Source organism: Macrobrachium nipponense, chromosome 1 (genome assembly GCF_015104395.2).
Source record: "Macrobrachium nipponense isolate FS-2020 chromosome 1, ASM1510439v2, whole genome shotgun sequence".
NCBI classification, from domain to species: domain Eukaryota; kingdom Metazoa; phylum Arthropoda; class Malacostraca; order Decapoda; family Palaemonidae; genus Macrobrachium; species Macrobrachium nipponense.
In genome coordinates, this window is record NC_087200.1 from 168,498,875 (window position 1) to 168,643,053 (window position 144,179).

The following is a 144,179-nucleotide window of genomic DNA, read 5'->3' on the forward strand; positions in this document are numbered from 1 at the left end:
TATATACGGATTCGGGAGATGGACTCTGCAATCGGACCCCTTCCCTCTCTCACATAAGATTTTCTTGGAGGAAAGAATCACCAACACGAAAAACGACATCTTCGTACTACGCAGAGTGATATATGGAACTCAGTCTGATCTTCGCCTCCTCACTACGAACCACATATACAGGTATCTGATTACATTCTGTTCCTAAATTGCTGCCTATAATAGCGTGACTCATTCCAACAGACTTTTACGCAAGTTGAATAACTTAATAAACAACAGCGCATGGAATAATCTTGAGCAACAAGACAAAGTTTTAAACTTATCCAACACCCCCCTTACTGTAAATCAACATTTAGTTTTAAATCTAGGCTTATCCTTTGCCCTTATGCCAGACCGCAAAAACAACCTAGACTTCATAGTGGCTTTTGATAAATTCATATCTGACAAAAACTACAGCCGTGAAGAGATATGTTTAAAAGGAGTGTTACTAAATGCTTTAACTGACATAAATAAGAAATATCCTGTTCCCCGTAGATTTATGGCAGCCATCCGCTCACTAAAAAAGTTAGATGTTATAATAAGTAGATCCGACAAAGACGGCAAAATCGTAATAATGGACAAAGACTTCTACATCGACAAAATCAACCAACTCCTTAGCGACACAAACACGACAACTGACGAAAAATCCCCTCCAAAACGTCCCCACAGAATTTTTTCCGGAAATTAAGATTAATTGGCCAAGACAAAAAGAGTATTGAACTATTAGAGAAATTTAAAGTAATTAATCCTAAACTAACCTACTTTCATGGCCTTCCCAAAACTCACAAAGACAATCTTCCATTCAGACCCATCGTATCATGTGCCGGAGCTTTCAATTACAAATTTCTAAATGGTTATCTGGCCTCCTTTCCCCTATTTTAGGCACTTTTTCTCCTAATCACATTAAACATTCGGAAGATTTTTGTCACAAATTAAGAGAAGCACATATAACACTTCACAACATAAAACTTTTAAGTCTTGACGTAGATTCCCTATTCACAAAAGCACTAGTACAGGACGTTCTTCAGTTTTTGAGGGAAAAATTATCCCCCTATTCAGAACATTTCCCATTGGCGCTTGACAAATTAATAAAGTTAATTGAATTATGTGCATCTAATAACGTATTTTCATTCGGGGAATCATTCTATAAGCAAAAATTCGGATGTAGTATGGGTGGTCCTTTAAGTCCTGTTTTAGCCAATCTGTACATGGAATACTTTGAAACTACAGTAATAAATGTAATAAAACCCAAAAAACATGCTGTGGATGAGATATGTAGATGATATTCTAACATTTTGGGATAATAGAATGGGCAATTTTAACGAATTCCTGTCAAAATTAAACACATTAGTGCCCAGCATCAAATTTAAAGTTGAATGGGAAACAGACAACAAAATTCCTTTTCTTGATGTTTTAATAATCAGAGACACGCCAGAATACAAATTTACCATATACAGAAAACCAACGTTCGCACTTTCATATATTCACTACTTTAGCCATCACGACATTGCTATCAAGATAGGTGTGGCCATCAACCTGTTCTTAAGAGCCTTACGAATTTGTTCCCCAGATTTCCTGGAAAAAGAATTTGAACTAATTTGCAAGCAACTTTGGTCTTTAAGGTATCCTGACCATATAATTGAGAAAGCAATTCACAAAGCAAACGTAATTTTCTACTGACCCCCTAAAGACAAGACCAGAGATACACCCAACAATAAAATAAAAATTCCACACCTGAACAGGATTAAGACAGTGACTCAGACCCTCGGAAAATCTAACCCTCTTGCATTTACTTACCCAAACACCTTAGCCAAATCCCTGATTAACATCCAGGAAAAGACATCCCCAAGGACACAGGTGTTTACGAAATCCCATGCCAGGACTGTGACCAATCTTACATCGGATTTACAGGAAACTCACTTCCCCAGAGATTGATACAACACGAATGGTCAGTTAGGTATGGACAACAGAACTCAGCTATTTTCAACCATATAAATGAACATAACTCTAGAATAAACTGAAATTTGTCTCATATAATTTATAGCAGCAACTGCCGGTACAAGAGTCAAATGATGGAATCGGCCTTAATCAAAGGGAGGCAGGTAATGAACACCTCAAAAGGAACATGGGATTCAGGTATGATCGACAAGATTTTCATTCAATCAACGCTTAAGAAGATTAAAGGAAGATTATCAGCGGGAGTGACCTAAATTGGCTTACCTGTGGATGGATCTCTTGGTATAAATACCACCTTTTCTGTAAACTTTTCTCATTCATCTACCTGAAGAGGGAGGCAGCAGTCTCTGAAATATAGTATTTTTCTCTCTATATTTTGATGTTTTTATGGGCTCCTTTTATTAGATGGAATTATGATGTAAAAGAAAATTTTTACCTGTCATTTTCGACCCATTATGGAATTCAACTGCCTTTCCACGATTCTTCACTTACTTCCAGAAGTCAAGCTAGTTTTTTGCAAGTTTGAGAAAGAACTGATCAGACTACACCAGTTGAAGAATCAAAAACACTTTTTAGTAGAATGCCTGAAGGAAGAAGTACTACCAAATATATACGGATTCGGGAGATGGACTCTGCAATCGGACCCCTTCCCTCTCTCACATAAGATTTTCTTGGAGGAAAGAATCACCAACACGAAAAACGACATCTTCGTACTACGCAGAGTGATATATGGAACTCAGTCTGATCTTCGCCTCCTCACTACGAACCACATATACAGGTATCTGATTACATTCTGTTCCTAAATTGCTGCCTATAATAGCGTGACTCATTCCAACAGACTTTTACGCAAGTTGAATAACTTAATAAACAACAGCGCATGGAATAATCTTGAGCAACAAGACAAAGTTTTAAACTTATCCAACACCCCCCTTACTGTAAATCAACATTTAGTTTTAAATCTAGGCTTATCCTTTGCCCTTATGCCAGACCGCAAAAACAACCTAGACTTCATAGTGGCTTTTGATAAATTCATATCTGACAAAAACTACAGCCGTGAAGAGATATGTTTAAAAGGAGTGTTACTAAATGCTTTAACTGACATAAATAAGAAATATCCTGTTCCCCGTAGATTTATGGCAGCCATCCGCTCACTAAAAAAGTTAGATGTTATAATAAGTAGATCCGACAAAGACGGCAAAATCGTAATAATGGACAAAGACTTCTACATCGACAAAATCAACCAACTCCTTAGCGACACAAACACGACAACTGACGAAAAATCCCCTCCAAAACGTCCCCACAGAATTTTTTCCGGAAATTAAGATTAATTGGCCAAGACAAAAAGAGTATTGAACTATTAGAGAAATTTAAAGTAATTAATCCTAAACTAACCTACTTTCATGGCCTTCCCAAAACTCACAAAGACAATCTTCCATTCAGACCCATCGTATCATGTGCCGGAGCTTTCAATTACAAATTTCTAAATGGTTATCTGGCCTCCTTTCCCCTATTTTAGGCACTTTTTCTCCTAATCACATTAAACATTCGGAAGATTTTTGTCACAAATTAAGAGAAGCACATATAACACTTCACAACATAAAACTTTTAAGTCTTGACGTAGATTCCCTATTCACAAAAGCACTAGTACAGGACGTTCTTCAGTTTTTGAGGGAAAAATTATCCCCCTATTCAGAACATTTCCCATTGGCGCTTGACAAATTAATAAAGTTAATTGAATTATGTGCATCTAATAACGTATTTTCATTCGGGGAATCATTCTATAAGCAAAAATTCGGATGTAGTATGGGTGGTCCTTTAAGTCCTGTTTTAGCCAATCTGTACATGGAATACTTTGAAACTACAGTAATAAATGTAATAAAACCCAAAAACATGCTGTGGATGAGATATGTAGATGATATTCTAACATTTTGGGATAATAGAATGGGCAATTTTAACGAATTCCTGTCAAAATTAAACACATTAGTGCCCAGCATCAAATTTAAAGTTGAATGGGAAACAGACAACAAAATTCCTTTTCTTGATGTTTTAATAATCAGAGACACGCCAGAATACAAATTTACCATATACAGAAAACCAACGTTCGCACTTTCATATATTCACTACTTTAGCCATCACGACATTGCTATCAAGATAGGTGTGGCCATCAACCTGTTCTTAAGAGCCTTACGAATTTGTTCCCCAGATTTCCTGGAAAAAGAATTTGAACTAATTTGCAAGCAACTTTGGTCTTTAAGGTATCCTGACCATATAATTGAGAAAGCAATTCACAAAGCAAACGTAATTTTCTACTGACCCCCTAAAGACAAGACCAGAGATACACCCAACAATAAAATAAAAATTCCACACCTGAACAGGATTAAGACAGTGACTCAGACCCTCGGAAAATCTAACCCTCTTGCATTTACTTACCCAAACACCTTAGCCAAATCCCTGATTAACATCCAGGAAAAGACATCCCCAAGGACACAGGTGTTTACGAAATCCCATGCCAGGACTGTGACCAATCTTACATCGGATTTACAGGAAACTCACTTCCCCAGAGATTGATACAACACGAATGGTCAGTTAGGTATGGACAACAGAACTCAGCTATTTTCAACCATATAAATGAACATAACTCTAGAATAAACTGAAATTTGTCTCATATAATTTATAGCAGCAACTGCCGGTACAAGAGTCAAATGATGGAATCGGCCTTAATCAAAGGGAGGCAGGTAATGAACACCTCAAAAGGAACATGGGATTCAGGTATGATCGACAAGATTTTCATTCAATCAACGCTTAAGAAGATTAAAGGAAGATTATCAGCGGGAGTGACCTAAATTGGCTTACCTGTGGATGGATCTCTTGGTATAAATACCACCTTTTCTGTAAACTTTTCTCATTCATCTACCTGAAGAGGGAAACAGCAGTTTCTGAAATATAGTATTTTTCTCTCTATATTTTGATGTTTTTTGGGCTCCTTTTATCAGATGGAATTCTGTTGTAACAGGATATTTTTACCAGTTATAGATATATATAATAATATATATATCATATATATATATATATAATATCTATATAAATATATATATATCTATATATGATATATATATAGATATATATATATATATATATATATATGTCCGTTGTAATAGCCGCATTATGACTGAATTATGATCGAATTACACTCAAGTCTCCATGTGCGCTCACACAGTAGCCAAATTTCACAACATCCACCCAATGATGGCATAGCTATGCACTGCGCATAGTTGTTGCGGCTGAGCCACAACAACTGTTAAAAGTCGTCATGTCATACTGATATACGAGAGAGTGTCGTAATGTTCTCATGACATAAGTAATGTAATTACTGCAGACGTAAGCAGCAATTTTGACGTACAGTGTCCATTTTGATGTACACAATGTACTTTGCAACCCCTCAACCTGTGCGGAGGTGTTGCGCAGTAGCCACATTGTGACGCGTGCATTTCCAGCTATAAAAAAAAAGTTCAAGAGCATGATTTAGTAGACAAAGCGGCCTTTATTTTTATGTTTTGATTAACATATATTTGGGATTCAAGATTTTCAGTACTTGTATGTACTCTATGAACTTCTCACTTACTGAGATACCAAAATACAACCTTAAGCTAAATATATATATTTCTGGTTTTTATTCAGCACCTTCACTGAATTCTTTATTTGAATAAGCACATGTCAGTGACTTAATTGTAACCAATACAATTTATTAGAATGTTCTGAAGTATTATAAATGACCAGGCATTTTTTTCAAGTAAAAATAGCATTTTAGATTTGCAGTTTTCATTTACTTTGAGAATGTCATATACAGATAAATATTACATTGAATACAACTCACAAGAATGTGTGATGGGTAATATAAATATTTTAGAATTTCCTTCAGGGAAGTTAAAATAATCATGAGGGTGATCTCGTTGAGCCTTACAAGCCATGGTTCCTCTCTGACAGCTTGAGACAGTTAAAGTTTTGTCAGACCTTCAGTGACCAGATATGGCCTCTTGTGTCACCGAGTCTTCTAGATCTGCCTCCTTCATGGGAAAAAATCTTGTTAAAATTAAGTTGTGCAACATAGAAGCGGCCAACACCACGGACTCGATATGGTCATGCTGAAGATTTATGCCAGTGTGAAACCCACTGAATCTATGAAATGGAAATGGAAAATAGTGATTTAATTATTAGATGGTATACAGAAGGTATTTCAAGTTAGATACGTATTTCTGTCGAAAAGAGATGGAATAATAAAAGGTGTTTCATATTGATAACCTTTTAAACAAGGGAATCAAATAAAGACAACATAATATTTGTTAACAATATCTACTGCTTGCTAGTATGCCAAAGGTATTCTCCACTGTACATCTTGCCCTGCTCAGTCGGTGATTAAAGATACGCTCATGTGCTGTCAGATTTTGTGCACCACATCCAGTATCTGCTTCGTTTCTTTTGCCTCTTGCGCTCTCGTTCCTGCAGTATTTTCATTACTCTTAACATCAATAGGGAATAGTAATGATCCAATAGGGCCAGTGCTAATTCAGGATCATCTAAACTGTCTAGTATCAGATTCAGATATTGCTTAGTCTTCACGACTTCCTCCTCGTCCATCTTGTGCCTCTGTCAGCAGCGCCTGGAATGGAAATGAGTGCCAAATTCTCATCAACCTCTTTTATGTATATTGCAACACATTCACGACAGTTTACGTACATCGTCTATGTCTGATTCCGTATTATGTATGTCATAACCGAGTAACGTCTGAAACAATTGCATTTACATCAGTTGCCCAAACCCGCCACAAAAAAAAAAAAAAAAAAAACAGTTAAAAGTGCGTGTGGCCTAGAGCGTCAGCAACATATGTTTATGTCTATGTACATCGCAAATCTCATCTCCACATATGTAATGCTGTCGTAATTGTACATTACCTATGTTGTACTGTTGTCACAATCAGCTGATTTTTCTTTTAGTTTGTAGCCCAAGTCCCGTGACTGGCGTCAAACCAAGCCATTAAGACGGTAGCGGGCTCAAGTCGCTGAAGTGTGATCCCACTACTAAGTGCAGCAACTAGTTATTACAATCACTTGGCGGACGTCGCAAAACTCGGCGACAGTGTAAGGAAACATGAAGACTTGATCATAATTTGGTCGTAATTTGGCTTTTACAACAGTCGCGGGCTCGATTTGCCGATGTCTGATGCAGCTTTAGGTTGATATGTCGACCTTCTGAAGACTGGATCTCACATCGGCTGTTTCCAAATATATCAATAAATTTCCCCTTTTCTTTCCCTACAGTCTGCTGCTTGCTACCCTTCTGATGGCTCTGAAGGAGTTGAAGTTGTTGCTGGTGAGGATGATGGGGACGGGACCATCATCATCCCTGCGACCAGAGAAAGTAGGCCAATGCAGAATGACGCCGAAGGTCAACAGAGCCAAGACGGTGCCCTTGACAAGGTTAATATTTCATTATTTTCCATAAGAATTTAAAAAAATACAATATTTACATTATTTCAACAAGTTAAACTTTGAACACAAGAATTTGTTTATAACAATTCTCTTCCATTTTTCCCATTATAAAATTAATACAAACCATCTCACATAATTTTTTATAAATTTTTTCCTTGGTTTTTATTTTGCCAACAAATATATATATATGTCATGGGGGGATTCCCCCCCATTATTCATCAGGTAAGCGTGAGACACGAGCGGAAGGCAAACCAACACACAGTATTACACACACAGCCTCTCTCTCTCTCTCTCCCGGCAATCCCTCTCTCTCTCTCTCTCCCTCCAAGGAATCTCTCTCTCTCTCCACCTCTTTCTCTCCATTCTAACAGGTAATGAAAATGAGAGAGTTGCGTCATAACATTAACGTTTATTAACAACGAATAAATAATGGATAATCAAGTCTTACAGACTAACTCAAAAACCCCGAATAGTACAATGTCTGATAGTAATCATTAGTCACCAAAAAAAGTCTACACCCATCTGGGAACTCTTTGTCCCCCTGCATTCCAGAAGTACCAGAATCGTCTGTTTCAAAGATACAGAACACATCCCGGTAAGTACACACACAAGTTTAACAGACAGAGGTTAAATATTGGATATCATCACAAAAATGTCAAACAGATAATAAGCCACTCTTAGGCTAAAGTAACTCAACACTCACCCAAGCAGCCGGACCACTATAAACACAGTTAATAAAAAACTCCCGACGAACGCCACGGCATCTTGCCTGTGACTTGAAGACCCTTTGTCAAAATCCACCCATAGGCTTGGGTATGACACTCTTTTAACAGAAAGAGGCGCACACGCACATACGAACGCACACTTCGTTAGTGCCTCGCAATTCTAGTTGCATCCAGTTTCACAAAGGCACTTTGAGAAGAGTTCATAAAACTGTCGTGCATTGACTTGTCGAACTAATCATTTTTATCTCACGCCATCCCCAGAATACTCATTCATCAGCTACTCTCGGGTCGTCGCTCTGCACTGTTCTCCACATTCCATAGGTCATAGGGAACACATGGACAATATATTATTAATCAAATACCCTAGGCCTCACATATATATATATATCACCATGATTCATATAGGAATCATGGTGATGTGATAAAAATTCATAAATATGGCTATGTGCGGCAAACGTTTGAATTTGTTATAATGGCAGAGGGGGTTGAATATCGATTGTAATTATAAATACCCGAGTTCGACAGCCACTAGATGCTGGTTCGAACCCAAGAGAGAACGAAACTATTATCAACTAAAATGTTCCCCTTTGGATAACATAAATGAAAATATATTAATTCCGAGGTAGAGTGAATTGGATATTTTTTGTGGGTGATCGTACATGCCGAAGCGGCCATGGAGGCACGTTGTCATTGACCAGGTGAATCCAAATCCCAGAGAGGCCCACTGGAACCTCCACCTGAAGAAGGTTGTGAAGGACTGTGCTGGGATTGGACCCTGAGACAGAAATTGTGTTCTTGTTCAGAGACTACAGAAGGCATCGAAGGAGAGAAAGTTGAAAGCATCATTTAACCTGTTCCCATGTACGAGATGTGTTTTTGGAAATGGACCAAAAAAAACGTCGTCACCCAGGGCTTTCATGACTCATCCTGCTGTTCCTTTGACATCCTTTGCGCCTCAGCCTATGCCTTCGACATCCTTTGCCAGTCAATAAGCTTCCCAACTGGAACAACTCTACCGCCTGTCGCCGCAGCAAATAGCTTTGTTTCATGGGGAATGTCTGTCTCTTCTGGCAAGCAGTTTTCCTGGTGGTGGGTCGTCAACACACATGCAAGTCAAGACACCGCCACTGCACACGACGAGTTCGGCTTCGAGTTGGTATGCCTCCTAGTAATAAATAGTGTATTTTGCTTTCCAGTTGTTTCTCCTTTTTTGTTATTGTTAACACAATAACAAAAAGGAAACTTCTTGTAGCTGTTTTCTCTAGTGATGTTTTAGTGTGAATTCTTGTAGCATCTTTACTATATATAATCATACTATAATGGGCATAATGTCTGTCTGTCTGTCTTTCAATCACAGCCAAACGGCTGGTCAGATGGGCATGAAACTTGTCAGGGTTATGGTGGGGATCCCTAAGATGGTTTGTAATGGTGTTTCATCCAACCTACCCCCCTCCTTTGTAGGGGGTGGGGGTGAGAAGAGATTCCCTAAAACGGAGCTGTTTCTGGCCGTGAAACGAGGCTGGTTATTCCCGTAGACTTAGTTACTTTACGATTTTTCATACATAATTTCTGTACAACTTCCGCGAATATTTCAGCACGGACACAATAGAAGATGAAAATTATCATCAATATCCGCAAGATTTTTTGAATAACTTAAATCCATCGGGGCTGCCAGTGCACAAAATAACGTTGAAGAAGTACTGCCCGGTAATGTTGCTTCGGAATTTCGATCCTGCAAATGGACATAATAAAAGGAAACTGACAAGTTCTTACTTTCTACTCTTTTTTGGAAGACACAGGATCATAAGAGCATTTATCAGTAGCCATAACGCACTGACATACAAGTTGCATCTTTGCAGTAACATAATGAAAAGAAAGATACTTTATTATTCGTATCACCGAGCAGAGTAATTGACAAAGAAACGAACCAATCAAGATCCCTGTTCCATTAAATGAAAGTCACCGATGAGAGAGAGAGAGAGAGAGAGAGAGAGAGAGAGAGAGAGAGAGAGAGAGAGAGCCATTTAACGACATTAATGCACTACAATTTTATCATTTTATCTTGCTATCGAAAAATGAGAGAGAGAAAGAGAGGAGATAATTTGTGATTTGAGAGCTAAGTAATCCGATAATCCCATCACTGTCTTCGTTACTTGACTTTTATTGAGAGAGAGAGAGAGAGAGAGAGAGAGAGAGAGAGAGAGAGAGAGAGAGAGAGAGAGAGAATCATTAAAAGAGGGTAAACAATAATGAATACGAACTTCTTTATGTTCATTGATCGTCCCTTCTCTTATTTTAAGAGAGAGAGAGAGAGAGAGAGAGAGAGAGAGAGAGAGAGAGAATATCATTAAAAGAGGGGAAACAACAATGAATAAGAATTTCTCTGCGTCCAGTGATCGTCTCTTGAATTACATTACGAGAGAGAGAGAGAGAGAGAGAGAGAGAGAGAGAGAGAGAGAGAGAGACTATTCGTGTAATCACCCTTATTTTAATATTGCTGAACAAATAGTACATATAAATTTTTCACTTCTGCACCTATAAGTTTGCTAGTATTGTAAATTATTCTTCAACTATACATTAAAATCTTGTATATTTTTCTAATAAAGTTTATTTTGATTGCAAGTTGGTTCCCCTTTTTGTTATCATTAACACAATAACAAAAAGGAAACTTCTTTTAACAGATGTAATAATGGTAATGTGAATTCCTTTTGTACTTTTATATATATTTTACTGTAACATCTCCTGCTGATGTTACATATAAATATGTTTACTTTGTCATATAATAAATGTTGTGAAATGTTTATATTGTGTATGTACTAAATATTTTCCTAATCTCAATAATAACTTATGTTTATAATGTTGAACACAGTAATCTTTGGGTAACAATTGCCTTTACCATAACCCCTCTCCAATAGTCTAAAGCTTTCTATATCTTGAGACAAATGAAGATTGAGATGTTCATAAAGAATGATAAAAAGAAACATAAAAATTGTAAAAAGTAATGTGCAGATCCAAATGAAGGTTATTTATTTATTAAATAATTTCAGAATTTCATATGAAGGTAAATAACAACAAACAGTTGTTTATACAAAATAAAATCCAACATGTTCACGACACATTTGTATACGTCGGCTACAATGACTGTGTATGAAGTAGTATGTCATAATTGCCTTTCCGTCAATTGCCGACTAAGACGTTGTGAATCTAATCGTAATGCTGTCGTAATTGTACATTACGTAAGTCGTACTGTTGTCGTAATCAGCTGATTCATTTTTTGTTTTTGTAGCTCAAAGACCCGCGACTGACGCAAAAGCAAGCCATTACGACGGTCACGGGATCGAAATCGACGATGTGAGATCCAGCCTTTAGAAATAGAACCTCCATCATTTTAAAAAGCCAACCAATTATTCTCGAACTTGCGTCGTTATATGTTACCATGTAATATTTCTGAAGAAGAATTGGGTCAATATCAGCCCAGCCAGGATTAGGTATATGTACAAATAATGAATTCTACTCACCGTCTGTCTCCACATCATTCTAAGATAGCTATAAGCTTAGGATACAATTAATAAGAATGCTGATACGCGTAGATTTAATCAGTGCGTCGCTAGCCTCAGAAATTTTGAAGTTATGTAATATGACTATCATTAGTTGTATAATTTGTAAATGATATGCATAACCAACTGTAAGTGGCCTGAATTTTGTTTATTGTATATACGAATGCTATTTTATTTAATTTTAAAAGTTATTCAACAGAAACGCTAAATTTCTCGAATTTTAGTTCTGCTTTCACTGATATATGGTGACAGGTTTATTGTAATTTCTGTTGTTATATCCTATGTTTGTATGCCCAGTGTTTAAGATTAGTATTGCTTTATAAAATGGTGCTCATTCTCTTTGATGAGCGTCGTTGTTGTTGTCACTGTTGTGGTTTAATTTTTGTTGAATGAAGCCTGAAATACAACCTCATCGTTATTACGCAAGACCTATCCAAAGCAAGTCTTTGAATGACAATTGTATTTTAAGCAGCTACTGCTTCTTAACGTATTTTACTTAAGAATCTAAAATTTATTCCGCCTTTCTTAATTATGGCCGATTATCCTAAAAATAAAATTAATCTAAATAAAAAATATTGTTCAAGCACAACTCCTTTGTTGAAGAATTCCATTATGTAATGACCACCCAGTTGTGGTTTGATGCGATAAATGTAAAATGAATATACTAATAACTCGTTTTGAGACAAAAATTGTGTAGGAAAGTGAGCAAAGAAATGAAATATAGGGAGAATTTTTGTGCCGTACTCTAATGACACATCAACAAACACCATCGAACTTGGCCCGAGTGAGTCGTCTGCAGCCGAAAGCGTGAGGTGTTCGTAGGAACGGTTTGGCCCGGCCGTGTGAATGAGAGTATTTTGAACTTAAATAATTCCGTTTTAAAGCACTATGGGGAATATTCACGCTGCCAGTCCTGCCGCGCCGCCACCGCTGCCGCAAGCAGTGCCACTGGTTAGTCCTGAAGAGAAGAAAGAGGAGGAATCGAGTAATGGGAATGGAGGGTCGGAGAATCCTGGCACTATGGAAGACATACACAAGAAGTGCAAAGGTGAGATACCTAGCTAGTATTTGAATTACAGTCATTGTATATAGTATACTAGAAGAGGTTGCACCCTAGGAGCTCATTTGTGGTCTTACATTTAGCCCAATACCTAGGTTAAGTCAAGAGATTGCTTGCATTTAAAACTAGCCCAAGATTGCTAATTGCTGTAGTAGGTAGCTAGTAGTAAGGTTACCTAGCCTAGGTAGGTAGTAGTAGTAGTAGCAGCTACCTACCTACCTTCCTAGGTATCTAGTATATTCTAGTACTATAGCTAGTAGTATCTAAACTACCAACCTACCAACTAAGTACCTAGGTTAGTACCTAGTAAGCAATGGTTTCTGTAATGTGATTACTAGTGAGGTCGCTGGATAGGTTGGGCTACATTAGGTCTATAGTTTGAATAACCTAATGCCAGTGTAGTATGCTTTTATGATAAATTAGGTAGGCTAATTCTCACCATACCCTGTTATTAGAGTAAACAACCGAGTGGACAACCTGGGCCAGTCTTGCCCGCTCATTGACCCACCTTCCAGAATAAGTACTTTTAACACATCCTGACACCGGAGATGGACACCAGTCTAGTCATCGGTCGTGGAAGGAACACCTCGAGACTTCTACTTTGCTCTTGAAATACTAAGAGTTTTCTCCCAAAATTCAAAATAGGTAGTATCATAATTTAAGATTAAACAGGTTAATGAAGGAACTCTTTAATGACCAGAAAACCGGAAAATTACAATTTTCAGTACATTTTCCTCTATATTTAAAAGGCACAGGATATAGGTACGGCAGCCGTATCCCGATCGTGGTAGATATCGGTACGGCAGTGAATTGCGCATGCGTCAATTTCAGACTTCCTGCCGTACAAATAATATAGTGCGGTGAGGGTACGGCAGATTCTGTCATTGGTGCCGTATTGCTCTCTTGACTTGCTGTAGATACGGGAGTTAGCTGTATCCGTTTACCAGTTTGCTAATCATACTGTATTATGTAAATCAGAGTTCAGCTTTTAGGCGGGACAGTCACGCTTTTTGAACATCTGTCCCCCTTTTTCTAGTTAGCAAAATGTCCCCCGCACCCCCTCTTTTTTTTTGCTTTTGTGAATTTTGTCCCGCTTTTTTGTCTACAAAAACAACACTATCCGGATTTTAATGGAATAGGGCTGAAATTTTGTTTAATTTGCCATTTCACTACCTGGTAAATTCTATCGTCTTCTCCGACAGCTGCAATACCCAATGAAGTGAATTAAACGAATATTGTAAAGTGTATAAAGGCCCTTGCAACTGCCGATGTCGGGCAGAATAAAGGGCCGAGAAAGTCCCCAAAGGTACGATGGTAGCGTATATATAATCCTCTTTGAATCTCCTCTTCGGAATTCTTTTCAGGGCCGATTCGATCGTTCGTGACCTACGTATATACCATGAATTACCCAATTTTTGAAAGTTTGAGTCTTCATAGATGTCTATGCTTTTTTCAGCTCGTTAAAGCCTGAAAACATGTTTTTTCGGCGAAAACTAATGTATTTTTCCCCGGTTCATGGTGTTCCGTCACCATTTTTCTTGCTGTCACTGATATGTTCAAAGACTGCGTATATACTTCAGTATATAGTCTTTGGATATGCGTGAGGCGGTAAACAATGGTTCGCGCATGCGCAATTCACTGCCGTACCAATATCTACCGCGATCGGGGTACGGCTGCCGTACCAATATCCAGTTCGTATTTAAAATGGCTTCTTGACATGTGACATTGATTTAAGTTGCATCTTTTTTAATGTCATTTTCTTTTAGTCTAAGTATAATTTAGATGACTATGAATTTTATATCCTAAAACATTGACCGGAAAATTTGATCATAAATTGTTTATTAATGTCACTTTTTCTATATGTTATTGTTACCATCATGAAGATTATTCATCTAGAGCTACAAATTAAGCATAAGATTTAATGGGTTTGGTAAGAAATCAACTTTAAAACCTTGACTGGAATATATCCGGTAGTGTCAGTTTATAATATATAGGTATTAATTTTTCCTTTATTAATCTAAAAGTTCTTGGAAGTAGTAAGTACATTCTGGTAACAAAATCTAATTCCATCCTCAGATTTATTCTTTTTGAATATTGTACAGGCTTTCACCTACCATAGCTACAAAACATTACCTTGGTGTTTCCCCCTCACAAACCTACTTGAGGTACCTGTACTTGAGGGTTTTTTTGTTCTTTTTTTAATTTATTAATTAAAATTATTTTTATCATGTGAGAAGAAACTTAAAGTCTTAAATATTTGTACTTTATTTTTTGTATTTTTAATGTGAATTAGCTTTGTATTAAGTGTTTTACTGTAAATGTAAGTTACAGAACCAGTCTTTATCTTTAGTTTTCATATTTGCACATGACTGATGTTTTCAAACATGGCATAATTTCCTACCTGTCCTGCCACTGCACCCGACCACATCCTCAATTGTGTCTGGTAAACCACAGATGCAACTAATTTCTATCGAATGAATTTTCATTTTCAAAACTCCAAACAATTACCTAACCAAACGAGGTCTCAAATATTTAGGCTCGTAGTTTATATGAGTTCCTCCTCAATAAAAATGTTGACAAAATTCTACAGCATTTGCAATTGCACAAAGACCACAGTCCCCATTATTGTCATGTCTTTGAACATCCACAATTTGAATGTCAAGAATGGAATAAGTCGCAGAGGAGGTGGCGACCGGTTACAACTGTCAAACTTGTTTAAATACTAAACAGTACTAGTTTACTTTTTTTTTATTTCATCCACTTGCAAGCGTATTTCATAAAAGACGAGATTTAATATTTTAAACATAACGCTAAAATATATATTTCAAATTAATTGTTACAGAATACTTTATAAAATTGAATACTTTACGAGGAAATGCATTCCATTCTGTAGACCTTTCATGTCAGTATTCAATGTTACAATTTTAGTGTTTTTATTTACTGCTCTTCTTTCAATTTTCAAAATGAATAAATTGGAGGATGGAATGAGATTTTGTTAACCAGAATGTACTTACTTCCAAGAACTTTTAGTTGTTCCTACATGGTATACAAACCGTCAGTTCTTTACAATAGGAATTACTTGAGGTGAAGAAACAGTCTTGGTCTAGCAGAAGGGTTCGAGCCACGGCTCGATCCCTTCTCTTGTTTTGTGCCACCGCCAGTGGATGTGGAAGGCAGCACACTTGGAGTTACTCACGAACGAGACCCCGTCACGGCTCCAGTTCCTCCGGCAGAGCCATCAGAACTCGGAGTTAGAGTGTGAACCGTAGTTCGTTCTCCAGAGGCTGCTGAGGCTCTGGCCTCTGAAGGCGGAGCCTCGGTTTCCTTTCCCGAAGGAGAGGGACAGCCAACAATAGAGCCAACTGCCTTCCTCCCGGAGGAGGAATGCAGACCATTAGAAGTTTTGGCACGAGACTTTTTTTTTGGGGGGGGGGGGGGGGGACACAACCTTCTCCTTAGGTCGAGTGACCTTCAGAGGAGAAGGGGAAGAGGAGGCAGACGAAGAGGAAGAGGATGAAAAAGAATCCGTAGACGAAGACACCTTCCTAGCTCTCTTCCTCCTGGGTAGTTAATCACTGTCCAGTCGTTGGTTATGCCAATACCGGGGTTGAGTGTTCAATTTGCTTTCGGCCGTCATCAAGTGAGCACGTACCAACTTTCAGCTGGAATTCACTTTTTCTTGGTGGGAAATTTCTTGATTTTTTGGTTATCTTTTGCCGTTTGTGACAGTTTGCCTGAGTTTCCATGGATTCTTAGCAGTCCCTCAATCTGCAGCCCTTGTTACCATCTACTTCTGTTAGGAGTTGCCCGGGAGTAGACAGCAAGAAGTGTAACAGGATTCGCTCCTAGGTCGAAGTGGATCCTCATACGGTTGGTGCTTCGTGCCGAGGAGTAGATTGTGATGGAGTTGTAACTTGTTTAGAGTGTTGCTCTTGGTCTGCCACTCAGTGGGAGAAGTTTGCGGGCAGGAGGCGTTATGTCAGGGAACCTAAACCCTTGGTGGGGAGTGTTTCACCCCCTTCCACTCTTGTACTGAACCCTTTGGCCTCGTTCTTGTCCCCCTGTAAAAGACCTATGTTTGCTGCTACCCCTCTGGAGGAAGCTTCTCTCTCCTCTTGCCTTTCTGATGAGTCGGGGGGGATACGGCAGGGGGGAGCTTTAGCGGCAGCCCCATGTAATGCTCTTCGGGATCTCTCCCTGCCCTGAAGGTCCTTCAGATCAGGGATGGACACCCCCCCCCACCATTAACCTGACTGTTCCCCCTGCAGGTGATGTGCCTGGGTTGGATCAAGATTGGGTTTCCGTGGGCCTTGTGGGACCCCCCTCGGTGCCAGCGCTGCTCACTCACCTGAACCGTACCCCGACCAGTGCTACCACCCACTTGGTCTCTACCCCTACCACCTCTACCGTGTCCCAGCCCAGCTACTTGGCTCCTCCGCACCTGGTCTGGTCTCATCACCTGACAAACATCTCTGCTTCCACGGGTGACGGGTATCAGCTGCCTTCCTTCTCCTTTCCAATGCTGCCCCCTGGTTCCTGCCTTCCCTGATGTCACCAGAGGTAGGGCTTTGTCGGGCCTACCGAGAATGGGACCTGTCCCCGCGGAATTTTCTCAAGACAGCTTCCTTGTCCCCTCCATACCTGCCGGGCCTGTTGTAGTTCCTGGACCGGCTGCTGTTCGTGCTCCCGAGCCTGGCCCCACACCTGTCCCCAGCAAGACCATGGCCCCAGTATACGTGCCTGCTGCCGCCGCCGATGTTCCTTGGAGTGCCCTCATATTGTTCCTGGAAAAGGTTTCGAAGAAGTTGAGGAGGAAGAGAGCTAGGAAGGTGTCGTCGTGTTCGTCTTCGGATTCTTCTTCATTGTCTTCCTCTTTGTATGCCTCCTCTTCCCCTTCTCCTCCGAAGGTTGCTCGACATAAGAAGGAGAAGGTTGTGTCTCCCCCCCCCAGAAGTCTCGTGCCAAAATTTCTAAGGGTCTGCATTCCTCCTCCGGGAGGAAGGCAGTTGGCTCTCTTGTTGGCTGTCCCTCTCCTTCGGGAAAGGGAACCGAGGCTCCGCCTTCAGAGGCCAGAGCCTCAGCAGCCTCTGGAGAACGAACTATGGTTTGCACTCCAACTCCGAATTCTGATGGCTCTGCCGGAGGAACCGGAGCCGTGTCGGGGTCTCGTTCATGAGTAACTCTGAGTGTGCTGCCTTCCACATCCACTGGCACGAAACGAGAGAAGGGATCGAGCCGTGGCTCGAACCCTTCTGCGAAGACCAAGACTTTCTTCGTCTGCACATCCTTCTCGTCTTCAGTCTCCGTTGCTGGAGCAGGAGGAGGGAGACACGCAAGAGTTTTTGTCTTCCTTTTCGGAAGTTGTTGATCTCATTCGTGGGTTTAACAATTTGGAAAGTTGGACTCAGGCTCGGTCGTCTTGCACTCCTTCTTGCTTGGAAGCCTTGGTGGGAGCTACTCAGGACCCCAAATCATCTCTTCAGCTTCCTTTGTCGGAGCACGTTCAGTCTGTCTTGCAGAAGGTTAACGCCTCTGTTTCAGACCGGGACGGTTCGATTCACTCTAGGGGCTCTACCAAGCTACTACCCCTGCCTCTCACGAGACATAGGAAGTACTATGCTACGAGCTCTGCTTTTTTGTTGTCATGCCATCTTAACCCAGACGGAATTCGCCTGAAGCCGGGATTGACTTTGGAACAGGTGAGGTCGGTGGCTCCGTCCTTGTCACCGCACGATGCCTCGGCATTGGAATCCATGGCGCCCTCCATGTTGCAGACAGTTTCTTGGCTGGACTTCTGGCCTGTGGTTATTGCCAAGATAACTTCCGACAGGTCCCCGGAAGGGTTGGTGAGTGCATCCTCGCTTGCCAGCCTGTTGCAGTTCGGGGCAAGGCGTTTTCATATATGGCTCACCTCAGTGCTAATTTATGTGCTAATCTTCTGATTAGAAGGGACACGGCTTTGTCTATGATGGAGAGATCACTCGACACCGAGTCCTTGCTGGCATTGAGGAAAGGAGATCTGGTGGAGTCCCAATTTTTGTTTCCTCGGACAGAGCTTGAGAATGCGATAGACCGGCGCCGGGCTGACACCAAAGACAGACTGGTGCACCAGACCGTGTCTTAAGTTGGAGTCTCGTCCTCGGAGACATCCGGCTCCTCCTCCTCCCTTCCTCCTCCTCCTCCTCCTCCCATCCCTCCCCTTCCCCTCCCCTCCTCCTCCCCTCCTCCTCCTCCTCGCTCCTCCTCCTCCTCCTCCTCCGCCTCCTCCTCCTCCCTCTCCTCCTCCTCCTCCTCCTCCTCTCCTCCTCCTCCCCCTGTCCAGCAGCAGTCAAGGAGATCGTCGCCTGGTAGGCCGTCGAGGACATTTCGTTCGACTCAGCCTAAGTCAGAAGATCAACACCCCTTTCGCTCTCGTTTCTTTAAGCCAAGAAGGGGCCCAAGGGCCAGAGGTAAAGGGGGCCGACGGTAGGTTAGGCACCTCTCCCTCTCCTGCGCCACGGGTGGGGGGGTGCCTGGCGGGCCATTGGGCCAAGTGGCAGAGTTATGGGGCAGAGAAGTGGGTGGTAGATGTCCTTCGGGTGGGATACCTACTGCCATTCGACTTCTCTCCTCCTCTGTCGGACAAGCCACAGCTCAGGAAGACATATCCTTCAGAATCTTTTAAGTTCTTGGCTCTTCAGGAGGAAGTGCAGAAAATGCTGGACAAGGATGCGATAGAGGAAGTGGTGCATTCGTCTCCGGGGTTTTACAGTCACATGTTCTTGGTGCCTAAGGCGTCGGGAGGATGGAGGCCTCTGATCGACTTATCCACCTTGAATCACTTCATCAGGAAGACGCGGTTCAAGATGGAGACTCTGCGCTCGGTGTTGGCAGCCATGAGGGAAGGCGACTTCATGCTTTCGATAGACTTAAGGGACGCTTACTTCCAAATCCTAGTTCAACCCACGTCCAGGAAATTTCTTCGCTTCTCTCTTGGGGACTAGGTCTTCGAGTTCAAAGTCTTGTTCTTCGGGCTGATGACAGCCCCTCAAGTGTTCACAAGGGTCTTCTCTCTTGTGTTAAGTTGGGCCCATGCTCGGGATCCGTTTGCTGAGGTACCTCGACGATTGGTTAGTCTTGGCAGTTTCCAGGGAAAAGCTGCTGCAGGACAGGGATTGTCTACTTCGGTTCTGTCTGGAACTGCGCATATTAGTCAACCAGGAAAAGTTGAATCTCGTACCCAGTCAAAGGATTCTCTACCTGGGCATGGTCATCGATATGACAGTGGCAAAAGTTTTCCCATCGGATCAGAGATTGGAGAAGTTGCGGGCGGTGGCATGCAACTTCCTGTCAGAGTCACATCAGTCAGCTCATCAGTGGCAGGTTCTTCTGGGAGTGTTGTCTTCCCTGGAGAAGCTGGTATCTCATGGGTGTCTTCATCTTCGGTCTCTGCAATGGAGACTGGGAGAGTTCTGGTCTCCGGCGAGGGACTCTCCCCTGTTAATGGTTCCTGTGTCTCTGGAAGTGAGAGAAGACCTTCTTTGGTGGTTGGACGACCAGAATCTGTTGAAGGGTGTCCCTCTGCGTTCTGTTCCACTAGACTTCCTTCTATTCTCGGACGCCTCCCTTGCAGGTTGGGGGGCTCATTTAGGCGGCCTCATTGCTTCAGGCGTTTGGAGTTTGGAGGACAAGCAGCAACATATCAACGTCTTGGAGTTGAAGGCGGCTTTCCTAAAGGTTTGTATAATAGGAAAAATACGAATTACTTTAAAATGGGCAATTTTTAAATTTTATACATTCAAATTCCCTGTCAGATATATACTTAGCTATAGACTCCGTCGTCCCCGACAGAAATTAAAATTTTGCGGCACACACTACAGGTAGGTCAGGTGATCTACCGCCCTGCCCCGGGTGGCAGGACTAGGAACCATTCCCGTTTTCTAATCAGATTTTCTCTGTCGCCGGTACTGTCAACATTGTTGTTGGTACCTCCTGACTGGAATTCTTTTTTCATCGCAATTGATCTTCTTGGCCGACTTTTGGTGACGTACTTGGATCGTTGTATTGGCATACGCTATCGTGGACTTTTTTCTGGACTTGCTTTTGGATTTTTCTTAGGAAGTCTGACTCGAGTGTTGTTGTGAGAGTTTGTAGGAATGAGGGCTGCAGGGTGAGGATGCTGAAGGCTTCGGTAGAGCCTCACACTGTATGCAGGCGTTGTAGAGTTTATGAATGTTCTTTGGCTAACACCTGTAAAGAGTGCAAGAGTTTAAGTGCTGAAGAATGGAAGACTCTAACTTCTTACTCGAAGAAGCTAGAGAGAGATAGAGTGAGGAAGGCTTCCTCTAAAAGCCTAAGAAGATCTAGGTCTAACGAGCTAGTATCTAGTTTTGTAGCTTCTTCTCCTTCGTGAAATAATTAATCCTTCTTCCTCTGTATGTGAGTGTCCCCAGTGTAGTGGAGGGGGCGTCTGATCGGCTCTGCAACACTCCCAGGCCTAGACCTCTTCCAAGCTCCCTGGCCCAGAGGAGAAGGAATGTCGAAAGCCGTACGGAGGTTGTGGAGGTTCCCCACCGGTCAGGCGTCCCTTCGGCAGGCTCTGTATCGCCTCGGACTGCCAGGGATTGCTATAGAAAAAGCGTCCTACGTGAGTGCTTCTCATCTTCAGAATCATCTTCACCTAGGCGCCTTCCAGATCTCCCTCTCCTCCTTCTGACAAGGACAGAGATGCAGCTACCAAGAAGATCCTGCTAAATTTGCAAGAACAGATCTCCTCCTTGGTTGGAGTACTCTCCAAGGAACCTTCTCGTAGGAAGGATAACACTCTTCCTATCAAGAGGTCAGCTGGGAGAGAGGCTCTTTCTAGGCGGAGTCTCCTTCCAGGCGCAAGGAGCCTTCCAGGAGTGAGGCGCTAACCAGGCGTGAGGAGCCTACCAGGCGCGAGGCGCCAGCTAGGCACAAGGGCGCGCCAGGCACCAGCCAAGAGTGATTCGCCAGCCAGGCGCGAGGCGCCAACTAGGCGCGAGGCGCCAACCAGGCGCGAGGAGCCAACCAGGCGCGAGGAGCCAACCAGGCGCGAGGAGCCAACCAGGCACGAGGTGCCTTCCAAGCGCGAGGAGCCTGCCAGGATTTCTTCACCTAACAGGCAATCGCCCATTATTGAACATTCTATGGAACCTGAAACAACTCATGCATTAGGACATAGAGCTGCGATGTCACTCAGCCCTTCCCCGAATAGAAGACCTTCTCCTTCAGACCGAGTGAGGTCTACAGAGGGTTTATCCGACAAATGGGATCGGTCTCCTTTAAATCGACTCAAGCTGGAAGACGTATCAGAAGACGAGGCTCCAGCGAGTGAAGGGCTGTCTAATTACAAAACTTTAACCGCCCTATTACTCCAGAAATACGGAGATTCGCTGAGCCCTGCCGCCCCTCCTTCTCCTCGCTCGCTCTTTTCGAGTACCAAGGCCTCGAAGTCTTCTTCATTCTTGAAAATGAGACCAGCTATTTCGATGAAGAAGGCTCTCCAGTCTCTGGGTTCTTGGATGAATTCTAAGAAAGAACTGGGGAAGACTGTCTTCTGCATGCCTCCCACCAGACTGACAGGGAGGAGAGGCATTTGGTCTCTCCCTGCTTCAGCGGAGTCAGACTTCTCGAGTCTTGTCGACTCTTCCAGGAGACACGCATTATCTTCGGCTCGAGCGACGTGGGGTATGTCTGAGTTGGACCACCTCCTCGAGGGACTTTTCCACGTGCTGGAAATGTTTAATTTCCTGGACTGGTCCCTTGGGGTTTTGGCAAAGAGGACCCATGACTCAGAAGGTCTCAGCCCAGAAGTGCTTCTTAGCATTCTGGCATGCATCGACAAAGCGGTATAAGATGGCTCAGGAGAAGTCACTTCCCTCTTTGGAGCGGGTATACTAAAAAAGAGAGCGGTTTTTGGCTCCTTTTTTACTAAGGCTGTTTCTCCTACCCAGAGAACTGCTTTGCTGTTCGCTCCTTTATCGGACCATCTGTTCCCTTCTCAGTTAGTGAAGGATATATCTCACTCACTGACTGAGAAGGCGACTCAAGACCTTCTTGTACAGTCAGCAAAGAAGAACAGACCTGTTGCCTCGGATGATAAGAAAGTTTCTTGTACGTCTCAGCCGCCCTTTCGTGGAGGTCCTACTACGCGACCCCCCCTCCAAAAGGAAGAATGCAGACAAGAGAGGAAGGTCAGCCTTCCGGCCCTTTAAAAAGGGAAAATGATTTTCAGACCCTCCAAACACCGGTAGGCACCAGGCTCCGGGAATACCTGGAAGCCTGGGCACTAAGAGGAGCCGACTCCTGGTCGCTGTCGGTTCTCAGGAAGGGATGTATCATCCCCTTCAAGGACAGACCTCCCCTGACTTCAACTCCTCGGGAACTGTCCGCGAGATACAAAGACCCTGTTCTGAGAGATACTCTTTTACATATGGTGGAACAGATGTGGGACAAGGGGGCCATCGAATTGGTGCTGGATCCCCACTCCCCGGGATTTTACAATCGCCTTCTTCTAGTCCCGAAGGCTTCGGGGGTTTGGAGACCAGTCCTAGATGTAAGTGTGCTGAACCGATTTGTGGAAAAAGAAAAGTTCCGCATGGAAACGTCTGCATCGGTTCTGTCAGCCCTACGTCCAGGAGATTGGATGGTATCCCTCGACTTGCAAAATGCCTATTTCCACGTCCCCATTCATCCTTCATCGAAGAAGTACAGGTAATGACCTACTTACGACCTATGCGACATATGTCTGATCGACTTTACGACTATTATTTTCGGCAGAACATGCATACGAACGTACAATACTTTTTCCTGCAGCGTCTGCGTATCTCTCGAGTCCCGCGCTCACTCAGTGTTGCCTGTAGCTCGGTACTGAATGCATCTCTCTCTCTGCTGTCTTCATTTTTCAATTGTATTTTTGAATGTTTTCTATTTTTTGCACCTGTATTTTGTATTTTTCAACATGAAACAAATTGTACTGTAGCATCCATTGTTTAAATTAAACTTGACAAAAGTAACAACAGGAAACAGTATGGTGCATAGAGAAACAGGTTTGCTATGAACGTAACAATACATAAGACGCAATGTCGTGTACGAGATGTTACAAATGGTATAAAAATTCCAAGAAATCATAACTAGGAAATACAATAAGTACCGTATATTTCGGCGTATAAGTCGACCCTTTAGCCCCTAAAAATCATGCCAAAATTAGGGGGTCGACTTATCTAACGGTAAAAAAAAGTGAATCTTTATTATTTTTGCATATCGGTACAGGAATCCAGGCTTTACAGTTGAGGTAACTATGTATGTAAATACCAGTATTAAAAACATTTCACACTGTAATACGACAATAATAATACATTAGAACATCCTTAGATAAAATGAAAAAAATCAAAGTAACTTGAAGAAACCCCAATTGCACAGCAAGTGTAAACATTGCGTAGCCATTTGTAGTACAGTAATTGAGAAGGATGCGTTCACTGTCAGTTTTGTATTTACCGGGGTATTGTTCAAAAACATTTATGGTATGAAATCTTTATTTATCACTAATTAAAATAAAATAAATTTGTATATAGTAATAGTAAATATGTATTTAAAATCCTTCAAAATTACTTGAGTCATCGTCACTTGAATTAAACAATTCATCAAACAAATTATCATTCACGGTTTCATCAGGATCCCAGTTTGAATTTGGTGAATCATCTGCAGGTTCGTTTTCCCTCAAATGAGCCTGTTTATGCCATAGAAGAACCGGCACGTTGTTTTAACAACCCAATCAAAACATTAACTTGAGTGGCAGTTTGTACATACATATATACGTAGGCTGTTATGCAGCGTTACTTAGCGCTTTGTTTGTTTACATTACACTCGAGTAACGTATCTTTCGTTTCGTCATTTTTAATCATATTTGCCGGTATATTCATCTTTTATATATCACGCAGATTTGTTAATATACCGAGTATATTACCTGTATTTCTTATGATAAGTAGAGCAACATAGGTACCGTAATATCATTCAGGTTATTTTATATGATACATTTTACCCTGCTGCTTATTTTGAGCGTACAGCTGGGCTCACATTTTATAGGTCGACTAATATACCCGATATTAGTTAAAATCATAAAAATTTACTCAGAATTGGGGGGTCGACTTATACGCCGAAATATATGGTAAATTAACTAAAAAAAGGATGAATTTTTATATGAACATGACAAACGAAGCATTATGAAACAGTATGATGCGTGGAGAAACAGTTGGGACCAAACGTTGGGACGATTGAACAGTACGTAGAGAGACGTTACAAATGGTATAAAAATTCCAAGAAATCATAACTAGGAAATACAATAAGTAAATTAACTAAAAAAAAGGATGAATTTTTATATGAACGTGACAAACGAAGCATTATGAAACTGTATGATGCGTGGAGAAACAGTTTGGACAAACGTTTGGCGAATGTAACAGCAAAGAGTAGTAATGTTGTGTAGAGACACGATACAAATGGTATAAAAATATAAAAATAATCATAACTAGGAAATACAATGAAGTCCAAAGAAAACAAAGATAGCAAAATAAATTAACTAAAGAAAAGGTTGAACCTACAAACGTAGCAATATGAAACAGTGTTATGTGTGGAGAATGGGTACGTCTGACAACTTTGACAAACGTTAACAGTAAGGCGTAGTAATGACGTGTACATACGTAGGTGTGAGATGTTACACATGCTACAAAAATGTAAAGAAATCATAACTAGGAAATATAATACACATTCTAAAGAAAAAGACAGCAAAATAAATTAGCTAAAGAAGGGGTTGAATTTTTACATATATGAACTTGTGAAAGGGTATCGTAAAGTACTATCGTAATATATGACAATAACAATATGCACTAAGAATGGTAATACAATGGTTTTAATGATAATGAACGTTAAATAATAATGAATTTTGACTTAAATATGATAATATAAGTAATAATCTAAGAAAATGTTGATAAAATATGACTTTCAGATGATGTCAATATCATTACACAATATGTACATATATGTATGATAAACTCTACGGTAATTTAGCAGATATTGACTTGCGTCCAAATCTTGTTACAACTGGTTTTGCAGAACCAATTGCGGTCGTTAGTAGGTCACTATCTGTACCTTCGATTTTTGATAAAGGGAAAGACCTATCAGTTCAGGGCTTTGTGTTTTGGCCTGTCTACAGCTCCTCAGGTTTTCACGAACCTGATGAAAAATGTAGCAAAATGGCTTCATCTAAAGGGAATAAACATCTCCCTTTACTTAGATGACTGACTCATCAGGGCCAGATCGGAGAGCCAGTGTTTGGAGGACCTGACATCGACATTAGACCTGATACGGTCGCTAGGATTACTCGTAAACCTTGAGAAGTCTCAGATGATCCCCAGCCAGAACCTGGTTTATCTGGGGATTCAGATGGATTCTTGGGGTTTTTGAGTTTTTCCATCGCAGGAGAGACTCATGCGAGGCTGTATAAAAGTCTCGAACTTCCTAGGGAAGGAACGCAGTTCAGTGAGGGAATGGTTGAGCCTTCTGGGGACCCTTTCCTTGCTGGAACAGTTCTTTCCTCTAGGAAGACTTCATCTTCGCCCCCTGCAATTCTTCCTAAAGAAAGTCTGGAGTTGGAAGACAGGGCAACTGTCGGACTCGTTCCCGATCCCACTGGAAGTGAAGGATCACTTAAAGTGGTGGTTGCCTCCTCTCGAGAAAAACGAGGGCGTGTCCCTTGCCATTTGAAACCCAAGCCAAGTGTTGTATTCCGACGTTTCGGAGACGGGATGGGGAGCAACTCTAGGAACAAGAGAAGTGTCGGGCACCTGGACAAAAGAACAGGTGTCATGGCACATCAACTGCAAGGAACTCGTAGCCATACACCTTGCCCTCAATTGCTTCGAGTCAATAGTCTGAGACAGGGTGGTCCAGGTCAACTCAGACAACACCACCACTCTGGCATACATACGAAAGCAAGGCGGGACTCATTCGTTCTCCCTCTTCGAACTGACGAGAGATCTGTTGGTCTGGGCAGAAGAGAGAAATATAACCCTCCTGACGAGATTTGTCCAGGGAGAGAGGAACGTGAGAGCAGACAGGCTGAGCAGGAGGAACCAGGTCCTTCCCACAGAATGGACCCTCCACTCAGAAGTGTGTCAAAGACTTTGGTCTCTGTGGGGGAGGCCTCAAATAGACCTGTTCGCCACGTTCCTCTCCAAAAGGATAGACATCTTCTGCTCATCAGTAGAGGATCCGAGAGCGTTCGCAGTCGACGCCCTTCTCCTAGATTGGTCGGGCCTGGATGCATACGCCTTTCCCCCATTCAAGATCCCGGGGGAAGTGCTCAGAAAGTTCGTGGCCTCAAAGGGGACGAGGTTGACACTCATAGCCCCATTTTGGCCCGCTCAAGATTGGTTCACAGAGGTACTGGAGTGGACGGTGGACTTCCCCAGATCTCTTCCAAACAGAACAGATCTGTTCAGACAACCCCACTTCGAGAGGTATCATCATAACCTCCCCGCTCTTGCTCTGACTGCCTTTCGACTATCGAAAGACTCGTCAGAGCGAGGGGCTTTTCTCGCAAAGCTGCAAGCGCTATCGCTAGAGCCCGCAGATCTTCAACGATGTGAGTCTATCAATCAAAGTGGGAAGTCTTTAGGAGATGGTGCAGGTCGAAGAAGCTGTCCTCCTCCAATACCTCTGTGAGCAACATTGCCGATTTCCTTCTTTTCCTTAGGGAGGAATCGCACCTTTCTGTTTCCACCATCAAGGGATACAGAAGTATGCTGTTAGCCGTATTCAGGAATAGAGGCCTGGAATTAGCTGAAAATAAGGATCTTCACGATCTGATTCGGTTATTCGAGACTTCAAAGTCTAGAACTCCGAGAACTCCGAGCTGGAATCTGGACGTGGTCCTGAGATTCCTGACTTCGGAAAAGTTCGAACCTCCACACCATGCCTCTTTTCGAGACATTACAAGGAAGTGTTATTCCTGTTGTCCCTCGCTACGGCCAAGAGAACGAGCGAGTTACACGCTCTAGAGTCTCGTGTGGGCTTTAAAGGAGATCCTGCTATCTGTTCGTTCCAGACGTTGTTTCTGGCGAAAAACGAGAATCCTTCAAAGCCATGGCCCAGGAGCTTTGAAGTGAAAGGCTTGTCTAACCTAGTAGGTAGAGAGACTGAAAGGTCTCTTTGCCCGGTCAGAGCTCTTAAATTTTACCTTTGTAAAAAGAAACAGATGGGAGGTTGTCAACAGGGTCTCTGGTGTTCTGTAAAAGACCCGAAAAGACCCATGTCAAAAAATGCCTTAGCCTTCTTTGTTAGAAGTGTGATTACGGAGGCGCACAATAATTGCCCAGATGACTCCTTCAAACTTCTTAGAGTTAAAGCTCATGAAGTTAGAGCAGTTGCTACATCACTAGCCTTTCAAAGGAATATGTCACTGAAGGATATCCTCGAAGCGACATATTGGAGATGCAATTCAGTTTTTGTATCTCATTACCTGAAGGATGTAAGGGTAACTTATGAGAAATGCTTCTCTCTCGGTCCGTTTGTGTCAGCGGATACGGTGCTGGGTCTTGGAGCAAATACTGATCCTTAATTTATTTATGTGTACGTAACCCTCTTGTTAGATATGTTCTCGGTTTTCTACTGTCAAAGGTCCTAGATGTCGCACAGGCGGCCGTCACCTTTGATCAATGAGGAACTCGGGTTGTATCTGACTAATAGAGGGGTACAAAATTTTTTTTTTTTGGTACTTTAATGTTTGCGTGATTCTGTGTGATTCGAGTTATTGGTTGTTTGTGAGGAGTTTGGGGGATAACTCCTTTCAATCTTACAACTAACACGGGTGTTAGGATCAGGTGATCGGGATTGGTGTTGTGCTCCTTGGATAAGGTGTTTTGTCATGTTAGTGGATTAGCACCCATTGACAAATGCCATTTAGGCTCTGCCGAGTAAGTGGATAAGACCCCATTGACAGACCCACAAGAACTCTTAGCCATAGATCAATATCTCGCTGAGGCTCTTGAGGCGAAGCAGACTCCTGGGCAGTAGCCACGAAGTCTTCCGCCTAATCAGGTAGGAACCAAGGTTTTATTATTACCTACAACATATGTTGTTTACCTGTCTATTTCAGTAGTTAGCTGTCTCTTACCCACCACCAAGGGTGCCAATCAGCTAAGTATATATCTGACAGGGAAGTTGAATGCATAAAAATGATATTGTTATGATACAATAAAGTTTGATACATACTTACCTGGCAGATATATACGACAAATGGCCCACCCAGCCTCCCCGCAGAAGACAAGTGGAAGAGAGAAAATCTGATTAGAAAACGGGAATGGTTCCTAGTCCTGCCACCCAGGGCAGGGCGGTAGATCACCTGACCTACCTGTAGTGTGTGCCGCGAAATTTGAATTTCTGTCGGGGACAATGGAGTCTATAGCTAAGTATATATCTGCCAGGTAAGTACATGTATGTGTAAAACTTTATTGTACCATAACAATATCATGTTTTTAGCTCTGGAACCGAGTTTGTATTGTATGCATACACACACTTAAGAACACTGTTGCAATGTACTATACATACTTCATACCTCATTGAGGTGAGCAGATTTTTGTGTCATGACCTGGTTTTGTATTATATAGTAAGAACTCATTATTTTTTTTCTTGACAGATGTGTTTCCTGTGATGTTTGAAGGCGGAAAGTTTATGCTTAATAAGGGGCTTAGTAATCATTTTCAAGTATCACACACAGTGAATTTCTCAACTGTTCAACCTCCAGGTTACAGGTGAGTTTACTACAGTAATACAAACTAAAACAAACAAAACATGATACAACCATTAATGCATCTAGGTGATGTTGTTTAGCCTTTGCTCATTACTTTTGCATTATAATGATTGCATTTGGGTTTATCGTTTACCTCGTCTGACCATTCTTTTTTTATACAAGTAACTTTCCAAGTAATTACATAACTGGGCAGCAGAAAGAATTCAAATTTCATGGGAAGCCTTTGAAAGCTCAGTGTTGGTACATGTTGCTACCCACCAATGGCAATACTACTGCTAACGACTTAGCCGACCACCTAATTCTTTTTTCTGCCACACTTATGGAAACATCGAGTGTGTATGGCAGCACCCTTATTTTTATTTTCCATTTATTCTTTGGATTTCAGTTGAGTCTTGTTTATCAGCTACCAGAAAGCATATTTCATAGCCTTCAAGCAGACTTTCAGGATGAGTTTTTTCTTGTTCTGTTATTATTACGATTCATTCATCTATCCAGCTACTTGCAGGCTGACTGCATACTAGTAAATAATTGCCTTTTAAATGTAATAACTCAATCTTACTCCGTTATTTAGGCTAAACATTTGCAATTTATTTTCTCTTCCCTAAGGCTAATACTTTGCATTAATGTTATGTTTACCTTGTACGTATGCACAGCTAGCTGGCTGATGCTAAATAATTGCCCTAAATGTAATTCTTGAATCTTACGCCATTATTTTAGGCCACACATTTGCAATTTATGATTTTGCCTTCCAATAGGCTAAAACCATTTGCAGTCATGTTGCGTTTACTGAGTACAGATAGGCGAACAGCTGGCTGGTGGTAATTAATTGTCTTAAATGTAATTCTTGACTCTTATGTTATTATTTAAGGCCAAATGTTTCCAATATTTGAATTAAAAGGCATTTGCCATCTTTTTGACCACTCCTATTTTCTTTAGATCATTCCTTAAACATTCCACTGTATCTGGGTCTGCTGCATTTACACTTAGTTTGGTGCCATCTGCAAATTTGGCTATCCTGCTAGTTAAGCCTACATCAATGTCATTAATGTAAATAAAAAAACAAGAGCAGGCCAAGGACAGAACGTTGAAGATCTCTGCTTATCACATCTGCCCATTCTGATTCTTCACCATTTATTACGACTATTTTTTTTTATCCTGTGCTATTTCTCCTACAATTCATAAAGCTCTAACTTTGGTCATTAGTTTCTTGCGTGGAACTTTGTCAAAGGACTTTTGTAAATTTAAGTAGAGTATATATATTGCTCTACTATTGTCGTAAATACCAAGCATGTTAAGGAAAAACTCCAAGAGGTTTGGTTTGATAGGCAGGATATATTTTGTATGAAACCATGTTGGCTGTTTAACAAGTTGTTTATATCAATGTGATCCACTATTTGATCTGCAATTATGGCTAAAAAATCTTACAATGGATTAATGTTAGACAGATTGGTCAATAATTTCCTGGCTCTTCTCTTGAACCTTTTTTTGTAAACCTAGTTTCCATTCTTTTGGAGCCTTTCTGTGTTCTGTACTTTTTCTCTTAGATGAATCCCATCCGAGCCAGGAGATTTGGACTTGTTGAGTTATCTATTTTGCTTTTAATGTCCTCCTCTGTAAATATTATTTTGTCCAACATTTCTGCCCCTTTATATTTAATAGCTGGTTCAGGGATTGAGCTAGTGTCTAAATTGTAAAAACACTAGTAAAAAACTTATTCAGTAACTGCTTTTTCCAAGTCCGAGTTCACCAGGTTTCTATGCAATTTTTTGTTTTCTACTATTAACATGCACAAAGAACTAATTTGACCACCATTTTACTGAGTTCTTTATGCCTGCTTGCTTCTTCTGGTGTTGGGTGTGGGTTCATTGATTTGTGCAATCTGTCATCTTCCCTTATTCTATTTTTAATGTCTCTGTAGAACCACTTAGGCTTAGGGTTGCCATTTGTTAGTATTTACTTTAATGGTATACATCTAGAGCATTTTTCTGTGTATTCCTCTAGAAATGCTTCCCAGTACTTTATCTATGCCTGTGTTCTCACTGTAGTTTTTTTAGGTGTTTTTGATGGTAGTCTTAATCTCATTAGTATCTTCTTTTTTTATGGTAACTATTAATATGAACTGTAATTTTTTTATGGTTGCTTTTGCCTAGATTTGCACCTATTGAAAGGTTAGACACTAGGTTATCTTCAGTTGATAGGATGATGTCTATTACATACTATGTTGTTTCGTCTAGTGGGTTTGTCAACCCATTGGTGTAGGAATTAATTTTTTACGAAATCTAAAAGTCTCTTTCCTTCTCAGTTTGATGTGGAGGTCATAGTGTCACACTGTATTGCTGCATTGAAATTTCCCATTATTATGCAGTCTGTTGTTTATTTCTTGTCGTAGTAGTCCATACAGCTCCTCGTCGGACATTTGTGGTTGGTGGGGAGGTCTGTACACTAGTATTAGAGTTATCTTCTTTCCTAGACTGTTTATACTAATGCTAATTACCTCTTGCATGGTTGCAATTTTTCACTAATTGACTGAGGTGGGCCTTGACATACAAATAACATAACGCCTCCACCTTTTTTATTGCATCTATCTTTTTTTGAACATTTATATTCAGTTATTTGGTACTCTCCTACAAAGGCTGATGTTGCCTCCTGTATCCGTGTGTCTTTGATGCCTATTACAGGCATTCTCCTACTTAGGATGGGGTTAGGTTCCAATAAACCCATCATTTGTTGGAAAAATCATATCTTAAATATTGCCTAGCCTACACTGGGGTAGTCAGTACCATCCTTACATATATGATAGCCTAGCCTACACTACACAGTATACTTGATACATATACGGTATAATAATTATTTAAATCAGCTAATTCTTTAGGTTCAGTGCAGATTGACTTGTGATAATTCAGTACAAAGAGAAATTGAATAATATTAACAAGAGTTAGCCTAGCGTTTACTATGGTATATCGTATACATATACAGTAGCCTAGCCTACAGTATACTATATACTACAAGCAGAATAGTAATCATTAATATCAGCTAATTCTGGAGGTTCATTGAATTCTGACATATGATAATTCAGTACAAAAGGGAATTGAACACGAAAAGAGAATCTGATCATATGATAATTCAGTATAAAAAGAAATTGAACATGAAACATGAATCAGATTCGGTCCAACATTGTCATGAGTGAAAGGTGTAAGGCTGCTGATGGTCACATATAATTATAAAATACAAACATAACGAATATGAATCTTTAACATAAATCTTTTAAAAAGTTATATATTACTTCACTGTATCTAATAATATTGTATGTATTCTCATGTTATCGTATTATAAAATACTAACATAGTGGTCATTGTTTTAGTTTGAAAATCAGCTGATGGTGAATATGAATTTATTTCGCTGTACTTAACCAAATTCTGAGTGAATTTTCTTGCTTCTAATTAGCATTAATGAATATCTAGATACTATACTCATATGGGACATGGTCATTTTTCATTATATAGTGGGTTTTTAAGTCGAAATAGGACTCGAACACATCTTGATGTGAACTAAATTATTTTTTCGTTAACAGATTGCGTTGGAGGCCATGTTTAATGCGTAGAAAAATTATGAGATTCCATTTGTATTTTCACTTGATTTCATCATGATATGAGCTTTATGTTATTTATCTTTTATCAGTGTTAAAACAACAGTAAAATGTGTTTTTTCAAGCCCAGTAGTTTTGATTAAAATTATTTTCTCTTTTCTCTATGGTTGTGTTTGATGGCATAAGTTTACAGGAGTTTTCTCCTTGTTGCTGATGCAAGATAATAGTCATTAGCAGCTTGAACAGTTTTCTCAACTGCAGCTACAGCTTGGTTTAAATTTAACAGAATATTTCCTTGCTGATCTTTGATCAATGGCAAATAAAGTTATTACATGAAAATATATCAGGCCTATTCTTCATAACGTCATTCATAACATAATTACAGTAATTGTTTACTATCGTACGATGGTTGAAGTACAAGTCAAACGGATGTTGTTATCCAATTCAGTTGTACTTAGCAAAAATGTTTCTTGTTCCATTGTTCATGGCTACACATTTACGCAACGAGTACTATGTAATAATATTACTTTCATAAATCTTTTTTGCTGTTCTTGGCTGTGAGGAGAGTGCTTTGCCCTGTTAGGGCCTGTAGGTAATTACCTGAATAGAATTGAGCAGACTATCTTCTTAGTGGTCTTGACTTACTACTAAACTTATTAGTGAGATCAAGGGAAGGTTTCCACTAAGAGACATAGTTTACTCTTTTCCCTGGGATTTTTAGTCAAGAACAAAGACCCATCCAAGCACTAAACCCGTTCTCGCTCTATTAAGAACTTAACAGTTTCTTGGTTGTGAGGAATAACAGAGAGTTCTTTGCCTGGTAGGGCCAGTAGGTAATTACCTGAACAGAACCGAGAAGGTCAGGGGGCCATCCATTTAACTTTCGTGTTCTGTTAAGAACCTGTCTTGCCTTATGATTAAGCATTGTCTTTCTTCTGGAGAGACTTAATTTCTGAGGTGAACTCTCAGTCAGGTGGGCATTCTGCCTACTGTTAAGTGAAAGTTCTGGACATCAAGACAGTCTGTACTCCTTTAGCTTTCAGGCACAATATGTTCCATGCTTAAATTTTTGCAATCAGCTGAGTGGAAGTGAAAACTGATTTTTGCATCTCTCTATATTTGTAAAACAGCGTTGGTAATTGCAGTACAGTAAACCCACTCCTGCATCATGGGGATGGGTACCAGACCCCCCCCCCCCCCAACCACCACAAATAGCTAAATTCTGGAAATACTTAAAATCCATCTTAAAAATGCTTAGACTGCCTATTTTGAGAGTGTAAAAGAAAACTAAAAATGCTGAAACCCAAGTATTTTAATAGTTTTACCACAAAAAGTGCATTTAGTTTTGAAAATTATATGAAAATACAGACATTTGTGAACATTTTTCATTGAAAAATACCACAAATAGGTAAATTTTTAGTGAATAATAGGTTTATACAGTGCCTAGAACAATCTGTGAATAGATGAGTCCGCTAATCGTGAGTCTGTGATTATCGGGGCTGAATGCACCTTGGGACCATTATCAGTGACTGGCTTGAGGACGCTTAGGAATTTCTCCTACTTCTCTTTGCCTTCTAGTAAGGTGTAGAGTTTTTGGGGCGCTTGGGGTACAATGTATATATACCTGGAGTACCCACCAGTTTCAAAGGATGTGTAGGTTTCAGTGATGTCTGGTTGTTTTGTATATTGGTACTGTGCACAGGGCAAGGACACTTCTGTATGCTTTGCTAGTCATTGTTCATATCCTTTGCTGCAAAGGTCCCACATAAGTAGTGGCACTCCATGGCTCAACCGCCATGCCTGAACACAAAACAGAATCAGTTTTCACCTGCAGTAGCTCCCTTACTAGATAAGGAAATGACAAGCATTGTTTCAATGCTAACAACTTTTTCTATTTCAAAGTCATTACCATTTTCAATGTATTGGAGTAGAATATGTCCATGTATCCCACCTCCATTCAATGTGGGATTCAGCTATGTAATTACTTGCTAAGTTATATGATACTTACATAATAAAATTAAGTTTCATATATACTTACCAAGTAATTACAAAGTCAAAGCTCTCCCTTCTATCCTCGGATGGACATACTGGCACAAAAACAATGAAGAGATCTGCTAAGACATTTCCAATATTCCTGGCAGTGGGTGAGGCCTGTCACCTACGCTAAACAATCGAAGCGCTACCACGATTTTTCAAATTAAAGCTGCTGTGCAAATTGAAACTTTGTATAGCTATGAAATTAATTGGTAAGTATATTTGAAACTTGATTTTATTATGAAAATATATCATATAGTGGATCCCCCTTATATGTAGGGGATGCATACCAGACACCCGTACGAATAGCTAGAATCCGCAAATACTTAGAACCCATATAAAAATGTTTAAAACCCCATATTTTGTTAGTTCAAACTGAAGAAAACCCCACTACAAATGCTTATGCCTGTTTTTTAATTTGGGGATATTTCATTATAATATGTGAGTCTGTAAATAGTGGGGGTTGACTGTATTTCTACCATTTACTTTCCATCTGTTTTCATTGATCTTTTCCAACCTGTGTTCAAGTACCATGATCCAATTTTCACCTATCTAATGAGACCAAATTGATGGGACCAACCAAATTAGTGTAGAATTATACCAATAGTATTGTTAACTACTGTCTAATATATGTAATTCTGCCCCATGGATAAAGTATTTTGCATATCTTCAGGTTTGGTGCAACTTTCGTGGGAACAAATCAGGTATCCCCTACGGAGGCATATCCTGTGATGCTAGGGGATATTGATCCATCTGGTAACCTCAATGCCAACATTATTCACCAGATATCTCCTAATATTAAAACTAAGTTTGTTGCACAGGTAAGTTTACACAAGTTTAAAAGTTTTATTATCAAAACCAGGGAATTTGCTTTTGCCTTTTATGGTTTTTATTAAATAATCCGAATGTTGAAGGTATTGCAGGAAGTAATTCTTTAACCCAATCAAAAAGTTAGGAAGAAAGAGTTCACATATAAGTATTTTTCATACAATGTACTGTATCACAAACCCATTAATTATAGAAATAGCCTTTGCTTATGGAGGATGCACCCAGATGCCTGAAGCCAATGTTCTAAAAAGAATGGTTCTTCCATGCATGTACAGCCATTACAGCGGCCCTCGGTTAGCGGCAGGGGTTCCGTTCCTGGCCACCGACGCTAAGTGATTTTAAAGCCTGCAGCCGTCACACACCTTCTTTCAAAATTCTAGACCAGTTAACAGTGCCCTAGACCAGCCAAACGTCGCCGTAATCCCGCAATGGCACAATAAGTAACATTATATTTATGCAGTATAGTACTATAGAATTTACTGTACAGTAAGTAGTACTGTACAGTACATTATAGTATTATAAATACTGTAAAGTGAAAAAGCCTAGCTTTAATCCTTTGGGTGTCTAGAGTATGTAAAGATATAATAAGGTTTTATACAGTGTACAGGTAGCTGTAGTGTTCAAGTTACAATAATTCATCCTACGATAATCTGATTTTATGAGAGAGCAAATTACCATAGCCTAACTTTATCCCATCTTCTAGTTACATAAGTTCAAAAACAGCAAAAGAGAATGATGAAAGTATGGTTTTAACATTATACACGTTGCATAAACTTGTACAGCCATGAACAACTGAACGAGAAACAACTTTTTTTTTTCTAAGTACAACCGAATTGGATAACATCCGTTTGGCTTGTATTTCAGTCATCATTGTACTATAGTACAATATTACCGTAGTTATAATTGACGTTATGTAGAATAGAACAGATATCTTAATGTAACAACTTTATTCGCTTTAGATCATAGATCAATATAGATCAAAGATCACTCTTGAAATATACTGTTAAATTTAAACCTAGATATAACTGAAGCTGAGAAAACTGTTCAAGCTGCTAATGTCTATTATCATGCATCGGCAACCAGGATATTACTCCAGTAAAGGTATGCCAACGAACACAAACGTAGATAAAATTGAGATAAAATCATTTTAATCAAAACTACTGTGTTTGAAAGAACACATTTTACTGTTGGTTTCACGCAAATATAAGATAAATAACATAAAGTTCATATCATGATGATATAAAGGAAAATTGCTAACGTAATCTGTTAAAGAAAAAAAATTAGTTCACAGTCACAACGAGACGTGTTCATTTCATATTTCCACCTAAAAACACATTGTATAAGGATAAATAACCTTGTCGCATATAAGTCAAGTTTCTAGATATTCATTTATGCTAACTAGAAGCTAGAAAATTTGCTCAGAATTGCATTAAATATGGCAAAACAAACTTTTATTTGCCATCAGCTGATTTCAAACCAAAACATTGGCCACTCCATGGAATACTGGCTTAGATTTGATGTAGTATTTTATAATACACATTTTAAACATAAATGCATGAAAACGTATAACAAAAACCTGAAGTTTCATTAACAAAATCAGTTATAATTAGCTCCCAAATTAATAAAATAACTCCATGCATTTTTCAGAACAGTGGCGGACAAGAATGAGCTTGAAAAAACATCCTTTGACAGAGTGGAGGGTAGTTACAAAAGCTGCCTTAATTTGTATCGTATTTATGCACAAAAAATAAAAATACCCTATACGTAATATATTTTCATACACATTTTGAATATAAAAGCATGAACATTTATAAAATCGACACATCGATCGCTAAATTTGCACCCTTTTTAACTCGGTATTTTTGGAAGAACGGCAGGTGGTGGCTTACTAGAACGAGCATGAAAAAACATCGTATTTATAATGTGAAGGGCAGTTTCAAAAGCTGTCTTAGTATCATATTTTTGCGCAAAAATAACAATACCCTATACGTAATACATATTCATACACATTTTAAACATAAAAGCATGAACATTTATAAAATCAACACATCGGTCGCTAAATTTGCAATTTTTTTAACTCTCCATAAAACTTGTTAACCTTCTTACGCCGAATGGACGTATTAAACGTCGAGTCAAATTGTCTCCCGTATGCTGAATGGACGTATCATACGTCGACTCAAAAAAGTTTTTTTAAAAATTCGCGGAAAAATACTTAAAGGCCTACCAGCCGAAAACTTTTGAATCACGCGCCTTGGGGGATGCTGGGAGTTCACGGATCAAGGCGTTGTTTTGTTTACAATCGCTACGCAGGCGCGCAAGCACGAATTGCTTTCTTATCGCACTAAAAAGTATCAGTGACACATCTCGGAAATTATTTCGTCACTTTGACATAATTTTTGTACCATTTTAAATTATCCTTTACATGAAGTATTATATATGAAAATGTGTGCAATTTCATGTAAAATACAACAAAAAAATACTCATGATTGTAGTACAAGCGGGCCGCTTGTACTAAAGATACATTATGCTCCTTATTCATCTGTGCCTCTTGAGTGTGGACATACTGCCTTTGTATTTGTGTTTTTCCAAATGTCTTGCCACAAATCCTTTAAGCAGTGCAGTGTGCTGTGGCTTTGATCTTTCCAGATTTTTTTCTTGCAGTAATACCTTGAACACCCACGAGGTTAGGTTGCAGAACCTGTCGTGGAAGAGAAGGATTTGTGTAAGTTTGGTATGAGTGGTGTGAGTCACAAAAAATGCTAATAAATTATTTTTCCACCAAAATGGTGTGCTATTTTTGCCTATTTAACTTTATTTCATGCTTTTTTCAGCTTTTAATTGATATAGCGTTATAGTTGATGCAGGGAAGCATAATTTCCTTAAAATACAGCAATTGTAGCATGAAATACGGCAAAAATTCTTCAAAAATGTGAAGAGAAGTTTTAAAATAGTCATTGATATTTTTATATACTAATTGATGTATGTTTCTTTATTCTGTATTCTTTATTCTCTTTTTGTTTTTCATAAAGTTGTGGATACTCATGTATCATGCGAGTTCCTTTTATGAGAGACCAAATTACAGTAGGCTATCCTCTTTTCCTCCATCTTTTTATCCCATGCTCTAGTTAAATAAGTTAAAAAAGTAAAAGGGAATGATAAGATTATCATAGTAATGTTATGTTTGTTGCATAAACCCACACAGCCATAAACAACCGAACAAGAAACAGTTGTTTTGTCATTTAAACCGTTTTACAATAATTAACAATTACCATAGTTAAGTTACAAATGACGTTAAATAGAATGGGACATATATTTTTACATTACATATTCAGTGGACCTCCCGTATTCTCCTCGAGATTCACAGACTCAAGTATTTGCGGATTTCTCTATGGACCCTATTATTCTTGGGAAATTAGCGTAATCGTGGTAATTGACTATGAGAAAAGCCACAAATTACTGTTTTTCATATCAATTTTGTGATTAAATGCACTTTTTGTGATAAAACTACGTATTAAAAATAACAGGTATAGTAGAACCCCCCATATTTGCATTTCTGACATTCGCGGACTCGCTTATTCACGGATTTCTCTATGGACCATATCTACCCGTTATTCACAGGTAATCTGCTTATTCGGAGTATTTTTGGATGAGAATTATCAACAAATTATTGCATTTTAATATCAATCTCATGATTAACTCTTACTGGTCGGGTAAATATATCAATATGCAGCTCCTCAGGCCAAATAAACTTTGAGGTCAGCTAATTTACGGAAAAAACACATCATTTGAAAGAGGAAGATATGCAAATGTACATGGTGAAAGAAAAAAATTATAGAAACTTTTTACGCAAATTTACCGAGAACGAAGATTCAGGAACTTTTTTCACTTTTTACATGTTTTTCAATATTTCTTTGTACTTTTCTTTGTAGAATTATACATTTACAACTGACATACTATTGTAAAAGACAGGAAAAAACCAACAGCAACCCCTTTTAATGTATAAGAGCAAATTTACAAAAAGACATCATGTGAGACAGAGACGCAATACATTCTTCCTTGAAGTTAGAAGCAGAACTAAAGTCCTGAGACATTGGATTAGTGGTTTTAGCCAGTGTAAAAGTTGCCATTAGTGAATTTATGGGATATAGAAGTAATGGCACCTCTTTCCTGCCCAATTCTATCCAAATCAATTGTGCTTAATATTGTTTGTCTACAGGATTAATCCGTCCACCACCCCAAACCTGTTATTACTACTCCTGAGGATCAATCTGTCCTTTAAGGGTTAAATGCACATTTTGTGATAAAACTATTTAAAAAACCAGATATAAGGATTTTTAGTGGGCTTTTCTTGAGTTTGAGCTAAAAATATATATGCAGTTTTAAGCATTTTTATAGGGGTTCTAGGTAGTAGCAGATTTGAGCTTTTCACATGGGGGTCTGGAACACATCCCTTGTGAATACGGGGGTCCACTGTACTAAAAGCATTTTTGATTGGTTTTCTTGAGTTTGAACTAACAAAATAGGCAGTTCTTAGCATTTTTATAGGGGGTTTCAAGTTTTCATGGAGTCTAGCTATTTGCAGGGGGCCGGGGTCTGGAATGCAACCCCTGTGAATAAGGGGGGTCCACTGTACCTTTATTCACTATGGAGAAAGGATCAGCAAGGTAATATACTGCTCAATTTAAGCTGCAAGTTGTAGCTGAAGCTGAGAAAACAAACAATATTCAAGCTACTGATGACTATAAGTTATCGTGCATCGGCAACATCCCTGAAACTTAGACTTAGATATGCCATCAAACTTGACCATGAATAAAATTGAGAGAAAAGTATTTAAATCAAAACTACTGGTCATGAAAGAACACATTTTACTATTGTTTTCATGCTGATAAAAGATAAAAACATACAGCTCATACTATGATGAATAAAGTGAAAATAGTGAACGGAATCTATTGATTTTTTATATATATTTTACATTAAAATATGCCCTACACACCATCTATTAACAAAAAAAAATTATTAAATTTAGTTCACAATGAAGCTTAAGTCATGTTTCGATTTAAAACACTTTGTGTTACTAAAAATAACCTTGTCTCATATAAATATAGTATTTAGAGATTCATTTATGCTAACAAGAAGCAAGAAAATTCTTGAATTGATTAAATACTTACAGCAAAATATATACCTCGTAATTGCCCTCAGCTGATTTCCAAACTAAAACATTGCCATGGGAACTGAGGTATCTTGTGTAATTTTGAGAAATTTCACTTTAAGATAAAGTATGCTAGTTTACCTTTGCATCATGTTCAGTACCAAAATAAAAATAATAAAGATTTTTCATACCAGTTTTACACTTAATTAAAAGTATCAAAACATATAAATTACTTCAAAAATTAGATGTAAACACTTCTGTAGGGTTTTCCAAGGATTTGGCAGGTTTGTGAAAAAATCATGGATGCAAATTAGTAAGATTTCAATGAAAATTTTGCAGCTCTATGTATTTGCATAACTTGAAATGCGTATGAGCAAGGTATCACTGTATAAGCTTATGTGATGTACTTGGATTCTTGCTTATGATTATCTTCTTGGGTTAATCTTATAGTACAGGCAACTTACACACTGGTAAACTGTATTTGCCTGTTTTATGTAGTTTTCCCTGATTGAAGTTTTAACTTCAGTGCCATACTTTTTGCCTTATTCTTTTAATTAACTGCTAACATTTTGCATTTTTTGCAGATACATTTAAAGAATTATAGACTAGTTATATCCTTATATGGCTTTGTAGGGTAGTAAGTCATTGGTCCTCCACGTGGCAGGACACTAGAGATGACTGGTGAGGTGGCAGAGGCAGCAAACTGTGATCTCTGTGACCTGTCTCTGACACTGCTGCCAGTCATCCCTGCTCCAACTGCAGATTCTTTGATTGGGGAGAGGAGGATTGTAGGTTTTAGCATTTGAAACTAGTCAGATGAGTGATGTTGACATCCCTTTCAGCTCTTGGTATGAGTTTTTCAACTTGTTTTTCTGTGTGCTTGTATTCTTTTTGGTTTGCTACCAACTCAGACTTTCTTAGCCCCCATGAATTATTTACACTAGAATCGCCAACTAAAGACGACAGTTGCACACTGACTTAGAGCTGTGGGTAAACTGCCCACTAGCAGTTAGATTGTACAAGTTGAGAGCCCTTCAATTACATAGGTACCGCTGTTCACCAAAGGATAGCCAGTTCCTTGTAGCATGCAGTTACTAGCTGACTTAAGGCTAGTAACTCCTGCTGTTATAGAGCGAGCAAAGCACCCACCTTGGTGGGAGCCTCGTTGAGGGGTGGGAAGGTAGGTCGGATGGGGTGACGATCACGTGACCCAGCGGCTCCCTGCGGTTACTGGACCGCTAGGAAGGCGGAGGGGTGGCCTACGTAGTAGGCTAGCCGACACGCACGCCCATACAAAAAACATACAAAAAGTAACAATATTCAAAAGTAACACAAAATCATGCGCTAACACGGGGGAAAGGAAAACGAATAAATGGGGAGAGAAATGAACCCTAATTCGCATAACAACCACGAAGGGCCACCCGATAAGGATGGCCCTAACAGTAATACACCAGAACTAGCCTATTGCCGTAACGATATAACGATACCGTTGGGCAGACGGCCAGGGTAGGCTTGATAACAAAATAAAACGAACATTATAGAAAATATATATAAAAAAATAACAGAAAGACATGCACGAAAAATATAACGGTGGGTACCCGATGAGGCACGAAACAAAGACACGTGCTCGGAAGGAAACCCCCGTGCTAACTCACGAAAAATAATTAAAACTAAAAAATGAAAACTGCAAAATATACACGATCGACAATACTGCACTCCAAAACACAAACGAAAAACACTTCGTACTGATAAAGTACTCAGTTCACTAGGTTTGGAAGACCACGTGAAACCGATACGACACAAAGGGGTATGCCGTAATGGCGGCTCGCAGCCGCCACTGCGTAAGGCGATGCCTCGTAAAATCCTAAATAAAAAAGACCACGAAGGTCAAAAGCACTCCCTAAATAGTGTCGAACATAAAACCAGTACTTAACTTTGATGCAGAAAGAGATTGACGATCCATAACGCAAAAACACAAGCAAAAAAGCAGAAAATACGAGAGCACAAAAAAAGCGTGTAGCTCACGAAAGGCTATCTAAAGGAATGACGTCACTGACGCTACCTACGTGGTAGCAGGAAGTGAGCCGTAGCTCGGCTCCCCTTTTTAAAGGGTTTTTGATGTGGAAAAGGCTAATTGGAGAGGCTGCTGTGGTAGTGTATTTCACTCGCCCCAGATCCACACCGACACCTTTTAATAAAGGTGAGCGAGTCAGAATATTCTGACATGTCCAATTTAGCAGTTCTCTGGTATTATAGCAATATTTTACCTTAGAAATAGCGCTAAAGGAACATATTTCACGGAGCGACACGGCTTCCTAGCCCAGAATTAGATTTTTCTACGTCAAAATCCCTTTTTTAACCAAGGTCATCAACCAGGCATCCACAGTTGAAGCTTAGGAGACAAATCACTTACCGTCTTAACCTTATCATCCTGCAGCCAGTGTTTTTGGGGCTTCATCGTGAGCAAAGCCACAACTGTTTTTATTGTAGCTATATCCTTTGCCTTAAGAGTTGTTAACTTAAAAAGCAACAGCTCTCCATATCATGAGGTTGAGACCCAAACCTCAGTAGTAGCAGCTGGATCTAGTGCTCACCAAGTGTCAGGGACACAGCTCCCTGAGAGTGTTTATGCAACATTCACTATAGTTATCCAGTAATTGTGTTTGAAAAATGCAGAACTTTTTTTCATAGTAATATCCATGAGTATCTACTTCAGATTACAGCTATTTGGTTCCATTTTTGAAGACCAAGAACTCCAGGGAAGGTATGTTGAGACTGTTCTTAACTTGGTTCTTCAGGAACCAAGTGTGAAGGAATAAAATTTTGAGGACATATAATAGTGATGTAGGGCAAAGCAGAAGTAAATATGTGCTCATGTCATTGTCTACTTTTAATTTTTTTAATGGAATCTCAATATTATATCAGTTTTAATGACATGCAGTCAGAGGATCCAAACAACCTTGGCAAATATTTATCTGTGGGACAGCTCACAAATGATTGCTCTTATTACACAGTATGGATTTCTTTGACATGTAGACTATCCTAGTTTCTTGCTGCATATAATGTTGAACTGTGTAGGGTGTCTTATTTATGAGACGGTTACAACTGCTTGTCTTCATTGTATTGCCATTAACAGTGTTTTTCTTAGGAATTTGTCTGTCTCACACACATTTTACTAATCTTCTAGTAGCTCCCTTTGTGTCCTTCAAGCCCTGACCAGTAGGTAATCTCTGTTGAATCTGCTTTTTATTTAAAAAAAGATTTGGTCATGAAGAGGAGCATCGATGTCTGAGATGTTGCAGCTTCGCAACAGTGACTGGCCTTGATGGACTCACGATACAGACTTATAGACTCTAAGATTGCCAAGACAGGTGACAACCTTGTTAAGTGTGGAACCAGTCAAAGCGCAGACTGTCCATGTGGAGAAGACCCACAAATCATCACCAATATTCTTCGCAAGTGCCCCTTAAGTGCCCACTGCACAGATGAAGACTTTGAACTAGCTAACATCCATGCTTGTCATTGGATCTATGGATGGCACAATATGAAATTTTTTGCTGCTCAATAACACCAGTTTCTTTGCAGCTCATGGTCCAGACTTTATGAAAAGTGAGGCAGTAACATGCACAAAGCTACCACCACTTAAAAAGCTTTTAGTGAATCTCTTCCCCCTCCCAGTTTGTTTATAAATAATGTAATGTAGTAAGTTCAAAGAAAGGTGGTCTGTGCTCAGTGATTATCATGGAAAAAGATTTTGTACAAAGCAATGGTGAATTTTCTCTTATTATTATTACTGTTATTATTCATAAGGTGAAACCTATTCATATGGAACAAGCCCACAGGGGCCATTTACTTGAAATTCAAGCTACCAAAGAATATAGTGTTCGTTAAGAAGTAAGACAAGGTAAAGGGAAATGTAGAAAGAAGAGATACCACTTATTTTACAAAAGGAAAAATGAATAAATTAAAAAATAGATAAAAATGTATTAAAATGCAAGGAGTGAGAAATAAAGGACCCCTGGAACTGAGAGGTTCGACAACAAGGCACATTTACTGCTTATTGATGCTGCTGTTCTGTGAATCTGGTTGCTCTCAGCAGGTAAAGGAGATCAGGGATTAATTGTGAATGTGAAAAACTTCTGTTGAAATACAACTTAAGAGAAAGTGACAAGCCAGAGACCATCCATTGATGGTTTGAATGTTGGCTACTGCTATTAGGAAACAGAAACCTACCACCACAAACCACTCAATCTAAAAAAAGATAGATTTCTGGCTGAAGCAGACATCCACACCAGAGAACAGTACAATATTCTAGTAAAGGGGGTACAAATGACCTAAAACAGGTTGCATTGATTTTATCACTGTTATAAATTTATGAGGCCTTGCAAACAGTACCTTTTTGTACATGAACTTCCCTGCCAGATATATACTTAGCTTAGGTCTCTGACGTCACGACAGAAAATTCAAAATTCGTGGCACACGCTACAGGTAGGTCAGGTGATCTACCTTACCCGCCGCTGGGTGGCGGGTGTGAGAACCAGTCCCCCTTTCTTGTCAGATTATTTTCTGTCGCCGGCTGGACAACACCTGTTGTTCAGTCCTTACGATAGTTAAATTCTTTCTCGTTGCTGACGAATTGGATTTTGGTGAAGTACCCTTTGTTTGTTGGCTTGGCATACGCTTTTTGGATTGTTATTTGGATTTTTCTTTTGGATTTCTCTTAGAATTAATAATCATGGATGATTCTGAAGTTAAGAAACCTAGTTTATTTAGGGTTTGTTCAGTGAAGGAATGTAAAGTTAGACTTCCTAAAGCTGCATTAGATCCTCACTCTGTATGTACGTCTTGTAGAGGGAATGAATGCTCTTTTATTAACCCTTGCAAAGAGTGTGAGAATTTGGATGAGGATGGTTGGAAGGCTCTTTCTTCTTATGTGAGAAAGTTAGAGAAGGATAGGGCGCGCAAGGCTTCTTCAAGGAGCTCTAGTAGATCGAGGGTGAGTGAGATTGACGCTGAGAACCCTGTAGTAGAAGTAGTTCCTTCTCCAGTTTCAGCCCCTGCGCCCAGCTTTGAACCCGAAGATTCGTTTTCGGAAGTTGCTTCCGGGAGAGCCTCGATCAGGAGCAAGGAGAGCTTCGCTCGCTCTCGACAAGGTAAGAGTGATAGTGCAAGTGATCAGTGCAGTGCCCCTAGTGAAGTGGAGGGTGCGTCTGACCGGCTCACTAACGCTTTCAGGCCTAGACCTCTTCCAGACTCCCAGACCCAGTGGAGGAGGAAAGTCGAAAGCCGCAGGAAGGTTAGGGAGAACCCCCACCGGTCAGGCGTCCCCTCGGCAGATCCTGTTGCTCGTTCCCAGGCTGCCTTGGATCGAACCAAGAAGGAGTTATTGCGCCAGTGCTTCTCGTCATCTTCGTCGCCGTCTCCTAAGCGTAGATGGAAGCGCCTGCGGAGTCGTCGCCGTCTCCTCAGCGTAGATGGAGCGCCTCGGAGTCGTCTCGCCCTCTCAAGAGGCCCTGGAAAGCTCCTTGCGCCCTTCCTTCCAGCCCCGAATCCTTCGCGGAAGAGCCAGAAGTGGAACGCAAGAGAGCCAAGAATTCTTCTGTTTACGCTTCTCCTGTTCGGTCTCGGACTTCGTCTCCTGTAGAGGAATTTAAGAGGTCTCCTGCGTGCATCCTGGCGGGTCTGCAGGCGCAGATTGCGGCTTTAGCTGATTCTATATTGCCGGGACTTCTCATCGTCGGAAGGACGCCTCGCTTCCGGTGAAGAAGTTTAAGAACGTCCCTTCTGCTAGCTCTCCTCCGGCTAGAAAAGTTTTTGAGCCTCGTAGCAGGAAGTCAGAAGGGCAGACTGAAGTTCGGGATCAATCTCCGAGTAGGCTCTCCTCTCTCCCCAGCAAGAGTATTGAGCATGTCAGGCGTAAGGAGCCGGACAGGCTCTCTCCTCAGGATTTCCGCTCCTCTTCAGTTAGGCGTCAAGAGCTTGACAGACGTCAAGAGCCTCGTTATCGTCAGGAGCGAAGGAAGAGTTCTTCGCCTGGTTGCCGCTCTCCTTTTGACGGACGCTCGGAGCCTAGTAGGCGCCAAGAGCCTAGTAGGCGCCAAGAGCCTAGTAGGCGCCACGAGCCTTGTAGGCGCCAGTGGAAGCATTCCTCTCCGTTGGATCATTCCCGATTGGATAGGCGCTCAGAGCCTTGTAAGCGCAGGGCTTCGGACAGGGACTCCTCCGTGGATGTTTTCTCTCCCCGTGGCAGGCGTCAAGAGCCTGGTAGGGGTTTGGAGTCTGATAGGCACCAAGAGCCTGGCAGGCGTTTTGAGGATGGCAGGCGCCAAGAGCCTAGCAGGCGCAGAGAGCCTGATAGGCGCTCTCCCTTGTCCAGGCGCTCTTCTGTGGAATTAGACTTTGTTTCCGACAGGCGAGCTTCCACTAGTAGGCGCTCTCCTAGTAGGCGCTTTCCAAGTAGGCGCTCTCCTAGTAGGCGCTCTCCAAGTAGGCGCTCTCCAAGTAGGCGCTCTCCTAGTAGGCGCTCTCCAGGTAGGCGTTCTCCTGGTAGGCGCTCTCTCTGTAGGCGCTCTCCTTTTAAGCGCTCTCCCAGTGGACATTCTCCCAGTAGGCGCTCTCCAAGGAATAGCTCTCCTCCTGGCAGTAGAACTTCTAAACGTCATTCTTCTGAAGAATACCTTGGGGATTCTGAGGAAGATTTGCCCAAGGATGCTTCAGTTTCTTCATACAAGAGACTGACCGACCTCCTCTTGCAAGATTTTGGGGAGTCTCTTTCGGCCGTTGCTCCTCCGTCACCTCCGTCCTTATTTTCAACGACCAATACGACTAAGAAGTCTTCAGTCGTTAAGATGAAACCGACAGTGTCGATGAAGAAGGCTCTTAAGAACTTTGACGACTGGTTGGTATCGAAGGAAGAGAAAGGCAAGACCGTATTTTCTTTTCCCCCGTCCAAACTTACGGGTAAGATGGGGTTCTGGTACGAGTCAGGAGAGCCCTTGGGTCTGACTCTTCCCTCTTCAGCAGACTCGGACTTCTCTTCGTTGGTTGATTCCGCACGTTGCTCGGCGCTTAATTCTGCGAAGACGACGTGGGGTATGAGCGAGTTGGATCACCTTCTGAAGGGAATGTTCCGAGTCTTAGAGGTTTTTAACTTTCTTGACTGGACCCTTGGAGTCATGGCTAAGAGGACTCAAGATCAAGACACTCTTTCACCTGAAGACCTTCACGCAGTGCTGTCTTGTATGGACAAGGCAGTGAGAGACGGATCCAGGGAGATTGCTTCCCTTTTTGGCGCAGGAGTAGTAAAGAAGAGGGCCGTTTTCTGCTCCTTTCTTACCAAGGCTGTTTCTCATGCACAGAGAGCTTCCTTGTTGTATTCCCAACTTTCTCCGCAACTCTTCCCGAAGAAGATAATTAAAGACATCTCCAGCTCGTTATCAGCTAAAGCGACGCAGGATATGCTGGCTCGCTCAGCTAGAATCCCGAAACCTTCGTTCCAACAGAAAACGAAGAAGGAAACTCAGACTAGGCAAGAGCCCTTTCGAGGAGGCCCTTCGTCCCGCTCTTCTTCCTCCAGAGGTTCGAGACCACCCAGAAGAGGAAGGACCTTCTCTCGGTCTATTAGGGCCAAGAAGTAGCTCGCGTGTCCTCCAGACAACTGTGGGTGCCAGACTTCTGAACTTTGCGGATGTCTGGGCACGAAAGGGGGCGGACAACTGGTCCCTCACTATCATCAAGAGGGGATACCTCATTCCCTTTATCTCGAGACCACCTTTGACTACCACTCCAAGGGAACTGGTGGCCAAATACAAAGACCCTCTAATGAATCAAGCCCTCGCTCTAGCAGTAGAGCTGATGTTGGAGAAAGAGGCAATAGAGATGGTACAGGACCCTCTTTCCGCGGGTTTCTACAACCGTCTGTTCCTAGTTCCCAAGAACTCAGGAAGATGGAGGCTGGTTCTGGATGTAAGCGCCCTGAACGTCTTTGTGAAGAAGAGGAAGTTCGCTATGGAGACGACTTCATCAGTCTTAGCAGCTCTTCGTCCCGGGGACTGGATGGTGTCACTGGACCTTCAGGACGCTTACTTCCACGTGCCGATCCATCCTTCTTCACGCAAATTTCTAAGATTCATGTGGGGAGGGAACGTTTTTCAGTTCAGGGCCCTATGCTTCGGCCTTTCCACAGCCCCCCAAGTCTTCACTGGGCTGATGAAGAACGTTGCTCAGTGGCTTCATCTCGAGGGAGTGAGGATTTCCCTCTACTTGGACGATTGGCTAATCAGGGCCAAGTCGAAGGAGAAATGTCTGGAGGACTTACGATTAACGTTGAATCTAGCAGCTTCTCTGGGTTTGCTAGTGAATTTCGAGAAGTCACAGCTAATCCCCAGTCAAGAGCGTATCTATCTGGGGATTCTGATGGCTTCTCAGATTTTTCGGGCGTATCCTTCCCCAGAGAGGATAACCCGAGGTTCTGAGAAGGTAGCAATCTTTCTAGAGAAAGATGTATGCACAGCGAGGGAGCGGATGAGTCTGTTGGGGACACTCTCCTCGCTGGAGCAATTAGTTTCTCTAGGGAGGTTGCACCTCAGACCCCTACAGTTCTTCCTGACGAGGAACTGGAACCGAAGATCTCAAGGTCTAGACTTTGCGTTCAAGATCTCGCAAGAGATAAAGGAGGATCTACGTTGGTGGCTAGACCCTCTACTGTTCAAGGAAGGCCTTTCCTTGCAGGTTCGGAACCCCAGCCTAGTGTTATATGCAGAAGCATCGGACATAGGTTGGGGAGCTACTCTCGGGTCGAGAGAAGTGTCAGGCACCTGGATGGGGGATCAGGTGTCCTGGCACATCAACAAGAAAGAGCTAACAGCGATTTGGTTCGCTCTCAAAACCTTCAAACCCCTCGTAAAGGGAAAGTCAGTTCAGATCAACTCGGACAACACCACAGCCCTGGCTTACATTCGGAAACAGGGGGGGACTCACTCTTTCTCTCTGTACGAGACAGCGAGATCGCTCCTCCTGTGGTCGGAGGAAAGGAAGATAAGTCTTCTCACCAGGTTCGTACAGGGAGAAAGAAATGTCAGAGCGGATCTGCTAAGCAGAAGGAATCAAGTCCTTCCCTCAGAGTGGACTCTGCACTCGGACGTATGCCAGGAGCTGTGGAGGACGTGGGGCAGGCCCCATCTCGATCTATTTGCGACCTCCAGGAATGCGAGGATAGATCTATACTGCTCCCCTATTGCAGACCCAAGAGCAGTGGCAATAGATGCATTCCTGATGGATTGGAGGAATCTGGATCTTTACGCGTTCCCGCCTTTCAAGATTATAGGGGAAACGTTAAGGAAATTCGCAGCGTCAGAGGGAACAAGGATGACGTTGATAGCTCCGTTCTGGCCCGCCCACGACTGGTTCACAGAGGTACTGGAATGGCTGGTGGATGTTCCAAGATCCCTACCACTAAGAGTCGATCTGCTCAAACAGCCCCACTTCGACAGGTTTCACAAAAACCTCCCCGCTCTCAGTCTGACTGGATTCAGACTATCAAGAGTCTCGTCAGAGCTAAGGGCTTTTCAGCAAAGTCTGCAAGGGCTATTGCCAATGCACGTAGACCTTCCACATCTAGAGTCAACCAGTCGAAGTGGGACGTTTTTCGACGTTGGTGCAGGACTCATAAAGTTTCCTCCTCCAGTACCTCTGTGACTCAGATAGCAGATTTCCTTATCTTCCTGAGGGAAAAATGCGGGTTAGTAGTCTCCACCATCAAGGGCTACAGGAGCATGCTTTCCTCAGTTTTTCGTCATAGAGGATTAAACATATCCGAAGACAAGGACCTCCAGGACTTAATCAAATCAGTTGAGACGGTTAAAAGAACCTCCTACTTAGTTCCTAGCTGGAATCTAGACGTCGTGCTGCTCTTTCTGAGGTCCTCAAGATTCGCTTCAGCGAAGAGAGTCAGCGAGCTGCAGGCTCTAGAAGGTGAGGTAGGTTTTCAAGGAGGCTCCGCGATTTGCTCTTTTCTTCCGGCTTTCCTAGCCAAGAATGAAAACCCTTCTTCACCATGGCCCAGGAGCTTCGAAATTAAAAGCTTGTCCTCCATAGTTGGGACAGAAGAGGAGAGATCTCTTTGCCTGGTGAGAAGCCTGAAATTTTATCTTCAAAGGAAGAGAAGGCTTGCTGCTAATGAGAGCAATCTCTGGTGCTCTGTAAGGGACCCCAGTAGGCCCTTATCTAAAAATGCCCTCTCATTCTTTATCAGGAATGTTATTAGAGAAGCCCACACATCGTGCAGTCAACAACAGTTTAGTCTTCTGAAAGTCAAGGTGCACGAAGTAAGGGCCATCGCGACATCTTTGGCTTTCAAGAAGAATATGTCATTACAAAACCTCATGAAGGCCACTTTTTGGAGGTGTGAATCAGTCTTCTCCAATCACTACCTAAAAGATGTATCGATTACGTATGAAAAGTGTTTTGGGCTAGGCCCTTATGTATCGGCGGATTCAGCTGTGGGGCAGGAGCTGAAACACATCCTTTTTAATCCTTTTTCCCTGTTAGTTTTTAATTTGGATGTTGTGTACGAAGGAGGTTGCAGGAGGCAGCTCCTTCTTTCGTATACTAATATTAGTAATTGGTTAGGTGATCGGTTGTGCTTGAGGCTCCTTGCGGTTGGTAGTGATAGGCTCTGGCATGTAAGCGGGTTGATCCCCATTGACCAGACCCTGTTTGGATTCTGCCAAGTAAGTGGACTCAGTTCCCATTGGTAGACCCAAAGAGTTCTTCAGCCATAGGTCACGCCCTCGCTGAGACTCTTTAGGCAATGCAGACTAATAGACAGTAACTATGAAGTCTTCTGCCTAAATCAGGTAAGAACCAAGGGTTTATTTTTTTATTCCTTTAACATGTGTTGTCCCCACTTTCTAGGTGAGTATGTGCCTCTTTCCCTCCACCAAGGGTGTCAATCAGCTAAGTATATATCTGGCAGGGAAGTTCATGTACAAAAATGATATTGTTAGTATACAATAAAGTTTTGTACATACTTACCTGGCAGATATATACGATTGATGGCCCGCCCAGCCTCCCCTCAGGAGACAGGTGGAAGAAAATAATCTGACAAGAAAGGGGGTCTGGTTCTTACACCCGCCACCCAGCGGCGGGTAAGGTAGATCACCTGACCTACCTGTAGCGTGTGCCGCGAGTTTTGAATTTTCTGTCTTGACGTCAGAGACCTAAGCTAAGTATATATCTGCCAGGTAAGTATGTACAAAACTTTATTGTATACTAACAATATCATATTTTTTGGTACGGCATTCGCTGAAAATTTCATCAGATGTTTCTCAATAGTTAGATGTGAGTGAAAGGTTACACCTAGAGGAGTTAAAGCTTCAGACTTCCAGGGGTCCTTTATTTCTCACTCCTTGCCCACCAACTACACCATTCCCTGATCCAGTCTATGTCCCAATTGAGGCTGAGGGCAGCTTCATTTCTCAAAAGTGAAGCCTTTACTACACCCATAAGTGTTGCATCATCGGCATGCTGAAAAATCTCGTTTTACAGGCCAACAACCATATCACTTGTATACAATAAAAAATAACAGTAGACCAAGAACACTGTCCTGTGGAACTCCAGATGTAATAGGTCTTGGTTCACTAAAGATCCCGTCCACAGCAACTCGCTGCTGCTTACCTGTAAGAAAATCTTGTAGTAATCCTAAAGTGTTTGCACCCAGCCCAAGATTCAAAAGTTTGTAAGTAAGTGCCTTGTGATTTACTAAATAGTAAGCAGCACTAAAATCTATCTGAATTATTCTGCACTCAAAACCCTAATCCAGGTTCCCTTGCAGTGGCAGACTGGGTCTAAAAATTGTGGTTGCCAGGTGACAAAAGGGGCCCACTGCAGTCCTCAGCCACAGTGCTATAATAGAGTTTACATGAAAAATGCATAAAATATATGAAAATGCATAATTGGAAACGCAGAAGACAGTGTTCAGTAATGAAGTTTTCCATGGTCTTATGTATAAAGGGGCCCATGTGTAGAGACCCACTTGCCATTGGGGAAGCTGACAACCTGGCCAGTCTGCCACTGTTCCCTTCCAAATGGCTTGTCAAGTCTTAAAGAGCATTGCAGGTACCTAACTGCTTCCTATATGCATGTTTACTAACATCTAACAATCCTTTAGACTGAACATTTTTATATAGTGGCTTAAGAAAATAGGTTTTTCGGCAACTTTGGAAAGCACAGGGAGCTTAGAGATTGGCCTGTAGTTATTGCAGTCAGTAGATATGCCACTCTTGGATGGGCACTATATTACTAAGCTTGCGCTCATCTGCAAAGATACTAATTTGACATAAAAATGTATAGAATCTACTAGAATTGGGAGACATGCTAGAAACTTTTTAAAAAACAAAGTGAAGAAACTATCAGTGTCTCCATCTCAGCTAACAAGATTATCCAGAATTTTCTAAAGATCCCTGGAGCAAAATGCAAATTTTGTAATAATAGGTTCACGATGACAAATATCAGGGAAAGAGACATTCTCAGCAGATTGCTTAGTTTCAAGACCTTGATGCAGCAGTTCAGCCTTTTCCCCTAGGGCCAGTAACTAATCTACTAATCTACCATCATATGTTAGTAGTGGTGTAATAGAAGACGAGCAGGACCCAACAGTAGATGAACCAATTTGATCCACCACAGATGAGGCTGAGTAATTCCTTCAAGTTTCCTCTTCAAGGAATTACTATTGCAATTTCTCTTGGCTGTATGGGAAGTTCTATTTGCAGCACAGCGAGACCTAACAAAAATGGAGTAATTTCTATTTGAACAATTTTGCCTCCATATGTTAAATTTGGTCTGTTTGTCATAGTAGGCTTGTCTACATGTACCATCAAACCATGGCGGTCATTTGCCATAAATGAAATGCCATCAGCATTTCATTTAAAGTCTTCATGGGATCAGGATCTAATATAGCATCTGAAATATCAAGTGCCTGACAAGTTTCAATAATGTGATCCCAATTGGCTCTGGATTTCAACCATACCATTTTTCCAATATATGTACTATAGTGGAATTAGGAATATACTGATAGACAGATATGTCCATCTCAGTGCTGCAATGATCAGAAGTGCCTATATATTCACAGACCTTGGACTTTGCAACAGGTGGAATATCTGTGAATATAGGGTTTAATCTATTATTCTGTTAGTTGGACAAAATTGGAGGATACACAGAACTCTAGAGCAGACCAGTCATGTTGATCTGTGGAATTTTAATTTAGCCACTCACTGTGTTTTGCATTAATAACTAATAAAGCTTTTGATTCCTGTGACTGAGTCATACTGATCCTCTCCAAAAGACAGTCATATATAGAATTGATATTTGGATTAGGGTAACAGCAAATTTGTTGATTTACAAATTATGCTCGGTTCTTTTTCTACAAGTTTGGTTTATTTTTATTATATTCAGGCAATTAAATTTGTCGTAGAATTTTTAAAAATTGGAAAAATAATGATTGGAATACTTTTGTTTGCATGAGCTTAGAACATGCATAAAGAAAAATGTATTCAAATTTCAAGTTCTATTCCAAATGAAGGTAATCTGTTGAGTACTTGAGATTCATAATTTGATGAAAGGAGATGATTTCTTATAATAGTTTCATCTTGTGATTATTGTGTATTATTATCTAGGAAGGCTATATGGATGCAGATGATGTGTTGTAAAGACAAAAAGAAACTGGGTCTCTAGAACCCATTTTTTTTAAAGGATACTGAGAAATCATAAAAGTAAGCACATGATTTTATTAGCTGAAGCCACAGGGAAAGTTCAAAATGAAAAGACAGAGTGCTAACTACTTTTTTGTATTTAACAAATGAAAGTACTCCACCTGTATGGTGTCTTCCAGCTTTTGCCCTGTGTTTTCTGTAAGATAAAATTTTGTAACAGGTGTTCCATATTTTATAGAGATAATTTGTTCTTAGTAGGTTAAGAGGTTGAATAAAAATGTAAGTATAAGCATTATCAAATAAGAAAATTAACCTCAAATGTATTACCATATTGATTTCAGATTCAGCAGAGTAAGTGGCAAGCCACTCAGTTAACTACAGACTGGCGGGGTTCCAACTTCACTGGTTCACTTACGTTGGGAAATATAGATATAATTAATGGGTCTGGGGTAGCAGTTACACATTATCTTCAGCAAGTCACGAAAAAACTGGCATTGGGCACAGAGTTAGCATACCAGTACGGTTCTCAGGTTCCTGGAGGACACATTGCTGTATACTCCATAGCAGGAAGATATTCTGGTAAGTCATATCCTAGTACATAGTAGTCTAGGGAATCTTTTCATATGCTATTCATCAGAAATTAACATATAGTTAGATATGAAATATGTCCAGTGCATTGTATAAGGGGAGATGGCACAATTTTCCAGTGGTTTTTTCTGTTGGTAAAGTATTCATTTAGTTGAATAATTCAATAGATATGCATACAGGTTTACGATCTGTTATTAATTCTAAAAACCAAAAAGCTCTAAAATCCAATTTTTTTTTTTAAGCAATCTTTTACAGAAGTCAAGCAACAACTATTTTTATAATAATGATGATTTAGATGTAAGTTTTTTGCTTGCTTTATCTAGTTACAGTATATGTATTATTTATATTTTTATCATATTGATAGTAGCACAGTCCGGTCCCAAATTATGCGTGTTTGAATTGTGCGATTCCCCTTTTATGCGGTTGCTAGTTCTCAAAAATAGATTTTGTACATGAACTTCCGTGCCAGATATATACTTAGCTTAGGTCTCTGACGTCACGACAGAAAATTCAAAACTCGCGGCACACGCTACAGGTAGGTCAGGTGATCTACCTTACCCCCCGCCGCTGGGAGGCGGGTGTAAGAACCAGTCCCCCTGTTTCTTTGTCAGATTATTTTCTGTCGCCGGCTGGACAACACCTGTTGTTCAGTCCTTACGATAGTTAAAATTCGTTCTCGTTGCCGACGATTTGGATTTTGGTGAAGTACCCTTTGTTTGTTGGCTTGGCATACGCTTTTTGGACTGTTTTTTGGATTTTTCTTTTGGATTTCTCTTACATATCTATAATCATGGATGATTCTGAAGTTAAGAAACCTAGTTTATTTAGGGTTTGTTCAGAGAAGGAATGTAAAGTTAGGCTTCCTAAAGCTGCATTAGATCCTCACTCGGTATGTGAGTCGTGTAGAGGGAATGAATGCTCTTTTATTAACCCTTGCAAAGAGTGTGAGAATTTGGATGAGGATGGTTGGAAGGCTCTCTCTTCTTATGTGAGAAAGTTAGAGAAGGATAGGGTGCGCAAGGTTTCTTCAAAGAGTTCTAGTAGATCGAGGGTGAGTGAAGTTGACGCTGAGAATCCTGTAGTAGAAGTAGTTCCTTCTCCAGTTTCAGCCCCTGCGCCCAGCTTTGAACCCGAAGATTCGTTTTCGGAAGTTGCTTCTGGGAGAGCCTCGATCAGGAGTAAGGAGAGCCTCGCTCGCTCTCGACAAGGTAAAGAGTGATGATAGTGCAAGTGATCAGTGCAGTGCCCCATAGTGCAGTGGAGGGTGCATCTGACCGGCTCACTAACGCTTCCAGGCCTAGACCTCTTCCAGACTCCCAGACCCAGTGGAGGAGGAAAGTCGAAAGCCGCAGGAAGGTTAGGGAGAACCCCCACCGGTCAGGCGTCCCCTCGGCAGTTCATGTTGCTCGTTCCCAGGCTGCCTTGGATCGAACCAAGAAGGAGTTATTGCGCCAGTGCTTCTCGTCATCTTCGTCGCCTTCTCCTCAGCGTAGATGGAGCGCATCGGAGTCGTCTCGCCCTCTCAAGAGGCCCTGGAAGGATCCTTGCGCCCTTCCTTCCAGCCCCGAATCCTTCGCGGAAGAGTCAGAAGTGGAACGCAAGAGAACCAAGATTTCGTCCGGTTACGCTTCTCCTGTTCGCTCTCGGACTTCGTCCCCTGTAGAGGAGTTTAAGAGATCTCCTGCGCGTATCCTGGCGGGTCTGCAGGCGCAGATTGCGGCTTTAGCGGAGTCTATTGCCGGGACTTCTCATCGTCGGAAGGACGCCTCACTTCCGGTGAAGAAGTCTAAGAACGTTCCTTCGGCTAAATCTCCTTTGGCTAGAAGAGCTTTGAGCCTGTTAGTAGGAGGTCAGAAGTGCAGGCTGGAGCTCGGGATCTTTCTCCTGAGGTAGGCTCTCCTCTTCCCAGCAAGAGTTGTGAGCATGTAAGGCGTAAGGAGCCAGACAGGCTCTCTCCTCAGGATTTCCGCTCCTCTTCAGTTAGGCGTCAAGAGCTTGACAGACGTCAAGAGCCTCGTTTTCGTCAGGAGCGAAGGAAGAGTTCTTCGCCTGGTGGCCACTCCTTTTGACGGACGCTCGGAGCCTAGTAGGCGTCAAGAGCATAGTAGGCGCCAAGAGCCTAGTAGGCGCCAAGAGCCTGGTAGGCGGCAACGGAAGTTTTCTCCTCCGTTAGATCTCTCCCGATTGGATAGGCGCTCAGAGCCTTGTAAGCGCCGCGCTTCTGACAGGGATTCATCTGTGGATGTTTTCTCTCCCCGTGGCAGGCGTCAAGAGCCTGGCAGGAGTATTGAGGATGGCAGGCGCCAAGAGCCTAGCAGGCGCAGAGAGCCTGATAGGCGCTCTCCCTTATCCAGACGCTCTTCTGTGGAGTTAGAATCTGTTTCCGACAGACGGGCCTCCACTTGTAGGCACTCTCCTAGTAGGCGCTCTCCTAGCAGGCGCTCACCAAGTTAGGCTCTCTCTCCGGGGAGGCGCTCTCAAAGTAGAGCGCCTTCCTAGTAGGCGCTCTCCAACTAGGCGCTCTCCTAGTAGGCTCTCTCCTGGGAGGCGCTCTCCTGGTAGGCGCTCCCCGTGTAAGCGCTCTCCCGGTGTTTTTCTTCCAGTAGGCGCTCGCTAGTAGGCGCTCTCCGACAGGCGCTCTCCTAGGATTAGCTCTCCTCCGGGCAGTAGAGCTTCTAGACGTCATTCTTCGGAAGAATTTGTTGCATATTCGGAGGAAGATTTGCCCAAGGATGCTCGGTTTCTTCGTATAAGAGACTTACAGACCTCCTCTTGCAAGATTTTGGGGAGTCTCTTTCGGCCGTTGCTCCTCCGTCTCCTCCGTCCTTATTTTCAACGACCAATACGGCTAAGAAGTCTTCAGTCGTTAAGATGAAGCCTACAGTGTCTATGAAGAAGGCTATGAAGAACTTTGACGACTGGTTGCTTTCAAAAGAAGAGAAGGGCAAGACAGTTTTTTCTTTTCCCCCGTCCAAGCTGACGGGTAAGATGGGGTTCTGGTACGAGTCAGGAAGAGCCCTTGGTCTAACTCTTCCCTCTTCTGCAGACTCTGACTTCTCTTCGTTGGTCGATTCCGCACGTCGCTCGGCGCTGAATTCTGCGAAGACGACGTGAGGTATGAGCGAGTTGGATCACCTTTGAAGGAATGTTCCGAGTCTTAGAAGTTTTTAACTTTCTTGACTGGACCCTGGGAGTGTTGGCTAAGAGGACTCAAGAGCAAGACACTCTTTCGCCTGAAGACCTCCACGCAGTTCTGTCTTGCATGGACAAGGCAGTGAGATACGGTTCCGGGGAAATTGCTTGACTTTTTGGTGCAGGAGTGGTAAAGAAGAGGGCCGTTTTCTGCTCTTTTCTTACCAAGGCGGTTTCTCACGCACAGAGAGCTTCCTTGCTGTATTCACGCTTTCCCCGCAACTCTTCCCCAAGAAGACTATTAACGATATCTCCAGCTCGTTATCAGCAAAAGCGACGCAGGATATGCTAGCTTGCTCGGCTAGAATTCCGAAACCTTCGTTTCAGCAGAAGACGAAGAAAGAGGCTCAAAGTAGGCAAGAACCCTTTCGAGGAGGACCTTCGTCTCGCTCTTCTTCCTCCAGAGGTTCGAGACCACCTAGAAGAGGAAGGACCTTCTCCCGGTCTATTAGGGCCAAGAAGTAGTTCGGGTGTCCTCCAGACAACTGTGGGTGCCAGACTTCTGAACTTTGCAGATGTCTGGGCACGAAAGGGGGCGGACAACTGGTCCCTCGCGATCATCAAGAGGGGATACCTCATTCCCTTTATTTCGAGACCACCCTTGACCACCACTCCAAGGGCACTGGTGGCCAAATACAAAGACCCACTAATGAATCAAGCCCTCGCTCTAGCGGTAGAGCTGATGTTAGAGAAAGAGGCAATAGAGATGGTTCAGGACCCTCTTTCAGCGGGGTTCTACAACCGTCTGTTCCTAGTTCCCAAGAACTCAGGAGGATGGAGACCGGTTCTGGACGTAAGCGCCCTGAATGTCTTTGTGAAGAAGAGGAAGTTCGCTATGGAGACGACGTCATCAGTCTTAGCAGCTCTTCGTCCCGGGGACTGGATGGTGTCGCTGGACCTTCAGGACGCTTACTTCCATGTGCCGATCCATCCTTCTTCTCGCAAATATCTCAGATTCATGTGGGGAGGGAACGTTTTTCAGTTCAGGGCCCTATGCTTCGGCCTTTCCACGGCCCCCCCAAGTATTCACAGGACTGATGAAGAACGTTGCCCAGTGGCTTCATCTCGAGGGAGTGAGGATTTATTTCCCTCTACTTGGACGATTGGCTTATCAGGGCCAAATCCAAGGAGAAATGTCTGGAGGACTTACGAGTGACGTTGGATCTAGCAGCTTCTCTGGGTTTGCTAGTGAATTTCGAGAAGTCACAGTTAATCCCCAGTCAAGAGCGTATCTATCTGGGGATTCTGATGGCTTCTCAGGTTTTTCGGGCGTATCCGTCCCCAGAGAGGATAACCCGAGGTTTGGAGAAGGTAGCAATCTTTCTAGAGAAAGATGTATGCACAGCGAGGGAGTGGATGAGTCTGTTGGGGACACTCTCCTCGCTGGAGCAATTCGTTTCTCTAGGAAGGTTGCACCTCAGACCCCTACAGTTCTTCCTGACGAGGAACTGGGATCGGAAATCTCAAGGTCTGGACTTTGCGTTCAAGATTTCGCAAGAGATAAAGGAGGATCTACGTTGGTGGCTAGACCCTCTATTGTTCAAGGAAGGCCTTTCCTTGCAGGTTCGGAACCCCAACCTAGTGTTGTATGCAGACGCTTCGGACATAGGTTGGGGAGCTACTCTCGGGTCGAGAGAAGTGTCAGGCACCTGGATGGGGGATCAGGTGTCCTGGCACATCAACAAGAAGGAGCTAACAGCGATTTGGTTAGCTCTCAAGACCTTCGAACCCCTCGTAAAAGGGAAATATGTTCAGATCAACTCCGACAACACTACAGCCCTGGCTTACATTCGGAAACAGGGGGGGACTCACTCTTTCTCCCTGTACGAGACAGCGAGATCGCTCCTCTTGTGGTCAGAGGAAAGGAAACATAAGGCTTCTCACCAGGTTCGTACAGGGAGAAAGAAAATGTCAGAGCGGATCTGCTAAGCAGAAGGAATCAAGTCCTTCCCTCAGAGTGGACTCTGCACGCGGACATATGCCAGGAGCTGTGGAGGACGTGGGGCAGGCCCCATCTCGATCTATTTGCGACCTCCAGGAATGCGCGGATAGATCTATACTGCTCCCCTATTGCAGACCCAAGAGCAGTGGCAAATAGATGCATTCCTGATGGATTGGAGGAATCTGGATCTTTACGCGTTCCCGCCTTTCAAGATTATAGGGGAAACGTTAAGGAAATTCGCAGCGTCAGAGGGAACAAGGATGACGTTGATAGCTCCGTTCTGGCCCGCCCACGACTGGTTCACAGAGGTACTGGAATGGCTGGTGGATGTCCCAAGATCCCTACCTCTAAGAGTCGATCTGCTCAAACAGCCCCACTTCGACAGGTTTCACAAAACCTCCCCGCTCTCAGTCTGACTGGATTCAGACTATCAAGAGTCTCGTCAGAGCTAAGGGCTTTTCGGCAAAGTCTGCAAGGGCTATTGCCAATGCACGTAGACCTTCCACATCTAGAGTCTACCAGTCGAAGTGGGATGTTTTTCGATGCTGGTGCAGGACTCATAAAGTTTCCTCCTCCAGTACCTCTGTGACTCAGATTGCAGATTTCCTTATCTTCCTGAGGGAAAAATGCGGGTTGGTTGTCTCCACCATCAAGGGATACAGGAGCATGCTTTCCTCAGTTTTTCGTCATAGAGGATTAAACATATCTGAGGACAAGGACCTCCATGATTTAATCAGATCGTTTGAAACGGTTAAAAGAACCTCCTCCTTAGTGCCTAGCTGGAATCTTGATGTCGTGCTGCTCTTCCTGAGGTCCTCAAGGTTCGAACCTCCCATACTGCTTCGTTCAGAGACCTTTCGATGAAGACACTTTTTCTCTGTGCGTTAGCGTCAGCGAAGAGGGTCAGCGAGCTGCAGGCTCTAGAAGGTGAGGTAGGTTTCCAAGGAGGCTCCGCGGTTTGCTCTTTTCTTCTGTTTCCTAGCCAAGAATGAAAACCCTTCTTCGCCGTGGCCCAGGAGCTTCGAAATCAAAAGCTTATCCTCCTTAGTTGGGACAGAAGAGAGAGATCTCTTTGCCCGGTGAGAAGCCTGAAATATTATCTTCAGAGGAAGAAAAGACTTGCCGCTAATGAGAGCAATCTCTGGTGCTCTGTAAGGGACCCCAGTAGGCCCTTATCTAAAAAATGCACTCTCATTCTTTATCAGGAATATTATTAGAGAAGCACACACTTCTTGCAATCAGCAACAGTTTAACCTTCTGAAAGTCAAGGCGCACGAAGTACGGGCCATCGCGACGTCTTTGGCTTTCAAGAAGAATTTGTCATTACAAAACCTTATGAAGGCCACTTTTTGGAGGTGTGAATCAGTCTTCTCTAATCACTACCTAAGGGACGTATCGATTACGTATGATAAGTGTTTTGGGCTAGGCCCTTACGTATCGGCGGATTCAGTGCTGGGGCAGGGAGCTGAAACACATCCTTTTTAATCCTTTTTCCCTGTTAGTTTTAAGTTTGAGTTTTTTGGTTGTACGAAGGAGGTTGCAGGAGGCAGCTCCTTCTTTCGTATACTAATGTTAGTATTTGGTTAGGTGATCGGTTTTGTGCTTGAGGCTCCTTGCAATTGGTAGTGATAGCTCTGGCATGTAAGCGGGTTGATCCCATTGACCAGATCCTGCTTGGATTCTGCCAAGTAAGTGGACTCAGTTCCCATTGGTAGACCCAAAGAGTTCTTCAGCCATAGGTCACGCCCTCGCTGAGACTCTTTAGGCAACGCAGACTAATAGACAGTAACTATCAAGGCTTCTGCCTAAATCAGGTAAGAACCAGAGGTTTATATTATGTATTCCTTTAACATGTGTTGTCCCCACTTTCTAAGTAAGTATGTGTCTCTTTCCCTCCACCAAGGGTGTCAATCAGCTAAGTATATATCTGGCAGGGAAGTTCATGTACAAAAATGATATTGTTAGTATACAATAAAGTTTTGTACATACTTACCTGGCAGATATATACGATTGATGGCCCGCCCAGCCTCCCCTCAGGAGACAGGTGGAAGAAAATAACCTGACAAGAAAGGGGGACTGGTTCTTACACCCGCCTCCCAGCGGCGGGTAAGGTAGATCACCTGACCTACCTGTAGCGTGTGCCGCGAGTTTTGAATTTTCTGTCGTGACGTCAGAGACCTAAGCTAAGTATATATCTGCCAGGTAAGTATGTACAAAACTTTATTGTATACTAACAATATCATTTTTCTGTATCTGCGAAGCCGTTCAAATTCTGCAAGTCACGCACCGCAAAACGTATCAAGTCTATTGTCTTTTCAAGTATTTTAGATGGGGAGTTTGCTGGTATCTGAGAGAATGGGTGGGGAGAGTTCTTGGAGGAAAAAAAGTATTATTCCTCCAAGGGGGAATGCGTGAGAAAGATTTCCTGCTCAGCCATTAGCTAAGACGGAAGGCTGTGCCTCACGCATTTGTGACATAATAGCGCAGTGTGTATGAATGATCATTGCCATACGTATTATTCAGATCTGCGAAGTGTATTCTGATCATCTGCATCATGCAGATTTGATAATTGATTTTTTTTTGTGTTGAAATAGGTTTTGATGAAAATGACTAGTAAAAGTAATTAACAGAGAAGCAGATGTGTTAGAGAGAGAGAGAGAGAGACGAGAGAGGAGAGAGAGGAGAGAGAGAGAGGAGAGAGAGAGAGAGAGAGAGAGAGAGAGAGAGAGAATATTGTTTGATCTAAACTCTTCAAGAAACTCATTTCATGTTGAATTTTGAATTTTTATTTCTTTTTAAGAAATTGTAATTTTATATCAAATTTTAAATTTTAATCAGTTTTTTTTTTATCATAGAATAAATTTATGTGAAAACAATTACGTAGTGAACGTACTGGACAAATAAACTGACAGGCGCTCATAACCAAGTTTATTAGGCCTAACGGGAGTGAAGACAAGCATGATTCGCTAGTCCCCAAAACCTCAAATGGTTCACAAAGCCTTCCTTCAGCAGAAGAACTCTTCTGCTGAGATAGAGGAGCTGGAAGGATTTTTGGCAGAGGATAGGTGGAGGAAATTCCATCCAAAAGGTTTTTTTAAAGGAAATGACTGTATCGTACAGTAACACTTACACCCAATGGTAGCATTGTTTTCACCATCCTGTGTGTGATTTAAAACTTTTTCAAGTTATCAAAACCTTTTTAATATTTTATTTATCCATTAGAACAATTTCATTTTAGAAAAAAAATTACAGTATAGTAGTCCATAGAAAGTATTGAAAATGGATAATATAAAATAGTTTGACTGGGTAAGTTGCCATTTGCCTTGGCCCTAATGGAATTATTCACATAAGGTATGTGTTTCAAAATCTGTGAATTTCCAATTCTGCAAGGCCGTGGATCAACCAAATTCTCACAGAATTGGGGAGCATACTGTACATTGTTTTTCAGAATCACAACTGATTGAGTGTTATAGACATCTTCATTACTATTACTTGCTAGAAGAAGCATTATTGAGAGATGCATTTTCCTGTAAATTATAAAAGTGTAATTTTGTCCGTTTTGAATATCACTTCGCCTATTCCAAAACTTTTTGTAGCCTCTGCCCTTTATTCATTTTAATCAGCCGTGGCTATAACCTGCAGGGTTAATTTAGTGGTATTCTTTCTTAAAACCATGTTCTCCATTGTGTGAAAGATGAATATAAAATTGTATTTTATCTTTACTTATGGAAGCCACCATTGTAAATCAGTAAGTTTGAACACAACTTTTGTAAATGTTTGATAGTTACAGTAAATGATGTCAGTAATCAGCTTTTTTTTTAATTCGGTGGTTTATGCCAGTACAGATTTACAATCCTTCATCCGTAGTTTCAAAATCCTGAATGTTTTGGTGGAGGATGGAGCATTTATTATGGTCAGTGTTTCATGGATGGTCATTAGTTTGGCTGATGAAAAGCCTTTTGACCTAAAATGCATTTATTTATGTAATTATATAAAGTATTTTACTGCGGATGAAAATTTTTTGACATGGATATAAAAAATCATCTCGTAGGCAAGTTACAACTAACTATGACCAATAACTAGGCTATTTGAATAGTTTCATGGAAATAATTGAATTTGGTTGATAAAAACCTTCATTATCTTCATAAAATGCTTTTTGTTCATATGCGGAACAAACCTTCGGTCTTAAGAATAGGATATTTTCCAAACGCCAGCTAGTAACCTGTTAAAAACAATCAAAGATTGTAAGCAAGGAAGCTGTGAGATCTGGCAACTCCCGCGCATATGAGGTGATAGCTGGTCAGAGACCGCACACTACCTGATGACTTCTTTAGTCTTTTCTTAACCGCCTTGGAGAGTAAGATGCTATTGCTTTGCTCTCCTTCCAAGCCAGTTGATTTGTGCCTGTTTTTCTATTCTTTTAGAGAGTGCTTGTGTGTGTATTTCTGGATATGAAATCTACCAAGTCTCCATGGCCTTGTCAATGCATGTGCCCGGGCATTTGTGGATTTCCCTGCACAGGGTTTTTAGCTCTTGTTGCCAGAGACCCACATACAACGTGCAGTAGGTGCTGTGCTAATTTTTGTACGATAACTAATCCTTGTCAGGAATGTCATGCCTGGTCTAAGTCACAGTGGAGAGTGTTTTGTAAGAGGGAACATTGTAGGGTTTCAACTCTTCCTTCTTGGGAGGGTTTTTCTTCTTGGATGGATGATTCGGCTTCTCCCTCTCTAGTAATTGCTCTCCCTGTGCTAGTGCAAATGTGCCCCTGTCTCCTTCCTTTGCTTCCATTGATTTGTTGATGGAAGTATCGGAAGTTCCACAGGATAATGTTATGTGTAATGTAGCCCCCTCTCCCTCGGGTTCTCACTTTATAACCGAGAGGGAGGAGGCTACACCATCTAATGCCTTGTTTTCAGATTCGGAGTCATCCAAAATGGCGGCTGTGTGAGCATCGCTGGGGCTACGGGGTTCACTTTCCTTGGATGGACTGCTATTGCATTTCTTAGAGGTACATCTCCCCCCAAGCCCTATAGTAGTCCTGCCTCCCCCTGGACTTCTCTACGTTGTATCTCGAGAGATTCCTCCATGGCGACAACTTCTTTCTCAACTTCATGTCGAAAGATTTCACCAGTCTCGTCACGGATGGAGACTATCAAGTATCTCCTCCAAGCAGGAGGCAGCGGGACATATGTCTAGTTACCCCAGAAAATCCTCTTCAGCCATTTACCATGGGAAATAGGCAGTCTACTGTGATTGGTGTTGCGACGGGGTTTCTCTCCACTCAAAGCCTCTGTTCAGTGGATAGCAGATTTTTTGTTTCATCTTAATCAGAGATGAGAAAGGTCTCTCTCTTTCTGCTCTCAGAAGCTACAGAGCAGCACTAAGGTTGGTGTTACACCTGAAAGGAGTAAACATCTCTTGATCTTGGGAGATTTCCTTGTTGTTTAGGGGTTTTGAACAAACCTGTTCTCCTATGGAACTGAAGCCTCCCGCATGGGATGTTTCACTTGTCCTGAGAAGCTTCACTCGAGCTCCATTCGAACCCTTGCGTTGTTCGTCTGACAGAGATCTGATGCTAAAGACAGTTTTCTTGTTGCCATTGGCTTCTTCAAAGAGATTGGGGAGCTTCATAGCCTAAGTTATGATGTGAAACATACCAGGGGTAGGGGGTCTGTGACCTTCGAGTTTGTGCCGGAATTCATGGCCAAGGCCCAAAATCCCTTGGTATGTGATGACATATTTGCCTCCTTTTCCATTCCATCATTGAATGACTTTGTGGACAATGACCCACAGGAGCTCTTACTTTACCCAGTCAGAGCCCTAAGATGCTACCTTAAAAGGACTCGTCATCAAAGACCTAGATGTCGTAGACTTTTTGTCAGCACTGGTCGTTTTAGGAAAGAAGTTTCCAAGAGCACTGTTTTATTCTGGATACATGAGGCGATTAAGCAGGCCTATTCCTCACCTGATGGTTCTCTCGCTGAGTCTGTGCAGGCTAGAGCACATGATGTCAGAGGTTTAAGTTCCGCTCTGGTATTTAAGAAAAATTTTGCTGTTCATAGAATTTTGAGAGCTGGTTCTTGGTTGTGCTATTCCACATTTACTTTTTACCTAAAAGATGTTGCTCACAGATCTTTGGACACATTTTCCATAGATCCTATGGTGGCTGCCCAACAAGTTGTGTAATTCATCCATTACCCCTAATAGGGTATTTTGTATCTTACCTATGATGATTGTGTGGAAGAGAGAATGAGTGAGTTGGCTGGTCTCTTTCTCTTTTCCTTTCTTCCTACGGGGGGGGTTGAGGAATTGACACGTCATGTGCTGGACTGGTCTGATACAGGTGAGTAAGGTAGCCATACTGAAAGTTGGTGTGTTTTATGGTCTTGGAAATATCAAATCTTCTATTCAGTAGCAAATACTCATCTCTTTGCATCAAGGGGGAGTGAGGAGTGGTAACAAACCCTGTGAGTATATGGTTTGTTACTTGAACAGTCAGTATTTTCTTTGGTTCCCTGGTTGCAATAAATCTACTCACATATCATTGTATGTCAACCCAGATGGCTGAGTTTATATGCTCACGGGCATGAGACCACCTTCTCCAGAACTCTTTCTTCAAAGAGGGTTGGTCAGGTGGCTTAACTCCCAACCGGTTTAGGACACTTGTACCTCCCACCAAGTATAAGTCTATCCTATTGTTAAGACCAAAGGTTTGTTCCACATATGAACTAATGGCAAATTTTTTAATCAATTTGTATTTTTCATAGCTAACAAATCTGAGGTCTTAAGTTTACTGCCCACCTCTAGCCGCCCCTCTCTTTGTTCTAGTTCCTGGGTTGGGAAAAGACTAAAGACGTCACAAGGTAGTGCATGGTCTCTGACCAGCTATCATCTTGTACGAGCAGGAGTTGCCAGATCTAACAGATTCCTTGCTTACAATCTGTGATTGTTTTTAACCAGTTACCAGCTGGAATTTGGAAAATATCCTATTGGAAAAATAAATCCACAATAGTATGTTTGATTTTGTTATTTAAAATATAAAGCAGAAAGGTTTCGATGACCTCCATGTTCTCCTTGTCATCAAAAGCTTTCTGCTTTATATTTTAAATAACAAAATCAAACAGACATACTATTGCAGATTTAATTTTCCATTTTATTGACTTGTGATTGTGAGTTTTCTTTGAAATATCCCATTGTTAAGACCTCAGGTTTGTTAGCTATGAAAAATAAAAACTCATTAAAAAATTTGTCATTTTTTGACAGAAATACTGTACTTTACATGAAAATATTTTCATACTGATGTATAACTAACTCCAGCTTTCAGGCTATTTCAGTTATTTAAACTGTTTCGTGGAAATACATTACTGTGGCTTATGAAAAGCTTTAATATCTTATCAAGATGGTCTTATCTAGAAAATAGATAAGGTGTATTAATGTGCAGATGAAAATTAATATCAATGCATGAGGACAGTCATCCCTCCTTCTAGTAGGTTACTGACTACTGTGGTGGCATTCTCTCTCTCTCTCTCTCTCTCTCTCTCTCTCTCTCTCTCTCTCTATCGCTCTCCTCTCTCTCTCTCTCTCTCTCTCTCTCTCTCTCTCTCTCTCTCTTTCTCTCTAACAGCGCACTTTAGCCTGCTTCCATCTTTCTCTCTCTTCACCCGAATGAGATTGCTTGCTTCTCCCCATCCTGACATGATTTACAATAAAAAATTGAACCAGCATTGTAATCTTGTGTATCTATGTGCACAGGGTGTCCCCTGTAATCGCTGGTGTTAAAGACCACAACCACCTGCGTTAATCAAAAATCCACTAAGTTGTCATGCCCCTCTAAAAATGCTTATAACTGCTTATGTTAATTGTTCAAACTCCAACTATCATCCTAAAACACTTAAATATCATTACAAAGTCATCTTACAACATTACTCTTAAAAATACAGGCAGTTCTTGGGTATTGGCAATCCGGTTTTATGGGCTTCAATAGTGTTTCAAATAGCTAACCTTTTCTACTTAGTATATACTTACTTTATTTTTACTTTAATCGTCATCATATGGTGTCTCAAATATCTCCAAGGTTGGGAAGATGGTGATCGTAAAAGGTTTCAAAAAGCGTAAAAGGTTTCAAAAAGCCTTCAAAGGTTTAAGTGAAATTTGAAATTTTTAGTAAGGGGATAAATAAAAATTTAAAGACAGACAACGGGAGGGCAGCAAGGAACCTTCAGTACCATCTACAGTTTGCTAAATAAGTTGCATTTCCCTATAGCTGAGATTGCTAATATATTTTCTAATCTGAGGTTAGAGAAAGTTTCATTAATTTGGTTTTTTTTTAGAGTAAAATATCCATAATTACAGATATTGTTATCCGAGTTATTTCAGGAATACAAAATTGTTCTAATTTTATGGTTTTTTTTCTCTAGATGAAAATTTCACAGCCTCAGGTACCTTAGGTGGTGCTGGTATTCATCTCTGTTATTATCAGAAGGCAACAGAAAATTTACAGTTTGGAGTGGAGCTTGAGACTAGCCTTCGCATGCAAGAATCAGTTGCATCTATGGCATATCAGCTGGAGATTCCTAAAGCTAACACAGTTTTCAGAGGTAAGATAACACTTGAAAAAATTTTTCATGTACGTTGACCATATATATGATTTTTAGGATAAGTTGTACATTTCATGCCTCGTATTCTCAAAGTTAATTTTTTATCATTGAATTTTTCAATATTTTACATGAACAAGGTTTTTTTTTTACTATTGTGTGAAAATGTCAATTTTGAGGGAATAATAACTATAACAATAGTATAGACATAGTAACCATACAAGTCACTGTTTTGAAATTAAAGACTGACCAACAAATATTGAGAATTTTCTCAAAGTTTGTCTGAAAATTGTACAACAAACTATCGCCAGTGATATTTGTAAAATATTGTACAGGACGACCATCACTAATCCAACAATCTTTAAACTGCTTTCATCACTAATCTGGGGCTAATTTCAGCTAGCGCAATTTAAAATATCCAGGTCAGCAAGTTAAAATTTTCCAGATCACAGCACCAACCTGCCGCTACTGTTTATTGGCACTACTTGTGTCCATACATACATTGCCTATGCACGCAATTACAGTAAAAACATAAATGAGAATAGCATAAAATATAAATAAGAAAAGCATAAGCTTTACAATACACAACAAAAGCTGTAAGAAGTTTGCATATGAACCCTACTTACAGGATTGCATTTATCTTTTGGGTTGTAAAAATAGTTAGTGAGAACTTGCCGTAAGAATATAATAAGAATAGCATCAAATATAAATAAGGGATTTTGACGTAGGAAAAATCTATTTCTGGGTGATTGGCTCGTGTCGCCCTATGAAAGGATCCTTAATATCATTCTTTCTAGGTAAAATTAATCTAAAATTACCAGAGAAAAACAAAATTAAGAAAATGTCAGTAAAACTGACTCGCTCACTCTTTAAAAGAAGTGTCGGTATGAGAATAGGGGCGAGTGGGAACACTACCACGAGACATTCACCAATTAGACCTTCCAATCAAAATCCCCACTAGAGAGAGCTGATACCAACGGGCGATGTGGCCGCTACTACTACTACTAGGGGACGCCACGGACAGCAGCGCCCCTAGCGGTCATCCTTAATCTATGAACATCTTGTCCTGCAGGGGGGGGCAATCAATACAGGGTGGGTTTCATAGGGCGACACAAGCCAATCACCCAGAAATAGATTTTTCCTACGTCAAAATCCCTTTTCTGGGCTCAGCTCGTGTCGGCCTATGAAAGAGTACCAGAGAAACAGACAAGATGGGAAAAAAGGACAAATGAAAATCAGTTGTAAAAATGAGGGATATAATATAAGTAAATCAGTTATTACAGCATATAAACTAAGTACTTAAGGCTAACTTATTTTAAACAATGACATAAAAGAAAGTTAGTAATGTAAAGTACTTAAAATTATAGTAAACATAGTAAAATACAATAATGCAGTGTAATTTAACAAAATAGATCCACTTAGATAACTTATTTACAAAATATACAAACACATTGTGTCCTACCCTAGCATAAAAATAAGGGTAGGTACACTGAAGTACATTATCAGTACATAGTGTGGATGTCCCTAGCAAAAAAATAAGGGACAATCCACTAATATGATCTCAGCGGCTAAGGCTAGAATATCCGAGTAGCATGGCGATAGGGTGAGGCATGTTGGATGAGGTAGGTAGAGAGGAGACCTGGATCTATACTACGACTACTATACAGTATCAGGGGAAACAATGTTTCCCGCTGCTACTGCAGAAAATTTTAAAGATTCCAAGGACTTTAGATAGTGACGTTTAAAGACTGTCGGAGATTTCCATCCAGTATACTTTTTAAGATCCTCAAAGTTCATATGTTGAAAATAATTAATTGAGGTGGCTACTCCCCTGATGTCATGTGCTTTTGGAAATGAATCAGGATTGGCTTGTTTAATGAAGTAAAGGATTTGTTGTCTAATACCTTTTACTGATAAAGTACCACCTTTTTCTCTCATGAAGAGAGAACCTGAGGATCTTGAGGATGTACGAGATAGAAAGGCTCTTAAAGTTGATACTGGGCAGAGAGAAGGGTCTTGCGGAAGTGGGATGACTTTCCAAGGGGCCCACCTTGCAAGAGGATCCTCATTTTTAGCCAAAAAACTACGATCCGGAGCAAGCAGAACTTCTCCTGAGGGGAGGAATTCCACATGACCAGCATCTCTGGATAGAGCCGACAGTTCTGAAATTCTAGCTCCTGAAGCTAGGCTTAATAAGAATAATGTCTTTCTAAGAAGCATTATGAATGTACAAGACGAGTTGTCAGTATCTGATGCTAGTTTGAGGACAACATTTAAGAACTATGAGACTGCAGTAGGCCTTTGAGAAGGTCTAAGTCTAGCACAGGCTTTAGGGATAGACGTAAAATAAGATTCAGTCAGATCTATCTGGAAACCTAACTGAAAGATCTTCTTCAAAGCCGATTTATGAGTAGTAATAGTGCTAGCTGCTAAACCTTTTTCAAACAAGGATCTGAAAAAGGATATAGCTAAATTAACTGTCATGGTGTAGTGTTTGATTCTTTCAGGAAGGATGCTAATTTTTTTAACAGCTGAGTCATATTGTCTAATAGTTGACTCTCTCTTATCTGATTCTAGGAAGAGGATGTTTTGTGGATCAATGTTAGCATCTTTATTAGCCGCAAACTTCATGAAGTCCATAAAGTTAGGGTCTGAAGAATTCCTGAGGAAGCGAACACAGTCCTCATTTGTACTGATTGTGACAGCTTGGGAATGGGAATCCGTTGAGGTCGGAGACCCAATTCCAGAAGCAGAGGATACCAGTTGCTCTTGGGCCAGTCTGGAGCAATCAGGGCTACTAGTCCCTTGAAAGTCCTCAGCTTGCTCAAGACTTTCAAGAGAAGATTCACTGGAGGAAAAACATAAATTTTTCTCCACTGATTCCAATCTAACGACAGGGCGTCCGTGGCATAAGCCAGAGGGTCCAGGTTGGGGGCCACATAGCAAGGGAGCTTGTGGTTCGCTTGTGAGGCGAAGAGATCTACTTGGAGACCTGGGACTCTCCGGCATATCCACTGGAATGACCCGTCGTCTAGGGACCATTCTGATTCCAGAGGGACCGACCGGGACAAGGCGTCTGCTATCACATTTCTTACCCCCGCCAGGTGAGTGGCGGACAGATGCCATTTGTGTTTGTTTGCTAGTGCAAAGATGGCTATCATGACATGGTTCACATGTTTGGATTTGGACCCTCCTCTGTTGATGCAATGAACTACCACTGCACTGTCCAAAACTAGTCTTAGATGAGACTTTTCCGGGGGAAGAAGTCTCTTCAGGGTAAGAAATACTGCCATTGCTTCCAGAACGTTTATGTGGAGCTGGCGGAATTGAACTGACCAAGTCCCCTGAACTTGTTTGAACTGAGAATATCCCCCCCACCCGGACAGGGAGGCATCCGTGTGAATGGTTAACACTGGAAGGGGATATTGAAGGGGTACCCGCTTGGCCAGGTTCTTTACTTTTGTCCATGGACGGAGTTGATTGCGAAGGATCTGTGGAATTACTGACAACTTGTCTCGAGATTTGGCGTTTGCTCTTGATCGCCAAACTCGATTTATATCTTTTAGCCTTGCTTTCAGGAGGATATCTGTCACTGAAGCAAACTGGAGGGAACCTAGGATTCTTTCTTGGCTTCTCCTTGATGTTTGCTTGCATTTGAGAAATTGTCTGACAGACTTTGCTATCTCTTTCCGTTTGGCCATTGGAATTGACAGATTGTGGGAAGACAAATCCCATTGGATTCCTAGCCACTGAAAACGAGACTCCGGAGTAAGTCTGGATTTCGTTTTGTTTATCTGGAACCCCAGATGTTCCAGAAATTGAACTACCTTTTTCGTGGCTTTGAGACATTCCTCGACTGTTGGTGCCCAGATCAACCAATCGTCGAGGTATGCTGCTATCATTATTCCCTGAGTTCTCAATTGTTGCACCACTACTTCTGCTATTTTCGTGAATACCCTGGGGGCTACATTCAGACCGAAGGGCATCACTTTGAATGAGAATGTCTGATTTCCTAGCCTGAATCCTAGGAATGGGCGGAAGTGTCTGGCTATAGGGATATGATAGTATGCGTCTGTAAGATCGATGGAGCATGTGACGGCTCCACGCGGAAGTAAGGTCCTTACTTGCGAGAGGGTAAGCATCTTGAACTTGTCGCAACGAATGAAAGAGTTTAGCTTTGACAAGTCTAAGATTACCCTTCTTTTTGTTGAGCCTTTCTTTGGCACGCTGAATAAGCGACCTTGAAATTTTAGATGTTGACTCTCGCAATAGCTCCTTTCTGAAGGAGTTCTTCCGCATAATCTGTCAATTCCTTTGATGGTACTTGGCGGAATGATTTGATTGGAGGGGGATCTTTGATCCAACTCCAACCCAATCCCTTGGACACTATGCTCTGTGCCCAATTGCTGAACCCCCACCTGTGACGGAAGAGGAACAGCCTCCCTCCTACCTGGGGAGCCTCATTGTTGATGGGCGGGTTGACCTCCACGCCCTCCTCTGAACTGCCTACTCCTTGCTGCCCTTCCTGTGCCACGCTGGCGAAAGTGGCCTCTCGATCTGTTACCTCTCGATTGCCTATTAAAGGGAGGGTAAGCCTGACCTTCATACATAGGGTTGAAGGCCGGCGAGAGTGAGTAGGAGGTCGAGGGTTGTGACTGAGGCGGACAGCAGGGGAGGATGGGCCTGGGTTCCTGCTTCTATGTTGAAGGGCTTGTCCCTTTTGGGTAACCGGGACGGCCTGAACGAATTGCTGCTGTTGCTGGTGTTTCTGGTAAGGCTGGAACCTTTTACCAGACTTCTTTAGTTTCTTACCAGCAGCGGGGGCGGATTCTTGTTTCCTCTTAGAGGAGATACCCCATCTAGCTCTAAGGCTCCGGTTGAGCCTAGCAGCCTCGTGGTGTACCTCATTTACAGCGGACTCTGGGAAGAGATCCGCTCCCCACATGCTGGAAGCCAGGAGTCTATTAGGTTCGTGCCTAATAGTGCACTCCTGCAGAACGTGCTTTCGGCAATTCCTCCTAGCTTGGAAGAAGTCGAAAGCATCCGTCTGAACCGTTTGAAGCTGGGACTTGGCCAGAATCTTAAATAAAGGTTCTGTGCCATACGAAAGAGCAGCCATCTCTGTAATAATCAGAGAATTGAGGGACCTGCCAAACCTAGTTCGAGCGTCGAACTCTGCCTGAATCAAGAAATCAGGCAGCCTTGGGAGCTTTTCGCCAAACTGGTCCATAGCACAGTCCGGTTTGAGCTTACCAAGCGTGAAAGTGGCAGGCAAGTTCTCCCACAATTCTCCGAAAGCTGGGAAGAGCGGAGAAGTAGACTCTGCTTCCCTCAGCTGTGGCATGGGCTCATCCTTGAGGACTGCCTGAAGAGTCGCTTCCACTATTTTTGTAGCGAACGGAAGAGAAGCCTCCTCCTCCGTCGCAAAAATAGTAAAAGGACTCTTGAAAGCCTGGAGCTTGGTGTTGGTACACTCCCAGTCCTCAAGGCAGTGAACCCATTCGCGTTGAGCGTGATCTCTACTATAGAGAACGTTCTCCCTGGAGATCTTGTCCTCCTTAGTGAGTGCCGCTACGGTCAGCCTAGCATAACCAATGAAAGGCTGCGTCAATCCCGGAGGATAAAACTCGAAGTCCTCAATCCTTCGAGTTCCACACTCCGGCCACTCTCCATGGGTTCTCCATAGAGAAAGCTGGTAGCGACTCGTAAGGTGGTAGCTGGAGAATACCAGCACTTGCTACTGGGGAGACTGGATGAGGAGCCTGAGCAAGCCCAGCTACTCGGTCCTCGTTCTCTCTAACTCTGTTAGAGAGATCTTGGATGGACTGGCCCGACTGAGACAGAGTGCTCGACAGTTGTGCGAACATCTGTTCGAACTTTGTTCCTAGGGCGGAGACTTGTGAGCCAACCATCTCACCTACCTGTTGCATCACCACTGCTGAGAAAGCAGTGGGATCAAAGGTGCTAGTCCCGCTACTCCCACCGGCGTTGCCGGAGTGGATGCGGTGGAGGCCGGAGAAGGCATTGGCTCAGCGGGAGCGCGAGCTTCTCCTTTAGAAGCCTTGCTTCTAGAGCTCTTGAATAGGAAGAGCTCGGCTTAGCCTTCACCGCGTCAGCATAGGAAGTCGAAGACTTTTTAGCTGAAGAAGACGACGACGACTTTTTAGAAGTCGTCTTAACAAGGGTCTTCGGTTCTCTCTGTCCCTTCACCTTTGGGGGTACAGAGAGAGCGGGAGAGCGGGTAGGGATCTCAGATCCCAAAAAGCCTTGGAAAGAAGCAGTAGAAGAAGGGACAGGAGAAGATCCAGGAGCGCCCAAGGAAAGACCTTGGGCACCCGACACACCTACCTCAACTAACAAATCCTCAGCACCTACCGCCATAGGCTCAATATTAAGGTCCAAGGTTGCGACGTCCGGGACCGTCTCCTGCGTGGCCACGGCCCCGAAAGACTGCTGCATCTCTTGCTGGATGGAGGCTATGAGAGGGGCTGCAGATATGGGGTCAACATACCCTGTTGACTTGCCACCGGGGAAGATCTGAATGGCCAGCTTCTTGTCCAAGATGTAAGGCTGGCCTTTGGCGGCGTTCTTCCCGAAGCCGCCCACCCAAGCTTTCAGGGTTGCTAGGGCGACTTCCCTCACACCGGCAGCCTGAAAGAGAAGGCGAAATGAAGCTTCTAATGGCGGAGCGGGGTTAACAAGCTTATGACTAAGTGTTGTTAGTAATACGATAAAAAAGTCTATAATCGACTTACCCCCTCCACCAGCTGACTGACCAGGTCGTAACAGATGGCGCAGGCTTCCGGGTGCCAGACGATCATGTCGTTGAAAGGCGTGGCACACGGGGCGTGAGACCTGCACTCATCGTGGGCGCAGGGGTCGTATAACGTCGCATTGCACCCAAGGACCTGACAGTTGGTAGCCTGTAAGTGGAAAGATACATAAGTATCAGGAGAACACTTTACAGACTAACAATTGCTCCGCTGGTGCCGGAGCGAGAAAGTTAGATTAAACCAGAGCCCCGCCATAATACGTGTGGTAGCAAGATGGTTGGAGTTGTCCAAGGCTACGCCGGAGACAAGAGATAGAATCCAACCAGGTGTGGTGGTGAAAATTGAAACCACGACGGAAAACGGCGGAGATGGCATACATATAAATATAAATCTAGGAATTCATCGTAAAATTAGGGTATATCCTTAAAATAACGAAATAAATATCAAATCTTTCCCCCCCGTCTACTAGAAGAGTGCCCGGGTAAGAAGCAAGCTCCCTTCCGGTAGCGGGGGAAAAAGGGAAGGATATAGTAGGCAAGCAATAGACCACTAGTAGTGACCACCCCGCCCGCTGGCGGAGCCAGCAAGCTATAACCAAAGGTGCCCCGGCTGCGGCGGAAGGCTCCTTTCGTTATAGCGGGGGAAAGGTGGGCTGAGCAACTGGGGGGGGGAGGGTTCTCGGCGTAACACGGCGGGAGAGAGAGAGAGAGGGGGGGTGGCCTACTCCTCCCCGTCCCAACAACTACCCGCTCGGTGACCCGGTACCCGAAACAAGTGGTCGCCCTATACCCCAGCTGGGGAGAACCCCTGGCCTCCTCAGAGAAGGAGGGAGGAAGGCAACTGAGGTTGTCATGGCAACCAAGGGGTCCCCCAGGCCCCTCCCTATACCTGGTAGGGAGGGAAGGGGAAGGGTAAGGTGCGATGGAACACGTGACCGCAAGTGGCCTAAGCCGCGATAGCAACACAACCGTGGAAGGGCCACGTGAACCAGGCTGTACCAATACATGGGACATGCACCGGCTAGGCTAATCCTAACACCCTAAAAAATAGAAACTAAAATTACATCGTAAAGATGGAAAAGACACTTTTAGTAGAAGAAAAGAAGCCCAGGAGGAGGCAAACTGTTCCGAGGAACAGAAGCCTACTCGGAGCCAGCGATAGCCGATGAAGAGCAAGAGCCGGGATGCTGGGCCAGAAACACAGAATAGCCCTAAATACCAAACTAAGAGAATTGGTAAATGGGCTAACCTAGCTAAAAAGGCGATGTAAAAAACGATGAACGTGATATAGTAAGCCCATAAGTATAAGAAGTCCCATATGGAAGACCGGGAATTCTTAAGGAGGCGGAGCAATTTTCGGGCGCCGCCACGAGTCGACCGAGGAACCGTATATGACCTATTAGAAGGAAAATACTGGTTCCTGGAAGACTAAAATACGGTAAAACACTACTTATGAGGCACTTAACTTAGCCGTTGCGATGGCAGCACGTTCCATAATGGAGGATGAGGTAAATCCAGAAAATAGTACACAAGCAAGAAAATGCGTACGACGCTTAGCGCTAATAATTAAGGATGACCGCTAGGGGCGCTGCTGTCCGTGGCGTCCCCTAGTAGTAGTAGTAGCGGCCACATCGCCCGTTGGTATCAGCTCTCTCTAGTGGGGATTTTTGTTCCCACTCGCCCCTATTCTCATACCGACACTTCTTTTAAAGAGTGAGCGAGTCAGTTTTACTGACATTTTCTTAATTTTGTTTTTCTCTGGTAATTTTAGATTAATTTTACCTAGAAAGAATGATATTAAGGATCCTTTCATAGGCCGACACGAGCTGAGCCCAGAAATAAATATTTATAAACATAACAACACAAACCAAAACAAACTGTAGCAACGACAGAGAATGAGTGTGCGTTTGTACACCACCTACACACATGATTGCATTTACCTTTTGGGTTTTAAAAATAAAAAATGAGAACATAGTAAAAAATCATAAGCGTAACAACAGGAACCAAAACAAATTAGCAAGTTCTCTGATGTCAGCAAGTGAGTTAAGTTTTCATATGTATGCTAGGCACATAATTATGTTTATCTTTTGGGTTATAAAAATTAAAAATTATAAAATACAGCAAATATATAAATAAGAGTAGTTTAAAATATAAATACGTAACATCATAAGCATAACAACACAAACTAAAACAAGCTGTAACAAGTTTTCCAGTGACTGAATGAGTTTGTGCTTTCTTATGTTTACTTGGCACATAATTGCATTTATCTTTTGCATTGTAACAGCACGAACCAAAACAAGTTTTAGCAAGTCCTCCAATGCCAGCAAATGAGTTTGTGAGTGTATTTAAGTTAGGAACATGATCGTGTTTATCTTTTGGTTTTTAGAAATTGTTAAAAAATTAGAAAATACAGTAAAAAATATAAATGAGGATAATGTCAAGTATATATTAGTACCTCGTTTCTCTAATGTTTCTTGTGTCAAACATTCCAATTTTTTAATGAAATTTTCAAGAAAATTTTGTATCTTGTTGAATGAATGCTTGTACTTCGAACTGACCGATTATCTTGTTTATATACTTGTATTCGACAGCCCACTGCGTCCTACAAGAAAAACTGTATTAACATGTTTTTTCATTTAGAACATATAGTTTAATAACCATATGTATTTTACAAAATAAATAAAAGAATAAAGCATTTCAATATAAAATTTAGCATGAATGATATATAAAATCTTACGTCACTGCAATGACTTCATGCGCAGCTGACTTGAAACGGAACGTGGAAGCGTTGATATATTGAGGAGAGAAGAGAGTTAAAATATTACTGTATGTATGTATGTAAAGGCAATAACAATTCACATAAAAAAATTTAATTTCACATTAAATTTAACATAATGATAAAATATGAAAATAATCAAATGGAATACAGAAACAATAAAAAAAAAAGAAGTTTTAATTGAACCAGAGTTTGGTGCACCAAGTGAGATGGTATAGTTTAACCATATTCAACAAAATAGTAAACGAAAGAACAACGCTTTTCACAATAAGATTTAGCACAAGCAATTAACAAAATCATTCGTCATTGCAGTGCATCAATAATGAATGATTGAGTTCAAGTTATCATGTGATGTGATATTGTTGAGGAGAGAAGAGGAGACAGTAAAATCTTTATTATAATATGCACGTAAAAGCAGTACCAGTTCACATAAAAAATCAATTTTATTTCACAATAAATTAAACATAATGATAAAACATGAAAACAATCAAATGCAAAACAGTAATAAAAAGAAAAAAAAAAAGGAAAGAAGTCTTACTTGAGCCATTGTTTGGTGCACTGAGTGAGATGATAGAGAGGAGAGGAGAGGAGAGGGAAGATGGGTGTATGCTTCCTACCAACTTACCAGCTGGGCTGGGATGATTAGTCACCCGTTTCTTTCTCTTACATTTGATTTGCCCAAATCACTTCTGTTTGTTACGGTAAAATAGCTATCTAGTGACAATTGATTTTTACGATTTTATACCACTGTAAAAGTAACTCGGCTCCATAATAAACAAACTGGTGCTGCGTTCAGCTTCTGCATGTCTGATTGTTTGTTTAAACGGCTTCCTTGTGAAAAGTTTTTGTATCTCTCCTTTTCTTACTTGCATTCTTTACTTATTGCTTATTTGTTTGCAAAATCCTCATGTTTTATTTTAATTTCTGCCGTTTGCCAACAGTAAGTTGAGGTATTGTGGCCTAATAATAACTGCCCTTGTTATAGGCAGGGGTTCCGTTCCCGGAGTGTGCTGATAAGCAAAAACCGCCAATAACTGAAACTTGGTGATTTATAGCGCCATAAATCGCCATCTAGCTCCATAAAACCGGATCGCCGATAACCGGGAACTGCCTGTAATCTCTTATGCAGTTAAGATCCAAGTATAAGCATGTCAACAATCATACATGCAGTTCTCTCTCTCTCTCTCTCTCTCTCTCTCTCTCTCTCTCTCTCTCTCTCTCTCTCTCTCTCTCTCTCTCTCTCTCACAGACACAATTGGACACACACTATTAATTCATTTGATTATCCTTTTATAATGTGAATAAAATTGATATTGTTACCAACCTTTGCCTACTGCAACCTTTTTGGTTTCCTCAAAGGGTTCCTGTCTCTCTTCCCTTCATCCCCCAGCCACCCTTGCACTATTTTCACCAAAAAGGTGATAAACCGTACGCGGAAACAAAATTTTTAGAAAAATTTGCTTTATATAACTATACTGTTTTATTACTTTACACTTTTAATTTAACTTTTGAACACATTAATAATAGAAAAATGTGAAAAGGGAAACTTTATGGGTTGGCTGGAACGAATTATCCTGATTCCCTTTATTTCTTATGGGGGTATTTGTTTCATATTTCAAACAACCTTCTGGAACGGATTAAGTTCAAAGTCTGAGGTACTACTCTAGTATACAAAATAAATTGTAAGTGTAACAACACCAACCAAAACAAGCTGGTGCAAGTTCTCCAGTGCCAGAGAATTTGTTTGCATTCATACTTACGTTAAGCACAGAATCGTGTTTATATTGTAGGCTGTAAAAATACAAAATAAAAGAGAAAATACAGTAAAAATATAAATGAAAATAGCATAAAATTTATGTACTCGTAAAAAATCCAAGGTGAAGAAAATAGTCATCCTGACAGCTCTGCACCTAACAAGTAAGTATGCTTAGTTGCAAAATTCAGTTCTTCACCTTGGAAGTGCAGTGATGAACTTTGTGTAAGGCAGCACAATTACCTGTAAAGTAATACCTCAATCTTACGCGATTTGATTTGCATGGATTCATGATAGTGCAAACGTTTCATTGGAACATAACTCATTTTCATACAGGAGTTTTTCACAGATGCATCCTTGAGAAATCCTGCCAAATTATTGAATTTTTATGTAATTTTTAGGTTTTCAAGCTTTTATGTGTAAATTAAATACAGGCGGTCCCCGGGTTACGACGGTTCCGGCTTACGACGTTCTGAGGTTACGACGCTTTTTCTTAAATATTCAATGGAAAAATCCGTCCTGGGTTACGACGCTTGTTCCGAGGTTACGACGCTGACGCTTCCGACGCTCCGAGTTAACGACGCTTTTAAAAAACGCATACTATGATAAAAATCCTTTATAGTTTAGCACAGTATATTAATAAAAATAAGTTTCTGGTTAGATTACAACAAAAATTTTGAGATTATGATGATTTTCGACACTTTTTATGTTGTATTTTTCTATGTTTTTTAGTGACGCCTCATATGCGGAACTAGTTTCCGAGCGAATGAATACATACTAGTTTACATATAACAGTCCAAAAGTGCAAATAATGAAAAAATCATTGCTTGTTTCCAGTAATAATAACAAAACGAAGTTTCTGGTTAGATTACAACGCAAATTCCAAGTATCCAAAGAGAGACATTATCCAGCAATTTGATCAGAGAGAGAGAGGAGAGAAGAGAGAGGGGAGAGAGAGGAGATGAGATAGAGAGAGAGAGAGAGAGAGAGAGAGAGAGAGGTGTCTTCCGACGCTCCGAGTTAAGGACAGAGAAGTGTTCGTTTCGTTAAACGGCCTCTGACTCATGCCAGTAAATGTTTTGTTGATACTAATAATATAAGCCTATTTAAAGATACGTTTACTTTAATTAGTCTATATGATACGTAAATAGTAATCAACTGTTCTTGTAGCCCTCAATATTTGGCAAAATCGAAGTATCCAAAGAGAGACATTATCCAGTACGTAATTTGATCAGAGAGAGAGAGAGAGAGAGAGAGAGAGAGAGAGATAGAGCGAGAGAGAGAGAGAGAGAGGAGAGAGGAGGAGACGCTTTGGCAACAATGGTCTCGGGGGTTTTTATAGCTTCCTTCTGCTTGATGATCGTGGATATTGTAGAAGGATTTCGACCATACTCGTTTGCCAAATCGACGATACGAACGCCACGTTCATGCTTTGCTATAATTTCATGTTTTGCTTCCATCGAAATCATTTTCTTGGGTTTTTTCTTATCACCTGCTTTGTCTTTAGCTTTGAGACCCATGGTTAATAATAAAATAGACAAAATAACACGAAAAATAGGCGCAAATACAACGAACTAAACAACGACGTGTTAACATGCAGCACCAACAAACAAACAGACTGAACGCCATTTATCGGTCGCCTATACAACTAACACTCATCGCAAAATCGTATCTCAAATATTTCGTTGTATATCAAAGCTTGTATTTTCGCAAATTTTCTGTTGTATCTCAAAACATTCGTATATTAGGGCAATCGTATGTCAAGTTTCCAATGTAATTTGATCAGAGAGAGAGAGAGAAGGAGAGAGGAGAGAGAGAGAGAGCAGAGAGATAGAGAGAGAGCGAGAGAGAGAGAGAGAGAGAGAGAGAGAGACGCTTTGGCAACAATGGTCTCGGGGATTGACGTAACGTTTATTTTCTGAACAGATAGGACAGAGAAGTGTTCGTTTCATTAAACGGCCTCTGACTCATGGCAGGAAATGTTTTGTTGATACTAATATATAAGCCTATTTAAAGATACATTTACTTTAATTAGTCTATATGATACGTAAATAGTAATCAGCTGTTCTTGTAGCCCTCAAGATTTTGCAAAATCACTCCAGGTTGTACATAAAACTTCAAGAATGTAGTGTCACCAGAGGATTACAATAGTTTTTACCTTCAAGAACCAGCATTCTTTATGAAAATAACTCCAGGTTGTACATAATACTACAGGAAAACAACATGTAGTGTAACCAAAGGATTACAAGTAAGGTTTTTATAACTTTTTATTAGTTTAAGACATATTTCCAAGCGTCGTTCCGGCTTACGACGATTTTCGGCTTACGACGCGTCTCAAGAACGGAACCCCCGTCGTAACCCGGGGACTGCCTGTAGTATATTAAATAATAATTATGATTCGCTCTCATGCTCTCTCCCTTTCTCTTTTACCGAGATGAGGGAAATTTTTATGTTAAGGGGGTCGGCCGGAACCCCTATATACAGTGTTATAGGGTGAAAAATGCAAAGTCATGAAAAAATTCATGGAGCTTCATGTTACTTTCGTAGTTACAAGGTAATTAGTAAACATAACTCAATAAGCCTAAAACATTCATCCGTACAAGAAAATGCAATATTTCTTCTGTTATCGTAAATTTTGATAATTATTGGCAAAGAAATTGTGAGAAATGGCATCTGTAGAGATTCCGTGGCTCGCAGAAGCGAGTATCTGGTTCAACCATGAATCAGTGCGACCATAGACTTCAAGTAGATTACACGTTCGAGTTTCACCTCGTGACTTTCGCTTGCTTTCACGTATGTTTATGTATGTTTCGGCAAGAAGTTCATCATGCCAATGAGGAAAAGACAAGGGAAACATCTCGCTAACATACAGACGAAGAAAAATCGCTCAAGCATTATTACAGAATATCATAATATACGCGTAGTTAGTGAAGAGAGAGGGGAGGGTTGCCTGACAGCACACGTCACACTATGCCCAAGGTTAAGATCTTTGAGCAAAGAGATCTTCATTTATGATAAATAACATAGTTTTGGTTTTTTAATACCCAAAATGGACTATGAAATTCATAATAATCATGATTTATTAAATTGTCTTTGTAAAAAGAGAGTACATCTTCGAGTTTCACTTCACCTCTGACATTCTTTTGCATTTATGTTTGTTTATCTTTGTTTCGGCAAGAATGTCATCATGCCAAAGAGGAAAATACAAGGAAAACATCTCGCTAACATACAGAAGAAGAAAATTCGCTGTAATAAGCCGAGTTAGTGAAGGGGAGAGAGGGGGTTACATCGGAAGGAGTGCCCCATCTTGCCTCAAGCAGTGCCCCAGGCTACGATATATGAGCAAAGGGATCATCATTTATGATTAAATTATGATAAATAAAATAGTTTTGGTTTATTAATACACAAAAAAGAAATATTCATTCATAATAATCATTATTTATTAACATTGTCTTTATAGAAATACAAAGGAAAACTTTGAACGCCTGTATCTCAAAACTATACTTATTGACCTTCAAAGTCTATCTCCTCACTTAGTTTTAAAGCTATAACATTGAAATTTGGTATATAACTCAGAAAGACATTATAGAACAATCAAATAGAGCCCTTTTTTCCAATTTTTGTTTCGTCTTTTTTTTATAAATTTTTTTCTCGTGATTTATAGGGTTTATTTTTTGACCATATTGAAAAATTCATATCTAGCAAAAAATTACTTTTAGAAAAAAAAACTCTCCATTTGATTGGAGGTCTACATCAGGTCTATATATGGTAGTAATCCCAGGTCTTAATATTAAATATCAAGGGAGGAGATAGAATTTGAAAAATGGTTATTTTCGGGATAAATCGCCCTGGCTTCACAAAACCGAAGGTCAGAGGCGAAAATCATATGCGGTTTGGAGATGTCCCAAGTCACCTTATTAAGTGGTATGAATGTCAAAGTCCTGTCGTTAAAAATCGGCATTAGCCGGCCGGCCCCCTTAAATGTATATATTTATTGATATTTCAGATAATAGATTAATTAGTTAATAATATAACTGTAATTACAAAATTCATGTGATATAGTATATTAGAAATATCCTTTCTGTCAACTTGTGCTTTAATTCAAAGAGAAGCTCGAAGCCAGAATAGTCAAATATGTCAAGTTAATGTGACAAGTGGGCGGAGTGTTGCCATTAGCAGGTCACTTGAGGTTTAATAATTCTCTCTCTCTCTCATTTGTAGTCAGTGGTAGATAATTTTAAATTGATCTAATTTTCTAGAACTGTAAATGCGCCATTTTAAAACATAGACATATAACTAAGAGCTAGTTTAGTCCAAGTAAAAAGCACTGTTCATGGAAAGGAATTTTAGAACAAGGAGAAAAAGAATAAAGAATTTCTTGAAAATGAGGTGGAAAAGACTTCTGAAAATAAATTGGTTAGAAGGGGGAAAGAAGTGAAAATAGTATGTATGTTATCTTCACACATTCCTATATTTTTTACCAACCATTTATTTCTTTTTTTAAGGGTAATGTATTGACCTAACCTTTAAATGAAATTACAGTAACTTTAATTTCATTAAAAGTTACCTTAACACTTAGGGAGCATGGGTTAGGGTCATATTTAGTGTTCAAACTTTAGAAATAAGCATTTACATAGTAGCAATTTTAGAGACTGCCAAACTTACACAAAAGTTCCCCTTGCACGAGGGGGTCTGGAACCAACCTTGCATAAGTTTGAGGTATTTCTTTACCATTTGTTTTGCCTGTGCTTCATTAAAATATAATGTAATATTTCTTTCTTCTGTATTAACCAACTTTACTGATTTACAGGGTATTTTAAAGGGAGGGTTTGGTAGTTAACTTTTGGGTTCACATTTTTTCTAACCTAACCAGTTTGTAGTCTGGGAAAATCACTAATCCGGCACCCTGCAGGCCCCAGTGACGCCAGATTAGTGATGTTCGACCTGTACCACTCAATATAGCCTATATATATGAAGTATTTTAATTGAGATATGCTAGGCTGGCTTTCAGTATAAAACACCCTAGCCTACATGTTTAAGAAATACTGTAAATTTGGAACAAATTATAACAATACTGATAGATATTAATTTAAAATATAGCTCTGCCCAATATAGCTACTTGTGTGGTATCTTAATATTGATTTGCTAGGCTATTTTTGATTATAAATACCCTAACTTACCAGTATCAGAAATAATCCTGTAAATTTTTGAAAATTGTACAAAAAATTGATTTGTAGTATTTATAATATTTTTCTAACCACTGTAGTCTACATATGTGGTACTGTATTTTTTAATGTAAATGTACTAGGGTAGCACTTTTTTATTTTTATGCAACAAAAAACTGCCCTGCATCTAATATGGTCTTATTGTGAATGGGAGGCCAATCACCGTACCTAGCCTAAGGCAAGCATATTGGGTAGGCACAAAAATTAGTGTAAGTTGTGTTAATGGAATTAAAGTATGAAATCGTATGTAAATCTACACTCACAATTAAAGGAAACTAAATTAAAGGTAATTTTAAGTTGCCAGAGTTATAGCCTGAGTAAGTAAATCTTAGTTTATGTACAATTCACAGAATAATTTAACGGCAGGGGAACACGTGGCATTACTCAATTAAATAGATTCAGTGCACTATGGTATAGGGAGAATCTGTCCTCAGATTAAATAAATTATTGATGATGGCAACGGGATTTGTTGGTGTGGAATTCATGCACACGTGTGTCAGGAAACTATCACTAATGAATTAACACTGGCCATCGACTTCTGAAAGGCAGAGAGATGTCTGATGCGTATAAATTCACCTCAGTATACCCATCTTATGAACATAAAGATAGGTAGTTAATTCACTTCTATTATTGCCACGGGAATAATTATGTACCTCATTAATCAACTTAATTCAAGAAAGTGCTTTAGAGGGATTTTACACTGCTCTTGTAGGTTAGCAAGGGAATGAATAATAAAAGGTGAAAAGGTTGGGAGAAAAAGATAAAGATTAAGGGCAGATTCTTCTCTGTTTCCAGATGTACCTGATGCAATTGGGTATGCTCTTAGCAAATGCATCAGTGTGCTCTTATTTCCTTCAGCAGATTTAGGCAGGCTAAATCAGTGGGGTCTTGGTGAGCCGTCACAGACAAGAGGTGGTCTGCCCTGAAAAAAGTTTGGTTAAGGACTCTGGAAGGAGATCTGGCCAGAAGTCTCTCTCTTGCTACTGACTTGGCTTTAATAGTCCTCTTTCCCGCCAGTTGGATCTCCTGTGGTGATTTTCTCCCATGTACAATCTGGAATACAAAAGGGAACTAGCCAGCAGAAGTAGAATACAAGAGTCTGGAAGAGGTGCAGACCAGTTAATCAATCAGGTGTTCTCTATGGGATGATATTGGAAAGGGGAGATGATGGATGGCCTTGGACACTGAACCCCCTAAAAGTACCCTCTGACTCCTCAAAGTTATTTAAAAACACTGAATGCAAAAGAACCTTTGAGTGCAGAGTAGATTTAGTGCTGCTTATAAACTTCAGAATCTTGGAGTGGGTGGATATATTTGAGGTTTACTTCAAGTTTGCCTTACAGGTAGGCAGCAGAGTTGTTGTTGATGGGATCGTTAGTAAACCAAAACCTGTTGTGTCTGCAGTTCCAGAGGGTAGTATCCTTTGCCCACTGTTATTTTTAAATGAATATAAATGATATGGAATTTGGCTTGGAAAACTAAGATTGCTCAGTATGCCGATTATGTAACATTTGTGGGTATAGTAGTAAAGTCTCCAATCATAATAAATGAAACTACCCTTAGTCTCAGCCGTGACATGGAGCAGATTAGTGAATGGTATAGTCGGTGGGATATGAGGCTGAACTCCAGTAAAATTAAAACTATTGATTAGCAGATCTTGTACAGATTTTCCACCCCATCCTCCCCTTCAGGTGGATGGGACTCAGTTGAATGAGTCTGAAGCTCTAACTATTCTAGTTATAACTTTTGACCTTCATCTTTGTTTCACTTTGAGAAACATCTAATGAAACTTTCAGCAAATGCCATACAAAAGTTATGTATTGCATGTAAGGCCTCACATACTGTATTTATAATATTTATAACTGACAAAATCACTGCAACCTGTTTTAGGTCATTTGTGCTTCCTTTACTTGAAAACTGTTCTCTGGTGTGGTTGTCTGCTTCTGCTATTCTATCTCTTTTAGAGAGAGTGGTTCGTATTGGTAGGTTTCCGTTTCCTAATATTACTAGTGATGACTTTGACCATTGACAGATGATCTCTTGTTTGTCACTTTTTCATAAGTTGCACTTTAACAGATCTTCCTCATTCATAGTTAAGTTCAAGCAAAGATGTAGTGCATTAGTACCCTAATACAATTCTTTCATTTTAATAATTTATGTAATTATCATCTATTAACTTTGTTTAATAGGTGATCTCGTCTGTATTTTCCTTTACCTACTGTTACTTTTTTCTAAACCATATTCTGTGGAAGCTTGAATTTAAAGTCAGTGGCCCTTGTGGGCTTGTTCCATATGAATAGTTTCATCTGCAAAATAATAATAATACGGACCTAATAATAGGTGGTCCTGATTAACGGCAGGGGATCCGTGCCTGGCTTAGTGCCGATAACCGAAAAATCACAGTAATTTTGGTAATAAATGGCATTTATGATGCTGTAAGCGCTGTTGATTAACTGCTTACCAATGCCAAAAATCTTTTTAGTGATGTTTTTAGCCAAGTGTCATAAAACTGAAGTGCTGTTAACTGATGCCACCGATAAGCAAGGTCTGCCTGTAATAATAATGATTTTGTATTCATATTAGAGAATTTTATTTTTTACTGCAGTACAGTATTTTTCCTATTTATGACTGTAAAGGCTTTATATTGAACTGATGTCACTTGCTTATTTATGAGTTTTACTTTAGTCATGTGATAGTTGATGAATGTAACCTAATCTGTGTAGTATCCATTACATAATTCTTCTAGAAAGGAAGTATTTTGTGTTGATACAGTAGAGTGACAAGCACAGTTGACAATATGTGACGTTAAGGTTAAGTCTGTTAACTTAAAAAAATGACATTTTATAATTAGCATGACCTTCTAGAATGGTACTGCCTATAGTGCATCATATAGCATTCTTTATTGTGGTCAGTATTAAAGGTTCTCATGTCCTTTGGCTGCAGCCTGCATTTGTTTCCATGTTTTACCCCAACTATCCAACTCCGTTTATTTTGTTTTTGTGTGGTTTGGCAGAACTATTTTTGGGGGCATTGTGATGTGATATTTTTCTGTATTGTGTGTGTGTGTTTTTTTTTTTTGCTGCTGTCATTCCAGCTAGTTTATTGTCATTTGACTGTGTATAGTGATTTTTTTTTTTTTTTTTTTTAACTACTAGTACCCACATATTTGTTTAATTGCTTACTTTTGCGGTAAAGGAATACAGCGATCCCAGATACTGAAAGATTCATGTTTATTATATTTTCTTCACAGGAACTCTGGATTCAAATTGGACTGTTGGAGCTGTTATGGAGAAGAAATTAATGCCCTTACCATTCACCTTAGCATTATCTGCGATGTTAAATCATCCTAAGAATCAGTTTAAAATTGGATGTGGATTTATAATAGGATAGAATAGTCTGGAAAGTGTGATAGTCTGTTGATTTTTCTGCATTTCTTCCTCCCCCTCCATATGCACTGTACTTCCAACATGAGATGACCAAAATGTCTACTTGGAGGGGGGGGGAATGTATCAATATCAAGTAATGGGTTTTTGGAATGTATATAAAGTTAGGAATATTAGCGATAACCATATGGCATTCCTTAGTTTCACAAAGGAATAGAAATATCAACAAGTACCATGTACTTTTAAATGCAACATGACTAAATAAAGATAAAAAAAAAAAATAGTTCCAGCCCAAGAAATGTGTCATGAACTACTGTTGTGTGCATTGTGGGATTTTGAAGCTGTAACACAAAGTTTCATAGATGCAATAATTGTATAGTTTCAAGTCTCAGTAGCATTCCTCAAGAACAAATTGTGTTGACACCATGACATATTAACGACTCGGTGCTTAGATGGTATTCATTGTGGAATCTTTATTAGAAACAATATACACAGGACCTTGATCTACCATATTTCAGTTGAAGTTTTGCAGCAAGTTTATGATATAATAGGAGTTGAAATGTTTTAACTTATAGATCGTTAAAAGATATTTTAATATTTTATTGACTGGCATTGGCATCATTGTACATAGTTAAAAACAGAATGGTAGCAAATCTTGAAAATAACCACATCTAGAGGACATCTTTCTCATGTGGATGTCATGCATTTGTTGAGGTCTCAAAAATGTTTTAAGCATGAAAAAGTTGTCCCATCTGTGTATTAGAATATGGTAATGGGCCATTTACACAAGTTACTTGAAAATCAGTGTGAATTATACAATTATGGACCCTTGCAAGACACATTCATTTTTTGTGGCATAAATATAATGCCAAGCCTACAAACTCCTGTCATTACTGTTATGAGGTTTCTATCTCGTCTTCAATGTGATTATTTGTATTATGCCTATGTTGTTTCTCACATATGGCCTCATGAATTGCAGTGGTCTGTAAATAACAGTTAATTTCTGCTTGTTTTAACAAGTATGCATAATACAGTAATCAAATGCAACTTACTAACAGACGAGTAACATTTATTTTAATAAGTATTTTGATAATTTTATGTCAATACAATATATACTACAAACAATCAGAGGAATTTTGTAATTACCAATGTTTATGAAAGCCCCTTTCTGTTCCAAAAGAAAAATTTCTTTCTTTCTATTCAGCTACTAGTCGTCTGTATTCCATCAGTGTGTATGAACATTAGTTTTTGTCATTTTGTCAGTGATACCTAATGCAAAAATTGTAGATAATCTTATGGTGTCATGTTGTTGGAATTTTTTTGATAATTGTTAACATGTACAAAAAGATATGAAGGTTCTTTTATAATGCCTTTTATTTTCCTTTGAAGGAACTTTTTAGTGAACTCACAACATAAGTACTCTAGACTAAGGAAGATAAATATTTTTTTATGGTGGTATACCATTTTATTAATCCAAGTACTTACTTGCACTGCCTAACAATTAATGTAAATTATGGTGTCTTCAAACAGTCTTGATCTGAACCAAGAAAATTTGTAAAGTACTTGCTAATATTCGGCACTTTAATTTTATTTTTTATTTCCAGCACATTTTACATAAATTACATTAAGATGAGCAATCTACTTAATTTTAAATTACAAAAATATTTCTTTGACACAGAAAATAAAACAGCCTAGAAAACAGATTTTGACTAAATAAACTTATTTTTGGTAGCTACAATGAGCCCTCAAAGGAGTTTACTTTCATGGTCCCTGGGGAACTCATAAGACAGAATAGTAACCAATATCAAAGATAGAGTAGAAAAGGACACAAGAGTGGAGTGATCTTTCTCTTGCCTAATGCTGTACCCAGTTTGTTCATACGTGGAACAAACCTTTGGTCTTAACAATAGGATAATCTTCTAGCCCAGCTGGAAAGTGGTTAAAAACAAATATTGTACTGTTAGGAATCTGGCAACTTGTGTGTATACAAAGTGGAGGCTGGTCACCAACCATCCATGGAGCCTTGTGATGCACCCGTCTTTCTTCAACCACCTTGTGTGTGTGTAATCATGGATTCAGCCAAGAATTCTAAGCCCCATCAACGCTTGTGTCCGGGAGTCCCAGGATTTCCTTGTTTGAAGTTTTGACTGACCCCCATTCCACTTGCAGTAGGTGCTGTTCCAATTTTTGCAATATCACTAACCCTTGCCCAGAAAGTCATTCCTGGTCTGTGTCACAGTGGAAGAGTTACTAAAAGAAGGGGGAGCACCATAGGATTTTCACTTGTCCTTCTTGGAAAGGATTCACACCTCCCTGAGTGGACAATTCTACTTCCCCTTCCAGAATTTTTCCCTCTTGCTTCGTCTTCCATTGATGCCCTTTCTCCCTCCTTTTCTTCTACTGATTTGTCTTTGGAAGTATTGGGAGCTGTGAAGGGCAATTTTGTGTATAACATTGCCCCCTTTCTTGCAGAAGGTAATCTCCCTCCCATAAGAGAGGAGGCAACTCCATCATATTCCTTTCTTTCAGATACGGTTTCACACAAGATAATGGCTGTATGGGCTTCCCTAGCCCTGTGAAGTACCCCGTCCTTAGAAGGCCTATTGTTGCATTTCATGGCTGCTCACTCTCCCCCTCCAGCTGCCCTGGCAGTCCCCCCCCTCCTCATGGTCCCCACTACTTTGGTGCTCATGTGCTGCCACTTAGCGGGATGCCATCAACAACTATGATGCACCCTGGGTTGCCCTTTATCTCGCCATCAATGAAGACATCGACTCGGGCTACCAGTCCAAATGCCGCGACATCACTCTCAGCAGCTCCTCCACCTGTCACGTCACTCCTACCGCCTGTTTCCATGCCGTCACTTCCAGCTTCATCCATGACGTCATTGCAGTCAGTTGTCAACCCATCAGAGGCATTCTTTCAAGCAATGGTTGATAGGCGGGACTGTATTACACAAGAGGTATCCTGGATTTTCAAACGAGAAGCATCTCAGGTCAAGAGCTCCTTTGCCCTTCTCCCCCTTGTTCTAGGGCCAGACAGAGGATTCAGGATTTTGTTGCTTCTTTCTCCGAGAGTGAACGTGACTCTTCCCTTCATGTACGTGGACTTGTTCCAGTTCGTGATGATCTTCCCTCTCCTCAGAGTCCTCAAGCTAGTTCTTCATTTAAGTTACGGCCTCTGAGAGAGAGGTCCGCTTCAGGTTCGATATGAAATAAAAAAAAAAATTTTCAACACCAAGAGTTGAAACTGGGAATACGAATATAGAAAGAAACACTAACACAACAGAGGTTTATTTACAAGCTTACTAACAAAGGTAAATGCAGAATGGTATCTCCTATTTACATAAAAAGGCAAAATCTTACACTGCATGAACTGGGGGGAACAGTGACGTAATTCAAATACTTGCTCGTTAGTTTTGCGACTCGAAGCAATGGCTTCTCAAAAGGAGAACGGCGATTGCAGACGTCCTCTTGACTCCATATTGCAGAAAATAATGTGTACTCTTGATACTTGAAAGGCAGGAACTCCCCAAAACCTCTAGCAGGACATTTTCTTCTCTGAAGTCTGCTCAACGTCGAGATACCTCGGTCGTCCACTCCTGAAGACGACTAGACCAGAATCCAACCAACTCTGAAGCAACTTTTCCTCTGATCCTTCGTCGGTCCCTTTTTCTCTTATCTCTCTCGGATGATCTCTGCTGCTGCTGATCTCTCACTGATAATCTGATCTGTGGCTCTTACTGGGGATATCTCTCTGTGACTAACTGATAATCTCTGCTTTCTCCTACTTCGTCCGTCGTATTTATATGGCACTCTGGGGGCGGAGCCTACGGCGAGTGTCACAGACTCTCAAAATTGCCAGAACTTCTTAGATGAATCTAGACGAGGTATTGCATCAGAAATCGCAGTGTTTCTCACGTCATGTCGGCGCCTGACGAGTTCCACAACACTCCTGCCGATTCTAGAACCATCATGAGAACAGGCACCTCCAGCACAATGCCGAACTTCTTGATAATGCGTTTTCCTTTCCTTTATCTTCCTTTGCTATAAAGCAATTACCTTGACACGTCCCCCCAAAAAGAAGAAAAAAATTAAATCCACTGATTTTATTTTTTTTTCTAAAGAGAACCAAGAATTAAACGGCAGAGGAACAATTCTGCATAAAGCTTTAATCCAATCAAACAAGCACGCTTCTCCCCTCATACACTCATCCGTGCGAAAACAGAAAACGGTCATCAGGCTACTCATTCTGAAAACACTTGAGAGGCTATTAGCTATCACATTATCCATCTCTCTTACTTTTTCCGTTTTCTGAACTCTGCTCAAAACTTTGAAAGACTAAGACACCTCTTGCATCTTTCTCAAAACTAATCTCTCTTTCTGGGACACAATTACCAAAGGACAGGCGGCGGCCACGGTACGGGGCGGGGCGTTCTTCATAATTCTGAAGCAAATTTACATTTATTCCCTTTGCTCTACTCTTACCCACAATAATTCCATAATGTGCATTTCCCCTCTCCTCCAACACTGAAAAAGGACCTTCAAACTTATTAGGTAAAGCGGAACGTTCTTTTTGGACTACAGTGGGCCCCGCGTATTCACGTTCTCCGGATTCGCGGATTTTTCTTTGGAACCTATCTAGAAATTATTCGCGGAAGGACTCGCCCATTCGCGGGGTTCTCTGTGGAACATATACATAATTATTTGCGGTCATCTCCGGCTATTCGCGGATGCGAATTTTTATGTGTTTACTATTCGTACAAGGACATTTCATAATGATATGGTTATTCTGTTTTCTGGGCTTGACCTGTGTCGGCCTGTGAAATGGTTCCTTTGATACTATTTCTGAAGAATAAATATTGCTATTCATCCTAGAGAAAAAAGAAACAATATAATGCCAAGATAAATGGCTCGCTCACTTCTTATAGAAGTGTCGGTATAGTAAGGAGCGAGTGGAATCACTACCAGAGGTCCCTTGCCATTTAGCTTCTTCCTTCGACAAAACCCCGAACTACGGAGGAGCCGTGCTACAGCTCCCGGTCTACTACTACCGTGAGTGCCTCCGACGCCTGAGACGTCATTCCTTTCGATAGCGCGCGTTACACCAAACGTTAAAATTTTTTTCGGTGCTGTGTTTCGCTCTATTTGGATTTATTTCAAGATGTCTTCAACTTCTGCTTCTAAGTTAAGTACTGTTTGGGGTTACTGATCTCATTTTATGATGATCTTCGTGTTTTATACATATTCGGAGCCTTATCGGCCGGTATGCCCCTCGACCGCATGGCGGTACGGGTTATCTCTTTCGGTCTTCCATACCGTTAGAGATTTCCCTTTTCTCAGTACTTTAGATATGGTTACTTATACATAGTCTCTATATCTTTATGCAGTTATTTTTAGTTAGGCCTCCACGGGGCACGCTCCGACCGCACGTTTCGGTCCTTAGTCTAGCTACGCCTTACATTGTTAGGAGTTTTATCAGTCACGATTGAGAGTCATATCATCTTAATTATTCTGATGTTCTCTCTTTCCTTCTCTAGTTCCTGATTACCTTTAATAATATTATAGGTACTAGGTTGGCTAACATACACCATGCTTCGGTATGGCGATTAGCTTCCCTGTTATCATTTATTTTACCGTTAAGTTAGGCTTTCATACCCCAATTGTCGATTGGTGATTAGCCTGCCCCCGTTTTCTTGAACTAGAGGTTAAATTAGGCTAACATACCCCTTTCTTCGGATCGGCGATTAACCTAATTTTCTGTTTGCTTAGCTTCGTGTTCCCCGTGTTAGTCTAGCTTTAAGATATCGGTTTAATTTTATTTGATTGATTATTATAAATAATCCTATTTATATCAGTGATATTGATGTTGTTCCGACGGTTCTTCCCCACCTCGTATCTTTCACCTGGCTGGGAAGACCACCAGTTGATCACGGTGAGCCACCCGGTTACAGGGTCCCCCTCCCGTCCCCCCATTCCCCCCCTCCATACATTGCCATCCACGTCGATGGGTGATGACTCGTTTCTCACAGCTAGCGTCCGAGTCTGCATGAGAGGGGGTGACTCACGGGACTGGTGGGGATCTCCCCTCCCCTACTGGTACTCTCACTCGTCACGTGCCTCGGGGGCTCGGGACCTCCTCCCCCCTTCTTCTCCGTCCTTAACTGGCCGCTCAGGGGGAGGGCTCCCCTACCCCACATTCTTCCCTACTCTTTCCCCCTCAGTTCAGTCCGGTAGGTGTCTATCCGCCGCTACCGAACATAGAGAGGGGGGGAGGGAACCACTGGGTTTCCTATCCACTTAGGATAGTTCACACGAGCACTTACTGATATAAGGGGTTTTTATTTTGTTTTATTTTGTGTTATTTAATGTTTAGAATCTTTTGCGTTACTCCGGGGGTTTTTTATTTCCGCCTCTCGTACTATCCCTTGCTTCGTTAGAAGTTTGACATTGCTCACTCAATATTAATTAACTCCGGGCCATACGGAGAACTCCGGGCCCTACGGAGTCTATTTTTAGTCATATGACAAGTGAGCTTAGGCGGAGGCAGAGACTTTCTTCCCCCCCTCGTAACTTTTCTACGTAATATTCATACGTAGATCTCTATCCGTCGGTCCTACTCCGGCACCCACGGATAGGTTGCATATTATTCCACCGGAGGTTGTCATTGGTACTCATGTATCCTTTGACTTACAGATGTTGTGCCAGGAGATTGGGTGCAGTGCCATCCTCCAAGACCCGTGCGGCCATATAGTATGCCGTTCTCATGCAGGATGTGCAGTGAAAGTGGAGGATTTTATCGTTTGGCATCATGAAGCTTGCCAAACCTGCTACTTGCTAGTAGGAGATGCCTCACTAGTAGTAAGTTTCTTAGCACTTTCTTCATTCATTCGTCACCTGGAATACTTGTTGCTATATTATACCTTTCACATATGAGACACATATTCATATAATCTCAACACAACAGACATTCCTCCCCTATCCTCTCCCTAACTCTAGACCCTTTTTTACAGGGTTCTGATGAAGAAAAGAAGAAAGCTTTGTCGACTCTCAAAGCTTGGGTAGGGGGTTTTGGCCGGAATTCTAAGGGCCGCCCCTACATTCTTACCCAGGATATGGCGGACCTAATATTCCCAGGAGCCAAGAAAGGATCAGTTGGTGGACCCGATAGCGGCCGCCCCTTTGCTGGCCGACCTTCAAGTCATGATCTCCCTACAGGAGGGGGATTTCCCAAAGGACGTTGCAGAAGACGTTGCGGCAATGAACCTCGACATTGAACCCATGGCTATTGACTCCATGGGAGGTATAGGTAAGGGTGTAGTAGGGGCAGCTTCTGTGGGTTCTCAGGGCCCTTTCCTGAATTCCCTTTCTCCATCACCTTCTACTGATCCTTCTACTTCCACTTCTTTCCGGGGCTTCACTGAAGAGCAGCGGTCTGTCCGTTCTAAGGCTACTTCAGTGATCCCCAAGGCTAAGATGACCGAGGAGAAACTTAAAAAGTCTCTCCCCAAGAAATCGGTCATCCTGACAGACACTATAACTCCGGCTCACCACCCCGGATCAGTTAGGTCAAGGGAGGCCTCTTCCTCTGCGTCGAGGTCCCCCAAACATAGATCACGTAAGGATCGGGCTCAAGTCCCTCTTTTTGATCCCGAATCCTTTTCGGCTAACATTCTGGAGCAGGTGGGAGTGATCGTAGGGGCCTTGGTTGACAACAAGGTCGGCTCGGTGCTCTCCCAGCTCTCCAGTTCTGTTACGTCTTCCGGCCAGTCGATCCAATCGCTGGCGGAACGGCTGGCCGCTCAGGAGAATGCCATCGCCGGGATCCAAACCTCGATTGCGGCAGGTTCCCCTCTATCTGTGCCACCTTCTCCTCTTCCAAAGCCAGATTCCAGCCAACTGCCGGAATTCAAGGCGGCCAACCCTTGGAGGATCGCTTCGTATGCCCCGTTTGTCAACGGAATGTTGACAATCGAAGGCGTGAGGATTTCGAGTTCCACCCCAGAGACCTTCAACCACCATTCATTGGCTACATCCGACTAATGGAAGCAGCGATGATGAGAGAGGACAAGGTTCCCAAGGAAACAGTGATCCTTCCGAGGGAACAGGCACAGCAGACTCTAATGAGAAGTCTGGAAGAATGGGGGTGTGAAAACACCCGCATCACAGCCTTTAGGAGTCCTTTCACCATTTTTACTCCGGTGGAAGGGACTCCGCTACCACTGACCCTTAAGGTAGTGGAAGCAACCTTTCAGGCCGCCCTGAAAGACGAGCCCCTGCCTCAACTACGAGAGACGGAACCCACCTCTCTCTTAGTCCCAGGCTCCGAGACGTACTTCGAGGGGGCAGTTCCTACTTTCTCAGTAGGAAAACTAAAGGCGGACTGTGCCACCTCTCTCTTTAGTGAGAGACTCCCCAGGTTGTCGGACTCTCTCATCCAGATGGAGTACGACGCCCGGACTAGGCTCGCGAGATCCCTTTCCTCCATGACTATGGCGGAGATGACGGCTCTTGTATACCAACAAGAGCCGTTATTTAAAGTTTTGGCTAAAGGTCTGCTGCACACCATGCAGTGTGACCTTTACGACTTCCTCATAGCCAGGAGAAATTGTAGGAAGCACGTTCTGGCGGAAGCTACTATCCGCCATGAACCGAATAAACTGATTGCTTCCTCAATTTGGGGAACGGACCTCTTTCCAGCACCAGTAGTAGCAGAAGTCCTTCATGAGGCTTCTAAGGTCAACCAGTGCCTTAAAGTCAGGTGGGGACTGGTAGCAAAGCGGAGGCAGGAATCTTCTGGTCCTAACCCAAGGAACAAGAAGAAACCAAGGAAGTTCTCTCCCTTCCAGCCTTCTCAACAAACGTTGGTTCAGGCAGTCCCAGCATCACAAGGGCAACCATCGTCGAAGGGTCAACAACAATACCTTGTTCTGACCCCTCAGTCCCAGCAATCTCAACCCTCCACTTCCTTTGCTGTCTCGCCAGCCTACAATTCCAACTATGAAAGCCAGAACTTTCAGGCTTTCAATAGGTTTGCGAGAGGCAGCAGAGCAAGAGGTGCCTCTCGATTCAGAGGATCCGGCAGGGCTGCTAACAGGGGAAGAGGTTTCCGAGGAGCAAGAGGTGGCCGCCCCTCGGCAAACCAGCAGTGAGAATCCCAAGGTAGGAGGGAGGCTGTACCTCTTCCGCCAGCGGTGGGGGTTCAGCCCTTGGGCTCAAAGTATAGTAACAAAGGGACTAGGTTGGAGTTGGCTAGAGGGCCCTCCTCCAACCAACAGATTCTATCAAGCACCAACAACGGAATTGGTAGAGTATACCGAAGACCTCCTTCTCAAAGGAGTAGTCTCAAGAGTCAACAATTTAAAATTTCAAGGACGCTTGTTCAGCGTGCCAAAGAAAGACTCGGTAAACCGAAGAATCATCTTAGACTTGTCCCATCTGAACTTATTCATTCATTGCGACAAGTTCAGGATGCTGACCGTTTTGCAGGTACGGACCTTACTTCCCCGTGGGGCCGTCACAACCTCTATAGATCTTACAGATGCCTACTATCATGTTCCCATAGCCAGACACTTCCGTCCATTCCTAGGCTTCAAACTAGGCAACAGATCCTACTCCTTCAAGGTAATGCCATTCGGGCTCAACATAGCCCCCAGGATCTTCACCAAATTGGCGGAAGCAGTAGTGCAAGAGCTAAGGAAACAGGGAATAATGTTAGTGGCTTATCTGGACGATTGGCTTATTTGGGCAAAGAACCCCAAAGAATGCAAAGAAGCAACGGTCAGAGTGATCAAATTCCTGGAACATTTAGGTTTTCAAATAAACAAAACCAAGTCCAGACTAACACCAGAATCTCGATTCCAGTGGTTAGGCCTTCAGTGGGACTTACAATCGCACACTCTATCAATTCCGTCGTTGAAAAGGAAAGAAATTGCAAGAGCTACAAAACAATTTCTCAAACGACAACAAACATCCAGGAGGTGCCAGGAGAGGATCCTGGGCTCACTCCAGTTTGCATCAGTCACAGACGTTCTGCTCAGAGCCAAACTCAAAGATATAAACAGAGTATGGCGCTCAAGAGCGAATTGCAGATCACGGGACAAACTAGCCTCTATCCCAGCAATCTTACGGAAACGTCTCCGCCCCTGGACGGAGACAAAGAACCTTTCAAAAGCAATTCCTCTACAGTTTCCCCCTCCATCATTAGTGATCCACACAGACGCCTCACTAACAGGGTGGGGTAGGATACTCCCAGTACGAAAAAGTTCAAGGAACTTGGTCGTTAACATTCCGCCAGCTACATATCAATGTACTGGGGGCCATGGCAGTATTCCTCACACTGAAACGGACTCCGTCCGCCCAAGAACTCTCATTTCAAATTAGTTCTGGACAGTGCAGTAGTAGTACACTGCATCAACAGGGGCGGATCCAAGTCAAGCCACTTGAACCATGTCATGATAGCCATCTTTTCTCCGGCATGCAAAAACAAATGGCACCTGTCAGCCACTCACCTGGCAGGAGTCAAGAATGTAGTAGCAGACGCTCTATCACGCTCCGCTCCGTTGGAATCGGAGTGGACACTGGACAGGAGTTCATTCAATTGGATCAGTCTACAAGTCCCCGGACTCCAAGTAGACCTCTTCGCCACGGAGTCAAACCACAAACTCCCTTGTTACGTGGCACCCAACCTCGATCCTCTAGCATACGCTACGGATGCAATGATCCTCGATTGGAACGAATGGAAGAATATTTACCTCTTCCCTCCGGTGAACCTTCTCATGAAAGTTTTAGACAAACTCAGGACATTCAAAGGCCAAGTAGCTCTAGTAGCTCCCAACTGGCCCAAGAGCAATTGGTTCCCTCTACTCCTAGAGTTGAGACTCCGACCACTACGGATTCCCAACCCCAAACTAACCCAGTTAGTGCAAACTCAGACTGTGTCCGCTTCCTCAAGAATTCAGAAAACCCTAACTTTATGGATTTTCTGAAATTCGCAGCCATGAGGAATGCAGAAATTGATCCCCAGAATATCTCATTCTTGGAATCAGATAAAAGAGAATCTACTCTCCGACAATATGATTCATCTGTCAAGAAACTAGCAGAGTTCCTTAAGTTGTCAAATTCTCAAGTCATGACAACGAACCTAGCCATAACTTTCTTCAGATCATTGTTTGAGAAAGGCTTAGCAGCAAGCACTATCACTACGACCAAATCAGCTCTTAAAAAGATCTTCCAATTTGGTTTTAGCATAGACCTTACAGATTCATACTTTACGTCCATACCAAAAGCTTGTGCTAGATTAAGACCATCAACGAGACCTAACTCAGTCTCTTGGTTCTTAAATGATGTCCTCAAACTGGCCTCGGACATTAACAATGACTCTTGCAATTATATATCCCTCCTGAGGAAAACCCTATTCTTATTAAGTTTAGCCTCCGGAGCTAGAATATCAGAACTGTCAGCTTTATCAAGGGAACCAGGCCACATTGAGTTCCTCCCCTCAAGGAAGTCCTCTTATCCCAGATCGCCATTTTCTAGCCAAAAATGAAGACCCACAGGACAGATGGTCCTCGTGGAAAATCCTACCACTACCTCAAGACATTTCCCTTTGTCCTGTCAACTCATTAAGAGCCTACCTAAGCAGAACAACTCTGAAATCTTCAGGCCCATTGTTCATTAGGAAGGAAGGTGGTACATTATCCCTAAAAGGGATCAGGCAACAAATTTTATACTTCATTAAACAGGCCAATCCAGAGTCCTTTCCTCGGGCCCACGATGTTAGGGCGGTGGCCACATCTATTAATTATTTCCAACACATGAATTTTGACGATCTTAAGAAGTATACAGGCTGGAAATCTCCGACAGTTTTCAAACGGCACTACCTAAAACCCTTAGAAGCCCTCAAATTTCCAGCAGCGGCAGCTGGAAACACAGTTTCTCCTGATTCTTAATTTTTACTATAACTTCTTGTAGCCTTCCCTTCTACCTTCCCCATTGCACCCTTACTTAGTTTAGTCGCCTCCATGTATTGGGTTACCTTGAGTTTTCTTTGTTCATCATTCTAATCGGATTCAGTTCCATTCTTTTGTATATATCAACTTATATCTTGTCTTTGCCTAACCTGTATTGTTATTGTTTGTTGTTAGGCTAACTAATTTTAAGTGATAACCCGTGTTTTAGGGCTTATACTTCCCTTAGGGTAGACTGTAATTTTAGTTGATTATTATACTATTAACCTTACAAGTGTTTAACTTTACCTTCTTAATTTATCTGTACTGTTCCTCAAGCTTGGTGTTTGGCATTCTCTGGTACTATTTCACAGGCCGACACAGGTCAAGCCCAGAAAAGGGATTTTGACGAAGGAAAAATCTATTTCTGGGCAACGACCTGTGTCGCCCTGTGAAACCCCACCCTGTAGTTAGATTATCCTCACCCAGCTTACCCCAAGCTTGGAGGCTATCTTCAGGAATGACGTCTCAGGCGTCGGAGGCGCTCACGGTAGTAGTAGACCGGGAGCTGTAGCACGGCTCCTCCGTAGTTCGGGGTTTTGTCGAAGGAAGAAGCTAAATGGCAAGGGACCTCTGGTAGTGATTCCACTCGCTCCTTACTATACCGACACTTCTATAAGAAGTGAGCGAGCCATTTATCTTGGCATTATATTGTTTCTTTTTTCTCTAGGATGAATAGCAATATTTATTCTTCAGAAATAGTATCAAAGGAACCATTTCACAGGGCGACACAGGTCGTTGCCCAGAAATAGATTTTTCCTTCGTCAAAATCCCTTTATTAGACATTCCTTATAAATCTTAATGTAATGAATTGAATAAAAATATCGTAGGTATAAATTGGTGAGCAAGATAATATGAAATAAAGCATGACAGAGTGAGTTTGGCAACTGAGAAAATAAACAATCGTATACATACAGCCATCTCTCTCTCTCACAAAATGATAGATAGGAAACAATAACGGAATATGTATTGCTTGAATACGATATGGCAACAAAGTTTTGGTCTGACTGAAGTGTAGAGTTACTTTGACACTGACTTACATGTCATTCCTGGTCATCTCACAGCCACAGATAGACATCAACTTCACAGCCGAGAAAGGCAATTGTATACAAAATAAATATTTTCCAGATGAAAAAGCAATTGGAGGGCCTATGTTATCCCATAAAAAAAACTCTCACTTGGATAACTGTAAGATGTAGAAAAGAGAGAGAGATCAAGGGCAGGGCGGATGTAGGAAGGAGATTTAAGCAGTACCTGGAAATGAAAAACAACCCCTATAATCTTATATTTATAGCCTTAGGGTTTGTCTCAAAGACATTCAAAGGTGTGTCACACACGTGACAGTTGTTGTTTTTGTAAAATTGGCATCAGGGCAGATTTTTAAGCACCACTGTGTTAATATATTATTAATAATTTGTTCATTACCTTCGATAACACGCCAAATTTCACGTTAGATAATCATAAAAATCTCTAGCGTGAAATGCGTTAGTTTAGCAACACTGCCATTGAACTTACATAAATACGTATTGGGTCAATTGGGTACGCATTGCGCAGGCTGTGCATTTTATGAAATTTTTAAGATGATTTCTAAATGATATGTATGTACGTACGTACATAAATTGTTTTAGGATGATAATAAAAGTATGCAGACCATATCTAAAGTACGTAAGACAATGATTATATACATATTTGTAGCAGGTTACGTATTTTTCTGTCTGCGGCACGCAGTACGTACATGTACGTGTATTTTTCATATGTACATAATGAGTATATTTTCGTGACAAAATACATTTTTATGATGAAAAAAAGATTGATTAATTTTCAAATATTACAGTTCTGTAACACTTTCATGTAAACACAGCAAAATGTCGGTAACAAAATTGGGTTTTCTTAAAAGATGCTCTACCCAAGCCAACTTTCCGCAGATAAACAAATCTTATGATGCCGTGACGCCTTCTTAGAGCAGTACCCAAACGAAATGATATTTAAGACGCTATTGGCTGTTGTCTGCACAGCAGCCAATCCAGGAGCAGCATTCATTTTCCTTGTCGCTCATTGGTTGTACACTTGGTGTTGATTGGTTGAACCCTGGCCCCATTTCGCGGAGATGGAATTGTGGGAATCGCTCATCTAGTACCTGAGCAGCCTCACTGCACAGAAACTTACGGGTATAAGCGAACATTAACGCTAAGCTCTTGTGCGTATCAGCAAATATCTGTGTGCATCGTACTGAAAATGACATCTAAAAAGCGCCCTGCTCCTTCTAAGGCTTCTGGCCAAGAAGCTAAAAGAAAGAAGACCGTAATGAAGCTTGACGAGAAGGTGAAATTTCTCGATATGTTGAAGGAGGGAAAAAGTTACGCTGCAGTCGGCCGCCATTTCAAAGTGAATGAGAGCACAGTTAGATATATAAAGAAAAAAGAAAATGAAATAAGAAAAAGTGTTAGTATGACATACTATGGCACCGCAAAGGCTGTGTCCACAGTGAGAGACAAAACCATCGTGAAAATGGAATCTGTACTCGCGTTCTGGATAAAGGACTGCAGGAAGAAGAATGTGCCCCTTGACTCCAAGAGCATACGCCAAAAAGCACGACAGATCTACCAGCAGCTATCGACTCCTACTGCTTCACAAGGTGGTGAGGAAGCGGAAGCGGAAGCCGAAGATTTGGAGGCACTGGAAGGTGATGAAGAAGGGATGTTGGAATTCTTGGGCTTTGGAGAACCAGCTCCTGAAGAGGAAGACAAAGAAGAACCACAACCTGGACCGTCCTCAGCTCCCCAAGGATTTCAGGCTAGCAAAGGATGGTTCCACCGGTTCCAGAAAAGGTTCCATCTAAAGTCTGTTTCTCTACATGGGGAAGCTGCATCTGCAGACAAAGAGGCAGCCGCAAAATATCCGGAGGCCTTCATGAAAATAATCCAGGAGAAAGGATATCACTCAGAACAGGTGTTCAATATGGACGAAACTGGCCTGTTCTGGAAGAAAATGCCGTCCCGGACGTACCTTATAAAGGATGAAGCTAAAGCCTCCGGATTCAAGGCACAAAAGGACAGGGTGACCCTCCGGATGTGCGGGAATGCGGCTGGTTTCATGCTGAAACCAGGCCTCATTTACACGGCTGCAAATCCCAGGGCACTCAAGAACAAGAACATGGCGTTACTGCCCGTCTTCTGAATGCATAATCCCAAGGCCTGGATCACCAAAGTCCTGACGGAGTACTGGTTTCACCAGAGTTTCATTCCTCAAGTTAGGCAATACCTGGCCGATTTGGACATCAACTTCAAGGTCTTGCTGATAATGGACAACGCTGGTGGCCACCCTCTCGATCTTTATTCCAAGGGAGTCCAGCTTGAGTTCCTTCCTCCCAACACCACCTCTCTCCTCCAGCCTATGGATCAGGGCATCATCCGTGCCTTCAAGGCACTCTACACCGGGAACTCCCTCCAGCACCTTGTTGATGCAATGGACCGTGACAGTGAATTTACGCTGAAAGATTATTGGCGTAAATTCACGATTGCAACGTGTCTGTCTATCACTGACCAGTCGTTGAAGGACATGAAGAAGGAGACACTGAATGCCTGCTGGAGTAAGTTGTGGCCAGACTGTGTCCATAATTATACAGGCTTTTCTCCCCACGAAATCCAGCATTCAGCCATTAATAAGGCTGTCCAGTTGGCAAAAATTCTTGGTGGTGAGGGCTTTGACGATATCACCAAGGAAGAAGTCGGCACCCTCTTTGATGCCCACTCTGACCCCCTTACCGACCAGGACTTGGAAGAGCTGACGAAGTCTGCCAGCGAGGAAGAAGACACTCCAGGTTCAGGAGAGGATCAGGAGGAGGAGGAGGAGGGCCTGACTTTGGAACACCTGTCCCAAGTTAAAAAAAATGGTAAACGACCTCCAGGAGTTTGTCACAACATGGGATCCTTACATGGAGCGCTCCTTGAAGTTTTCTAATATTCTAGACACAGCATTGGAGCCCTATAATCAAGCTCTCACCACCATGAAGAAGCAACGGCAGCAGTTGCCAATCACAATGTTCATCACACGAACGAAGAAAGACCCTCCAAAGCCTCCCAAATCGCCTGAAGTAGTGCCTCTTGAATTGCCTGAAGAAGTGCCTCCCAAATCGCCTGAGTCACTGCCTCCCAAAGCGCCTCCTGAAGGTGAAGAGGTGCCCTTAGAGGATATGTAACTCCTCTGCTTAGCTGTGCAGTCATATCTTCATCGTCATTCATCGGACTGCACGGCTAATTCATCATCATCATCATCTTTAATCAACATTCATCACTGGTGAGTACCCGGTTTACATATGTTGTACTAGCGTAAAACAATTGTTTAATGTTCATACAAATTTTGTTCTTTCTCTCTATTGCTTGTGATTTCACATACAACTGTTTCCCTTGTAAAAAGAAAATGGATGTCTCAAATAGTAACAGTATGAAAGAAAACGTGCATGACTGAATACTTATGGGGGGACTGAATTATTGTCACATATGTAACGAAGTCATGCAGTATGTACATAATACGTATGTATTTATGTATAACCATAAAATGTAAGATTTACTTTAAAACAGTATTAATAATATTTAAAAGATTAATATGAACCATAATAGGATTTTTTATGTATATTTGATGAAGGATGGTCTTTTTAGGGATACTTTGGTGTTTGCATGTTCAGGATAGGAGTTTATGAGCATTTTTAGAGGGGGTTCCAAACATTCGCGGATTCTAACTATTCGCGGGGGGGTCTGGTACGCATCCCCCGCGAATACGGGGGGACCACTGTAGTACTAAAACTTTATCTCTTACATACAAACTTCTCTCTTTTGCTCTTAAGATTATGTTTCCCTTCAGTTTCCCCTTGACTTCCTCTCGCGCTTCCGTTCTCCTCCGCTAGTTGCCAAACATCTCTTAAATTGTTTTTATAATACTCAAGATTAGTTATGTAATCTTCTGTACCTTCTTTATTCATTAAGTTACATTTTAACACTTCCAAAGGACCTTTAGCGGTGTGACCGAAAACAAGCTCAAAAGGACTAAATCCGGTAGTGTCACTTGGTGCTAACCTTAAAGCTAACAGGACGAATGGTAACTTTTCTTCCCAGTCGTGTTTCAAAGTTCTTACACAATTTCCGTAAGCAACTCTTTAACGTTTGATGAAATCTCTCCACAATGCCTTGTGATTCGGGATGATAAGGTGTGGAAGTTACGAGTTTGATGCCTAACTCATTCATTCTATCCTTGAAATATTTGGATACAAAATTACGACCATTATCAATGTATAGTACGAGGCAGACCAAACTTAGAAAATAATTTAACAATATTCCCTCCCTTACTTCTAGGCAAAGGTCCAACCATATCAATAACTACATTCTCAAAAGGTTCGCCTACCGAAGGAATATTACACAATGGAGCTCTGGGGATTACTTGATTCAGTTTCCCGGCAATTTGGCATTCATGACAGCTTAAAACATACCTCTTTACATCATTTTTAATTTTAGGCCAAAAGTATGCCCTACTAATACACTTGAAAGTTTTATTTACTCCCAAATGTCCTTGCTCATTGTGTGCTAACTTCAAAACTAGTTCATGAAACTTCCTAGGAACTACTAATTGTTCGGTGATTTCCCCTTTACTACCTGACTTCAGTCGAACATAACTGACACAAAACTTCGTCCTTTAAACAAAAAGTTTCCTTACACACATCATTGAGATCATCATCCAGCTCACATTAAAAAATTCGGGTTAGTGTCTCATCCTCTCTATGCAACTTGACTAGCTCATCCTCATCCAAAACGTTGAGCCTAATTCATCACAGTAACTAGGACTAGATACTGGTACATTTACTATGTTACTCTCTTGGCTATCACTGTCAACGATAAAGTTAGGTTTCTCGGCCACACTCATGCCAAGATCAACCTCGCTACCTCTATCACACTCATTTGAATCCACGAACTTACTCACGTTCGAACCCACGAACTTACTCACGTTCGAATCCACGAACTCACTCTCGTTCGAATCCACGAACTTACTCTCGTTCGAATCCACGAACTCACTCTCATTTGAATCCACGAACAAATTATGACTGTAGTCTACGTCTGTATCTAAACCCGACCTAGTTACTACCATTTCAGGCACTGGAATATTCCTCACAACAGGATTCACATTCTTGGATAAAGCTAAGTCATTACCGACAATAATGTCAACGCCTTCGACGGGCAAACTGTCCACTACTGCAAGTTTCACTTCTCCTGACACTACCTGACTTTCTAAATTCAACTTCAACAAAGGACAAAGAACACAAGTGTTAGGAAATCCACCTAACATGACTTTTTCTTCCATATTGATTTTTGCCCTATTCGGCACACTCTCTCTCCTGATCAGTGAGACAGCAGCTCCTGTGTCTTGAAGCAAGACTACTTCTCTCGAACACACTCCTCCAAGAGAGGAAACTACGCCTTCTGACAGAAATTCACCAAAAATTTTCCTAGTTTCTCTCATCACATCATTCCTACTTGACGAAAGGTTAACTAGTGATACTGGTTTCTTACCGTCCTTCCTTTCTACTGCACAATTTCTCGCTAAATGCCCTTTCCCATTACATCGGAAACAAGTTAATTCTGAGCCACTAGATGCCATTTTACTCTTACAAACCTTAGACTTATGACCAGGTTTTCCGCATGTATAACAGGAATAGTCACTTTTACTCGCATTGCTATTACTAGGACTGAAACCTTTACTGTTTTGTACTCTACCAGACTAAGGATCATTTCGTTTCTTACTAACACTCAAATTATGAGTTAGACTATATTCGTCTGCTAACCTGGTTGCTCCTGCAAAAGATACTTCTTGCCTATCCTCTATATAAAGCTTAATCTCAGGAGATACATTATCTTTGAAGTTTTCTAACAACACTAAGTTCTTCAACCTATCAAAATCCTCGACTTTAGCAGAAGTTAACCAATAAAAAAACAGCCTTCCTAACTTCTTACCGTATTCTACATAAGTAATATTTTCATCCTTTCTCAAATTTTTAAATTTCTTACGGTATGCCTCCAGTACTAGCCTATACACGCTAAGAACAGTTTCTTTCACGATATCGTAATTATCACATTCCTCCTTAGACATGCAACTATACACAGTAAGCGCCCTACCACTCAAAACTGACTGCAAATATAAAGTCCACATTTCTTTAGGAGAACCTACTTGTTCCATTAACTTCTCAAAACACATGAAATATTTTGTTACGTCTTCCTCATCAAACTTTGGTACTAATTTCAGCACTGCACTTATGCCTAACCTATCAGCTTCGTTTTCATTCTCGCCTGTCCGACTGTTACGAGTACTTTCCCTTAACCGAGCAATTTCCAACTCATGCATACGCTCTTTCTCTCTCTCTTCCTGCTGCATTACCAACATTTCTCTCTCTTGCTGCATTTTCATTACTTCTCCCCTCTCAGGTTACTGATCCAGGACCTTCTAGTTCTCCTCCTTCAGACTACAGCTTCTTTGCCTGTTCATCATCCCCACAGACGTGTTCCTAGTGATAGGCACGAGACAGCTGTCCGTCGCGGATGTGAGACAGTTGTCAGCCATGGACGTCTCTCAACGTAGTAGGGCTTCTTCACCTCAGTGTGATGGATAGGACCGCCTTTCTCCTGTGTCCAAGAATACTAGGCTTCCTTGTTCTTGTTCTCCAAGGAACATGCTTTGTTCGCCTTCCAGAGTCAGGGGTCATGAATCTTCTAGGCAGAGTGTGATCCAGGGCATTCCCTTCTGCGTTAGTCAACACTGCAGGACCATACAGTATGTACTTTGTTGGATGACCGTGTACGTGGTTCATCACACAACTGTGTATGTGGTTCATTTGAGTGACCATGTGTGTGAGTCCGCACTCACAAGGTCTTCTGTTGTTTGCAAGCATGGTCCTTCTGGTGGAAGGGGTGGTGCCTGGCTTCCGAGGGGTCTCCAGTGGGTGCAGGAAAGGAAGAGGATCTTTCTTCCCAGTTGTCTTCACATCGTCGATCTCCAATGCCTGATCCAGAGGAGGGGAAGAGTCAAGAATTTTGTCTTCTTTCTTGCAGGTTATTGATTTCATTCATGAGTTCAATACTCTTGGGGGGGAAGGCACAGACTTTGTCTTCTATGACCCCTACAGTCAGAGGCTTTGCTTGGCTTGAGGCAGGATGTTAAAACTTCATTGAGCTCCCATGTTCTGGCTATACACAATCGATTTTGCACCATGTCAATGCTTTAGTCTTGGGACAGGATGGCTCCCTGCATACAAAAAGGTTGTTTAAGCTTCTCCCCCTCCTCTTGTATGGAATAAGAAGTACTAGTACTTGACGAAAGTGGTTCAACTGATGTCTCGTGAAGTTAATTAAGACGTCATCCATTTAAAGCCCTGACTTGACCCTAGATGAGGTAAGGGCTGAGGGTGCTTCGCTGACCTTTCACGAGACCTCTACTTTAGAGTATACTGCTTCTGCCTTCCAGACTGTGTTGTGGCTGAACTTGTGGTTGTTTATGGTGGCCAGGATAACATCATGTCGTTCTGAAGCAGGTTCCGTTGGCTCGCCTTCCTTGAACAGGTTGCTTCAGTCTGGTGCTAAGGCCATCTCCTACCTGGGCCATCTTGATGCTAATTTGTGGGCCAACCTGCTCCTGGTTGAAGGTGACAAGTTCGGTAGATTCTGAGTCCTTGTCTCTTCGGAATGGGCAGCACCTGGAGTTGCAGCTTGTCTTTCCTAGAATGCAGCTAGATGTGACAGACTGATGGCATTTTGATAACAAAGATAGGCTTGTTCAGCAGGCAGTCACAAAGTTGGAGGCTCATTTGTGCCCTCCTCCTCCAAGGCAGAGTAGGCAGTCTCCTCCAAGGAGGTCTGCCAAGTGGTCAACGTCGTCTGTCAGGACTCCTCAGCCTAAAGCCCCATCAAACTTGAAGCAGCAGCAGCGGCCCATTCAGCTTTGCTCCTCCAAGCCAGGAAGGGGGGCTAGGGGAAGTGGCAAAGCAGGTTGTCGATAGAGAGGGTCCCATTCCCTACCTATTGCCATGGGTGGGGGGATGCCTGGCGGGCCACTGGGCCAAATGACAATACCACAGAGTGGATAGTAGTTGTCCTTTGGATGGAGTTCCTACTATCTTCCAACTTTCCTCCCCCTCTTGGCACCTGACTTATGCTCAAGGAGGAAGTGTTGAAGAGATTGGACAAGGGTGAAGTCGAGGAAGTGCATTGTCCTTCATCAGGGTTTTACAGTTGGATCTTCCTGGTACCAAAGGCTAAGAGCAATTGGAGACCACTGATAGATCATTCTATGTTGAACCACTTCATCATTAAGACGAGGTTCAGAATGGAACGGCCCGGACAGTTTTGGCAACCATGAGGCAGACAAACTTTATGCTGTCAATAGACTTGAAGGACGCTTACTTCCAGATTCTAATTCACCCATTGTCCATGAAATTTCTTCGCTTCAGCCTTGGAGAGTAAGTGCTCCAGTTCAAGGTCCTTTGCTTCGGTTGACTACAGCCCCACAAGTGTTCAAACAGGTCTTTACCCTAGTTTCAACATGGCCCATGCTCAGGGGATTTGCCTGTTGAGGTAACTCAATGATTGGATGGTCTTAGCATTGTGGTGAACCTGGAGAAATCTAATCTGCTTCCAAGCCAGAGGATTCTTTACCTGGGTGTGATTATAGATACGGCAGCGTCAAGGGTTTTTCCATCAGACCAGAGATTGCACAAGTTCAGGATGGTGGCACACTCCTTCCTTGCACAGAATGAGCAACCAGCTCTCAAGTGGCAAGTTCTAGCATCTTGTCATCCCTCGAGAAGCTGGTCCCTCTTGGGCGTTTCCACATTCTCTCTGCAGTGGAGACTGAAGTTCTGGTCCCTGGGAGGAGATTCCCCTCAGCAGCAGATACCTCTGTCGGAAGAGGTAAGAAGAGACCAGCGGTGTTGGTTGGGTGACAGAACCTTATGGTAAGAGTCCCTCATCTCGAAGAGCTCCTGGTCTTAGGTGTATGGAGTGCAGAGGACAAGCTGCACAAAACTACTTGGAGTTGAAAGCAGCTTTCCTGGGTCTACGTAAGTTTTGAGAAAGGGTGGAAGGTCACAGTTGTTTTGATGTCAGAAAACACCACTTTGGTGGCCTATGTAAACAAACTGGGTGTGTGTGTGTCTCTCACCAGCTCCACTAATTGACAGTCGAGATGCACCAGTGGGCGATCAACAACTCGGAGCTCATGGCCAGATACATTCCAGGCAGAAGGAATGTGGTGGCTGACAAACTAAGTTGTCAAGAGTCAAGTCCTAGGTATGGAGTGGTTTCTGCATCAGGACATAGCGGACAGGCTGTTTCAGTTGTGGAAAAGACCCATGTTAGACCTCTGCCAAATGCTTCAACAGAAAGCTGGAGGTCTACTTCTTGGTCGTCCCAGATCCTTTTGCTTTGGCAGAGGATGCTCTTCAGCACCCTTGGGACAATCTCCAGGTTTACGCCTTCCCTCCGTTCTGCCTGATACGTCAGGTACTGAACAGAGTAATGAGTTTCAGGAATCTCAGGATGACCTTGGTGGTGCCTCTGTGGCCTCAGGCGGAGTGGTTCCCATACCTGCCAGCAGTTACGAGAGAAATTTCCCTTGGCACAACCTTCTTTGCCAACCTCATGTGGAGAGGTTCTACCAGTTGGTAGGATCCCTATCTCTTCACGGCTAGAGACTGTCAAGTATCTCCTCCAAGCAAGAGGCTTTTCATGCAAGGCAGCAGGTCAGATGTCCAGCTAACCCAGGAGGTCATTGTCAGCAGTTTACTAGGGCAAGTAGGGCGTCTACTGTGATTGGTGTCGTCAACGGGGTTTCTCTCCACTTGGAACTTCTGTTCAGCAGATAGCAGATTTTTTAATCTTTCCCAGAAGTAATAAAGATCTTTCTTTGCTGTCAAAGGCTACAGGGCTGCCTTGGGGATGGTCTTTCAGGCGTGGACATCTCTTCATCCTGAAAAATCTCAATATTGTTGAGGAGTTTCGAACAATCCTGTTCACCAAGAGAACTCAAGCCTCCAATGTGGGATCTTACTCTGGTCCTAAGTAGTCTCATTCGAGCCACTAAATCTATCATCAGACAGGGATCTGACTCTTATGATGGTTTTCCTGTTGGCCTTAGCTTCCTCAAAGAGGGCTGGAGAGCTTCATGGGCCAAGTTATGAAGCTAAACACATCAGGGGTTGGTGGTCTGTAGCCTTTGAATTTGTCCTGAAATTCATGGCTAAGACTCAAAATCCCTCGATGAATGATAACAAATTTGCCTCATTTTTTATTCCCTCCCTTAATGAGTTCACAGACAGTAATCCGCAAGTTATTTATTCTTTCCTGTCAGTGCTCTGCGTTGCTATCTAAAAAGGACTTATAACCTAAGACTTAGGTGTTGTAGACTGTTTGTTAGCACTGGCTGAGCCAAGAAAGAAGTGTCAAAGAATACGATTTCATTCCGGCTTCATGAGATCATTAAACAGGCATACTCCTCACTTCCAAGTTCCGTCACAGATACTGTGCATGACATCAGAGGAATAAGCTCCTCTTGGGTTTTTAAGAACTTGTCTGTTCATAGGATTTTGAATGTTGGTTTCTGGCTTCAGCAGACCACTTTCACTTCCTATTACATGAAGGACAATGCCCACAGGTCCTTGGACACCTTTTTTTATTTTTTTATCCCCCCCCCCCCCCTCCAGTCCAGTGGTGGGTGCCCAACAAGTTGTGTAGCTCATCCAGTGCCCTTGGTAGGACAGTTTGTATTTTACCCAAGATGATTGTGTGGAAGAGAAAATGAATGAGTTGGCTGGTCTCCTTTCTCTGTTTTCCTTTCTTTTCTACGGGCGGGTTGAAGAATAGAAATCGTATGCTGGAACTGGTCTGATACAGGTGAATACGGTAGCCATACTACATTGTATTTATTTGGTTTTTGGTCCATACAATAGAAAAATCTGCTTCTTAGTAGCATTTACTCCTTTCTCTAGCAAGGGGAGGGAGGAGTGGTGACAAACCCCTTGTGGCCTATACAAGGCTTGTTGCTTCAACAGGTGGAGTTCTCCATATCTTCCCTGAATGCTATGAATCTGGACATGTATCATTGTATTTAATCCCAGCAGGCTGAGTTTTTAGATACTTGCATATCTATTCTCTCACTGTTTTCAACCCCCTTATTTAGAACTCAAGCTTCTAGGAAGGCTAGTCAGGTGGGCTTGAACCATGAGTCAGTTCAGGGTATTTGTAACTCTCCAAGCAGCAATATTCCCATAATCCACCTAAGCATTCTCATCTCTGTTCTCTCAAGCTTTACTTCCTCTTTTCTTCTTAGAGCCCATGTTCCTGCTCCATACATTACACTGGTCTTATCACTGTGCTATAGATCTTGACTTTTAGGAATATGGCATCTGGTAACTCATGATTGTATTAGGTGGAGGCTGGTCATTGACCATGCATGGAGCCTCGTGACAAATGAAAGGGGTGGCTAGAGGTGAGCAGTCAACATTAGGACCTCAGGTTTGTTAGTTAAGAAAAATACAAATTGATTAAAAATTTGTCATTTGTTCATACATAAAACAAACCTTCAGTCTTAACAGGTCTTAACGTTGATTGCCCACCTCTACCCACCCCTCTCTTTTACTAGGATGGAAGAAAGACTGGCATGTCACAAGGCTCCATATGTGGTCAATGACCAGCCTCCATCTCATACACATGAGTTGCCAGATGCCAATTCCTAAAAGTTAAGAGCTATAGCACAGTGATAAGACTAGAGATGAGAATGCTAAGGTGGATTATGAGGGAATAAGAGCAGGCTTAGAAAGATCTCAGAGGCGATAAGAGAGTCGTGATTGAGATTGTATGGGCATGTGTTAAGGATGGATGACGAGGAAGGAGCGAAGAGGGCTTGGGAAGAACCTGATAGAGGAAGAAATTCAAGAGGGAGACAGAGAATTAAATGGCAAGATAAAGTGAAGGAAGATACATACAGAGAGAAGAGGTTTGGAGGAGGATGATGTCTTAATGTAAGGATAATGGTGGGAAAGAAGAACAAGAGGAGAAGAAGACTGATTGCTTGCATTACAATCTTTTATAAGTTTTAACCAGTTTCCAGCTGATACTAGGGGATTATCTATTGTTAAGACCTCGGGTTTGTTAGCTATGAAAAATATATTGATTAAAAATTTTTAATTTTTTCATTTTACTTCTAGCACAGGTCTGTGAAAGAAAAATGCGCACCACAAATTCCCATGCTTTTGTGTCAGGGTAAGTAGGTTTAAGGATTACAGCAGCTACCAAAAAAATAGGTTTATTCCTCCAGCAAAACCTGTTTTTTTTTTTTTCATGGTGTAGCTGCTGTTTGTCCTAAAATGAGCAAACAAAAGAAATTGACAGGTGACAGACTAGTGTAGTTCCTGATTAAAAAATCTCAACAACCCTGAAAAAAAGTGCACGCTGGATTCATAAGTTATTACTGACGTTCTTCATTCAGAATACAGTAGTGCCTCAGGATACGAAATTAATCCGTTCCAAAGCGGCCTTCGTAACCTGATTTTTTCATATCTCGAACTACGTTTTACATGTAAATTGCCTAAGGCAGTCAAGCCGGGCACGTGTTGACGAGACCGTGAAGACTCTGAGGAATCCATATTAAACAGAAACACACACAACAAATATACTAAAAAAATAAAGAATGGAAACACAGGCACGAACAACCGGCTTGGAAGGAGAGCAAAAGTGATAGCGTCTACTCTCCATGGTGGTTAAGAAAAGACTGAAGCGTCACGGAGTGCGATGCGCGGTCTCTGACCAGTTCTCACCTTGTACGCACAGGAGTTGCCAGATCTCACGGATTCCTTGCTGTAAAATCTTTGATTGTTTTAACTGGTTACCAGCTGGCGTTTGGAAATTATCCTCTCGTTAAGACCGAAGGTTTTTTAGCTATGAGAAATATAAATTGATTAAAAATTTGTCCTTTTTTGAGCATGAGTTGTAGCTGCATTAGGACTATTGAAGTAACATTACTAAGGCCAAAGATCCTTATTTAGTGACCCAATAATGGAAATCTTACAGGAGCAAGTCTTTTTATTGCAAAGAACTGGAGAAGTAATATAAAACGTCCATAGTATTTAAATAAAGCAAAGAGGTCTACTAATATACTAACAGCAGAGTACTTTTCCTCAATCAGGTACATCAGAAAAAGTAGACCTACTTCAACCAATGTTCAACTATCTCAACCACAATATACTACATACTGACTGGTATTGCTGGATAGATGAAGTCCATAGATTTTGCACCAAGTACCCAGCAGTGTTAGGTGGAGTAATCTTCATGGCAGACTAGATTTTAAAAACCCACACCTGAAAGTCACACCTCAAAAAAGGGATTTTGACGAAGGAAAAATCTATTTCTGGGTGATTGGCTCGTGTCGCCCTATGAAAGTATCCTTAATATCATTCTTTCTAGGTAAAATTAGCCTAAAATTACCAGAGAAAAACAAAATTAAGAAAATGTCAGTAAAACTGACTCGCTCACTCTTAAAAAGAAGTGTCGGTATGATATAGGGGCGAGTGTGGAACACTACCACGAGACAAACACCAATTAGAACTTCCCTATCAGAATCCCTCCAAGAGAGAGCTGATACCAACGGGCGATGCAGCCTCTACTACTACTACTAGAGGACGCCACGGACAGCAGCGCCCCTAGCGGTCATCCTTAATTAAAACAGTAAATACATCTTGTCCTGCAAGGGGGGGAAAAGGGGGGAAAACAAACCATAAAAAAGGGGGGGGTTTCATAGGGCGACACGAGCCAATCACCCAGAAATAGATTTTTCCTTCGTCAAAATCCCTTTTCTGGGCTCAGCTCGTGTCGGCCTATGAAAGAGTACCAGAGAAACAGACAAGATGGAAAAGGAAACAATGAAAAACAGTTTAAAATGATGGATATAATATAGTAAATCAATTACAGCATACAAATTAAGCACTTAAACTAACTTATTATAACAGTAAAATAATAGAATGTTAGTAAACTTAAAGTACTTAAATGGTAAATAAATAAAATTACAGAGATGCATGTAAAATGAGGCAAATTTGGGATTTACTTAACTAGAATACAAAAATATAAAATATATACATACATGTGTCCTACCCTAGCATAAAAATAAGGGTAGGTACACTGAAATCCATCATTAATACAATTATTCCAAAATATATACAAACACAATGTGACTGAAGTTCATCATTGAATATACAAACATATTGTGTCCTACCCTAGCATAAAAATAAGGGTAGGTACACTGAAGTACATATCAGTACAAAAGTGGGTGTCCCTAGCAAAAAAATAAGGGACAATCCACTATACGATACAACGGCTAAGGCTATGATGTTGAGTAGCCTGACGATAGGTTGAGGCATGTTGGTTGAAGTAGGTAGAAAGGAGACCTGGATCAATACTACAACTACTAAACAGTATCAGGGGTAAACTATGTTTCCCGCTGCTACTGCTGAAAACTTTAAAGATTCCAAGGACTTTAAATAATGCCGTTTAAAGACTGTCGGGGATTTCCATCCAGTATACTTTCTAAGATCCTCAAAGTTCATATGTTGGAAATAATTAATTGAGGTGGCTACTCCCCTGATATCATGTGCTTTTGGGAATGACTCAGGGTTGGCTTGTTTAATGAAGTAAAGGATTTGCTGTCTAATGCCTTTAACTGATAAAGTACCACCTTTTTCTCTCATAAAGAGAGCACCTGAGGATCTAGAAGAAGTACGAGATAGAAAGGCTCTAAGAGTTGATACTGGGCAGAGAGAAGGATCCTGTGGAAGTGGGATAACCTTCCAAGGAGCCCACCTTGCAAGAGGATCTTCATTTTTGGCTAAAAAGCTACGATCCGGAGCAAGTAGAACTTCTCCTGATGGGAGGAATTCCACATGACCCGCATCCCTGGATAGAGCCGACAGTTCTGAAATTCTAGCTCCTGAGGCTAGGCTTAATAAGAATAATGTCTTCCTCAGGAGCATTATGAATGTACAAGATGAGTTGTCAGTATCTGAAGCTAGTTTGAGGACATCATTTAAGAACCATGAAACTGTAGTAGGCCTCTGAGAAGGTCTAAGTCTAGCACAGGCTTTAGGGATAGATGTGAAATAAGATTCAGTCAAATCTATCTGAAAACCTACTTGAAAGATTTTCTTCAAAGCCGATTTGTGAGTGGTAATCGTGCTAGCTGCTAACCTTTTTCAAACAAGGATCTGAAAAAGGATATAGCCAAATTAACTGTCATGGTTGTAGTGTTCGATTCTTTCAAGAAAGATGCTAATTTTTTAACAGCTGAGTCATATTGTCTAATGGTTGACTCTCTCTTATCTGATTCTAGGAAGAGAATATTCTGTGGATCAATGTCAGCATCTTTATTAGCCGCAAACTTCATGAAGTCCATAAAGTTAGGGTCTGAAGAGTTCTTGAGGAAGCGAACACAGTCCTCATTTGTACTGATTGTGACAGTTTGGGATTGGGGATCCGTTGAGGTCGGAGACCCAATTCCAAAAGAAGAGGATACCAGTTGCTCTTGGGCCAGTCCGGTGCAATCAGAGCTACTATCCCTTTGAAAGACCTTAGTTTGTCTAGGACTTTCAAGAGAAGATTCACTGGAGGAAAAATATAAATCCTCCTCCACTGATTCCAATCTAACGACAGGGCGTCCGTGCATAAGCCAGAGGGTCCAGGTTGGGGGCCACATAGCAAGGGAGCTTGTGGTTCGCTTGTGAGGCGAAGAGATCCACTTGGAGACCTGGGAGGGACTCTCCGGCTTACCCACTGGAATGACCCGACGTCCAGAGACCACTCTGATTCCAGAGGAACTGACCGGGACAGGGCGTCTGCTATCACATTTTCTTACTCCTGCCAGGTGAGTGGCAGACAGATGCCATTTGTGTTTGTTTGCTAATGCAAAGATGGCTATCATGACATGGTTCACATGCTTGGATTTGGACCCTCCTCTGTTGATGCAATGAACTACCACTGCACTGTCCAAAACTAGCCTTAGATGAGACTTCTTCGGGGGAAGTAGTCTCTTCAGAGTAAGAAACACTGCCATTGCTTCCAACACGTTTATGTGGAGCTGGCGAAATTGAACTGACCAAGTCCCCTGAACCTGTTTGAATTGAGAGTATCCCCCCCACCCGGACAGGGATGCATCCGTGTGAATGGTTAACACTGGGAGGGGATATTGAAGGGGTACCTTCTTGGCTAAGTTCTTTACTTTTGACCAAGGCCGTAGTTGGTTGCGGAGGATCTGTGGAATTACTGACAACTTGTCTCGATATTTGGAGTTTGCTCTTGACCGCCAAATTCGATTTATATCTTTCAGCCTTGCTTTCACAGAAGGATATCTGTTACCGAGAAGCAAACTGAAGAGACCCTAGGATTCTCTCCTGGTTTCTTCTTGACGTCTGTTTGCATTTGAGGAATTGCCTGACAGATTTTGCTATTTCCTTCCGTTTGGCCACTGGAATTGATAGATTGTGGGAAGACAAATCCCATTGGATTCCTAGCCACTGAAAATGAGATTCCGGAGTAAGTCTGGATTTCGTTTTGTTTATCTGGAACCCCAGATGTTCCAGAAAGTGAACTACCTTTTTGGTAGCTTCGAGACATTCCTCGACTGTTGGTGCCCAGATCAACCAATCGTCGAGATATGCCGCTACCATGATTCCCTGAGTTCTCAATTGTTGTACAACCACTTCTGCTATCTTTGTGAATACCCTGGGGGCTACATTCAGACCGAAGGGCATCACTTTGAATGAGAATGTCTGATTTCCTAGCCTGAATCCTAGGAATGGGCGGAAGTGCCTGCTATAGGGATATGATAGTATGCGTCTGTAAGATCGATGGAGCATGTGACGGCTCCACGCGGAAGTAGGGTCCTTACTTGCGAGAGGGTAAGCATCTTGAACTTGTCGCAGCGAATGAAAGAGTTTAGCTTTGACAAGTCTAAGATTACCCTTCTTTTTGTTGAGCCTTTCTTTGGCACGCTGAATAAGCGCCCTTGAAATTTTAGATGTTTGACTCTCGCAATAGCTCCTTTCTGAAGGAGTTCTTCCGCGTAATCTATCAATTCCTTTGACGGTACCTGATGAAATGATTTGATTGGAGGGGGATCTTTGATCCAACTCCAGCCTAATCCTTTGGACACTATGCTCTGTGCCCAATTGCTGAACCCCCACCTGTGGCGGAAGAGGAACAGCCTCCCTCCTACCTGGGGAGCCTCATTGCTGATGGGCGGGTTGGCCACCGCGCCCTCCTCTGAACTGTCTACTCCTCGTGCCCCTTCCTGCGCCACGCTGACGAAAGTAACCTCTCGCCCTACCTCTCGGTTGAGAGTAGCCTTGAGCCTCATAAGCAGGGTTAAAGGCCGGCGAGATAGCGTAGGAAGTGGATGGTTGAGATTGCTGGGGCACCAGGAGGAAAGGTTGGTTCTGTTTAGATGTGGAAGGTTGTCCCTGTTGGGTAACTGGGACTGCCTGCACAAATTGCTGCTGATGTTGGAGTTTTTTATAAGGCTGGAACCTCTTACCAGCCTTCTTTGGTTTCTTGCCAGCAGTGGGAACGGATTCCTGTTTCCTCTTAGAGGAAATACCCCACCTAGCTCTAAGGCTCTGGTTGAGTCTAGCAGCTTCGTGGTGGACCTCGTTCACTGCGGACTCTGGGAAGAGATCCGCTCCCCACATGCTTGCAGCCAAGAGTCTATTAGGCTCATGCCTGATTGTGCACTCTTGTAGGACATGCTTCCGGCAGTTCCTCCTAGCCTGGAAGAAGTCAAAAGCGTCCGACAGAACCGTCTGAAACTGAGATTTCGCTAGAATCTTGAACAGCGGTTCCGAAGCGTAGGAAAGAGCAGCCATTTCTGTAACGATGAGAGAGTTGAGGGACCTGCCAAACCTAGTTCGCGCATCGAACTCTGCCTGGATTAGGGAATCCGGCAGCCTAGGTAATTTCTCACCGAACTGGTCCATAGCGCAGTCCGGCTTGAGTTTACCCAGCGTGAATGTAGCTGGCAGGTTTTCCCACAACTCTCCGAAGGCGGGGAAGAGTGGAGAGGTAGACTCCGACTCCCTCAACTGTGGAATGGGCTCATCCTTGAGGACTGCCTGAAGAGCCTTCTCCACCAATTTCGTGGCGAACGGAAGAGAGACCTCCTCTTCCGTCGCGAAAATAGTGAAGGGACTCTTGTAGGCCTGGAGTCTAGTGTTAGTACACTCCCAGTCCTCAAGGCAGTGAACCCATTCCCGCTGGGCGTGATCTCTACTGTACAGAACTGACTCCTTCGAGATTTTGTCTTCTCTCGTGAGAGCCGTTGGCGTCAGCCTAGCATACCCGATGAAAGGCTGCGTCAGACCCGGAGGGTAGAACTCGAAGTCCTCAATCCTTCGAGTACCAAACTCCGGGATAGAAATCATTCCGTCCTTAAATGGAGCGTAGGCAGCTACTCTCCATGGGTTCTCCATAGAGAAAGCTGGCAAGGAGTCATAAGGAGGAAGTTGAAGAATCCCCGTGCTAGATGCAGGGGAGACTGGGGGAGGAGCCTGAGCTAGCCCAGCCACTCGGTCCTCATTCTCTCTCATTCTATTAGAGAGGTCCTGGATTGACTGTCCAGTTTGAGACAGACTGTTCGATAATTGCGCGAACATCTGCTCGAAACGCGTTCCCAATGCGGAGATTTGGGAACCTACTAGTACCCCTACCTGTTCCATCATTCCTGGTGAGGCAGTGGAGGGAACGCAGGTGCTGGTACTTGCTACCCCTGCCGGCATAGCCGGAGAGGAGGCAGCGGAGGCGGGAGAAGGCAGTGACTCGGTGGTAGCGCGAGCCTTCTCCTTCGAAGCCTTGCTTCTGGAGCTCTTCGACTGGGAAGAGCCCGGCTTTGCCTTCACCGCATCGGCATAGGAAGTCGACGACTTCCTAACCGAAGAAGACGAAGACGACTTCCTAGAAGTCGACTTAGACAAGGTCTTCGGTTCTCTCTTTCCCTTCTCCTTAGGAGGTACAGAGAGAGCGGGAGGGCGAATAGGGATCTCGGATCCCGCAAAGCCTTGGAAAGAAGCGGAAGAAGAGGGGACAGGAGAAGATCCAGGAGCGCCCAAGGAAAGACCTTGAGCGCCCGACAAACCTACCTCAACCAACAAATCCTCGCTAACTACCGCCATTGGCTCAAGGTTCAGGTCCAGGGCAGCGACGTCCGGAACCGACTCCTGTGAGGCTACGACCCCGAACGATTGCTGGAGGTCTTGCTGGATGGAGGCTATCAGTGGGGCAGCGGACAAGGGGTCGACGTAACCCGTCGACTTGCCCGCGGGGAAGATCTGGATGGCCAGCTTCCTATCCAAAATGTAGGGCTGGCCCTTGGCGGCGTTTTTTCCAAAGCCGCCCACCCACGCTTTCAGGGTGGCGAGGGCGACTTCCCTCACACCGCTAGCCTGAAAGAAAGGTGAGATTAGCTGCCAATTGTGGAACGGGGTTAACAAACTTACGACTAGAAGTTGTTAGTAAAATCATAAGTAAGCCTTTAATGGACTTACCCCATCTCCCAGCTGACCGACCAGGTCGTAGCATATAGCGCAGGCTTCGGGGTGCCAGACAATCGTCTCGTTGAACGACGTGGCACACGGGGCGTGAGACCTGCACTCGTCATGTCCACAGGGGTCGTAGAGCGTCGCATTACAGGCCGGGACCTGGCAGTTGGTAGCCTGTAAGTGAAAAAGTACATGAGTACCAAGTAAACACTTACAGCCTAACATATGCTCCGCTGGTGCCGGAGCGATAAAGTTAGATAAAACCAGAGCCCCGCCAAAATACGTGTGGTAACCAGGTTGGAAGATAGGCTATGGCTCCGCCAATGGCGGAAGCACAAGAATCAACCAATTAGGAGTGGTGGTAATGGAAACCACGACGGAAAATGGCGGGGATGGTTGAAAAATTAATATAATAACACACAATTCATTGTAAAATATCTTATAATTAGGGTATATCCTTAAAATAACAAAAATAAAACAACTTCTCTCCGCCCGTCTACTAGAAGAGTGCGTAGGTAAGGGTAAGCTCCCTTCCGATAGCGGGGGAGAGATATAAGGATATAGTAGGCAAGCAACCGACCACTCGTAAAGCCCACCCTGCCCGCTAGCGGAGCCAATAACCTATAACCAAAGGTGCCCCGGCTGCGACGGAAGGCTCCTTACGTATCGTGAGGTGGCTAAGCAACTGGGGAGGGGGGGAGGAAGGTCCCGGCGAAACACGGCGGGAGCGAGAAAAGGGGGGAGGGATGGCCTACTCCTCCCCGCCTCACCAACTACCCGCATGGAGACCCGGTACCTCATAGTGGTCGCCCTATACCCCCCGCTGGGGGGACCCCCTGGTCACCTCCGAGAGTGTGAGAGAAGGCGATGAGGTTGTCATAACAACGAAGGGGTCCCCCAGCTCCTCCCTATATCAGAGAGGGAGGGAAGGGGCAGGGTAAGGTGCTATGGAACACGTGACCGCAAGTGGCCTAGGCCGCGAGCAACACAACCGTGGTAGGGCCACGTGAACCAAGCTGTACCAATACATGGAACAAGCACCTAGGCTAGCCTAACACCCTAAATAATAAAAATACATCGAAAGGTGGAAGAGACACTTTTAGTAAAAGAGAAAGAAGCCCAGGAGGAGGCAGACTGTTCCAAGAAACAGGAGCCTACTCGGAGCCAGCGATAGCCGATGTAGAGCAAGAGCCGGGATGCTGGGCCGGAAATAATAATAATAGCCCTAAATACCAAGCTAAGAGAATGGTAGGAGGGCTGAACTAGCTAAAACTCGATGTAAAACAATGAATGTGATAAAGTAAGCCCATAAGTATAAGAAGTCCCAGTATGGAAGACCGGGAATTCTTACGAGGCGGCATGGCCGCCACGAGACAACCGGGGAACCGTATATGACCTATTAAGAGGAAAATACTGGTACCCGGAAGATAATAATACGGTAAAATGTTACTTATGAGTTACTTAACTTAGCCGTGGCAATTGCTGAGCGTTCCATCGTAGATAGTACGAATAAATCCAAGAAAAAACACGAGCACAAGAAAATGGCGACTTGTCGCTGGTGCTAAAAATTAAGGATGTCCGCTAGGGGCGCTGCTGTCCGTGGCGTCCTCTAGTAGTAGTAGTAGAGGCTGCATCGCCCGTTGGTATCAGCTCTCTCTTGGAGGGATTCTGATAGGGAAGTTCTAATTGGTGTTTGTCTCGTGGTAGTGTTCCACACTCGCCCCTATATCATACCGACACTTTCTTTTTAAGAGTGAGCGATTTCAAACAAAAGTCAGTTTTACTGACATTTTCTTAATTTTGTTTTTCTCTGGTAATTTTAGGCTAATTTTACCTAGAAAGAATGATATTAAGGATACTTTCATAGGCCGACACGAGCTGAGCCCAGAAAGGATGCATATATGACTTTTCTGGGCTCAGCCGTGTCGCTCCGTGAAAAAAGTCCGTTTAGCGTTATTTCTAGTAAAATATTGCTATAATACCAGAGAACTGCTAAATTGGACATGTCAGAACTCTCTGACTCGCTCACCTATAAAAAAAGGTGTCGGTATAAACCTGGGGCGAGTGTTAAACACTACCACAGCAACCCCTCCAATTAGCCTTTTCCTCATCAAAATCCCCTAAATACGGGGAGCTGACCCATAGGTCACACCCTGCTACCCCGTTGAAGGCGTCTGTGACGTCATACTTTTCGATAGACACCTTGCATTGGCACGTTTGTTTAGAGCTGTCTGCTCTTTAATCATATTTTGTTTTATCTCAATATGGATCGTTAGTCTGCCTCTTCACCCAAGTTAAGTACTTGTTCCGTTTTTTACAATATTTAGGGAGTGAGTTTGCCTTTCGTTTTGCCTTTATTTAGGATTTTGTTAGGCATCACTTGACCGTAGCGGCGGCGAGTCGCCCTTACGGCGTTCCCTTTTATTATATCGGTTTTGCGTGGGCATCCATCCTGCTTTACCGTGTGGTATTTCAGTACATATTTTATTTATATCTTGGGTGGTAGTTTTAGGTCGATCCTGTTTTTGCTTACTTATATTTTCATTATTTTCATGGTTTTGCACGGGGGCCTTTATTCGAGCACGTGCCTTTATTACGTGCTTTGTCTTTACCCACCATTATATTTTATTTCTGGTTTGGTATATTTCATTAAGTTATTTTCGTTTACTTTATTTTTCGTCTGCCTTCCGTTTCATTTCGTTATGACAGTAGGCTAGTTATGGGTTTCCTTTGTGCGACCACCGTCATCGGGTGGCCTTCATAGCGGTTTAATATTTTACGAGTTTTAACTAGTCATATATAACCGCCCCCGTGTTAAAGCATGATTTTCTTTTAGCTTTAAGTAATTGGTTTTAATTTATGTATATATATATATGTTGGATGTTATGTCGGTTAGCCTACATAGGCTGTCCCTGCGTTTTCCCCATTGTCTAATATCTGCGGGGATACGCCGGGTCATATGATCGTCACCCCATCAGGCCTACTTCCCTCCCCCGCACGAGGGGCTCCTAGTAGTTGGGTGCCCCTCTCCCTCAGGTTGTCGCTGACGACCGATCCGAATCGGCGGAGGGGGGTACAGAAGGTCCTCCAGGACCTTAGCTGTGTGGGTGTCGCTTCTCAGCCGACCTTCTCCTGAGTTGATGGGTGCTCTGCGTATTCAGCCTCGGTTTCCGTGGGTTGGGTGCGTTTTGCTTCTTTCAACTCTCGGAGTTTTCATCCATTCGCCTATACATTCCCTCCCCGCATAAGGCGGGTTTGGATTCCGGCTTCCACGGTAATCGCTGAGGGTTATGTTTACGGAAGTTGCTCTTCTGTGGGCGAACATAATGTAGTGTTATTTTAGTTTTTTATCTCTGTTTTGCCACGGAACTTCAAGTTCTTGTGGCCGTCCCGGGATACTTCGTGTATCCCTCCTGAGTCATACAGTCCCGGGTTGATTTATGTCTTACACAGTTCCCGGGATGTATATATATATATATATATATATATATATATATATATATATATATATATATATATATAATCTATATATATATATTATAATTATATATATATATATATATATATATATATATATATATTTATATTGTTTCAATCCGGAATGATCCGGCATATTACTTTGTAACATGGGTATTCCTTGCAAATGTTCTTATACATATGTTATTGCACTTACAGGCCACCCAGTGTCTGGTTGCCGGCTGTAACACTGTTCTACAGGATTCGTGCGGCCAGGATGTTTGCCGGGGCCATGCCCCGTGTGCAGTGTTGCTGAAAGATTCCGTAGTCTGGCATCACGGAAACTGCTTTGCCTGCTACGTCTTGGTGCAACAGGTTACCTCTCCGGTAAGTTAACGCACTGCATCCCCCATGCATATTGCGTTGAAATTATACTGCACAGTTTTGAGTACTAATATAGTGTTTAAAAAAAATAATAATAATATTAAATAAATAAAAATAATAAAATAAATAAATAAAAACAAATAATAATAATAAATAATAATAAATAATAAAATAAAATAAATAAAATAAATACATTATAAAAAAAAAATTAATTACATTAATTAATAATGATAAATAATTACAGACGGAGCGAGCAGTCTGTTAAGGATGCTGCACCCTCCACCCTCAAGATCTGGGTTGGAGGTTTTGGCCGGAACGTAAGGAAGGCTAAGCTGTATATCCTATCCCTAGATATGGCAGCTTTGATCTTCACGGCCGGAGAAATCGGCCAGATACGTTGACCCAGAAGTCGCAGCACCGATTATCAAATGAATTAGGGATTCAGTTATTGAACAGCAATAGGCAGAATTTCTGGAGCTTGGGTTGGAAGGAGTGTCACTTGAAGTGCTTGACAATTTGCCTATTACACCAGATGTGGGCACAGGTAACAATGTCAATGAGTCTAGCTTAGTTAGTCATCGAGGTCTTTCCTCGAGTCACTCTGATTCTTCCACTCCCTCTCCTTCCAATTCCATCAAGGGTTTCACAGGAGGATTGCCCCCTTCTAGGTTGCATTCCTTCTCTGTGATACCTAAAGTAAAGACAAATCCTTCTAGTAAAACCTTGCTTAAAAAAAAACCAGAATCAAATTCAAGGCCTGGAAAAGTGCCACATGTTCATACACATATTAAACCTAAGTTGAAGTCTCTTTCTAAGTCTTCAAATCCGAGGTCTTAAGAGGGAAATTCTTCCCATTGCCCCACAAGTTACATACCATCAGCATCTAGCCATCGGATACCTCATAAGGTACCGCATGGGGGGCAAGAAGACTCCCCTCTAGTCGGCCAAGACCTGTTCAATACGAATATTTTAAATCAGGTCAATAGCCTAGGTAACTTAGCAAGTTGAATAGCAGCAAGGTTTGATGAGGTGTTTAAGAGATTAGGTACGCAGGACTCCCTGATTGCAGACCTCAGACAGGAGTCGGCAGTTCAGGAACCTAATAGTAACTTGGTGCAAGGTCAGAGCATGCCTGACGGAACCACGCTCCCTTCGTTCCACCCTAGTAATCCTTGGAGGGTGGCGAACTTCGCTCCGTTTGTCAACGGGATGTTGACTATAGAAGGTTGTGGTACACGTAGGCTCGAGGATTTAGAGTTCTTCCCCGAGAGGTTACAGCCACCATTCATAGGTTATGTTAGGCTTACTGAGGCAGCTCTGGTTAGAGAGGATAAGGTCCCCAAGGAGGCGCTTATCCTTTCTAGAGACCGTGGCTCAGCTGTGTACGAAGCCTGGAAGAGTGGAACTGTGCAAATACTAGGGTAACAGCATTTAAAAGCCCTTTCACGATGTTTACGACGGTTGACGGAAACCCGTTACCTTTTGCCTCAAAGGTAGCAGAGCTTACCCTCCAGGCAGTGACACGGGAAGAGCCCATGTCCCAGCTTAGGGAGGCAGATCCCACATCATTGCTACTCCCAGGTAGGGAGGATTTGTGGGTGGATTTGCCGGCTACATTCTCGGTAGGTAAGCTTAAGCCAGACTGTGCAATCACTTTGTTTAGTGAGTGCCTCCCTAGGCTGTCAGATGCACTGATTCAAGCCAAATCTGACGCTAGGACACGTCTCGCACGGTCTCTTAACTCCCTAGTGCTGTCGGAGACGGCGGCTCTTGAGTACGCTCAGGAGCCGCTGTTTAAGATCATTGCAAAGTCGTTACTTTTGAGCATGCAATGTGACTTGTACGACTTTGCGGTTGCTAGGAGAAATTGCAGGAAGCATGTTCTATCTGAGGCTACGATTAGGCACGAACCGAACAAGCTTCTGGCTTCCTCAATTTGGGGTGCAGACCTCTTTCCTGCTTCTGCTGTAAACGAGGTTCAGGATGAGGCATCGCGTCTTAATCAAAGCATCAGGTTGCGTTGGGGTATACCTTGTAAGCGAAAACCGGAGTCTTCTTCCCCCAGTTCTAGAGCTAGGAAGAGGCAAAGGCGCTTCCAACCTTTCCAGGTACCACAACAGCAACCTGTGCTACTGGCTGTACCAGTCCAGCAGGTACCCGGGCCTTCGACTTCTAAGGCTCAGCCTTAGCACCATCATCAATTTGTCCTCCTTTCGCCGTCAACTAACCAACAGGCTCCCCCACAGTATACTGTGTCGCCGGCATATAACCCGGTCTATGGTAATCAGGCATTTCAACCTTTTGCCAGGGTCGCGAGGGGTGTCAGGGCTAGGGGCTCCTTTCGTCAGCGTGGAGGAACCAGAGCCCAAGGGCGAACTAGAGGTGCAAGGTCTGGAAGAGGAACCAGACCATCGTCATCTCAATGAAATTTCTCAGGTAGGAGGCAGGCTGTACCTCTTTTGGCATCGCTGGGGGTTCAGCAGTTGGGCAAAAAGCATAGTATCCAGGGGCCTAGGCTGGAGTTGGAACAAGGGTCCACCTCCACCCATCACCTTCTATCAGGAACCAACCCAAGAGTTGATAGATTACTCCCAGGACCTTCTCCACAAGGGGGCAGTCTCCAGGACAAAGCATTTGAAATTTTGGGGTCGCCTATTCAGTGTCCCGGGGAAAGGCACCGACAAAGAAGGGTGATCTTAGTCTTGTCCCGTTTAAGCTTGTACATTCGTTGTGACAAGTTCAAAATGCTGACCATCTCTCAGGTGCGGACCTTACTTCCCCGTGGGGCCGTCACCACCTCTATAGGTCTTACAGACGCCTATTATCATGTCCCGATAGCTCGGCACTTCCGTCCATACCTAGGTTTCAAACTAGAGAAAGCAGCCTACTACTTCAGGGTGATGCCCTTCGGACTGAATATAGCTCCAAGGGTTTTCACAAAACTAGCGGAGGCGGTGGTGCAGGAGCTAAGGTCTCAGGGTATATGGGTGGTGGCGTACCTAGACGATTGGCTGATCTGGGAGTTAGACAAAGACAAGTGTATGCAGGCCACGGACAAGGTCATGTCTTTCCTGGAACATATAAGGTTCAAGATCAGAAGGGCCAAGTCCCGTCTGACCCCGGAGTCCAAATTCTAGTGGCTAGGTATCCATTGGGCCTTGGAATCACGCACTCTTTCCATTCCATCAGGAAAGGGGAAGTAGATTGCCAGGGCAACAAGACAATTTTTAAAATGCAAAAAGACTTCTAGGAGGAATCAAGAGAGGTTCCTAGGCTTGCTCCAGTTTGCCTCAGTCACAGGCGTTCTGTTTGTTGAAAGCCTAGCTTAAGGACATCAGTCGGGTTTGGCATTCAAGGCCAATGCCAGTTGTCGGGGCAAGATCGCCCGGATACCTCTGCTCCTCAGGAAACATCTCCGTCCTTGGGCAAAGGCCGCGAACCTAGCCAAGGAGGTTCCGTTGCAGTCCCCTCCCTCGTCCCTAGTGGTGCACAAGGACGCATCACTCACAAGCTGGGGAGGTTATTCACAGCACGGGAAGGTCACCTCAGTTCCAAATGCTTCACATCATCGTCCTGGAAGCTATGCCAGTGTTTCTGACCTTGAGGAAGATCCATCCTCCGAAGAAAACTCATATCAGGTTGGTCCTCGACAGTGCGGTAGTGGTACACTGTATAAACGGGTGGTTCAAAGTCAAGTCATGTGAATCACGTGATGGTAGCAAATTTTTTCTCTAGCAGCTCTAGCAGCCAAGAACACCTGGCATCTATTGGCTACCCATCTGGCAGGAGTCCACAATGTTGTAACAGACGCACTGTCCCGATCAGTCTCCCTGGAGTCAAAATGGTCTCTGGAGCGGGAATCTTTCAAGAGAGTTTGCAGGAGGGTACCAGGTCTGGAAGTAGATCTGTTCGCTACAGAAGCAAACCACAAGTTGCCTTGTTATGTAGCCCCGAATCTGGACCTTCTGGCATACGCTACGGATGCACTAAGTATAGTTTGGTACCAATGGAGGAAATTTTATCTATTCCCTCCAGTGAACCTTCTTCTGAAGGTGCTACACAAGCTGAGACCTTTCCAAGGCCTTGGTTTCCCCTTCTCCTGGAGACAGCTCTTCGTCCTCACCCTCTCCCGGACTTGAGGTTGTCACAACAAGTACAAACGAGGACTGTGTTCGAATCCTCAATTCTTCACAAAACCCTAACTTTATGGATTTCATGAAGTTTGCAGGTAGGAGAGTAGGGGACATTGATCCACAGAACATTTTGTTCTTGGAGTCAGGCAAAAGAGAATTTACACTTCGCCAGTATGATTGAGCAGTTAAGGAATTTTACATTTCTCAAGTAATCAAATACCAAAGTAATGACAATGAACGTGGCTATAACCTTCTTCAAGACTATTCGAACAAGGCTCGGCAGAGGCCACAATAACAACCACTAAGTCAGCTCTGAAAAAAGTTTTCTTCTCGGGTTTGGTATAAATCTAACTGAGTCTTATTTCACGTCAATTCCAAGGGCATGCGCACGTCTGCGGCCCGTTCACAGGCCATCATCAGTGTCATGGTTTCTTAACGATGTTCTCAGGCTAGCTTCTAAAATAGACAACTTAAAGTGTGATTATCAAACCCTTTTGCGTAAGACACTATTTTTATTAAATCTGGCTTCAGCTGCCAGGATATCGGAGCTGTCATCATTAGCTAGGGACCGAGGGCATATAGAATTCCTTTCCTCGGGCACCGTGTTGCTTTCGCCAAATAAAGAATTTCTGGCTAAGAATGAGGACCCTATGGTGAGGTGGTCCCCATGGAAGATTGTCCCGCTTCCGCAGGATACATCTTTATGCCCTGTTAAAAACTCTTAAGGACTATTTATCTAGGACATCTTCCTATTCCGGGGGCCAGCTCTTCATTAGGCAGAGTGGTGGTACCATATCATTACAGGGTATTAGACAACAAATTTTGTAGTTTATTAAGAAAGCCAGCCCAGGGTCATTTCCCAGGGTGCATGAAATTTGGGCTACAGTAACTTCTATAAATTTCTTCAAACATATGAACTTTGATGATCTAAAGAAGTATACTGGTTGGAAATCGCCCTCGGTGTTCAAAAAGCATTACCTTAAGTCTTTGGAGGATCTTAAATATCATACCATAGCAGGGGGGAGACCAGTGTCCCCTGCTATAACATCAATATAGTGCTGTCCTTGTGTCATACGGATCTTTTCCTTTATGACAGCCTCATTAATATTCTACCTACCTCAGCAGTTATATTTGTTATATATATTATTATTTCTAATCCATCTTGTATTTCATTTTAGGAAAATGTAGCTTGGTGTTTTCTCTGGTACAATTTCACGGAGCGACACGGCCGAACCCAGAAAAGGGATTTTGACGTAGGAAAAATCTATTTCTGGGCGAGGAAGCCGTGTCGCCCAGTGAAATAAGTCTGTTTAGCGTTATTTCTAGTAAAATATTGCTATAATACCAGAGAACTGCTAAATTGGACATGTCAGAACTCTCTGACTCGCTCACCTATAAAAAAAAGGTGTCGGTATAAACCTGGGGCAAGTGTTAAACACTACCACAGCAACCCCTCCAATTAGCCTTTTCCTCATCAAAATCCCCTAAATACGGGGAGCTGACCCATAGGTCACACCCTGCTACCCCGTTGAAGGCGTCTGTGACGTCATACTTATCGATAGCATTGAAGCTTGGTGCACAGCAAGGGGGGGTTTCACTGGGCGACACGGCTTCCTCGCCCAGAAATAGATTTTTCCTACGTCAAAATCCCTTTTTTTCCCTCCTGAATAAGATGGAACAATATACATTAGAATTTATCTTCTAGCCCATTTCTGAAGCAGGAGGAAACAATAACTCTGACCAATTTGGGACCACTAAGTATGCTGTTTTGTTAAAAGTCAGCAGTTTATTCAAAACTCTGAAATCTGGGACAACAGAAGAAAAAAGGTAAATTGTCATCCATTTATTCCATTCTTTTAGGAATGCATCTCTAGCTATTACCTGGCTGTGCAGGTTTGAAGACACACTGGATGTTGATGGTTCTTCTATGTAGCAAAAAGGTTCACTTCTGGATGCAGAAGCACATTACAGTGGTACCTCGATATACGAAAGGCTCAACTTACAAAAAATTTGAGTTACGAAAGCAAATACGAAGATTTTTTTGGCTCTACATACAAAAATAGTTCAGGATACGAAAGATTGTTGCTGTAAAGTCCCAAGATTTGCCCGGACCACCGATAACAATTTTAAAATTTGCTTGCCTCCAACTGAGTAGACTCGCCACCATCCTCCTGCTCTCCCATTGCTTCCTGATGCTAGTCACCACCATAAGATCCTGCTCTCCTATTGGTCAGCATTTCTCCCATGATCCCATCATGCATCTACGTAGAGGCGTGCTTTTTCGGCCACTCGGCAGCAGCATCATTATCGAAAGCACGCGGAATTCGTTCGTTCTATACGATTTTGTTTATTAACGTAAATTTGTTAGTGATTTCGTTGTAGTACTACTTTATCATGTTGTGTGAGAACTTTACTACATACGTATACTACATAACTTAATTACGTACTGTATATACGTAGTCAAGGGTCCCAAGAAAGTTAAAGTTCACGGAAAGAAGAGGATGCTTTCTTTAGAGACAAAGATGGAGGTAATTAAAAAAGTATCAAGCTGGCATGCGATTGGGTGTGATCGCCAAGAAATATGGCCGAAATCCGTCGACAACAGGCGCCATCTTTAAGCAGAAGGAAGCCATCAAAGCAGCTACACCTTCCAAGGGCGTGACTATTTTGTCCAAGAAGAGGAGCCATGTGCACGTCGAGATGAAAAGGCTGCTTCTTGTCTGGATAAAAGACAAAGAAATCGCTGGCGATACGATAACCGAGACGGCAATCTCCCACAAGGCCAGCACTATTTTTGGCGATTTGATTGCCCAGGCTGAAGATGACGGAGGAGAAGGGATATCGACGCCAACCCCAGACTTCAAGGCTTTTCATGGGTGGTTCGAAAAATTCCGTAAACGGACTGGCATCCATTCGGTGGTGCGGCATGGGGAGGCGGCCAGATCGGACACGAAACCGGCCAAAGCCTTTATTAAGACATTCGACGAGATGACTCTCAATGAAGTAGATGACTCTCAATGAAGGCTACAGTTCTCAGCAAGTCTTCAACTGTGATGAGACTGGCCTTTTTTGGAAAAAATGCCTTGTCGGACGTACATCACGGAGGAAGAGAAGAAGCTACCCGGGCATAAGCCTATGAAAGTCAGGTTAACGCTCACACTTTGTTCGAACGCCAGTGGGGATTGCAAGGTGAAGCCCCTACCTCTCTATCATTCCGAGACTTCTCCAGCCTTCAAGGCCCACAAAGTGCTAAAGGAGAAGCTTCCAGTGATGTGGAGGGCTAATGCGAAAGCCTGGGTAATGAGACTTTTGTTCACCGAGTGGGTAAATCTGTGTTTCGGCCCAACAGTGAAGAAATTCTTGGAAGAGAAGCGCCTCCCTCTGAAATGTCTGCTGTTGTTGGACAATGCCCCTGCTCACCCTCCTGGCTTCAAGGAAGATATCCTAGCGGAGTATTCTTTTATCGAGGTTCTTTATCTTCCGCCTAACACCACCCCTCTCCTCCAGCCCATGGACCAGCAAGTGATATCAAACTTCAAGAAGCTGTATATGAAACCTCTTTTCAAGAGATGTTTCGACATTACCAATACCACAAACCTCATCTTTTGATTGGTCTGTTGACTACAACTCTGAGGTCTAGTATAAACTTCTTTGGTTACCCCTAATTAGCCAATTGTCTAAGCAGGCTACCAATTGCATTCCCTTTCTGACTTTCTGGACACTACTGCTGTTAGTTTTGTGAAGATTCTCTGTGACATATAATCCAAAGGGCGTGGCTTTAAATCTGTAACTGTCCTTCCTTGCCTAAAACCCTAGGATGGGGCAGAAGGGAATGGAGATAGGTACGTGTCATTATATTCCTGAGATCAAAAGAGGGGATGAAAGTCCCACATGAGATGAGCGAATGTACTTGGGCAACACTAATCATCTGGAGATTGCAGCACAAATTTCTTTTTTGGGCCCTGTGGTGCCTGCTCCTTGATACTGTAAAGAGCCCCCAAAGAAATTGCAAAAAAGTCATTCATTCCAACTGTATCCCAAGCAATTATAGAAGACCAACAGCTTTCTCTTAGTCACTTCAAGAATAATGGGAGAGGTTAGAGAGGAAGAGGTAGATCCTTTACAGGGAGGGCTATGTTTAAGGTAGGTAGTATGTACCATTCCACAGGCAAACAGCAGATTATACAGTCTGCAGTGGGGAAAGGAGCCTTTAGGAGCCCTGTAGTATGAGAGAGAGAAAAACAATAAATGGTTGATTGTGAGCAGCACATATCCGTAAGATAAGCGGAATGCATTCCAGTATGAAATAGACAGACACTTATAATGTATGACCATGAAAACAATTATAATTACTGGTGCCATCACTTTAGATCATGATTAAACTTAAAAGTACTACCATTATCAGGTTCAATTAGTTTTATATATTAACATATGAAAGAAGAGAATACAGCCTTATAATGCTATGGTATTCTATTAAGATCTTGCATGACTGAAAATATACACATATATACATACTTAAAATTTATAATGGGTGGCACTACATTCAAGTTACATTCCTTATTTTTTTTCAAGGTTATGTCCATGCTTGTAAGCTTAACTGAGTTTCAGGACTGACATTTGTAGATGACTGTATTTTTGTAATGAATGATACCCTAACAAAACTAAATTAAAATATCTTATGAGTAGGCTATATTGATTGCTGCTGTGTCTATGTTATAACTGACTCTAAATAATACTAAATGACGTGTCTTTCTGAGCAATTGAGACTTTTCTATCAAATCTAGATTAAAGGGACACCTAATTTATATTGGATGATAGTACACCTAAATTTATCATTAACTATTGCAATTATTTGCAAGTTACAGCCAATATTATTACACTGGTAATTAATATAACAATCCAATCTATTTTAATATCACTACACAGTTTTAGAAAGTATCTGCTACATCCCACTGAGGAGTAGCTAAAGTTTACAGTGGAACCTCGACATACAAAAGTCCCTACTTACGAAAAATCCAAGTTATGAAAGCAAAGACGAAGATTTTTTGCTTCTGTATACGAAAATAATTCAGGTTACGAAAGGGTAAAGTCCGAGATTCGCCCGGACCACCGAGAACAATTTTAAAACTTGTGTGCCGCTAACTGAGTAGACTCACCACCATCCTCCCGCTCTCCCATTGGTTCCTGATGCTAGTCACCGCCATAAGATCCTGCTCTCCTATTGGTCAGCATCATGCCTCTATGTAAAGGCCTTCCTTGACCATTTTTTGCGGCAGCGTTATCGTAAACACTGGAATTTGTTCGTTCACATATATTTCCTTTGTTAACGTAAATTTGTGTTAGTGATCTCGCTTTCATTGTACTGTAAGTTACTTTATCATGTTGTGTGTGAACTTAATTACTTACGTTATTAGCCATGGGTCCCAAGAATGTCACTGAAGTTCACGGGAAGAAGAGGAAGCTTTCTATGGAGAACGAAGATGTAGATAATCAAGAATTGTTAATGTTTTCTGCCATTTGTTAATGTGTTTCGTAAAGTTTAGTGTTAATGTTTTCTGCCATTTTTTAATGTGTTTCGTAAAGTTAAGTGTTCATGTTTTCTGCCGTTTGTCCTTCTCCTCTGTCGCCACTTTCGGAGATCACCTTGCTCAAAAGGTAAGGTTCCACATTTTACTACATATGTACGTACATGTACATAAAGTATTTCTTGCACCATGTACACTAATACACTTTATTTACAGGTACATACCACAATAAAGGTTATGTTAGGCATTGAATGGTCCAAATTGTTGTATTTCATTGTTTATTGGTCAATTTAGCTTTATTATAAAATTTACTGTGGTGCTTTTGTAGGGCTTGGAACGAATTAGGCAATTTACATGTAAAATGTAGTTCAAGATACGAAAAAATCAGGTTACGAAGGCCGCTTCGGAACGGATTAATTTCGTATCCTGAGGCACTACTGTATATCTTATTGAAAAAGAAGCTGTGACACCACAGTTTGTTGGAGTAATACATAAATACTAAGTGTAGATCTGTCTGAACACACTTTCCACTCCCAATAATACAAAATTCCTTCACAAGAAAATTTCTATAGTATATAATTCATTTAAAATGTTTCAAAATTTTTAATAAAAATAAAAAAGGAATACCTACTTTAAAACTATGCCAAAGTTAAATACATAGGGGAAACTGCAAGTTATGGTTATCATATAGTAAGTTAGCATTTAGGTTAAAAAATTAATTTTCCTTTTCACTACATAAACAAAAACTATCTATATATTGTATATATGAAAAAACCACTGACCAATTGTTTCAAAGATAAAATTTCTAACATCTGAAAATTGTCAAAGTTGACAGAAAAAGCAAAATGCATGATGTAGCCTAATCCAAAATCCCCATATTGAAGAATGCACCAGGTAGTAAGTTTAACATTTACACCTAACCGCAGAAAAATTTTTAAGGAAAAAGTAATTTACAGGGATCATGACTACACACTTAGCTTACCTCAACAGATAACTGCAATATTTTTTCAACACACCACAACAAATGCAAAATTATTCTAGACCACTGTTTAGGGCATACTATGAGAGAGTCATGAGATCAGAGTAAAGGGGCTTATCTGTTTTGATATTGTGAGCTGTGATTATAATTTTACAAAATAAAATAAACATTACTTTTTAGCAAAAATCATGTAATACTTGGTAAAATTTATAATTGTCTTGTAACCCCACAAGGGGTTATGAATGGTCAATTTCAAATTCTCGTGGAAGGCAGAGAAAATTTGTTAGAATTTTTTCTTACACCATGTGCATTTGTATATCTTCCTCTTTCACTAGGTGTTTTTTCCTTAAATTAGCCAATTTCAAAGTTTCCTCAGTCTGGGATACTGCATTTTAACTTCTTATACTGGCTCCTAAGGGTTAAGGGTTAAAGGAATAGGTTCTTGTTCCTCATGTTCTGTTCTTCACAAAACTTCTTACTAGCAGAATAGGCACACAGCAAAATTTGAATTTACAGGTAGCAAAGAAGTCTGTTCATATTTCAGAATGTTTGTAAGTAAGGTTGTGACTTATCACTATCAAATCAAAGGAACTATTCTGGCCAATACCAACTACAATCAGTCCACGGGTTACGAAGGGTTCAGTTTATGATGTTCTGAGGTTAAGGCGCTTTTCAATTATAATCACCAAAATTATTTTCAAGGTTACAATGCATGTCCCAGGGTTACGGCAACTACAACGTTGATCTGGCAGAAGAAATATGACACCAAAAGTGCAAAATAATCAAATTTGAAGTTTTTTTTGATGAAAAATGCAATAAGAATGTAGTTTACATAGTTTTAATGCACCCAAAGCATTAAAAGTTAGGTTTTCTTAGGATTTTGACGCTGTTCCAGCTTACAATGATTTTCGGCTTACAAGGCACCTCAAGAACGGAACCCCTGTCATAACCCCGGGACTACCTGTATAATAGAATTCTTTAATATTGGTTGGTCTGTCTTATGAAGCCCACACTATCAAAATATAATTTTTTGGTTTAAAAATGAGCTAAAATGTTTTAATTTAATAAAATCCTTAAAAAGTTAGTAGTTGTTCCCCTAAATATTTCCTAACATTATAAAATGTCTCCATGCATTCAGCAGTTCATGAATATTACATGAAAAACGAGTCATGTTGGTCTACACAGAGCTATGCCTGAAATTACAAACAAATGTACATATCACAGAGAAAACATATTCTGACTACAACCTAGTCATTTCTTTCCAAGAAGAACTGCCAGATGTTCAATGTTATCTGCAAAGAAAATATAATATTAACAGGAAAAAGTAACATTTTGAAACAAAATTTAATTTTTGTTTATAAATCCACAACTTTGCAATTACCTAATCATGTGCTTCACAAGTCTCCAGACATATCCAGAATTTCAAGAAGAAAACTTCTTTAAAATTGGTTTCTTCCAAAGGTTTGTGATTCAGATCCAATAAAAGCTTAAGAACTAGAGTGAGGTATCATGAAAGATAGCTAAGAAATCTAGGTGGTATCTCTCCCCCAGATTTTTGGTACAACTTATGGAAGTGCCTAGGTTAATACAGTAATACCACAATCTTACATGAGTCTAGTTGTGTAAATTCACAAATACACAAACTTTTTATTGGAACCTAACTAATGGGCATACTACTACAAGATTTTTTCAAACACACAAAATTTGTAAACTCCTCAAGAAATCCTGCTAAAGTGTTAATGCTTAATTTTTCAATTAATTAAAAAATTTTCATGCTTTTAGGTGCAAACTGTATGAAAAATGTATTTTTTTATTTCTGTACATGCATAACTATATATACAAAGGTAATTGCAGCACAAACAGCGTACTTTTGCAAGATGTGATACCCATTTGAAAAGGTTACTGCACTTTTCAAAAATGTGATACCCATCAGAATACTTTTGTTTAATCTTTAATGTATTTTATAAGTTTTTATGGTTTTAAGTATAAAATCAGCATGGAAAATTTGTATTACAGTCCAATATTTTTAATGTGCATCTCTCTCTCTCTCTCTCTCTCTCGTAGTAAGCACTCACAAAAGGGATTTTGACGTAAGGAAAAATCTATTTCTGGGCGATTGGCTCGTGTCGCCAGCGAAATCCCGCCCTACCCATCCCATCGCTCAAGATTGTCTGCTAACTTCAGGATGGCCACCAGAGGCGCAGCAGTCGGCAGCATGGGATGGAGTAGTAGTAGTTGCTGCCCACTCTGTGGGTCGGCTCCCCTCTTGTGGGGATTTTGTAGTGGGAGATTTCTATTGGCAAGCGGCTCGTGGTAGTGGTCTCACTCGCCATAGTGTTCATACCGACACCCTCTTGGAGGGTGAGCGAGTCAGTTGTACTGACCTTTTTCTTTATTTATTTATTCTCTGGTATGTGTTAGTACATTTACCCTAGAAATAATAGATTAAAGGATATTTCGCTGGCGACACGAGCCAATCGCCCAGAAATAGATTTTTCCTTACGTCAAAATCCCTTTTCTGGGCTCAGCTCGTGTCGCTGCGCGAAATCGTACCAGAGAAATAGCACAAGATTGTAAAGAAAATTCAACTAAACAAAAAGGGGTCTCAAATAAAAGATAACATAAAAAGAAGGAATATAATTGCTAATAAATATACATATACACAATGATACAAAATTAGAAATATTACTTAAATTAAACTTAATGCTAATAATATTTCTTAAAATTAACTTAATTTTTTACATATATACAGGGCTTACATGGAATATATGTTAAAAGCAGTATCTGTGTATAGATATGTACAAAAAACTCAAAAGCAATTATAACAATCACTTGAACAGAACAAACTTCAATAATAATTATATATGAAGGGAATGTATATGACTTAATATACAAAACCCGTAACCATTGTAAATAAGATGTATCCCCTAGCATAAAAATAAGGGGATCACATCAAAGAAATCAATACATACAATCGATTGTGAGTGCCCCTAGCAAAAAAATAAGGGACACCCACCATATCATCATAAGAGCAGCTAAGACCCAAGGTAAACGTAGATGAAACTGACAGGCATAGACAAACTGTTGGGTGAGACAGGTAGAAAGGAGGACTGGATCTTCTACTAAAGATTAAGCAGAGTCGGGGGAAACTATGTTACCCGCCGCAACTGCTGAAAATTTCAGAGCTTCCAAGGACTTTAAGTAATGACGTTTAAATACTGTCGGCGATTTCCATCCAGTATATTTTTTCAACTCATCGAAATTCATATGTTGGAAATAGTTAATTGAGGTGGCTACTGCCCTGACATCATGTGCTTTTGGGAAAGAGTCAGGATTGGCTTGTTTAATAAAGTACAGGATCTGTTGCCTGATGCCTTTAATAGATAAAGTACCACCTTTTTCTCTCTTAAAGAGAGGACCCGATGAGGATGAGGAGGTCCTGGACAGAAAGGCTCGTAAGGTCGATACTGGGCAAAGAGATATATCTTGTGGAAGGGGTACAACCTTCCATGGTTCCCACCTCATCAAAGGATCTTCATTCTTTGCTATAAAACTACGTTCCGGAGAAAGTAGCACTTCCCCTGTGGGGAGAAATTGAATATGATCCGGATCTCTGGATAATGCCGACAGTTCTGAAATTCTAGCTCCTGAGGCCAAGCTTAATAAAAATAGAGTTTTTCTTAAGAGCATTATAAATGAACATGTGTCATTATCAGTTTCTGAAGCCAGCTTTAGAACATCATTTAAGAACCATGATACTGACGTAGGCCTTACAGAAGGTCTAAGTCTAGCACAAGCCTTTGGAATAGACGAGAAGTAGGAGTCTGTCAAGTCTATGTTGAAACCAAATTGAAAAATCTTTTTCAAGGCTGACTTGTTTGTCGTAATGGTGCTAGCTGCTAAGCCTTTTTCAAATAAAGATCTGAAAAAGTATATAGCTGAATTGATTGTCATGATTCTAATATCTGATTCTCTCAGGAAGGTTGCTAACTTTTTGACAGCCGTGTCATACTGTCTCAAAGTTGAATCCCTTTTATCAGATTCCAAGAAGAGAATATTTTGAGGGTCAATATTCGCATCTCTTTTCGCTGCAAACTTCATGAAATCCATAAAGTTAGGGTTTTGAGAATTCCTGAGGAAGCGAACACAGTCTTCGTTTGCACTGACTGGGAGAGCCTGGGACTGGGAATTCGAAGAGGACGAAGACCCAGTTCCAGAATTAGAGCGTACCAATTGCTCTTCGGCCAGTCTGGGGCTACTAGAGCCACTTGACCCTTGAATGTCCTGAGTTTGTTCAGTACCTTCATGAGAAGATTCACTGGAGGGAAGACATAAATCTTCTCCCAGTTGTTCCAGTCTAGGGCCAGGGCGTCCGTGGCATAGGCCAGAGGGTCCAGGTTGGGGGCCACATAACATGGGAGTTTGTGGTTCGCTTGGGATGCGAAGAGATCCACTTGTAGGCCTGGAACTCTCTGAAGAATCCATTGGAACGAACTGCTGTCCAGTGACCATTCCGACTCTAGAGGTACTGATTGGGATAGAGCATCTGCTATGACGTTTCTCACTCCAGCTATATGGGTGGAGGAGAGGTGCCAACTGAACTTGTCCGCCAGGGAGAAGATGGCTACCATGACATGATTTAGATGACGTGCTTTGGAGCCTCCCCTGTTTATACAATGGACTACCACTGCGCTGTCTAAGACTAGCTTTATGTGGGAGTACTTCGGCGGACGTAACCTTTTTAGAGTCAAGAACACTGCCATTGCTTCCAGTACGTTTATGTGGAACTGACGGAACTGAGGTGACCAAGTTCCCTGAACTTTCTTGAACTGAGAATATCCTCCCCAACCGCTTAACGAAGCGTCTGTGTGGATGGTAATCCCCGGAGGAGGAAACTGAAGGGGCACTGATATTGATAAGTTCTTGACTTTTGCCCACGGGCGTAGTCGATTCCGTAGAATCTGAGGGACTGAGGATAATTTGTCCCTGGACCTGACATTTGCTCGTGAGCGCCAGATTCTGGTTAGGTCTTTCAGTTTGGCTTTCATCAAGATGTTTGTCACTGATGCAAACTGGAGTGAACCCAGGATCCTTTCCTGGGTTCTTCTTGACGCAAGTTTGTGACTCAGAAATTGCTTTACTGACTTCGCTATTTCTTTCCTCTTGGCTGATGGAATCGACAGAGTATGGGAGGATAGATTCCATTGAATGCCCAGCCACTGAAAGTTTGACTCTGGAGTGAGTCTTGACTTGGTCCTGTTTATCTTGAAGCCTAGATATTCCAGGAACTGAATCACTTTCAGTGTTGCTTTGTGGCATTCCTCGACTGTTGGAGCCCAGATTAACCAATCGTCGAGATACGCTACTACCATAACCCCTTGCGATCTTAGTTGTTGAACTACCACTTCCGCCAACTTCGTGAACACCCTGGGTGCTACGTTGAGCCCGAAAGGAACTACCTTGAAGGAGAATGCCTGATCTCCTATTTTGAAGCCCAGATACGGACGGAAGTGCCTTGCAATAGGGATATGATAGTAAGCGTCTGTAAGATCGATAGAGGTGGTGCGGCCCACGGGGAAGTAAGGTCCGTACCTGCGAGATCGTGAGCATCTTGAACTTGTCGCAGCGAATGGCTAAGTTTAAGCGGGACAAGTCTAAGATTACCCTTCTTTTTTGTGAGCCTTTCTTTGGAACGCTGAACAAGCGCCCTTGAAACTTTAACCTGTTGACTCTCGCTATAGCTCCTTTCTGAAGGAGGTCCTCCGCATACTCCGTCAATTCTTTGGATGGAAGTTGGCGGAAAGGTCTGGATGGGGGCGGGTTCGCTACCCAACTCCAACCCAGGCCTTTTGACACAATGCTTTGCGCCCACTTGCTGAAATTCCACCGGTGGCGGAAGTGAAACAGCCTCCCTCCTACCTGAAAGTCCTCATTGGTGTTGGTAGCCTCCGCGGCCTCCCCTGAAATGCTTTCCTCTATTAAAGGACCCTCCCGATCCTCTCTGACGAAAGGATCGCTTACCTCTGCCTCCCTTACCCGAGCGGTCATACTTCTGGGAAGCCTGGCCCTCGAAGACTTGATTGAAGGCTGGGGAGAGAGCTTAAGAGGTGGAGGGTTGAGGCTGACGGGAAATGACATAGATAGGCTGCGATTGAGCCTTGGAGGTAGAAGGTTGGGCTGCTTGCACCAACGGGACAGCTGGAACCGGCTGGGTAAAGTGTGGCTGTTTCTTTTGGTAAGGCTGGAAACGTCTGGGTTTCTTCTGAGCCTTACCTCTGACCACTTGATCTTGGCGTCTCTTGGCCGTAAGACCCCAACGATCTTTAAGGCTTTGGTTAAGCCTTGTAGCCTCTGCCTGGACCTCCTTCACCATCGCATCTGGGAAGAGGTCTGCTCCCCAGATGTTCGATGCAAGCAACTTATTCGGTTCATACCGAATCGTTGCTTCTTGGAGGACATGTTTCCTACAGTTTGTTCTAGCCGTGGCGAACTCGAACATATCAGACTGCACCGTTTGAGTCAGTGACTTGGTGATCAGCTTAAAAAGTGGCTCAGAACCATAGGAAATGGTAGCCACCTCGGTCATGGCCATGGTATTGATAGACCTGGCCAACCTAGACTTGGCATCAAATTCTGCCTGAATGAGGCTATCCGGAAGTCTAGGCAGCTTCTCACCAAACTGCTCCATAGCACAGTCTGGTTTGAGTTTGCCCGCAGAAAAAGTGTTGGGCAGATCTTCCCACAACTCACCGGCTGAGGGAAGTAAAGGAGACGTAGGGTCCGCTTCTTTCAGCTGAGGCAACGAATCCCCCTTCTGGGCTGCTGGAATGGTAATCGTAGCAATCTTTGTCAAGAAAGGGAGCGGGGTACTCTCTTCCATTGTAAAGATTGTGAAAGGACTCTTAAATGGCTGTATTTTCGTGTTGGAACAGTCCATGTCCTCCAAACACCTGAGCCATTCTCTTTGAGCCTGGTCTCGTGAATAGAGGACTGTCTCTTTCGGTACCTTATCGTCTCGAGTCATGGCAGAGGCGGTGAGCCTGGCGTAGCCGATGAACGGAGGCTGAAGGTCTTCCGGGTAAAACTCGAAGTCTTCAATCCTCCGAGTTCCACATTCCGGGATAGAAATAAGCCCGTCCTGGAAGGGGGCGTATGACGCTACTCTCCAAGGATTGTTCATACTGAACGGAGGTAGAGAGTCATACGGAGGCAATTGCGCTCCCCCTGTGCTGAAGGGTGGGGGAGAAGCTAGCGGAGCTTGGCTCAGTCCGGCGATAATGTTGTCCTGGGAGCTGATCCTATCAGACAACCGGGAGAACATCTGTTCCATACTGGTTTTTAGAGACCCCACCAGATCGCCCACTTGTTGCAACAGGCCAGCGTTGGGATCCAAAGCCGGAGCTGCTGCGGAGGTGGACGGGTGGCTCTGAACCGGAACCAAAGGTAGAGGAACGGTTGACTCCGCTGGAGTGTGTGATCTCTCCCTGGAGGATCTACTCCTAGAGGATTTGGAGCCGGACCCGGAAGCTTTAGACCTCTCTGCTCCGGGGTTTTTAGCCGGAGACTTACGAGATGATGATGACGCCGACGCCGTCTTTTTAGACGACGACGACGTCTTAGTCAAGGTTTTTACTGCTTGCCCTTTGACCTTAGGTCTAACAGAAGCATCAGGAGAAGTATAGAGTTCTGTACCTGTAAAGCCTTGGAAGGATGGAGAGTTTGCAGGGGTAGAAGATCCAGTGGCACCCAAGGGCATCCCTTGGGCGTCCAACGTACTCACCTCGACCAACAGGTCGTCTACACCTACCATGGGTTCAATATTAAGATCTAATGTCGCGACTTCCGAGGAGATGTCCTGGCCTGGATCCGTCAACGAGGCAGCGAGCTGTTGTTGAATGAACGCAATAGTCGGGGCCGCCTCTGCTGGGTCGACGTAGCCCG

At 42.2% G+C, this 144,179-nt stretch overlaps 2 protein-coding genes across 3 annotated transcripts in view; one reads left to right on the forward strand and one right to left on the reverse strand.

Moving 5' to 3' along the window:
* The first annotated feature begins 12,525 nt into the window (after nt 1-12,525).
* On the forward strand, nt 12,526-89,282 carry LOC135219808 (mitochondrial import receptor subunit TOM40 homolog 1-like). Its single transcript, XM_064256892.1, has 6 exons — nt 12,526-12,799; nt 29,505-29,619; nt 35,912-36,059; nt 55,266-55,503; nt 69,067-69,246; nt 89,020-89,282. The coding sequence occupies exons 1-6, from the start codon at nt 12,640-12,642 to the stop codon at nt 89,157-89,159; spliced, it is 981 nt and encodes a 326-aa protein (XP_064112962.1). The 5' UTR covers nt 12,526-12,639; the 3' UTR covers nt 89,160-89,282.
* Nucleotides 89,283-134,903: 45,621 nt separating this feature from the next.
* LOC135219810 (histone deacetylase 8-like) overlaps nt 134,904-144,179 on the reverse strand; it is a 158,795-nt gene continuing 149,519 nt past the window's right edge. Inside the window, exon 10 of one of the 2 annotated variants that reach the window (XM_064256894.1) lies at nt 134,904-137,530. In XM_064256894.1, the coding sequence (XP_064112964.1) occupies nt 137,490-137,530 (41 nt within the window). In that variant the 3' untranslated portion in view covers nt 134,904-137,489. The remainder of the gene's footprint in view (nt 137,531-144,179) is intronic. The other variant, XM_064256893.1, reaches the window with a different exon arrangement.

Bases quoted from the DNA above. Each gene is read 5' to 3' on its own strand.
- LOC135219808 (XM_064256892.1), top strand. From the start codon at position 12,640: ATGGGGAATATTCACGCTGCCAGTCCTGCCGCGCCGCCACCGCTGCCG. The intron at 12,800-29,504 runs GTGAGATACCTA...TTTTCTTGACAG, and splicing joins CATACACAAGAAGTGCAAAG to ATGTGTTTCCTGTGATGTTT. The intron at 36,060-55,265 runs GTAAGTTTACAC...TATTGATTTCAG, and splicing joins AAACTAAGTTTGTTGCACAG to ATTCAGCAGAGTAAGTGGCA.